A 140,346-nucleotide genomic window follows, 5' to 3' on the forward strand; every position below is an offset into this window, starting at 1 on the left:
CAATTTTAATTTTCTGGCCTTGACACATTTTTGAAATGCCATATATGGCACTTGGGTGGCTCAGTCGGTTGGGCATCTGCCTTCGGCTCAGGTCATGATGCCAGGGTCCTGGGATGGAGCCCCGTGTCAGGCTCCCTGCTCAGTGGGGAGTCTGCTTCTCCCTCTCCCTCTGCCCACTCCCCCTCCACCGCTCACACTAGCTCACGCTCTCTCTCAAATAAATAAAATCTTTTTTAAAAATGCCATGTATGTACATGTGGTGGTGCTGCAAGAAAAAAACTGATGCTATCTAGGGGTAATCATGCCTTGAAATATGCCTGCAAAAGACAAATATTGGGAGATCAAAACACCAATGTTGTCTTGTAAATACACACACACAGATGTGGCAGTGTGCTGTGGTGGTTTTAAAAATATGTCCACAACCCCTTTGACACACCACCCTTGAAGAGATGAAGCTTAATACTCCTCCATTTGGGTGTGGGCCTGACCCTGTGACTCACTTCTAACATAGAATATGGCACCCCAAGATTAGGGTTTTTTTTTAAGATTTTATTTATTTCAGGGGCGCTTGGGTGGCTCAGTCGTTAAGCGTCTGCCTTCGGCTCAGGTCACGATCCCGGGGTCCTGGGATTGAGCCCCGCATCGGGCTCCCTGCTTGGCGGGAAGCCTGCTTCTCCCTCTCCCACTCCCCTTGCTTGTGTTCCCTCTCTTGCTGTGTCTGTCAGATAAATAAATTTAAAAAAATCTTAAAAGAAAAAAAAAAGATTTTATTTATTTCAGAGACAGTACGGGCAGGGGGAGAGGAAAAGGACCAATCCCTGCTAAGCATGGAGCCCAAGGGCGGGGGGGGGGGGCAGTGCTCCATCCCAGCACCCTGAGATCATGACCTGAACCTAAGTCAGACACTTATCCGACTGAGCCACCCAGGCGCCCCCAAGGTTAGGTTTTTAAAAAGACTGTGGCTTCCATCTTGAATCACTAGCTCTAGGGAAAGCCAGCTGCCAAGCTGTGATCTGCCCTATGGAGACACCCACATGGCAAGAAGCTCAGGGTCTCCATTCCAAAACCTAGCAAGAAATCAAGGGCTTTCACCCAATGGTCTCTGAAAAACTGGCCAGTCAATGACCAATCGAGTGGGCTTAGAAGGGGATCTTTCAGCCACAGTCAAGCTTTGAGATGACTGTAGCCTGGGCTGACAACCTGACTCTAACCTCAGGAGAGACCTTGGACCAGACCACTGAACTTAGCCTCTTCCAGATTTCTGACCCACAGAAACTGTGAGATGATGTTTACTTTTTAGGCTGCTAGGCTTTGGAGCACTGTGTTATCCAGTAATGGATAAATCATACAAGGGCTTATAGCTTGAAAAAGCTCCCCATTGCCAAATAAAGCATAAATCAATTAAGGTATTTGTTTTCCCAAGCAGCCCCAAACTAGCATATCCAAATACCTGTTTCTAGAAATGATATACTTACTAAAACCATGATGCTATTGCTGAAACCACTTGTGAAATTAACCCTCAGAGTATGAATCTTATTCTCTGGAATTTTGCTTAATGGTGCCAATTCACCATTTGTATTTGTTATTTGCAGTAAATATGGTGGTGATTAAGTAAATTTTTTCATTATGAATCAAGCTTAAGGCATGTTTCTAAAGTAAAAAGCTGGTATAGGAAAAATGCCAAGGAAAATCCTAAGTATGTTTTCTTTCTTTTTTCAGATTTATTTACTTATTTGAGAGAGAGAGAAAGCATGAGCAGGAGGGGCAGAGGGAGAGGGAGAGAGAATCCCAAGCTCACTCCGTGCTGAGCACAGGGTCTGGCGCAGGGCTTGATCACAACCCTGAGATCACTACCTGAGCTGAAACCAAGAGTCAGACGCTCAACCTACTGTGCCACCCAGGAGCCCAAGTCCTAAGTACGTTTGATATTGTGATATTTACATTAAAGGTTTTCTTTGGAATCAGCGGAAATGACCACTAGATGCCACTGTTGTTGTTTTTTTAAGGTTAAAAAAAAAAAAATGAAAGAACATTTTGGAAACAAAAAAGTCAATTTTCATATCATAATGAGCACCAGAACAGAAATTGTTGGTTTATGTCAATGAAGAACCAAGACCTTTTTTTCACTACAGAGAAGTTTATTGTGAAAGTAAATGAAACATACAAACATACAGTATGGCTAATGGTGGCAAAAGCAATCTGGTAGCTTAAGGCAAGTTTTAATGGAGATGAATTTAGAAAAGATGATGCAATGATGTAATTTTGTTTAAATATAGATTATGGAAAAATATCAAATTGCATCAATAACTTAATAAAAGTTTTCAAAGCCTGCACTACTGGAGAAAAAGGGCTCATGATCTTAATGCCAGCATTAAGACAGACGGAAGCAGCACTGAGCTGAATGACAGGAAAAATCGAGTATTTACAGAAGGATGGCAATATGAACATTTAATAACATTTGATCTTAGTTACTGGTGGAATGAAAGCCCTTAGCTAGAAGCAATAGAGAAAAATGTACCATCATCATCATGTTATTAAAAAAATTAAGTGCAGAAGTCAAAAACCAAGGAGCTCTGTGATAAAGGAACCTTAAAACACCACTTTAAGGGCCACTTAAAAGGCGATTCCCTCAGGGGAAGTTAGGGCACTGAGTGTGTAAACATGTGAGCTGCACAATACTAAATACCAACCAAATTCATTCATAGTACTTAGTTACACAAGATCAGCATGGTCTTTTATGATGCATTATTGTTTATAACAATTTAAACACACTCCTTACCATGCATGACTTCAAATATATAACAAATATTTTTATTCTGACATACAGGATATGTTTGTGAATTATAAGACCTATATACAATGAAAGTCACACCTCCCTCATCAGTCAAGTATATATATATGTGTGTGTGTGTGTGTGTGTGTGTGTGTGTGTGTTTTAAATGCAATGACCTTATTCAGACTTCAGTTTCTTTTCTGAATTGACCATGTCAGTTTTTCAAACTCTTTAAAATAATGCCATTCTATTATGATAAAATACATTTTTGCAAAAATTCAGAAATGTAGTAACATTTAATGAATGTGACATGAAAAATATTTGTAAGGAGGTGCCAAATGACTTAGCACTTTTTTCCAGTCTTGTATTAAAAAAAAAAAAAGTTGCATCCAATTTGACAGTGAGCCTATTTAAAAAATATTCTCATACTAATTCATCTCAAAAGGTTCTATTAATAGTCCTTTTGGAAAATACCATATATATAACCTGTGAGTTTTTTTCCAGAGTAATTAATGAAGAAAATGTATCCTCTGCACAGATGAACATTTTCTCTCTAAGACTAATTTTTCATCACCCAGCATTGTTTTTACAAAAGCATGCATTATAAAATACACATAAAAGCAGCTATCTTAAACATGATATTAATACAATATTACCTTGGTAGCTGATTCATCACTGTCTCCAGTTTAATATGCTGTTACATACATGAAGAAAGCTCCAGTATCCCTTTTCTGATTGACTTAAAAAAATAAAATCCCTGAATAAAACAGAAGCCAGCCTGCGACTTCTTTAGGCATTTCAGTAGAGTATTATTACCATCTGTGGAGAATATCTCCACACAAACTCATGATTACAGAACAGAATGTAAAAGAGATCTGGGGCAGATTAGAGTTAATACCAATTAAAACATTTTATGTTTAAGGAAAAAAGGAAAAGGAGCTGATTATCAACATTTAAAAGGATACTGCAACTTTAACAACTGTAAACTTTGTGTTAAAAGGCTGTGGCAGACAGCTCTATGCTACTAGGTTTTTAGCTTGTTTAAAATAATGCAAACACATCAGCAGTTTTAAAATGCCATAAACTATAAAAACACAGAAACAAAACAAATAACCACGAGTGTCTATCTAAAATGAAGCTGTGTAACCAACACATGTAAAATTCCAAAAATAATTAGAACAACTGATTAGGGGGAAAACCCTCTGATAGAAATTTAAATTTCCTGACTTGTTCTTAAATGACATAATCTTTTAAATTAAAATGGAGGAAAAAAAGAGCTTTACAAATGGATAGTTTCAACTCACTAAAATAATGCCAACAAGGTAAGCTTGCATAGAAAAAAATTCAAATTACTGGCTACATGCATACAAAATTAGAAATGCAGGTATTATATAATCATAGTGCAAAACCATGGCAGTTTGTGATGTCTTGTTACTGCCTAAGGTTGAGAAATAGACCGCAGTACCTCCAGTTATCACAGTTTCTGGTCTTTTAATGATTATTTCTGCCAACTAGAAACAATGTATATGTAAAGATGGGTGGGCACATCTGCTGTGCTGCTAATTAACGAAGTTTGAGGTCATCGCCACCACCTAAATTGGAACCAGGACTAGGGTCTTGTTGTCTTCTTGCCTGCAACGACAAAATCATAATTGGGGGTCAAAACATGTTTTGAAAATCAAAGTGCTAGATAAATAAAGTATAAAGTAGCATTAAAAAAAAACAGTTTACAACTAAAAAATTTTCAGCCACTATCTCCATATGTAAGAGGAAAAAGAACAATTTAAATTAGGTATTACATATTTTGCTGAAGTTTCCATAAAAACCAAGAAAAAAATCTCATTATATTCAAAAGAGCATTATCAAAATATGTACTATGCATAAAAGAACAACAAATCTACATTTATAGTTCTTGGACTACAGGGTTAAACACATCATCCGTTCACCTTAGAATCAAAATTTCCCTTTTAATAGTACCTGACATTTATTGAGCACCAACTATATGCTGGGCACTGTTCTAAGCACTTTCCATGGATGAACTAATTAAAACCCTGTCAGCGGGACGCCTGGGTGGCTCAGTAGGTTAAGTATCTGCCTTCAACTCAGGTCATGATCCCAGGGTCCTGGGATCGAGTCCCGCATCGGGCTCCTTGCTCAGCGGGGAGCCTGCTTCTCTCCCTCTGCCTGCCTCTCCCTCTGCTTGTGTGCTCTCTCTCTAATAAATAAATAAATAAATAAAATCTTAAAACCCTGTCAGCAACCTATAACATAGGTGCTGTTTATTTTACAGTCACACAAAAGTACACAGTGTACTAATGGTATGATTGAAAAATGTAGTAGTGAATTTCATCTTACAGTATGCCATCTCTGCCACACAAGTTTTAAATAAAAACCTCTACCTCATGTAATAAAATCATTACTATGGATAAAGTATTGTCTCAAAAGCAAAAATGGATGCTCTTAGAGCTTCCACTAAGAAGAACCACTTCAGGGAGGCCACCATCTAAGAGCAAGAATAAACAGAACTTTATTTTATTTTATTTTTTATTTATTTATTTTTTTAAAAGATTTTATTTATTTGACAGAGAGAACACAAGCAGAGGGAGACAGAGGGAGAAGCAGGCTCCCTGCTGAGCAAGGAGCCCGATGTGGGACTCGATCCCAGGACTCTGGGATCATGACCCGGGCCGAAGGCAGCAGCTTAACGGACTGAGCCACCCAGGTGTCCCAAGAATAAACAGAATTTTAACTGCTTTTGGTTATATACATAAAAGTTAAAGGCCAGGTTCTATTTCTCCAAAGTAGAAATAATGGACATGACTATACTTTACAGATACCTTTATTGCATAATTGCATAAATATGGAGGGAAGAAAGACCTGGAGTACAACACAAAAATTTGTTACTTAACAAGTGCAATTCTTAGAAAACAAACAAAACCCTCCCAAAAAACCAAGAGCAATTCTTAATAAATAAATTTAGATAAAACCTTAAAAAAAAAAAAACAAAACTGGGGAAAAAAATTGCAGTCCTTGATCCACTTACATAACCAGAAGTATTTTTACGACAAAATTAACGACTAAGAGGTTTGACAATTATAGACACTGAGGTTTTCAAGTTCACTTTATTTATTTATTTTTTTTTTAAATTTTGAGGGTCATCAAGGATCTTTTTTTTATTTTTTTATTTTTTAAGATTTTATTTATTTATTTGAGAGAGAGAGAGAGAGAGAGAGAGAGCACATGAGAGGGGGAGGGTCAGAGGGAGAAGCAGACTCCCTGCTGAGCAGGGAGCCCGATGCGGGACTCGATCCCAGGACTCTAGGATCATGACCTGAGCCGAAGGCAGTCGCTTAACCAACTGAGCCACCCAGGCGCCCCAAGTTCACTTTAGAATAAACATTTCCAGTTAAACTATCGATGGCAAATTTCTTAATAGAGAACATCTAACAGCTAACAGGTTCTGTGTGACACTCTCTGCTACTATAAAGTTTTTCTTTAAACAAGTGCCCCTTTGGTCCACATACAACATTAATTCTCAGTCTCTTTTACAAATTCCAATGAGTGTTTCTTCCATAAGCTTTCTTTAGTGACTATAAATGGGAATCAAACACAAGCATCTGATCGTTTACAGATCCTGGTTCTTTTAGCAATGGTTTTCCTATGTTAGACAATGGCGAGTCCATTTTACCAGTAGTTCAGGCAAAAAAGCTTGAAGTCACCCTAACATCTCTTTCTCTCACACTCAATGGTGGGCTCTGACAGCTCTACATTAACAATGTCCTGAATCTGAGCGCTTCTGACTGCCTCCACCCCTAACCCTAAGTCCACGCCACCACCATTCTTCATCGGGATCTCGTCTGTAGTCACCTCTGATAATAGATATATATATCTGCCAGTAATTGAGACCACCATGAAATCACCTGTGCAATCTTAAGCTAAATGGAATCATGTATTATAATCACCAAGTGATTCTTCATTGTCTATGTCAGTTTTCGGAAACAAATCTAACCAAAGATCGAAATATTCTGGTTTCAGTTCTTAAGATCTGACACGGTTGTTACAGAAAAAGCATTCTTGGGGCGCCTGGGTGGCTCAGTCGTTAAACGTCTGCCTTCGGCTCAGGTCATGATCCCAGAGTCCTGGGATCGAGCCCTGTATTGGGCTCTCTGCTCAGCGGGAAGCCTGCTTCTCCCTCTCCCACTCCCCCTGCTTGTATTCCTTCTCTCGCTGTCTCTACGATCTTAAAACAAAACAAAACAAAACAAAAGAAAAAGCATTCTTGACCTTCAAAGAAACATCTCAACAAGTCATACTTGTACTGCATGATCAAATTTGGTCAGAAGCTCCAGCAATGTTGTCATTTCTCAAGAGCATTATTGTTGTTTAGATAAAAAGGACACTGCCTTGTTCACTTTGAAACAAATCAAGTAAAACCCAACACTAACTTCTGTACTCTTATAAATTTTGATACATTCCTCTAGCAGATTTTAATTATTTTTATTAGCATACTGCTCACTAACTAAATTTTAGCATATTTCTTTCAATTACTAGTCATGTTAAAGTTATGCTGCATGGTATGGACTGAAAAAGCTATGGAATGCATATTCATAAAAAAAAACCACCCCAAAAACAAAAACAAACAACCACCCAAAAACAAAAAAGCCACTTTAAGTTCCATACAAAATCAATGCTAAATGTAGTATAAGGACAGATCAATTCTGCAAAATCACAGATGGCGATATAAGCATCTGGGTTCAGTCAATGAAGGTTAGAAAGGGGCTGAGCAATGAAGAAACAGAGAAAAATCAATCCTAATTATATATTAACAAAACACTATTAACCTACCAATAATATTTTGTCAAAAGGGTATTTTAGCTTTTGTCTTGGGATAGGAGTAATTTTCAAATTACTTTAATAATAATGGGATAACTTCAAGTGAGTGATGGCCTTCATAAGCAGTAATCAGCAGCTGGAGTTCTCCCTTCTGTTCATGGCTGTGCCGAAGTTGCTATGGGTTTATTTGTTTAAAATGTATTTTGGTAAAGGCATAGAGAAGAGTAAAGTTGTCTTGTTATTTACTTGTGTTTGCAGTTTATTTACACTGTGAAGAAGGAATTAGGAAGATGTAATGGAAGACACTGTGAAGGAAAAACAAAAATAGGACAAATGAGAGAGCTGGGGAAGGACTTCAACAGAGGGTGAGAGCAGAAGAGGGAGGAATAAGAGCTGGGAGACTGGGAGGAAATTTATTGTTCGGAGGGAAGATGTACAGACTGTCACATGAAGGAAACAAACAGAAACAGACTTAGGTTCAGTGAAATAGCTTCCACAGGACTGGTATTCAACAACTGGATGAGCTTTCTAACGAAAGCAAGATGTTTTAGAAGGAATTCTATGAGTAATTGGCTAGACTAGATGGTGGCTAAGAAACTCTCTGAACCTGATTATTATAAAAGCATAAAGTCCATGATTTCTAGTTTCTTTTCCTCGGTCAATCCACATGGGCCCTTGATTCTAACTTATTAACAGCTATTTCAGAATAGGGGTTTAATATAAAGCAGACACCCACAAGCCTGTTCAGAATATAAATCTGTTTTTAATATTTATAAAGAATTTGGGACGCCTGGGTGGCTTCGTCGGTAAGCATCTGCCTTCGGCTCACGTCATGATCTCAGGGTCCTGGGATCGAGTCCCGCATCGGGCTCCTTGCTCAGTGGGGAGCCTGCTTCTCTCCCTCTGCCTGCTCTGCCTGCCACTCCCCCTGCTTGTGCTGACAAATAAATACAATCTTTAAAATATACATATTTTTAAAGAATTAATCTAGACATTTTAAAAAAGATTTTATTTATTTGAGAGAGCGAGACAGCACAAGCAGGGGGAGTGGCAGAGGGAGAGGGAGAAGCAGGCTCCCAGCTGAGCAGGGAGCCCAGATGTGGAGCTCGATCCTAGGACCCTGGGATCGTGACCTGAGCCGAGGGCAAATGCCCAACAGACCGAGCCACCCAGGTGCTCCTCATCTAGACATTTTACTACAGACCTCTTACTACCAGTTGCTCCTGTTTTCTTTCTTTCAATATACCACTGTCCAGAAACATGGCAAATCCAGTTTTGAGGAGGCAGTCATGAGATGAGCCCAAAATAGAGTGACAAAGAACAGTCACCTGGCACTGAGTTTTCCCTACTGGTCAGGGCTGTGCAGAAGTAGCCAAGAGCAGGGATGCCCAAATGAAAATGAATAAAACTTCTTTTGGTTGATTTCCATTCTTTTGGTATCAAGATTATCAAATTGCTGAAAACTCTTCACGAGAAAATGTTCTAATACTTAAAAATAGCTCCAACTTACTGAGTATAATATACTATTTTCACACACTATGCTTACACTTTATGTCTGACACTTGACTAAACGTCAGAGCACAGAATTACAGATTTTTAGAGTGGCAAAGTCCATCAGAGATTTAGCTCAACTCTAATCTTACAAACTGTGAGCCTGAAGCCAAGAAGGTTAAGTGATTCCCCAAGGTTTCATCATTAGCTGGTCCCAACCGCTAAAGCTGGAGGAGTCACAAAGTAGAAATTTTAAGTCCTAATATGACAGAAGGGAGTGTACTTTCTCCAAATGCAAAAAGGTAAAAACCAGGTCAGCAGACAATCATAAACACCTGTCAGGTAAGGAGACTGCAAGAGCTGGTCTAACAGGCATGTAAAAAAAAATAGTTCTTATAAAGTATACAACTTCAGGAAAACTTTACATATAAAGTGTTATTTCAAAATAAAAGAGATAGTGGAAATAATCTACATTTCCAGATGTAGACTGGGATGGCTCTACCACTTTAGCTATGTGATCTTAGACAAGTTTCTTACTCTCGTTCAGCCTCAGTGTTTTAAGAACCAAATGTGAAACGAATACTGTAGTGTATACTGCCTGGCATATAGAGTTAAGTACTCACACTGTCGTTATTACAACAAAGCTGCTCATCACGTCCCAATATATGTGTATGAACATTTGAAATGTTAAAAAAAAAAAAAAAAAACAACCCTGCATCCTGTCAATAAGATGTAATTTTTACAAACTAAAACAAGGTTAGGACAAAATAAATTTTAATGAAGCTTGCATCTCCTATGATAGAGAGCAAAGACTTTAAAAAAAAAAAAGATTTTACTTATTTGAGAGAGCGAGCGAGAGAGCACAGGAGCAGAGGGACAGGAAGAGGGAGAAGCAGACTTTCCTGCTGAGCAGGGAGCCTGACATGGGGCTTGATCCCAGAAGCCTGGGATCATGACCTGAGCTGAAGGCAGATGCTTAACCGACTGAGCCACCCAGGAGCCCCAAAAAGACACTCTTTCTTGGTATAGGAGCAGGCAGATCTAGTATCCTCTTCCTCCCTCACCAATCCTCTTCCGGTTCTCATTCTTAGTCTGAGTTCATAGTCCCGCTTCACTCTCATCTATTGCCTTTACCCAAAAGACATGTTAGGAAGGCCCAGTATAGACAGATTTTTATGTTAATTTGTCCTTACACAAAAATGAGTGTTGGTACAGTTAAAGTGATTTGAAAACTGAAGTCTGCGGGAATTTAAAATAGTGGCTGCGATTGTTTTTTTCTCGGACCACACAGAATCGAAGGCTCCAAAAACATACAAAACACAAATACAAAAACCACATAAAGCCTTTTGCCTGTTTTATTTCCAAAAAGTTTCCACCTAAAACTCTCCTATGATTTGCTGAATTGTATTAAAACTGCCTATAGTAAAATAAGCAGTAATTATTTACCCATTCTCTGACATTAAAGATAAGAAACTAACCAGATGAAAGCATTTTCTGCGTAATGACAGAGAAAATCTCTTTCAGCACCCTGTCACCATGCAGCTGAATTAAGAGCCAACAGTACGTTATAGTTTTAGAAAGTGAAGAGGCCAATCAAGCTGAAGACAGTCTCTAGACATAGGGAGTGTACATGAGCTGCTATCAATAACACAGGCATCATTCCAATGTATTTATGACCACAGCACTCATTCTGTCCTTTATTAACCTCAATTTTTCACAAAATCCCAAAGTAAGGCATTAGAATTATAGTTATACAGATGTGTGACCTGAAGAGAACTGCCATCAGTAATGCATCAAACATTTTCAAATCAGGGAAGGAATCCCAGGTAAAAAGACACTTGGCTACTACTATGTGGCAACAGATAGCAATGGGCAGGCACTTCACAGAAGAAATTTGATTATTTTTTCTTTTTTAATGTCTAATTTTTTATTAAAATACAGAATAGTGCACAGATCATAAATATGTAACTTGATGAATTTCCCATTAAATGAACACACCCATGTAACTAGCACCCAGATCAAGCAATATAATACTACCCAAACTTGGGAAGTTCCCCTTGTGCTCTCCCCTCTCCCTCGTCACTACTCACCCCCTGGGTAACCACTACCTCCACTTCTAACAGAACCCAGAAAAATTCAAAACCCTTTACTGTTGTTAAAAACCAAACCAAAAACAAACAAACAAAACAACCAATACCAGAATATAAAATATCTTGGCAAAATATCTCTGGACTTTCACATTCTGAAGTTAGGATATGCCTGCTTTTACTGCCACTCCAGATACATTGTGAGCCAAAGTGAATAGAAAGAGGAAGTGAGCCCATTTAAGAGTCAGACACTGTGCTGGCAGCAACCTGGGAGGTAGGACCTTAGCCCTGATTTTACAGATGAGGCTCACAAGGATAAGTAACTTTCCTAATGTCACAAGACAACAAATAGGAGAGCCAGGATTTAAAACCAGAGCAATCTATTACAAACCTCATGGTCATTTTACTACATAAAAGGTTCTTACGTTACATTCTGTCAGCTACTGGGTTCCATGAAAACACCCCAGGCACTACAGAAGGAAATCAGAGTAATTCCCACCCAGAGCAGTACCCCTTTTCTCTACCATATACATTGGGGTTCTCTATAAAATTTCAAATGAAGGAAGGATTTCACATTTATAGAAAAAACCCATATGCCAGAGATACAGATAGTAAGTTCTAGAATCTAGAATCTTCTAGTTCCATCATTTTGTGTTAACACTAAAAACAAATTTTATTTCTTTTCTAAAGAGGTAATAGATATACAGGATACAAAATTCAAAAGGTCTAAAAGATAAACAGTGAAAAGTAATCACCCTCCCATGTGGCCCCCAGATACCTGATTCCCCTCCAGAGTTTTCAGTTAGTTTCCTACATTTCCTACTAAAGAGAGACAAATATGTGCATGTATTCCTTTTTAAAAACTACCCAGAGGGTAAAGATATTATACACAGTGTTATGTAGCTTTTGCAGACCATTTTGTTGTATACCAAAGATTTAACAGTATTTCAACAAGGTTACTAAAATAAACAATGTATCTTCATTTCACGCTAGTTTTTCACTTGCCAAATTAACAATAAGCTGCTATCGCCTCTGAAAGGTAGCAGCTCGATAATCTCAAAAACCTTGGAAGTGGTCTCATGACATGGACTTAAGTATTTAATTGAAGCAATGTACTGAGGGTTGCTGGAGTTGGGGGTGGGTGGGAGGGATGGGGTGGCTGGGTGATAGACATTGGGGAGGGTATGTGCTATGGTGAGCGCTGTGAATTGTGCAAGACTGTTGAATCACAGATCTGTACCTCTGAAACAAATAATGCAGTATATGTTAAGAAAAAAAAAAAAGATAGCAGGAGGGGAAGAATGAAGGGGGGGAAATAGAAGGGGGACACGAACCATGAGAGACGATGGACCTGAAAAACAAACTGAGGGTTCTAGAGGGGAGGGGGGTGGGAGGATGGGTTAGCCTGGTGATGGGTATTGAGGAGGGCACGTTCTGCATGGAGCACTGGGTGTTATGCACAAACAATGAATCATGGAACACTACATCTAAAACTAATGATGTAATGTATGGTGATTAACATAACAATAAAAAATTAAAAAAAAAAGATAAAAAAAAAATTGAAGCAATGTGTGGCCATAAGCCTATTGCAGAGATTGAAAATGAAGCTCTCTATAAAAAAAATGGTATTTGTTTTTCTTTGTTAGAAAGAATTCAACACTACCTAGTCACTAAGGTAGACGTGGAAATGAAAGGTTGTACTTGCCAACATCCTGTTTGAGTCTCCATATTGTCTTTCTGCCTAAAATTAAAAGATTTAAAAAAAAAAAAAAAAAGAAAAATATCATACTACTAAAATACCTTTTTCCAGAAAATCAGAGAAAGAAAATGCTAAATCCCTACCATGAATGATGGATTGAAAACTTTCTAAATTTTACAGGTGGTAAAATAGACACATGCTCAGGGAGTTTTAGGACTGATTTCAGGTTCAAAGACACGGGCACAAATCAAAACCTTTAGTAACCTTAACCTTACACCTGTATTAAATGCTCAAGCACCACCACTACAAGGTTAGCACCGTGGGGCCAGAGGCCTCAGAGGTTATCCAAACAGGGGTGGGACATCCCTAAGCCGCTGAGTTGCCAGCATCTCAAGCTTCCAAGGACCATTTACTGGGTTACTGCCACCCACGAGTTACCACTGCTCCTCGGTCCTCACCTCCAGTCAGGCCTCAGGACCACCCACTGGAATCATTATTACTCTTTTTTGCCTCAGCTTTTTCTTTTCCAGGCAAAATGGTTTCTAACCTCTCCTGGCAGGTTTTATTTTTCAACTTAATCATCTTTATGGGTGATGTGGAAATTCATTTCCCAGTGCTAGGCTGTATTTGTAGAGGCCTTTTGGTTAGGAAACTGGTTTAAGTCTTCACTCTTCTTTCCATTAACCAACTACTTGAAAGAGAGCAAGTCAATTTTTCTCGGAGTCTCAGGTTCCTCAACTATAGTAAGAATGTTAGAGTATATGGCATAATGTCCCATATAGATGTCTGAATTATGGCGGGGGAGGGGACTATAATAATTTTTCCTAATGTTCTCCCCTTTTAGGAAAAAGAAGGTAAACTGTAAGAAAATAAGATTAGGAATTTCTTGTGGATTTATTTATTTATTTTTAAAGGTTTATTTATTTATTTTGAGAGAGAGAAAGCGCAGTGGTGGGGGGGCAGAGGGAGAGAGAGTCCCAAACAGACTGGGCGGGGAGGCTTAAGTGGGGCTCAACCTCACAAACCTGAGGTCACGACCTGAGTCAAAACCAAGAGTTGGTCACTTAACCAATTGCACCACCCAGGCTCCCCATTATGGATTTTTTTTAAAGAAAAGCAAAATATACATGCACAAAGTACCAAAAGACATGCATACCCAAAACTTCCCTAAGGGACTGCCAGTGCAAGCTCTGGAGTCAGATTCCAGCCCAATTTTATAGATGACAGTTCTCTGTAAGAGCTGATGTTTTAAATTACTGCCTCAGGGACTATGGAATCTTAAATCATTGATGACAATCTAACCATTTTTCTATGCTCCAGGTCATAATGCAGGGAAAGTGCCCTGATAACACTTCAGAGAACTAAAAGGACAATTCAATTAACTGGAACCAGCGCTGTGGTAGAGCTTTTAGTGCTAAAGAAGTACTTTAGAGCTATTATTTCCTGTAGGCATACACCAGCCAACCACCATACTAAGTGCTTTTACAAGCATTTTCCTCTTTAATTCTCACAACAATTTCTATGAGAAAATAAGCTTAAGAGAGACTGGCAGGTGATAAAGCAGGAATCTCAACTAGGCCTGACTACAAAGTCCATGCTCTCAAATCACTGACATAAAACCGACTGGAAAACAATCTACCTGAGCAACAAATTATTTAACACCTCTATCAACAGACTATGCTTTTGTTCATACACAAATATAAACACACACGTATATATATAAATTCACACACCAGAATGTTTTTCAAGTAGCATTATTTATAAGAACAACCAAGTTAGCATTTAAGACAACTCTTAGTGTCAACTAATCCATTTTATTTAAAGCAAAACATATACAAACACTTCTTAAGTAATCGTTCCATTAATTAACAAAGTTATTCTTCAAATGTAATGTAGCCAAAGAGCACTTTTTATAAAGCAATTCTTATATTCATTTAAAGCCATGTTGGCTTGTTCCCAGAAAGACTGACCAACCACATTCTCAGACATGACAAATGACAAGATCTCTTACTGCTTCATGCCTTTGCACACACTGTTCTTTCTGCCCAGAATGCCTTGCCTAGCTTGGGGAACACTCCCACTCTTCTTTCAAATCCCTGCAAGGGTATTTTCCTGTGAATTCCCCAGGCAGAGGCAGACATAAGCGCTCATTCCTCTACACTGTTCACTGCTCCCCTTCTGAACCTCCATTGTGTGTGGCTGCTGCTAAAGTAGTCTCCAATTACACGTTTATGTATCTCTCTTCCCTCAAGTCTGACAGTTGCTCAAGGACAGAAACCATACGTTTTCTTTTTTCTTTCTATCTTTCTTCCTTCCTTTCTTTTTTTAGAGAGAGAGAGAGAGACAGAGAGTGTGAGAGCAAGCGGCCGGGGGGGGGGGGTGGCAGAGGGAGAAGGAAAGAGAGAATCTTAAGCAGGCTCCATACCCAGCAGGGAGCCTTACTCAGGGCTCTATCCCACAACCCTGAGATTATGACCTGAGCTGAAATCAAGAGTCGGACGTTTAACTGACTGAGCCACCCAGGTGCCCCTGTGCATTTTCATCTATATATTTACCAGTCCCTAATGCAGAATCCAGCACAACATAGTTGGGGTTCATTACTTAATATAAACCAACAAATTACAAACATTTAAAACCTTTCCAGAGACCAGTAACATGTATTATTCTACTTTAACTAACCTCTAGTCTACCCTGTAACTTTAGTTTTCAGATAGCCAGGATAAGAACTGTTTTCTGAAAATCTCCATTAGACAACTAAACAATGTACAAAACACTGTGGTGGGTAATGTGAGGATTAAAAAATCAGGGGCCCCATCTCACTGGGAATCTACAATAAAGGACAGACATGTTTTTAATTGTTTCAACATACTGTTCTGTAAGAACAATAACAGAAATAAGTGCTCTGGAAACGACAAAGTGGAATGGCTAATAACAGTGAAGCAGGCTGGAGAAGGGACTGACCGAATGTTTAAGCTGGGTTTTAACAAATGGGTGGAAAGGTACATTATCAGTCAGGGAACAAACAGCATGAGCAAAAAGGTTCAGAAGTATAAGATAAATGCACACTATAAGTTTAAAAACTTCTTACTACTACAGATACAAGCATTCTGAAAGAAAATGTCATGGGAAGTCTGATCACAAGAATTGAAAAGCTTCAAAGAATTACAAATGCATTGCATAATATCCCTCCTGTCTCTTCTCCTAGCTAAAAAGTACTATATTCTTGGGGGCACCAGCAGTTGCTATCAGCCTAGTAGATTAATTCACTCACTGACAAAGGGAAATCTCAATCATTAAAAGATAATTCTATTTTATACACTAACCACTACGTAGCTTTTTTTCATTTATTCTAAAATATATATGTTGGCACATAGAGGAATACACACACACACACACACACACACACACAATAACACTAATAATAGCAGCTGACATCTACTCAGCCACAAACTCAAGAGGTGCTTTCATATGTATTTGCTTATTTAATCCTTAAAATGACCTTATGCGATGGGCACAATTATTAGCCTCATTTTTTTTAAAATGTTTTATTTATTTATTCATGAGAGTCAGAGAGAGAGAGAGAGAGAGAGAGAGAGGCAGAGGCAGAGGGAGAAGCAGGCTCCCCGCCTAGCAGGGAGCCCGATGCGGGACTCGATCCCAGGACCCTGGGATCATGACCCCAGCCGAAGGCAGACACCTAACCATCTGAGCCACCCAGGCGCCCCTATTAGCCTCATTTATCAATGAGGAAACTGAGCCACAGAAAGATGAAATAACTTGTTCAAAGTGACAAAGTAAGTGGCAAAGCCAGATTCAGATCTTGCAGGCTGGCTCTAGTGTCTGGGCTCTTCACCAATATCTCCATACACACACACACACACACACTTTTGTGTTAATTTAAATAATAGTGTACATATAATTTTGTGCATGGAAAACCCACAAATTTTCTGCAACACCGATTAAAAAAATTTTTTAATGTGTTAAAATACACTTAACATAAAAATTACCATCTTAACCATTTCTAAGTGCACAGTTCAGTAGTCTTAAGTATTAAGTACATTTACAATGTTATGCAACCAATCTGCAGAACTGTTTTTAATGCCTGAAAATTATTCTATTTAGTTCATGTACTATAATTATATTTTAATTCCATTTCTTTTGATTATCAAAGATGAATGTGTGCTTTTTCCTATTCTTGTGTGAAACGCTCATGTTGATAATTAAGCTTAGAAACTTGAAGCATTTATTAACATTTAACAATATTCTTTTCAAACACATTAGTTCTCATCTTGATTATTTTTGTTTTGTTAGAGTATACAATTTGTAGAAATTGGGGTTTTGAACAATGTATACATACTTTAAATATTAGTCTTATAATTAAAGTCTGCTTAAAGCAGGGTACAATTTTATATAGAAAAAAAATCCATGTCAATTAAAAGTCTTATCAAATTTAAACACTGGGTAAGACTAAACTTCAATGTTGAAGACTGAAGGAAGCATGAGTAATAAAACTAAAGACACAAGGAAGTGATTACTATAAAAACTGAGGTAATGAGTACTTTTAAGGGGAGGGAGAAGGTCATAATGAGATGCCCACATGGAGGGGGCTGCCAGGGTAGCTGTCAAAGTTTGACTTTTTTTTAATCTGGACAGTGTTATTAGGGTGTTAGCCTTACAGTAATTAAGCTACATATTTCTTCTGTGAGGATTTCTATCTCTGTACCATAAAAAGTCAAAAGAAAAATGGTTTAGGTTAATTTCATTGAGTAGTTTGAAAATATTAAATTTTCCTCTAGTAAAGAGAATACACAAATGGCCAAACATTACACTGTTACAAAATCAAGACAAACATTCATTAAAAAATATAAAGTAATATAATTTCCAAAGAGTTTTAATAATGTTCTAAAAATATGTATTCTACGATAACAAAGTAATTTTTACAAATAAACAAGACAAAAACGAGGGAAGATATTTGGATCAACGAATTAAGAGAATATATACATGACAGTAAATGATTTTTATGAGGACCAATAAACAGTGAATTCATGTACAACCTTAAAATTAAGACTAAGTCTCTTTAGAGCAATTACATTTAATAAACACAAAGACGCAGTATAACTTTTGACAAATGAAAGACAAAATGAAACTATTTATAAAAAACATTATGCACAAACATGACAAAGAGAGCCTGAGAGGTTGGGGGAAAGTACTAACCAGTTACTGCCAGCAGCTGTGAAACTCTCACCTCCATTTCCTCCCGATGAGACCTGTCTCTGTCTTCAAATTCACGCGTCCTTCTCCGGGCCTCTTCAAAGGCCTGTTGTGCTAATGCATCCTCCTGCTGTTGGAATACATGAAAAGGGTATTTTAATTGTGATTTAGAATAAAAACTTACAATTTGACGGTGTTTGTTTCTTGGAGGAAATGAAGAACGGAGTAATTCTAACAACTGAAAATGCTCTTCTCTTTCCTTACCTCATCCTATTCACCAAAATAAAATCCTGTACAAGTCAATATTTAAACCACAGAGGTATATACTTCTATAATTTGGGTGTAAGACAGGCCAGGTCCTCTAATTAGGACACGAAAGCCAGAAATATAAAAGAGAGTATTAAGAGAATTGATTATACAAATGTGAGAAACTGTTGAACAACAGGAAGTAAATAAAAGTCCAAGGGATATTATCAAGAAAAAATATTTGTAACATATAACAAATCTACCTAATCCTTTCCCAATTAATGAAGATCTGCACATGAAGAAAATCCAGATACCTCAAACTCACTGTGTCTGAGGGACAACTGATTTAAATGTTCTTCTTTATTCCCCTTTAGTTTCCATTCGTGGCACCACTCACTCATTTCTGCCAGAAGTCTGAGCCACCTTTGACTCTTCACTCTTCCGTCTCCACAGAGCCTATCAACCACCAAGTCCTAGCCCTTTGACCTCCTGAATATTTTTGGAATCTTCAAGTCTCCTTTTATTTCCTACAGTTTCTTAGTTCAGTCTTCTAAGATCTCTTATTAAAATCACTGCAAAGCTCTCCTACACAGCCTCTCCCTGCTTCCATTCTGTCATCCCCGATTTACCACACAGCCATCAGAGCGTGCCTGAGGCACAATCTGACCATAATACCCCCAACTTAAAAAAGCTCCCTCATTGTCTACAGCACAGGATGCTCAACCTTTGCAGTCACGCACTTTTCAATACTAGGATTTTTCGATGGTACACTTGAAGAAACTAAAAGATAAAAATATCCAAAAAGTCATCAATATTCCCCTTCCTAGATTCACCGCAGCAAGGGGTGACCAGTAACTCAGTTCTAACCAATCAGACAGAGGCATAAGTCACCTAATGGGGCTTCTAAGAAAGTCATTTAAGAGACATTTCAGCTTTTCTCCCTCCTATGAGCTGATGCAATGCCCAGAGATACAGCAGCCATTGTGCAAACATAATAATGCAGATGCAATCCCACACTGAGCACAGCACAGCAGGAAGACAGAAGACCCAGGACCCCTGTAATATAGGTTAAGTGCTATACCTACCTGGACTATACCTATACTGCTTGGTGTTGTGTTCTGTGGGATGCATGTTTTATTTGTCACTATTAGTACGGCTGTTTAATACTTAAAATTTTCACTGACAAGATGTCTATAACTTAAATAAAACTGAAAGGTGTAGGGGCGCCTGGGTGGCTCAATCAGTTAAGTGGCTGCCTTCGGCTCAGGTCATGATCCCAGGGTCCTTTGAACCCTGCATCGGGCTCCCTGCTCTGCGGGGGGCCTGCTTCTCCCTCTCCCTCTGCTGCTGCTCTCCCTACTTGTGCTCTGTCAAATAAATAAATAAAATATTTAAAAAGTTTTGAAAGGTGTAATCAGATTTCTATCCTTTGATGCATTTACCAGCTTTATGACCGAGGGAAAGGCATTTCATTTCTCTAAGCCTCGGTAAACTCAAATGTAAAATGGGCATAGTAGTAATACCTACTTTATAAGACTGCTGTAAAGATTAAGTAACATATAAAACATGCTTAAGCATATTAACGGACAGCATTCAGTAAGTGCTACCTATTATTATTATTATTTTTTAAAGATTTCATTTATTTGACAGAGAGAGACACAGCGAGAGAGGGAACACAAGCAGGGGGAGTGGGCGAGGGAGAAGCAGGCTCCCCGCGGAGCAGGGAGCCCGATGCAGGGCTTGATCCCAGGACCCCGGGACCGTGACCCGGGCCGAAGGCAGACGCTCAACGACTGAGCCACCCAGGCGCCCTGCTACCTATTATTTTATAAGCATTTACAGATGTATCAAATTTACACATCTAACTAAATATCATTACACATTCCTACTGTATTCTTAGAATATACCATATAACCTTGAGGTACCTGCAAAAGAACACTGTTCCCAACTCCCAAGGGCTTTCTATTGTTTAGTTAGCTATCAACTGGGACACATCTACTGATAACAGGGTACTCCTGTCCTGTGCATTCATTCACTTTTTCATTCATTCCACAATGTTTGAGTCTTTATTATGTCCAAGTCACTGTGCTAAGGTGCCATGGGTACAATGTGAGGGAACAATGGTCCTTCTCCTCACAGTCTGGTCTAGTGGGGCAGGAAGATGGTGAACAAATAATTACAAAAAATCAATATATAAATGTCAGCTGTGATTAAGTATAGTAGAGAAATATTACATGATGAAATGAGAGCATATAACATGAAATGTGATCTAATTCCCTAAGGAAGTTATTAGCCACTAATGTGTATTCTAGCAGTGGTCACCGATTTTTATTTCATTAAAAGAAAAAAGTATTATTACTAATAATTGTAGTAAAATAAGCCAAGAGATTTGGTAGCTCTCCGCTTTCTAACTCCAGCTTCTGTCTTGGTCCTTTCTAGCAAGATGTGAAATGTATGTGCAGTGAACAGTTTGCACTTTAATCTGAAAGACGATTGGCAATGACCAGCGTTATCCTTAACTAACACCTACCCCCTTCCAGGGCAGCATAAAGGGCAACTCCTGATAAAACGATATACTCACCCATAAAGTATGCTCAAGATGGCTAGGGACAACTAATTCCAACCAATCTCAGATGGCAGTGGGAGCAGCTGTAAACACTCTCGTCCCCGCCAGCTACTTGTTACACTGTGGTCTTAACCATGATCTGCACAAAGGAGTCAGGTGGGGTCATCATAAAAGGTGGGTGCAGTGAAACCCATGTGGCAAATAAAGGCTTTGCAGTCCTGTCATGGAGCATATATAGAATATCCTGACCATTCTTTTTTTTTTTTTTTTTTAAAGATTTTATTTATTTATTTGACAGAGAGAGAGACAGCGAGAGAGGGAACACAAGCAGGGGGATTGGGAGAGGGAGAAGCAGGCTTCCGGCCAAGCAGGGAGCCTGATGTGGGGCTTGATCCCAGGACCCTGGGATCATGACCTGAGCCGAAGGCAGACGCTTAACGACTGAGCCACCCAGGCGCCCCTATCCTGACCATTCTTGCTGCAGTGATTTTATTATATTGCCTAAATCTACAACTATATTTATTTTATGGTTTGGTAATACCTTTCTGCAGCAATGAATTTAAAAACTGGAAGTGCCTGTTTTATGAAAAATTAAGAATCAAATTCATTTCCAAGAAAGTTGATGACGGAACACGTAATTTGCACAAAATAACGACATTTACTATTCTCTGTGAGGACCAGAATGGTATCACTGATCACATGAAAACCAAAAGAAATAAAACTGCTGAAGAAGCATCAACATATACTTCAAAGGCGACAATTTAACACGAGCAGCTGCAACCGGTACATTCAATATCATTCTGCAAAACACAACTTCATTTAAATCAAGTGATTTAATTCACTGACAAATGACAAATGATTCAATTCACATTATCATACACATATAAAAAGCAAAGCTGTTTATATGCTGATTTCATTAACAAAAACCTTGCAAACAGCTAAGGGACATCAGTTTTACATCAGTGTCATCAGGGATGTCAAATAGAAAATCTGTTAATTCAAATAATGGTTCAATTTTTCTAACTTGATCATAGAACCAAAATTAAACTATTGAAAAGTCATTACATTAAAAGTGAAACTTTTTTTTTTTTAAGATTTTATTTTTAAGTAATCTCTACACCCAACATGGGGCCCTAACTCACAACCCCGAGATCAAGAGTCAGGTGTTCCAATGACTGAGCCAGCCAGGCCCCTGAAACATCTTTTTTTGTGACTGCCAAAGCAAATTAATTTAAAAAGTACAATAGTGAAGATAAAATTATTCCCTCTTATATTGATAATACAAATGCTGGTGGAGCACACACTGTATAAAAATTAACATTCCCAGGGCGCCTGACCGGCTCAGTCAGTTAAGTGTCTGACTCTTGATTTCAGCTCAGGTCATGATCTCAGGGTTGTGAGATCCAGCCCCAAGGGCATGGAGCCCGCTTCTGATTCTCTCTCCCTCTGCCCTTCCCTGCTCGCCTGTGCTCTCTTAAAAAAAAAAAAAAAGAAAAAGAAAAAAAAAGTAACATTCTCAGTGAATTTTTAAAAACAATGAAACAGAAGGGTGCCTGGGTAGCTCAGTCGGTTGAGCCTCTGGCTCTTGGTTTTGGCTTGGGTCATGATCTCCCAGTTGTGCGATCGGAATCGAGCTTGGGCTCCGTGCTCAGCAAGGAGTCAGCTTGGGATTCTCTTTCTCTCCCTCTGCCCCTTTCCCCACCCTCAAGCACAGGGGCAATCTCTCTCTCAAATAAATAAAATCTTTAAAAAACTATGAAATAGAAATTTCTTAGGAACAAGATGTGACACATGTAATTCATAACTGTATCCAAAGAAGATAGTCTGCCAATCATTTAGAAGTTATAGCTGCATAAATTAGAAATATATTTATGTATCTACAAAGTAACAGAACTATAAAATGTGACAAAGCTGATGCTGAATATAAAAAATTCATCAGGACAGTACACCCACACCTTGGATTTTAGAAAATTAAGCCTTTGAAGTACTACTCTGAAATCAATATAGGTCCTACAATGGCACTGACCTTTTTATGGTAAATGAGTCCTCAGTTACACCTTGTTCAAAATTAGTTGGAAATCTCTGATTAAAGTATCCAATGGTGAAGTGCCAAAAATCTTTTAAGCTTTTAGAGAGAGTTACAATTATTGAAAACCAAAAGCATAAAGACATTGAATTTTATCCCTACAAATTACAGAAAATAAACTGAATGATGAAAATATAATCAGCAAACATGATTTAATTATTCCTACAATTATGCTCAGAATTATATTCATTTGTGGTAAACTTGTAAAAACATTTTATTATTGTAGTATATTATATATACAAAAGTGTACACTTGTATTAAGGCTTTCCTGTCCAATATGGTAGCAACTAGCCACATGTGACTACTGCACACTTGAAATGTGGCTAGTCTGTGGGTGCCTGGGTGGCTCAGTAGGTTGAGCGTCTGACTCTTGGTTTTGGCTCAGGTCATGATCTAGGGTCATGAGATCGAGCCCCACATTGGCATCCTCACTCAGCAGGGGTTCTGCTTTAGGATTCTCTCCCTCTGCCCCTCCCTGTATGCTCTCTCTCTCTCAAACAAATAAATCTTAAAAAAAAAGAAAAAAGAAAAACGTGGCTAGTCGGAGTCTGTACATGGAAAATACACACTGGATTTCAAGTACTTATTACAAAGAAAAAAATGTGAAACACCTCAGTAAATGTTTATATTCATTTTATGTTCAAGTATATTTTGGATATACTGGGTTAAACAAAATATAATATAAAAATTAAATAATTGCTTTTTATTTTTTTAATGTGGCTTCTAGAAAAACTTGTATTATGTGGTTCACACCTGAATTCTACTGGGCAGCACTGTCCTAAACTGAACCTTCCATGTAACTAGAATCCATAGGAAGAAACAGAACAGTAACAGCATCTCACAAGTATCCTTCTGCCCCATTCCAGTACCTAGCCTCCTCTCTCAGGGATAAGCCATTATCCTTATTTCTAAAAACACTTAATTAGTTTTGCCCATTTCTTTACTTTCAGATGAATGGATTCATACAGCATGTACTTTTTGGATACAATCAAAATATCTGTGAAATCCATCCCTATTGCTGTGCAAGTTATAGTTTTTCATTGTCACTGTATTTCTTTGTGTGAGTGAGCAATTTATTCATCCTACTGTTAATTGACAATTGAGCAGTTTGCAGTTTCTGGCTATTACTAGTGCTGCTATAAATGCCTAGTACATTTCTCTTGATGAATATATGTATTCAATCCCTTTGTATACCATGACTTAGACTAGAATTGCTGGATCACAGGTATATGTCATTTGCAGTTTTAGTATGTATTGCCAATTTTCCAAATGTGTCAATTTTACATAACCACCACACCAACTATTGTTCCATATCCTTGCCAACATTTGTGAAAAGTACTGTGAACAAAGGCAGAAACACGATACAGGTGAAAATACTTTAGCTGAAATACTTACAAACTTCTATTAAAATGGAATTGTAACCAAACTGTTTATCTCTTACCTTACCAGGTACCAGATACCTCAGTGTCTGTTAGTGAATACCATCCTCATATAGCAGAGAAAAAGAATGAGCAAGCTCTCTTGTGTATCTCTTATCAGGACACTAATCCTATCGTATCAGGGCCCCACTCTTAGGACTTCATTTAACCCTAATTAACCCCCCCATAAAGGTCCTATCTCCAAATACAGTCACATTGGGGGTTGAGGCTTTAACATATGAATTTGGGGGAACAAAAATATTCAGTCCATAACAGATGTAAGCAGTGGGGCTAGGATTCACAATTATATGACAATGAAGCCCCTATTCCTAACTTCTACATATCTTACAGATGATTCTGGGATAGGGAAGGTTATACAGAAGTACTCATTGCTGATGGAATGTTTGGAGTCCCCTGCTTTAAAATTTTTACATTATGTAAGACCTATTATTATATGAGTTTATTATCATAACAGATGGTACTAACTTTGTAGTGATAAAGCTCAATTTATAGACTGGGGAAACAAGACTTGGAAAATTCTAAGTATGGAAGATACTGTGGGTTAAACTTAAAACTTTTATCTATCATTTTAATAAATTATTTCAGTTTTAGACATCAATTAAATCTGAAATTTTACCTTATATAAATGTAATCTGCTGTATCACTTCTCACAGAAACAGCCTTCTAAATTGAGGATTATTTACTATTTTTCTGAAAGAGTTGGTAACTCCTTATCTTTGCGGAAATCAAGGTAGCAGGGATTCTTTCTTAAGAATTTTAATTTTGTTGCTTATTTATTTACTTACTTAAAGTAATCTCTATACCCAAAATGGGGTTTGAGCTCACAACCCCGAAATCAACAGTCACATGCTCTACCAACTGAGACAGCCAGGCACCCCAAGAATTTTAATTTTTTACTAGGAAGGTTTTGGGTTTTGATTTTGATAAGAAAATTCTCATGTTTCCATATGTGGAGAGCATAGAAGAGACAACAGAAAGAAACAACAAAAAAAAGAGCGTTTTATTCTTGTCATTATTTTAACTTTATTAAGAGGATTAATATAAAACAATCGAAAGAAATCAACACCTACTAATAATCGGATATTTTTATATGTTCTTTTTAGCATTTTGAAGTCATTATCATCCCACTACCTTCTGGCTTCCATAATTTCAAAAGACAAGTCAGTTGTTAATCTTATTGTGGCTCTCTTGCATGTGTTGAGTCCTTTTTATTGCAGCTTTTGAGATTCTTTGTTTTTCTTTTTTTTTTTAAAGATTTTATTTATTTATTTGACAGAGAGACAGCGAGAGAGGGAACACAAGCAGGGGGAGTGGGAGAGGGAGAAGCAGGCTTCCCGCAAAGCAGGGAGCCCGATGTGGGGCTCGATCCCAGGACCTGGAATCATGACCTGAGCCGAAGGCAGACACTTAACGACTGAGCCACCCAGGCACCCCGAGATTCTTTGTTTTTCAAAATTTGACTGTGATGCATCTAGGTGTGGATTTGTTTTTATCCTACTTCAAGTTCACTGAACTTCTTGGATATGGAGATGAATATTTTCAATCAATTTGGAAGTTTTCATCAGTTATTATTTCTTAAAATAAACTTTCTGCTTCTCTCTTCTCCTTCTGGAACTTCCATTACATATACATGTTGGTATGCCTGCTGGTGTTCCATAGTCTCTACGACTGCTTTGTTTTTCTTTCTGTTCTTCAGACTGGATAATTTCTATTAATCTATGTTCAAATTCACTAACTTCTTTCTTCTACCAGCTCAAATCTGCTGTTGAGTGATCTCTATTGATATTCTCCATTTGATAAGTCACTGTCATTTTAATTTTCCTTTAATTATTTAAAGGAGGAATTTTCCTTCAATTCTTTGAACATACTGATAAATAACTGCTTTCAAGCCTTTGTCACTAAGAACAAACAATTGGGCTCCCTCAAAGGTAGTTTCTTTCTTTTTTTTTTTTTTTAAAGATTTTATTTATTTATTTGAGAGAGAGAATGAGATAGAGAGAGAGAGCATGAGACAGGGGAGGGTCAGAGGGAGAAGCAGACTCCCTGCCGAGCAGGGAGCCCGATGCGGGACTCGATCCTGGGACTCCAGGATCATGACCTGAGCTGAAGGCAGTTGCTTAACCAACTGAGCCACCCAGGCGCCCATTTTTCTTTTTTTTTTTTAAGATTTTATTTATTTGACAGAGAGAGAATGTGCACAAGCAGGGGGAGCGGCAGGCAGAGGGAGAGGGAGAAGCAGGCTTCCCGCTGAGCAGGGAGCCCAGTGTGGGGTTCAAAGGACCCTGGAATCATGACCTGAGCCAAAGGCAGCCGCTTAACCAACTAAGCCACCCAGGCCGCCGAAAGTGGAACATTTTTAAATAATATGCTGTAGCAACTCTGAATTCTGACTTCAGCCTCCACTGTGTTGTTGCTATTTTTATCTGTCTGTTTAGTGACTTACCTAGACTTTTTTTTTTTAACCTGGACTAATTCTGTAGAATTTGTTTCCCCAGTAATGTGCAGCCTCTGGTGTTGCTGCTTAGTTTTGTTTTCTTTTCTTTTTAGGCCTAGCTTTCTAGGCCTATGCCCTGGGTCGGCATAACTTAGTGGTCAGCCAATGACTGTTCAGGGGTTTTGCTTAAACACCTTGAGCCAGAAGGCTTGTCTTTTGTCGTTGGATCTGTGTGCAGCGGGAATACTTTCAAAGTGCAGGGAGTTTATCACTCCACCCTGTGTGCGTGAGTAGCTTGCAAGAGCCCGCTCTGTCTTCTCCTGGGCAGGTGCAGCCTCACACATGCACATAGTCTTCTGGACCACGAGAAGTATTTGTGATTTTAACAGGGCCCACTTTAGCGGCCCATTTCCCTAGATCTCTGAAAATTTCTGGCTAGTCTGCCATTTTGTTGCTTCCCACAACATTTGCCTTCTTGGAGGGTTTGCCAGAGCCCTCTGTTGTTTTTGATAACATCCCTGGGCATGGATTTTTTTTCAAATGTTGCTCTAAATAAAGTCAGCTCCCTCTGACAGGACGGTAGAGCTGCCAGTCTTCATGGCTTGTCCTGCCTGCCTAACCTGAGACGCCACAGAACTGAGGGAAGGGATGGAAGCGCTTCCTACTGACTAAAATGCCACAGACTGTCAGGTCCTTACTGAAATTCAACCTCTCAATGTATGGCCTTTGGTTAACTTCCAGAGACTTAAAAAAAATTTTTTTAAACAATTTTGTCCAGTTTAATCACTGCTTTTCGGGGAGAGGATTTGTCAAACTCCTCACCGAGCCACTCCAGAAATGCTACATTTTATTTTGAACTGTTTCTCCCTCCTGATAATGTTCTAAAGATCAAGAAAAAATATTAAAAAGAACCACTGAGTGGACTTTGAAGTGCCCCACTGAGCAGACAGGAATAATCCAATGAAATTTAGAACCACCGAAGGAAAAATTTTCCCCAAACCAGGACCAGAACGGGTCTCAACATCTATCTTCAGAATTCCTCAATACTACTTGAACATAAGACTTTTTATACTTACTCTTGAAGACGGGATAAAATAGATGCACAGATGAAGGCAAGATTAGGGGTACAGAAAGAGACCATGTCGGTAGAGCCTGATGTCACCCTACCTGGGCTCGCTCCTCATCAAACTCCAGGCAGCCCATACCATCCAGTCTCTGGAGGTCAATCCAGCCTTTCCAAATAACACAGACTCCATTCAGAATCATGGGAGCCTTCAAATACACCTAAGACACAGAAAAAAAGGATGAAAACCAATGATAAGCCATCACACACATGATAAATGAAGAATAAGCTTACTGAGGAAACCTGTGGTTTTCTTAGGGGAAAAAAAGATGAATACAATTATAGAATTAAGAATTGTAGGGGCAGGGGTGCCTGGGTGGTTCAGATGGTTAAGCGTCTGCCTTCGGCTCAGGTCATGATCCCAGAGTCCTGGGATCAAGTCCCGCATCAGGGAGCCCGTTTCTCCCTCTGCCTCTCTCTCTCTCTCTGGCTCTCATGAATAAATAAATAAAACATTAAAAAAAAAAAAAGAAAGAATTGTAGGGGCATGTGGGTGGCTCAGTCAGTTGAGCGTCCAACTCTTGGTTTCTGCGCAGGTCATGATCTCAGGGTTATGGGACTGAGCAGTGCGTCAGGCTCCAGGCTCAGCAGACAGCCAGCCTGGGATTCCCTCTCTCCCCCTCTGCCCCTCCTCCCTCACTCGTTCACACACTCTCTCTCTCTCAAATAAATAAATAAATCTTAAAAAAAAATTGTAGGAAAGTATATCAACCATAGCCTCTGACCAAATTCTGTAAGTTAATCTGGTTTACCAGGACTTTATTTCTAATCACAATTCTTTCAAATTGGTTTTATTTATTTATTTTTTAAGATCTTATTTATTTGTTTGAGAGACAGAGTGAGTGAGAAGAGAGACAGAAAGAGCACAAGCTGGGGGAGAGGCAGGGGGACAGGCAGACTCCCTTCTGGGCAGGGAGCTTGACACGGGGCTTGATCCCAGGACCCTGGGATCATGACCTGAGCTGAAAGTAGACACTTAACTGACTGAACCACCCAGGTGTCCCTCAAATTAGTTAAAAAAAAAAAAGTTATGCAGATTTTATACAAACTATAGTAAAATGATACTTGAAGTAGATTATCATTGCTCTTCCAGCTGAAGCTAGGACAATCAGGTACTTTGCCTTGATTTCTGAACCTGGGGCAAAAAGACAGAAAGATGGAAAACTGGAATTCACCGGCCCCTTAAGACAGTACACACAGTTTCCCTCTATTTGGATACCCAGAGCCACCCAGGGTCAGGCTCTTCATACTTCCGAGTTTTATAAGCTACCTCATAGCTTCCTGTAAAGTAATGCTGCCTTTTTTTTTTTTTTACTTCAGTTGGCCAGAGTTGATTTCTACTGCTTTTAACCAGAGAAACTTAACTGATGTAACATTTATTTATTCACCATTACTTGTCAAGTAAATATAAATAATTCTAGAGCAAAAGTCACTTTCGGTATGATTTCTAAATTCAGACCAGTTTCATTTTCAATCACTAAATTCCCGTAGTACCTGAAAATATTTATTATTTCAAATATTGAAATATTATTGAAACTACTATTGAAAATAATAGTTATTCTCAAGAGCCATTAAGGATCCATCAAGGAAGGAAAGGTGCACATACTAGCACCTTAAGGTAAAAATTTATTGTAAGAAATATAAGAAATTGATTATACTTCTCCCCCTGCATCCCAATACTGCACTATCCTAATAGTAACTTCAGAAAAAAAAAAAAAGGTCTTCTCTACCTCATTCAACATGCATTTCAGGATAAAAATCAGCATAGATTTTTTTCATTTAATGCCTTAATAAGATTTTTTAAATGCAGAGGAAGCAGGACTTCTATGACTTCAAAATATCAAATATATCTTTATAAATAAGGTTCTTCATTTGTCTGTACCAAATATATTTTATTTGGATAATCCAAGTGCTTCTGTGAGCTAAAATTAGCATTATTTATTACCTGTAATTATATAAAATTGGTTAAGATAGTCTTCATTTTGAGGAAAAAACTGGAAGCATCACCTTTTTCTTTATTCAATTCATCAGCTTCTTCAACAATCTTGGGGCATTCTTGTTTTTATTTTTTTTTTTTTTTTTATTTTTTTTTTTTAAGATTTTATTTATTTGCGAGAGAGAGAATGAGAGACAGAGAGCATGAGAGGGAGGAGGGTCAGAGGGAGAAGCAGACTCCCTGCCGAGCAGGGAGCCCGATGTGGGACTCGATCCCGGGACTCCAGGATCATGACCTGAGCCGAAGGCAGTCGCTTAACCAACTGAGCCACCCAGGCGCCCCCTGGGGCATTCTTGTTTTTAGAGAGGTTTAATAAGAATAACTGACTGTCAATAATTACCAGTATGCTCAAAAATAACAACCGAGACACTTGTAAAATAAAACCTACAGGATTCATGCCATCTTAGTACACATTTTTGTCATTCCCCTCTACTACTAAACATAACCTCTTTTCCTGGTAAAAGGCTCCGCACTGAACTAATTTCCATTTATAATGGGAAAAAAGCCCAAAACATAAGGTTCCATTTCTCCTCCCATTTGGACCAAGGGAAATAGTCTACAGTTATAGCTGAAACCGTTTAACCACACATTTCCTTCTGTTCTGATAAGTGCTCATTCTCTTCCACATTGTGAATTTAAAACTCCACTAATGTGTACCTCGTCAAACAAGTGACTATGACGATCTCATTTTCGACACCTCACAAAACCTAAAAACAATACCCCTCCTCGCTGCCTATCCATAACTCCACTTAACACATCTTCTAATCAAGATCTCCACCTACTCTTTCTAGCAGGGGTAGGGTGCCACACAGTGAGGAGTGTAACGTTGCACCTACCAAGTACTTCATTATTTTAAAATCTCACACTAATCAAGAAGAGAATTCTTTGATTCTACCTTCATGATCAGATTCCATGTTTTTCATCAGTGATTTATACCATTTAGAATCCAATGATTCCATAATCTAGTTTATTCACATTAATTCTATAATAAAAAATATTTTCCTAATAAAATTACTGAATTTTTTAAAAGCCCATTCATTACTTCTTTATAATAAAGTTCTCTCATGACAAAGAAAACCACTGATTTTTTAAAGATTTTACTTATTTGACAGAGAGAGAGAGAGGGACAGAGAAAACGCACAAGCAGGGGGAGCGGCAGGCAGAGGGAGAGAGAGAGAAGCAGGCTCCCCGCTAAGCAGGGAGCCCAATGTGGGGCTCAATCCCAGGACCCTGGAATCATGACTTGAGCTGAAGGCAGATGCTTAACTGACTGAGCCACCCAGGCGTTCCAACCACTTATCTGTTTTGGGAAACTCCTAAACGGATTCAGAAAATGACTACAGTTCTTAGTCAAGGCTAGTGCCTGGAATCATAATGTAAAATAATATTTAGATGAACCTGGTGATTTATTTAGATGTTCACATTCAAATAAATAGTTTTATGGTGTAGATCTTCAACAAATGTTTGGCATTTTCATACATTCATGAATAGCTAAACTCAAAGTATGAAGAAAATAAAATTCTGTCTCTTAACAGTTTGGCATTTTGTAATGTAATTTAATAATGTCATTTAAACACTAAGATAACTTTCACTGAAAAGAATTATTTCCAACAGTGAAAAGAAAATGTATTATTAGAATGTGACCTTGGGATTAAACCCATTGTCCTTGAACAATTAAATATTTTATACAAAATATATTCTATAAAGCCTTTAAAAGTATTAAACAGATTCAGCTGATCATACACAAAAACAGCAAAAAGCCTGCTTATGTTTCCAAAAGTAAAGTATCAGAGAATGTGAGACTTCACAGAAAGTTAAAAGTGAATACAGCCCCACATTCTGTGTTCTTGTGGAAATAAGATAAAAGTTAGTATTATTCACATCGAGCTCTATTTATCAGTAAGTGCGATGTTACATTCAATCCAAATTATACATAATATCGCCTTATTTTCACACTCTGTAGCTTTAAGTACATCATCACTGTAGCAGCAGAGCTTCAGCAAGAACATGCATGTACTGTCAACTGTGGCATTATCCACACACTGGGATACTACTCAGCTATAGAAAGGAATAAAGTACTGATACATGCTACATGGATGAATATTGAAAACATCATGCTAGGTGAAAAGAAACCAGAAAAAGGCCACATATTACAGGATTCCATTTATTTGTAAAGTCCAGAACAGGCAAATACAGAGAGAAAAAGAAAGGACAGTAGTGATTGCCAAGGGCTGAGGGCAGGGGGGAATGAGTGATTGCTAATGGTACAGGATTTCTTTCTGGGGTGATGAAAATGTTTTGGAATTCGAGAGTGGTAATGGTTGTACAACTCTGTGAATATACTTAAAATCCCTGAATTGTACACTCTAAAAGCATGAATTTTAGGGTATATGAATTTTATCTCAATAAAGCTATTACAAAAATATCTATAATAACTTTTTTGTTACAAAGGTGATATAGTAAGATATAGAAATGGATTTCTGAGTAGGCAGTTGCATATGGGATTCTAGCACTCTGAGAAGATATGGCCTGATGATACAAATCTGGCAGCCATCAATCATACAATGGTATTTAAGTCCAAGAGAGAGGAAGAGATTCCTCAAGCAATAAGTAGAAGGAGAAAGGAAGGGGGCCCAGGAAGAACTCTGAGGAAATCCAACTTTTATATGCTGGGTAGAAGAAAAGAACCCAGCAAAGCCGGCCGGCTATAAATAGTCAGTGAGGAGAGAGAAAAACATTTAAGGAACCTAGTGGCTAAAGATTAAGTTATAGGCCCCCAAGTAAAAACTTCCACTTTGTTGGATGCATCAGATATCTAAGTATTGTGTTACAGGATCTTAGGTCGCTCATAACTTTTAGCAATGTTTTTATTTAAGGTAGGAGTTCTTAGTCTGGAGTTCAAAGAACGTATGGGAGTTTGGGTTTATGGCTAAGTTTCAAAAAGACTAGAAACATCTTGAAATTCTTTGTAAAAATGTATGTATTTGTTTGAACCCATGTGCATTTTTCTTTTCTTTTTTTTTTTTTTGAACCCATGTGCATTTTTCTACAGAAGTTCACTACTTTCATCAGATTCTCAAAAGGGTGTACAAAGCAAAAAGGATTCAATCATGGCAGTAAAAACTTCATTCTTCCTCTTCCCTCATAGGCAACAAGATCTTTGTAGCACAAAGCCTGTGAGATGATAAATACCCTTCATTTAGTAAATGGACCCAACTTCCTAAATAGGTAAAAATTAGTTAACCTGTGTTTTGAAACGTAAATGTCAGAGAAAGGGTATGAGAGAACCCAGCCCTCTCATTTCTTTTTTTTTTTTAAAGATTTTATTATTTATTTGACAGAGAGAGACACAGCAAGAGAGGGAACACAAGCAGGGGGAGTGGGAGAGGGAGAAGCAGGCTTCCCGCTGAGCAGGGAGCCCGATGCGGGGCTCGATCCCAGGACCTGGAATCATGACCTGAGCCAAAGGCAGACGCTTAACGACTGAGCCACCCAGGCGCCCCCCCCCCAGCCCTCTCATTTATCAACTTGCACAAAACAGTTCTATCTCTGATATCTTGAGTCTGGAGTCTACTTATTCTGAGAATATATAAACTTGGAATAAGAAGTGGCATCCTCAATTGCCCTTTCTTCTACAATACTATATATTTATAGCCGTTTAGCGTTTCTAGTTCCTAGGTAGCTGTGCTGGGAATAGAAATTGAGGATACAACCGAACAGCAGAAAGAGCTATCTTTTCTGAGAGGTTCTAAAGAAAATAATTTCAAGGTAATTAAAACAGAAGAACAGTAGATTTGCAAACAACACTCCCATGCACAGGAGTGCTAAGCCATAAAATCAATATAGACAGCAACTGTCTAAAGCTATTAACAAAAACAGAAACAGATACTTGACCATCAAAAACCCATTTCTATTGGAAAGACTATTTCACTTCTCTGTAATAAATTTCTAGAGCTTAAACACTTGTGACTCTAATCTAGAAATTAAGTTATTAGAGAAAACAGTAATAGAGAATAACCAGCCTCTTAGGTCCTCAGTAAATATTTGAATAATGATTAACAGAAAAGCAGAAATAGAGCTGGAATTTAGAAATGGTTTCTTCTGGCTTCCCTCTAATTTCAATTTAAAAAGATCCACCTACCCAACAAACGTTTACTACCTATCATTTTGTGTAGGGTATTATCATCCAAGGCGGTGGGAATATACCAGGAATTTTAAAAAGGTGTACATCCTACCACCCAAAAAAGATTCCCACATCAGTTAACAGTCTTTAATGAGGAAGAGCTGAATACATAAAAAAAGAACTGTAAGAGTTAAAATTGAATTCACTCCTTACATTTAAGTAGGACTCACTTAACTCTGAAGGTTACTGGAAGGTACCAATGATAGTAAAATTGTAAGAAGTCTGAATCTATCAGCTTTCCAACCTCCTTTTAAAGACTACAGTTCTAACAAACTTGCATATAAATGTGACTGAAGATTATCTACCTGAAAAATCCGAAATACTCAACTGAAAAACTAACTGAATTAATGAATTCAAGAAAGTGGCCGGTTATAAAAACAATATACAAAAACCAACAACTTTCTTATCTTACAATAGTAACTCTTTAGAAAATAAGATGAAAAAAAGCTTATTTTAAAACAGCAATAGGGGCGCCTGGGTGGCTCAGTCATTAAGCGTCTGCCTTCCGCTCAGGTCATGATCCCGGGGTCCTGGGATTGAGCCCCGCATTGGGCTCCCTGCTCAGCAGGAAGCCTGCTTCTCCTTCTCCCACTCCCCCTGCTTGTGTTCCCTCTCTTGCTGTCTCTCTCTCTCTGTCAAATAAATAAAATCTTTTTTTTAAAAAAAAAGAGCAATAAAAGTATCAACTACTAAGAATGAATTTTATAAGAAACATGTACACTCTATAAGAAGATAATACCTAATTTTTGAAAAACAGAAAATGACTTGAATAACTAGTGAGATGCGATATTTTGTAATGGTATGACTAAAAATGCCAATTTACCTCAAAGTAATACTTATTTTAATAAAATTCAAATGAAATCTCAAATTAATGTTTTCTGGAACTTGAGAATTAAGTCTGCAGTTCATACAAAAGAACCAGACTAGCCAAGAAAATGTTAGAAAGTATTTTTCTGCTGTTTTGGATATTAAAACATGTAACAATGCAATCAGTACCCATGTACCAGTGCTATGGCATCAGGAAAAACGTACTAGAATAAACAAAAAATTAAAAATGAGTATGTAAGTCTTTAATAAATGGAAAAGGCAACATTTCAAATCAATGGTAAAAGAATGTTTTATTTAACCAGTGGAAATGAGAAAACTGGCTAACCATTTGAAAAAAAAATGAGTTTAGGGGTGCCTGGGTGGTTCAGTCGGTTAAGCGTCTGCCTTTGGCTCAGGTCATGATCCCAGGGTCCTGGGATCGAGCCCTGCATCGGGCTCCCTGCTCTGTGGGAAGCCTGCTTCTCCCTCTCCCACTCCCCCTGCTTGTGTTCCCTCTCTTGCTGTGTCTCTCTCTGTCAAATCAATCAATCTTAAAAAAAAAATTCTAGCTCTATCAGTGTGTCTGAGACAAATTATTTAAGTTTGCTAATAAGCCTCTAATTCCTTACATATAAAATCAGGGCTAAATAATACCTGTTTCGTATGTGATAGTAAAAATTAGTTAAGATAACATACATAAAACCAGGGCGCCTGGGTGGCTCAGTTGGTTAAGCGACTGCCTTCGGCTCAGGTCATGATCCTGGAGACCCTGGATCGAGTCCCGCATCAGGCTCCCTGCTCGGCAGGGAGTCTGCTTCTCCCTCTGACCCTCCCCCCTCTCATGTACTCACTCTCTCTCATTCTCTCTCTCTCAAATAAATAAATAAAATCTTTAAAAAAAAAAAAGATAACATACATAAAACTTATGAAACACATAGAGCACCACAGAAACACGGACTGCTTGCAAGCACATTTCCAATGTTTTACACAGTGATTTCTTTGCAAGCGAAAAAAGCCCCCCCCTTTTTTTGAGAGAACCGAACAATTGTTCTCACCAATGAATCAGCAGATATGCAGTAATACTGGGATGGCACACACACCAATGAAAACAAGATATTCTGCTAATGAAGCGTGTACCCTGCCTTTCAGTTGTAATCATTTCTGTAGTCTATTTAACAGATTCCTTTAGAAGATACTTGGTTCTGACTCATCTTCCTTTAGCCACATGATCCTCCCTGTTCATAAATGCACAGTCAACTGCTTGCCTGCTGGATAATCACTAAGACAGTCATTCAATCTCACTTGCCTCTGAATCATAATTCGGTTGCATGTAAGTGTGAAAAATAGCTTCTTCCAAAGTGATTTAAGGTAATTTACCAATCTACTCCTTACAGTTCAAAAGAGAATCATAACATGAATTCAGAATGTACCTGTAACTTAATAGATTGTATATATACACACACACACATATTCAATAAATGGATGTGTTAACCAAATAGAAAAATCCATTTTAAAATTCATATGGAATCTCAAGGGACCATGAGTAGTCAAAACAGTCTTGAAAAAGAACAAAACTCGAGGACTCCTAATTCCTGACTTCAAAACTTACTACAAAGCTTCAGTAATCAAAAGAGTGTAATACTGGAATAAAGACAAACATATGGACTGATGGAACAGAATAGACAAAGCCCAGAAATAAACCCTCTTGTATATGGGCAAATGATTTTTGACAAGGGCGTGAGAACAGTCTTTTCAACAAATGGTGCTGGGAAAATGGATACCCACATGCAAAAGAATGAAGTTGGACCCTTAACTAACACAATATATGAAAATTAACTCAAAAAAGGGGCATGTGGGTGGTTCAGTCATTAAGCGTCTGCCTTCGGCTCAGGTCATGATCCCAGGGTCCTGGGATCGAGCCCCGCCATCGGGGGGGGATCTGACAATGATTTCTTGGAGATGACCCCAAAGACACAGATAACAACAAAAAATACACAAATAGGACTTTATGAACATTTAAAATTTTTCTGCGTCTAAAGACACTTCTGGGGTGCCTGGTTGGTTCAATTGGTGGAGCATGCGACTCTTGATCTCAGCGTCTTGAGTTTGAGCCCCACATTGGGTGTAGAGATTACTTAAAAAAAAAAAAAAATCTTAAAAAAATACCAATACTATCAACAGAGTAAAAAAGCAACCCACAGAATGGAAGAAAATATTTGCAAACCATAGATCTGTTAAGGGATTCATATTCAAAATTAACATAGAGAACTCCTAAAACTCAACAACAACAAAAAATTTAATTAATTCAATAAAATTCAATTATATTTATTCCCTTGCTTTATCATTTTATTCCTAAGCATGTGTTTTTTTCCTATGCATGTATTTCTAAACAATGCACTGTTTAGTTTTTTTTTTTTAATTTTATTTATTTATTTGACAGAGAGATAGAGAGAGAGCCCAAGTAGGCAGAGAAGCAGGCAGATGGAGAGGGAGAAGCAGGCTCCCCGCAGAGCAGGGAGCCCGATGCGGGACTCGATCCCAGGACCCTGGGATCATGACCTGAGCCGAAGGCAGCCGCTTAACCGACTGAGCCACCCAGGCGCCCTGCACTGTTTAGTTTTGAAGACTGAACATAAGCAGCACAGACTTCATGGCAGTGTCAGTAAAGGACTGTAATGTCACTTTTAACATGAAAGCTCCTAGGAGATAAGCTGACCAGAGTCTGAGAGTCAAGTCTGGACTTTCAGCTTCCCTACAAATGTGAAGGGACCCTCTGGGGAAGTTTGTGAGGAGTCATGAGTAGGCTGCAGCAAACCTAAGGCTCACACTGGATTTGGGGCATGTGGCACAGTGTGAGCCACTTCTCAAAGTTTGCTGGAGATCTGGAGGAAATAATGGTCAGAGGGAGTAGGCTGCTCTGTATTTTTTATTCTATTGTATGATTCTACCACCTTTTCACAAGAGTTTCTCCATAACTCTTTCCATTTTATAAAACTAAAACTCTAAACCCATTTAACAACAACTTCCTATTCTCCTTTCCCCCCAGCCCTTGGTGTCCACCATTCTGCTATGATGTGACTACTCTAAGTACCTCATCATATAAGTGAAATCATACGTACTCGTCTTTCTATGACTGGCTTATTTCACTTTGTATAATGTCCTGAAGATTCATCCATCGTGTAGCATATTGTAGAATTTCCTTCCTTAGAAGGCTCAATGATATTCCTTTGTATGTTATATACCACACTTTGCTTATCCATTCATCTATGGATGGACACTTGGATTGTTTCTATTGTGAATAATGCTGCTATGAACATGGGTATACATATGTCTTTGAGATCCTTTCAGTTCTTTTGAGTGTATACCCAGAAGTAGAACCGCTGGATCATATGGTAGTTCTGTACTTTTTTGAGGAACTGCCATACTGTTTTCCACAGCGGCTATACTCTTCTGTACTCCCACCAACACTGCTCAAGGGTTTGTTTTTCACCCTTGCCAACACCTCTTCTGTTTTTTTGACAGTAGCCATGCTAATAAGTATAAGATAGTATTTTTCATTGTAGTTATATTTCCTTAAGGATTAGTGAAGCTGAACATCTTTCATGTGCTTATTGGCTATTTCTGTATCTTCTCTGGAGAAACATCTATTTGAGTCCTTTACCCATTTTTTAATTGAAGAAGTTAAAAGTGAGAGATATTGGGGTGACTGGCTGGCACACTCAGTAGAGCATGTGACTCCTGATCTTGGGGTCATAAGTTCAAGCCCCACATTGGGTGCAGAGATTATATAAATTAATTAATTAAAGTAGGAGATATTAAATAATTCACTTGCAGAAGGTCATAAAGTTAGGTGGCAGAAGTTAGCATCCAGAACTCCTGACTCTATATATTTACTTAAACCATAGTGGCATTAATGAACTGCATTATTAATGTTTTCTAAGTATTTCAGGGAGTGTGGAAATAGACTATTTCCCTAAAGAATAAACAGAGACTGGATAGTCAATAAATCCGTAACACCCAGAATATCATGAACACTTTATATGACTATAGAACATATATGAATACTTCCCCCTACCCCCAAAATAACTTACTAGTTCTGCCATTTTCGTTCTATGATTCAAAATAAACAATGCATGTTTAAGAGAGTTCTGGAATGTTCTGACCAAAGTGGCACAATTTCAAGTAAAAGTTTATAAAAATAAATGACAAAATTCTTCACTTAAGACCAAAAAAACCCCAAAAAGGTAATGAAATGAAAGAGGCGGATACTGTTTATTGTAATCCATTCTCGAATCAACTCTGTAAGAATTATTTTTTAAAATACTGGAACTACTTTTATTAAATTATGAACATACTATTAATACAGAAAAATTATGTGTAGTTGTCTATCAGCATAACTGTCCATAGTGACATCATTCGCACTGGAAATTAGAAAAACAAATCAAGGGGTGCCTGGGTGGCTCAGCCTTTAGGCGTCTGCCTTCGGCTCAGGTCATGATCCCTGGGTCCTGGGATCGAGCCCCCCGTCGGGCTCCCTGCTCGGTGGGAAGCCTGCTTCTCCCTCTCCCATTCCCCCTGCTTGTGTTCCTGCTCTCGCTAACTCTGTCTCTGTCAAATAAATAAATAAAATCTTTAAAAAAAAAAAAAAAGAAAAAAGAAAAACAAATCAAGGCAAAAGGTTAAAAAGAAAAAGATGAAGGTTAAAAGTTGTTGTGAAGTCATCAAAATGAGGTCTAAAGGGACCACTACAAAATATTAGTGGTTATTCAGAGTAATGGAAAGAGTAACTTAGTGGGCTAAAATAATATAAGCCATTAGAAGGTAGGATGTGGAGTTTCTGGCAACTTACCTAATGATTATTTATTAGCAGCAGTGTGGTATGTTGCAAACAACACAGATTTCTGGGGTAAAAAAGACCTAGGTCTGGATCCTGGCTCTACCTAGGAAACAGATTACATGACTTCTGAAGATTTATTTGACCTCTCTGGGCCTCAGGTTCCTGAGCTGTAAAATCAAGCTATCACCAAATGTGTTCCAAAATCAAATAAAAGATTTCACTATATAGTGCAGGGTTAACAGAATCAGTGCTAATGTAAATCACCTACCACAGTGCCTGGGGGTGATCACCTTAAAATTGGTCTGCAGATTTTCAAAACATATTTAAAATCAGGGCGCCTGGGTTGCTCAGTCGTTAAGCGTCTGCCTTCGGCTCAGGTCATGATCCCAGGGTCCTGGGATAGAGCCCCGCATCGGGCTCCCTGCTCGGCGGGAAGCCTGCTCCTCCCTCTCCCACTCCCCCTGCTTGTGTTCCCTCTCTCACTGTGTCTCTCTGTCAAATAAATAAAATCTTAAAAAAAAAAAAATTCTGAAAATGTTCTGGAATTAGATGGTGGTGAAGGATGCACATGGTGAATATATTAAAAACCACTGAATTGTACACTTTAAAATGGGTAAGATGGCAAATTTTGTTATGTGAATTTTATTTCAAATTTTAAAATGGCCCAGAAATGTTCTGGATAGCAAAGGAATGGCAAGCCAGGACTGAAAAGCTGCTATCACGAATAAGCAATACCCTAAGAAATTTGGAGGATTCTTCAAAAGGGCCATTATTTAAAGCAATATTCTCTAAGTGAGGTCAGATACTTATTAAAAATTGTCACTTAATATAGGCAGAATATTGTTTGCTTGAAAAACATCTAAATTCTCCTAATGGAAATGTTGAAGTCACATAGTTCTAAGCTATCCTTTCGTTTTAATCTGAAGATTAACCTGCCTTTACATTTGAAGTTTTAAAACACAAAAGGCTCAGTATTGGTTGTATACGTGGAAAAAAGGTTTTCATCCACAAAAATAGCCTGTCAAACATTCCCTGACTTGGTGCTTTCCTTCTTCAGACACACAGTATAGCACAGCTCCAGAGTACTAAAAGCACCAAAAGGCACATTTTAAGTATTATCTTAAATTCTTGGTTCCTAAATATACATCAGTTTGAGAGGGCCCATCCTAAACTGAAAACCTTATGATATAATAATTTTCAAATGTGTACATTGTATACTTTCATAAAAGAAGGTAACAATAATTAAACTCCCTACCATAGCACCATCTATAATGTCTGGTCTATAATGTCTATAACATCTAGTCTAGAATATCTATAACGTGAAGAACTTGTTAGCTAGGCCGGGGCTTCTAATCCTTTGTAGAAAACGAAGTATCCAAGAACTGTTATGAAAGAAATAAAGTCTCTGAGCCTGCTCAAGCTAAACAGTATTAAAATTTACAAATGTTTTCTTACCAGTAAAATGGAAATTATAAATAAGTATCAGTGTATGTTATCTGTGTATCAATTAAAACAGCACCTGGCATATAGCCAGTGCTACAGAACTGTTTGCTATTATTATTCTAATTCTTTTTTTTTTAAGTTTTAATTTAAATTCCAGTTAGCATACAGTATACTATTACCTTAAGGTGTACAATACAGTGATTCAACACTTCCATACAACACCCAGTTCTCATCACAACAAATGCACTCCTTAATCCTCATCACCAATTTAACCCATCCCCCCATCCACTTCCCCTTTGCTAAAATCACCAACACAAGAAACAACAGGTGTTGGCGAGAATGTGGAGAAAGGGGAACCCTCTTGCGCTGTTGGTGGGAATGCAAACTCGTGCAGCCACTCTAGAAAACAGTATGGAGGTTCCTCAAAAAGTTAAAAATAGAACTACCCAAAATTCTAGCAATTGCACTACTAGGTATTTACACAAAGAACACATACTAATTTGAAGGGGTAGATGCACCCTGAAGTTTATATAGCAGCATTATCTACAATACCCAAATTATGGAAACAGCCCAAAAGCCATTAATTGATGAATGGATAAAGAAGATGTGGCATAATATATGCAGTGGAATATTGCTCAGCTATTATTCTAATTCTTAAATGAGGAAATAAAAGTACACAGTAGCAAAGGGAGTCCCATCCATTCAGAGGTAGTTATAAACTTTCTGCCCTCCCAAAATGCCTTTACTAGAATACTCAAAGTGTTTTGTAGGAGTGAAAGAGTTTTCATGATCACCACCTGTACGATAGGACTACTGTTTTCTAGATTATTTTGCAAAGGTTTCCTAGATGGATGGAAACTGTGTGTGTACTCAGTACATCAACGTCGACATTTCTCATCTTTTTATTCTAAAAATTAACACTGATAATCATTTTGTTGCTTCTTTCTTATACAAAGGTATCTACTTATTTCTAATTTTTCTATTCTTTCATAGTTAATAACAGTAAGATGAGAAAGATAACAGGGGCACCCAGCTGGCTCAGTTGGAAGAGCATGTGACTCTTGATCTTGGGGTCGTGAGTTTGAGCCCCAATGGGGTGCAGAGATTATTTAAATAAATAAAACTTAAAAAAAGACAACACATTTTTTCGTAAAGTCAGGTAAAAAAAAAAGGATCCAACAATTACTAACAAGATGTGCAGAAAATTCAAAGATAAAATAAAAACTAAATGCTATATCAAATAGGTCTTAACACATAAAAATTCCTTTGGAAATTTTCTTTATCTCCCCCCTCCCACACAGATGTATGTTGGCAATCATCCTCCAAGCATATGGCCCACTGATATAAATCTGAAGGGTAATCATGACTAGGGTTTTATTAGACAGTAAATAAATGACCTTTTTTTTTTTTTTAAAGATTTACTTATTTTTAAATGTAAATTCAATTAATTAACATATAATGTATTATTTGTTTCAGGGGTACAGGTCTGTGATTCAGTCTTATATAATACCCAGTGCTCATTACAACACATACCCTCCCCAATGTCCATCACCCAGTTACCCCATCCCCCACTCCCCTCCCCTCAGGCAACCTCAATTTGTTTCCTAAGATTAAGAGTCTCTTATGGTTTGTCTCCCTCTCTGGTTTCGTTGTTTCATTTTTTCCTCTCTTCCCCTATGATCCTCTGCCTTGTTTCTTAAATTCCACTTATCAGTGAGAACATATAAATGACCTTTTCCTAACAATAGCTAGCCCCCTCAAGGTCCTGGAAACCTTGCTTCCAAAATTCCTTAGAGACTTACACTATCCCTAATCCCCTCCCAACTTGAAAGTATATAATTGGCCACTCATCATGACCCCGGTGCAGCTCTTTCTGCCCACGGATCCTGTCCCTGTGCTTTAATAAAACCATCTTTTTGCACTGAAGATGTCTCAAGAATTCTCTGTTGGTTGTTTGCTCCAAACCCCAACATTTCCTATACCAATTAACAATGACTTCATAAGTGGTACATTATGGATGATTTTGGTATCTTTTCTAAAAAGTTTATTTTCCAAATTTTCTCTATTTCCTTTGTCAGGAAAAAAGTTATTTTATTATATTTTTAAAGATTGTATTTTTAAATAATCTCTGTACCCAACATGGGGCTTAAACTTACAACCCTGAGATCAAGAGTCGCATGCATTTATATCAACTATAATTTTGGGGTAGGACTGCTATATCCTAATTTCACTGCTTCCCATTTTCCCTCATAACTGATTTTTTTCAATTGGTATTGAGATATATATAAAAAACAAAGGGTGCCTGGGTAGCGCAGTCGGTTAAGCACCCAACTCGGTTTCGGCTTGGGTCATGAGATTGAGTCTCAAGTCAGGCTTCGCACTCAGCACTCTGCTTAAGACTCTTTCTCGGGCGCCTGGGTGACTCAGTTGGTTAGGCGACTGCCTTCGGCTCAGGTCATGATCCTGGAGTCCCAGGATCGAGTCCCGCATCGGGCTCCCTGCTCAGCAGGGGGTCTGCTTCTCCCTCTGACCCTCCTCCCTCTCATGCTGTCTCTCATTCTCTCTCTCTCAAATAAATAAATAAAATCTTTAAAAAAAAAAAAAGACTCTCCCTCTGCACCCCACCCCCCGCACTCAAGTGCTCCCTCTATCTCTCTCTAAATCTTAAAATATATATATATTATATGACCATATATATATATATGGGCAGTGGCACGATTGGAACATTTCCATAACCTCAGAAAGTTTTCCCATGCCCCTTTGCATTCAGTCAGTCCTCTCACTCCCTGGTCCAGGCAACCACTGATCTGCTTTCTATTACTATAGTTTTGTCTTTTCTAGAATTTCATATAAACAGAGTCGTACAGTATACAGACTTTTGTGTCTAGCTGTCACTTAGCAACTTGCTTTTGAAATACATCTATGTTGTGTGTATAATAGTCCATTTCTTTTTATCACTGAGCGGTATGCCATTGTGTGGATATGCTACATTTTGTTTACCCATTTACCAGTTGTTAGCCATTGGGGTTATTTCCCCTTTTTTGGTTATTACAAATAATGTTGCTTTAAACATTTACATACAAGTCTCCTAGGTGGACATATGTTTTCATTTCTCTTGGGTAGATACATAGAACTCAGATTGCTGGGTCATCTCATTATGATAACTTTTTAAGAAGTTGCCAAACTATTCTCCAAAGTGGCTGTATAATTTTGCATTCCCATTAGCTGTATATGAGAGTTGCAGTCACTTTACATCTTTATCAACACTTTGTGCCATCAGTCTTTTTCATTTTGCTACTTTAATGAGTATATAGTGGTATTCTTTGCTTTTAATTTGCATCTCCCTAGTGACTTACAGTGTTTAGCATGTTTTATGTGCCATTTGTATATCTTTGGTGAAGTGTCCATTCAAATCCTTGGTCCATTTTTTTGTATTAGGTTATAATTGAGATGTAAGAGTTTTTTATGTATTCTAAATATAAGTTATCAGATATTTTTGCAACTGAAGTTTTATTATGAGTCAAATTTAAAGTTGAGGTAGCCTTGACATTGTGCGAAACACTGTATTAGGAAATACACAGGGGGTGCCTGGCTGGCTCAGTTGGTGGAGCATGTGACTCTTGATCTCAGGATTGTGAGTTTCAGCAGTCTTTATCCTTGAAGTGTTTGAATTAATCATTAAAAAATACTGGGGTAAGCAGCAGAAGGAAGGGGCGCCTGTGTGACTCAGTTGTTAAGCGTCTGCCTTCAGCTCAGGTCACGATCCCAGGGTCCTGGGATCGAGCCCTGCACTGGGCTCCCTGCTAGGCAGGAAGCCTGCTTCTCCCTCTCCCACTCCCCCTGCTCGTGTTCCCTCTTTCACTGTGTCTTTCTCTGTCAAATAAATAAATAAAATCTTAAAAAAAAAAGAAAAAAAGCAGAAGGAAGGAGGGGAAGAATTAGGATGTTCCTCTTAGACATATTATTTCTGTCTTCTTTAACTTGGAATATATAATTCAGATAAGGCCAAGACTAAAATTTTACCTTAATGCTAAAAGGTAAATTCAGACAAATAATACAATTCAAGAGAAGGGAAAAAGAGAACACACAATCTTCAAATACTTTGGAGATATATTTACATATTTGCAAATTAATGTAACTCTAACTGGAAGGTAATAATTCTTAAACCATCTTGTTTATGCATGAAGTCGGTCAACTCTCCCTCCTGGATTTAAAAATTATTGAAATAAAACCTTTTCTTTAGGGGGCGCCTGGGTGGCTCAGTCGTTAAGCGTCTGCCTTCGGCTCAGGTCATGATCCCAGGGTTCTGGGATTGAGTCCCGCATCAGGTTCCCTGCTCCGTGGGAAGCCTGTTTCTCCCACTCCCCCTGCTTGTGTTCCCTCTCTCGCTGTCTCTCTCTGTCAAATAAATAAATAAAATCTTTTAAAAAAAACAAGAACCAAACAAACAAAAAAACCCTTTTCTTTAAAAAATATAAGCGTAAGGCTGCCAGTTCTAAACTTTATAATTCAGTTATTTAAATATTATAGTAGGGGCACCTGGGTGGCTCAGTCAGTTAAGCATCTGCCTTCTGCTTAGGTCCTAATCCCGGGGTCCTGGGACAGAGTCCCACATCAGGATCCCTGCTCAGCAGGGAGTCTGCTTCTCCCTCTACCCCTCCCCCCTGCTCATGATCTCTCTCTCTCTCTCTCTCAAATAAATCTTTAAAAAAATATTATAGTACACTTAAAATATATTTTAGAAAACCAGACAAACCAAGAGTAGACTCTTAACTATAGAGAACAAACTGACAGTTATCAGAGAGAAAGGGGGAAGGGGGATGGATGAAACAGACCATGGAGATTGAAGAGTATACTTACCATTATGAAAAAAATAAATAAAATAATATAAATACATAAATGTCTGCTTTAAAACAAGCAAAGAAACAAAAACAGATTACTTATTCCAATGCACCAAATTGCCAATAACTAAACACTGGAAAATATACTTCATATTTTAGTTGAGTAGACATATTTAAAATCTAGATCTGACAAACTAGTTGTAAAGTTGTCTCAATTTCTCTTGAGGAAAATCACATTCCAAAGCTTTACCACAGCTATCTTTTATTTGGAGTGACTGGGCTGTCTGAGGAGGAGAAGGAACTGGTTGAGCTTGAATAGGGATTTCTCAAAGCTAACATCAAGGAGTCCTCTACACCCTGCCAAATTGTGGATGGTATATAAACAGACACAATATTTATTTTGGGACAAAGATCCTGCAGGCAAGTAAGCAAAATGCTCCAGAAGCAGCAGAATCACAGACCTCTGGAAAAACCATTTAAAATAAGAGTCTGTCCTCATTCATTAAATCAAATGCTGTTAAATTTTGCTTTACTTATGCTCATGAAAATTTTTTTTTTTTTTTTTTTTTTAAAGATTTTATTTATTTATTTGACAGAGAGAGACACAGCGAGAGAGGGAACACAAGCAGGGGGAGTGGGAGAAGGAGAAGCAGGCTTCCCGCGGAGCAGAGAGCCCGATGTGGGGCTCGATCCCAGGACGCTGGGATCATGACCTGAGCCGAAGGCAGACGCTTAACGACTGAGCCACCCAGGCGCCCCTTATGCTCATGAAAATGAATGATAAAAGATTTCAGTTTTAAGTACAGAAGTTCAGGGAAGAAAAAAATAAGACACCAAAATTTCTTACAAGCATCTGCTCTAGGGCACCTGGGTGGCTCAGTTGGTTAAGCGACTGCCTTTGGCTCAGGTCATGATCCCAGGGTCATGGGATCGAGTCCCACATGGGGCTCCCGGCTCAGCGGGGAGCCTGCTTCTCCCTCTGACCCTCTCCTCTCTCATGCTGTTTCTCTCTCGCTCGCTCTCTAATAAACAAATAAATAAAATCTTTAAAAAAAAAAAGCATCTGCTCTAATAACATATACTTCATAACTACTTCTCAATGTGTGCTAGTAATGTTATTTGACTATCAACTAAAATCAGAAGTTATAAATAGAAATGCAACTGTTAAAAAAAATTTTAACCTCTCTTTCTCTGGGGCCAATGTAGTAACACTAGATAGTATACTCAATTTCTACAGAAAAAATGATAACAGTAGCACTATAAAAGTTCATTTTTTTCAGTTTATAAAATACTTTTCACACCCTTTATCTTTATACTCAAAAACTAGGATCATGTAGTAATCATATACAGTAATTAATTTGAAACCCTAACCCAGGCTTTATAAAACAAAGAATGCATGCAAAAACCATTAATCTGACCATTCAAGACTAATAACTTATGGTGAAACATAATCATTTGCATTTGTTTGAAATAAAAAGCAATTGGAAATGGGTCCTAAGAGGAAAGATCAAAGGAATTAGAAGTTGCTTGGCCTACAAAAATTTAACTAAGAATGACTTAAATTCCAATTGGTTGCTTTCCTTGCCTTCTGAAAGCGAAATGAGAGAAAAGCAGTTTAGATTCAGGCAGAATTACGAACACTTTGGCTGTCAGGGTTTATAATACACCAGGATGGACACTTGGGAAAGATGTGGTGTTCCAACACTGTACAGTTACAAGTGAAGCTGACCTAAGGCACACCATAGCACTAAAACTCCATAATTAAGTTACCTATAATTTCACCCTACAAAACCATCAAACAGCCTAATTTTGGATGGGGTATTACAATTTAAAAGGCATTTTCACATATTCTAGTACTTTATTTAATCCTCACATGAGGTATAGGAAGAGGACAGACATTCTGATTCCCATTTCCAGGTTAAAAAAAATAGCTATGATTGTCTTTTGACAGACAGCTCTTTCTACTATATTGTTTTATTTTAAACCTCTTCTAAAAAAGATTGTTGTTAAGAGCCAATGCAGACAGCTCACTAGACACCTGGGTGCAGAAGTTTCAAATATATTTGAGAGACGGTATAAACTTGAATGCTCTGATTTGATCTTACATGAAATACCTATTTATGGTCAGTTATCCATTAACAGGCCTTCCTTATTGAAGACCTTTGGTTTGAAAATATTCCTATAAACACAAAGGCAGAAAGAATGAATAAAAGGACTGACTTTGGTGAGCCCATTTTCTTAGATCATAAAGCCATATTTCAAATCAAAGAGAATATGCAGCTTCTGTCTCCTATTAGCATTCTAATATTTCAGAGTTCACTAAATTTAAGTGAATATTGCAGTAGCCAGCCTCCAAGATAGCCCCAATGATCCCAGTGTCCTGGTATTCACACACCCATATATGTGAATAAATACTCCTCCTTCCCTGTCAAATGCGGGCTAGACTTAGTGACTCCTTTCTAATGAACGGAATAAGACACAAGTGATTGGAGAATAGGTCATAAAAAGCATGGTGACTTCATTCTTTTCTCTCTCTGTGGAGAGGCACACATGACTAGCAAGTGAAGCCACCTACCAATAGTCACGTGAGTGAGCCTGGAAGTGGATTCTTCAGCTCCAGTCAAGTCTTCAGAGACTGCACAGTCCCAGCCCTGAGCCAGAACCATCCAGCCAAACCACTCCCAGACTCCTGTAAAAGGGCACAAGGGAACTTTTGGCGGTGACTGAAACACTATCTTGATCGTGGGTAGTGTTTACATGGGTGCGTACATTTGTTAAAACTCAAATTTATATAATTAAAGTGGGTGCATTCTATTGTCTGTAAAGTATACTTCAATAAAGTTGATTCTTTTTAACAGGCCACTGAACCCTTGGGATAAGCAGATGAAGGATCACTTATGAGAAAGCAGTGCCCTAACTTAAAGAAGTCAAGGGTGGGCGGTAAGAAAACAGAAGTGCATTAACAAGCCACCACCACAAACACACATGTCCTAAATTGCTCCTCAAAATTGCTCCACCCACAGTCTTTCCTATCTCAGATGACAGCAATCCCATACTCCCAGTTGCTCTTGCCAAAAACGCTGGAGTCATTCTCGACTCTCACACCCAACATCCAATCCATAAGCATATCCTGTTGGCTCGATCTCAAAATATATTCAGACTATGATCACCTCTCACCACCTCCAATGCTACTACCCTAGCCTCTCGCCAAGATCACAGCAACAGCCAAACTGGTCTCCCTACTTCACTCTTGCCCCACTACAGCCTATTAGTAACCCAGCAGCTAGAGTGATCCTTTCAAAACCCAAGGTAGATCATATTGTTCATCTGCTCAAAAACCTAAAACTACTCCCCATTTCACTCAGAATAAAAATCCATGTGTTTGCAAGGTCACATAAACTGGCTCCTTGTTATTTCCCTGATCTCATCTCCTATTACCCTCCTCCTTGCTCAGTCTACTCCAGGCACACCGGGCTGCTTGCTGCTTATCAAACACACGAACATGCTCCCACTCTAGGACCTTCACAGTGACTGTCTCCTGTCTTTCCACCGATACCTACATGGCTCATCATTCCCTAACCTCCTTCAGGTCTCCGCTCAAACATGACCTTCTTTACCCAGACCAACCTATTTAAAATTGCAAACATTTCTGGTCCTCAATCATCCTCATTCTATTCAACTTTTTCTTTTCTTCCAGAGCACTTACCACTTCGTAAAATACTACATAACTTATTTATTATGAATACTGTCTATCCTTCACTCCTTCCATAAAACAATCTCTAGGGGAGGATCTTTGTTTTGTTCACTGATGCATCTCAAGTGCCTAGGACAATGCTCAGTATACACAACAGGTGTTCAACAAGAACCTTCAGAATGAAAGAATTTTTGAGCAACTGTGTCAGATACTGGGCTAAGCACTTTATACACTATTTAATCACTAGGGCAATCTTGGGAAGTATGCATTAACCTCATGTTCAAATTGAGGACCACAAAGGTTAAATAACTTGCACGAAGTTATATAGTAGTAAATGAAGCCAGGACTTAATTATGCCTAACTCTAAAGCCTTAACCCTAGGTTCCTCAAAGTTGGGCGTGAATGGGGAAGAGCACTAAGCTGCTTCAGAAAGTAACTAGGCTGAGAGTACGTGGAAGAAAAGATGCTGATCTGCGATCCAAAATAAGAAGCAGAGGCAAACAATTAACATTTGGGGAAATCCCTTCAATTTTTCCTTGCTTTTAGTCCTAGTCCTAGTCCTGTAGGGACAGAAATACAAGCTAATGACTATCAGAAAGAGACCATAAAAAAGGAGTAAGAAAATTAAAAGACCCCATAGCTTGAGCTCCATGGTTGAGAAAACGTGGGTCAGTACCTTTTGTCTAAATTCACTGGTATCCTTTATCCCACTGGAAAGGAGCAATATACTAGCAGTTTCCTGTTTGTTTTTGGTTTTTGTGCCTTAACATGTTTTTTTCTTCTGGATCCTACTGGCGTAGTACAGGTGTTGAAAAATTATATTTAAAGAGTACACAATCTACACATAAACATTTACAGATTTAAATCTGAGGGAAAGATACTGAGTTTGCCACTGTTACTATTCTTGGAACACAGCCACACTCATTTGTTTACATATTGTCTATGGCTCCTTTTCCACTATAACAGCAGACTTGAGCAGCTGCAACACAGACCACATGCCTGCAAAACTATTTGATACGTGGCCTTTTACAGAAAAAAACCTTCTAAAACAAATATTAATAAAATGTAAGTGTCCTGATAACTTGCATCAGTTCTATCAATTGTATTTGAAAATATACCTTCTAAACACTAAAATAAGTCATACAACATTTTTGTTATTGTTGGTCATGTAACTAAAAACATGTCAATGGCTTAAGTCCAAGAATAATGTGGTCTTCAATCTGGTAAACAGTTATCATTACATTAATTTAAGCAAACATACTTTCTAGTAGAGTTAACACCCATTTATTAGCTATTAAATACTGGAACATTGAGATGTCCATTTTGAAGTGTTAAAATAGTTTAGCATTAAAGTTGAGGAAATAACTTTTTTTGGTTTATGTCTGTAGTATTTGAGCCACCATGTTAAACGAACGTTAAGAAAGTGTTTTGAACAAGGAAAAAAATAATTTCTTCATTGACTTACACATACATGCACAAAACAGACAAAGCATAATCCTACAGTGACTTCCCAACTTCTTCCTTATATATAAGAATTACCAAACAGTAAAACTTGGAACATTTGCTTTTAATCTTCCAAGCAAGCAAGCTAATACAAAGAAAAGCAAATCACTTATTACTCTTTTTAAAAATTCTGTAATCTATTTTCCCCTCTCCCTCTCCAAAGATTAGTTAGTTTGTCGCCCACAAAAGATCAAATCCGGGGGTGCCTGGGTGGCTTAGTCGGCTAAGCATCCGACTCTTGGGTTTGGCTGAGGTCATGATCTCAGGGTTGTGAGATCGAGCCCTGGGTTGGGCTCTTGCTCAGCAGGGAGTCTGCTTGAGATTATCTCCTCTCTCTCTCTCTCAAATACATAAGTAAATCTTAAAAAAAAAAAGCAAACCCACCTATTTCTTTTTTTTTTTTTTTTAAAGATTTTATTTATTTATTTGAGAGAGAGAATGAGATAGAGAGAGAGAGCATGAGAGGCGGGAGGGTCAGAGGGAGAAGCAGGCTCCCCGCTGAGCAGGGAGCCCGATGTGGGACTCGATCCCAGGACTCCAGGATCATGACCTGAGCCGAAGGCAGTTGCTTAACCAACTGAGCCACCCAGGCGCTCTCAAACCCACCTATTTCATAAAATTTAAACAAAAAGTCTTCATTGTAATATACAAAACCAGGAATCTTTTTCCCAAAACAGGCTAATACAAAAATCTTTGTATTATATATGTATTATGTTTTGTAAATAAAGTGAGAGGTTATGTTATTCATGACGATACTTAGAAGAGTAAGTGAGCAAGTTGATCAAAATGGGTACAGAAACACAAAGGGAACAGGAGAAATACTGAGCATAAGATGAAGCCAAAAAATATTTTCCTTTAATATTTTATTTCAATAAGAGTCAACTTCTACATTAAAAGATGAACCAATCCAAGATATTTTTTACTAAATGTCACAAAGTTATGTAATACATCTAAGTTAGCATTTAATAGAGCTCTCAGCTTAAACATTTCGTATCTTCAACCTAAACTTCCAATATAAAAATTTTAAGGCATCAATTTCTTTTCCCAGCTTTTCCTCAAAACAAAAAAATTATTTCCAAGTTAAAGTTTTCACACTGTTTTTTAATCAAAATTAAATTTGCAGTATTAACAGAAGTAGAAAGTTACCCATGAGCTACTTCTTATTATTAAATTTTACGCCTACAGAGCCCTCTCCCATTTTTCTCTTATTTTTTTTACAGCACCGGAATCACTTGGGTTAGTAAAACAAAAAATAGCCTGTCAACACTTTTAAAGGAATTAAGTTTTAAATATTACATGTAAGAAAGCACACTACTCTCTTTAAGGGCTACAAGTTTCTATGATGAATATTATATACATGAAATTAGTAATGGAATGATACCAAAAAAATCTGACACTGATTTAAAAAATTGTATTACATCCTTATAATATGAAAACAAATCTGACCATATATGTATATAATCACACCTGAGATCTCTTCATTAAACTGTAAATCTTCCGATAGTCTCTAATAGAACAATCCACAGTATTTCAAACGCAAAGAAATGTTTCCTACCTTGCCTGCTTCTCTTTCTAAGTCGACATACTCCCGGCTAGGTGTCTGTCGTTGTTCTCCCTGCCAGCTGGCCGGAAAAAACTGGAGAGACAGATTGGTTCCTGTGGCCACAAAAGCCTTTTAGAAAAATCAATACAAACAGGATCAGGAGCAGGACATTACATAAATTATGCAGGCAGTCATTTATTTTTACATCAGTTTCTGTCTTAAGCCAGGCAGCACCAAGAATACTTAAAAGTAAAAAACATGCACTCATCATTTTTCTTAAGTATTAAGTTACAAACATCTGATTCCATTTTGAGGACATTTGCCATTGGCTGCTTAAATATAAAATCAGACATGGAATCAATACTTTCTTTCAGGTCATTTTTTGCTGACGTTAGGATCTCGCATTGCTAATGTCTAACCAGAAGCCATCATCCCTGAATTTAAAAACTTCTATTTTTAAATGTGAAAATCACTGAAGATCTAAACATTTTGAATTTTAAAGCATACTACAATTTCAAGATGTGTAAATGAGGCATTTTAATTTCTCTTGATTTCCCTCGCCTAATGGAACACTATGTTCTAAACCTATGTTAAAAATGCACAGGACTGTCTCTTCTGATAAATGATACATTAGCATGTGACAGAACTTCTCATCTCTCTAAAACCCTAGGTGACTTAAAAAATACGCATTTTCTGAAATTTAACTTTAGGAGAACTGGATCTGACTATACAAAAGAGTATTCATCTAATATTTATAATAAGATTTGGATGCATGGTTCAACAGACAGAACAATCTAAAACCATTTCAATAAAGTATTCTGTGTAGCCCCTAAGCCATTTAACTATATTTTCTCCAAGTAAAAAAATGGAAATAGCATTGTCCCTCTTCCCAAGGGAAATTCAGAAAGAAACAAAGAAATAAGTAAAAAGCATTCTGAAACACACACACACACACACACACACACACACACACTCACACACACACCATTTTTCATCACCTAAATGTAAACTCTTCTTTTTTTGTTGAAATGAGAAAAGGTTTTGGTTTGTTTTATTTTACTAATTAAAGTTCCACAACATACTTTGTTTCCAATCAAAGAGTCTTCAACTGAAAGGAAGGGGTTCACATTTAGGGCAATTTGTTTAAAGCCATCAGCTGATTCAACTATCCACCAGCACCCCTGGTGATTAACAGCTTAGATTCTTTAGAGATAAAAATGTATTCTTCCTAGTTCTATTATTGGTACTGGAGGTACAACTGTCAACCTAACTGCTAAATCCCTATAGAAATCTTTAATGGCATTTACCTAATCAACTGGGATACTCTTTCTTGTGGTATTTTATATAAATAGGGACTGAACAAACGTCAATATTACAACATTAACTTTTAAAAAAAATCTTTCCCCATTAACACAAAGTTTAAAAGACAAGTGGAGTGAAATGAACCAACAATAGTTCAAATGAAAAGCAGACTCTAGAAGGCACACTGCCTAGGCTGTATGACGAAGCAAGTTACTTAGCTGTACCTCAGTTTCCCCACTAATTATTTGTAAAGTGCTTATAATAGTACCAGGTAAATGCCATTTAAGTATTTGCTAAATAAGAGAAATAGTTTTGAGCTGGATAAAAGAGCTAACTTTTTCAGCCTCAGATAATAAAATAAATTCTCAGCGTAGAGTGGTGGCAGGTAAGAGATTCAGTCCATGAATGAATGCCTTGTATCAAAATCCCCAAGGCATGTTTCTTTAGTATTCACCTAGTAACAAATCCTTCCACCCCCAGAGTACCCCAAATCAGCTCCCTGCTAAGTAAAAACAGTCTATAGATCTTATTACCTCACCTCCTGTCTGAAGACCAACCTCAGAAGAGATTTCCTGCTTCATCACTTCATGCCCATTATCTCATCAAGATCCCTCTCTCTGAGAGAGAAGTGGTAAAAACAGATCATTCTAGTATAGCATTTTGCAAATTTATTTGACCACAGAACTCTTTTTTTAATGGAATATCTACACACGCATAACAATTGGGAAAATTCTGTTCAAAAACATAAAAATGATACAGTGGTATCGTTGTCTATATGTAAGATTTCCAGATTGTCCCAATGATTATTCTACAGGTTTCACTAATGGTAAAATAACACACCTTATGCCAATCCAACATACCTTTACCCTTCTATCTTCAGGATTAAAAATATACAGTTTTTACGGCTGTCACAGTCATCACCACACCTGAATCCTTTTCTTTAATTTACCATTAGTGTTGAAGACTTCTCCAACACTCTTACCACAATAAGAACTTACGTGAGGAATAAAACAGACCAAATAGATTCTACCCCTTACCCATAATCATTTTTATTCATGCTATGATAAGGAGTCTGGGTAAGTTTTATAGTTATGATCTCATCTATCTAAATACAAAATAAATTCATTAATCTCAATCTCAATGATACACTAAGGAGATGTTCAAAATTAAAAGAATAAAAAGAGGGGGGAAGGTTGATAATAGTTTTGGTAACTATGCATATTTTTACTGTATATAGCTGCTGTCAAAACAGAGGCAAAATAATGCCTTCTACACACCTATTTTCCACAACCAAATAAGTAAAAGCCACAGCCTGTTCCTAACTAAAAAGATAAATTTTAGGCATTGTATTAAGTAACCTCTAAATTCAATTAATCAAGAACCTATAATACAATAAGCGTTATGCAGAGTACCTGTTTAGAGGAGAGTATATTAATGTATACACCACAAAGTTAATGTGGTCTCCACCCTCTAGGAGCTAGGGATCCTGTAATTTAAATGTGAACAATACTGAATCAAAGGGGGAGGGAACTAGAAAAAGTGAAATTCCTTCCCAAATACAAAGTTACGTTATTCAACAAATTAAGACACATATGCTATATTAACTGCAAATCTTTTTTTTTTTTTTTAAGATTTTATTTATTTGACAGAGAGAGAGAGAGCGAGAGCAGGAACACAAGCAGTGGGAGAGGGAGAAGCAGGCTTCTTGCCGAGCAGGGAGCCCGATGTGGGACTCGATCCCAGGACTCTGGGATCATGACCTGAGCGGAAGGCAGACGCTTAACGACTGAGCCACCCAGGCGCCCTATATTAACTGCAAATCTTACACAGAATTCAACCTACCCTCCTTTAACTTTTAATACTTGTCAGATATTAAGAACTTATTAAAATTTGTAGGATCAGGTATCTGGAAGAGGAAGGCCTAGAATATCTGATTTATCCCTGGAAAGAAACTTACGATAAATACAAGCAACCTATAACACTGCTATAATATTACAGTAATATTATAATAGAGCAAAAAAATTCAGATCTACTGTGGGTTAAATTATACTTCCAATTCATAATTATATGCAGTAAAGCCCCTGATGTGACAGAAAACCACCTAATAGCTATACTTCATTAGGTTTCCAAAAAAAAACCCTCAGCTCTAAAAAATCATGAAGTACTTTGTACCTCATCTTTCACACTTACATCAATTAACTTCAGGAAATCCATTGGTTAGGTGTACCATCTACCTTTCGCAAAAGGAAGCCCAGACAAAGAATGATATAATCACTGGATCAACTAATGAATGATTCTTCTACCACTCAAGGCCAAAACCGAAAGTATGTGTCTTAGACATTTTAATCATGCAACTATTATAACTACTCAAGAAACTTGGAAGTGGGCTAAAAACTGGAGATTTTCTTTCATAACATGCACTAGTGACCTAATATTCTAGAGCTCCTAATAAATTTAGCTAGTTATCTTCACATCATCTGTAATACAATTCTAAAAAGTCTTCATTTTAAATAGCAAAATATTCTTAGGGCACCTGGGTGGCTCAGATGGTTAAGCGTCTGCCTTCAGCTCAGGTCATGATCCCAGTGTCCTGGGATCGAGTCCCACATCGGGCTCCTGGCTCAGCGAGGAGACTGCTTCTCCCTCTCCCTCTCTCCCTCCTCATGCTTTCTGTCTCTCTCTCTGTATCTCTGTGTCTCAAATGAATAAATAAAATCTTTAAAATAAATAAATAAATAAATAGCAAAATATTCTTAACAATAAATTTGATTTAGGGGCGCCTGGGTGGCTCAGTCGTTAAGCATCTGCCTTCGGCTCAGGTCATGGTCCCAGGGTCCTGGGATCGAGCCCTGCATCGGGCTCCCTGCTCTTCAGGAAGCCTGCTTCTCCCTCTCCCACTCCCCGTGCTTGTGTTCCCTCTCTTGCTGTGTCTCTCTCTGTCAAATAAATAAAATATTAAAAAAATAAAAATAAAATAAAAATAAATTTGATTTAGGTGATGAAAAGGGAGAATTTTATGGTATTTGCATTGTTTTTCAATAAAATATATTCTCCATGAAGGAGGTGGGAAAAGTAAATGTTCCAATATGTCCTCCTATTGTTAACCCAAATTCAAACTCCACCATAGCTTCAAGTCTCTGCAAATGAAATGGGCCCAGTTCAGAGTAGATAACTAGATTCCACTATACAGTACTTCAACTTCTTTTTTCTTTTTTTAATTAATAAGATCTCTTTTCTTTAGCTTCTTCCTACTTACCCTTTGGCTTTTTCATTCCCTCCTCGTTAGCACCTCCAATAGGACAAACCAAAAAGGAGATGAGACACTTGAATTTTTTCCCCCCACGGTAAGGTTTGGTGAAGGCGAAGCACCAAATCTACCACCTGAAACAAGGCCTCATGATCAACTGTGGGTTTCGCAAATCCATGCAATTCTTTAGGAACTGTGGCACTAAACGGGAGACGTTTTTGAGGTTTGAAAAAAGATGATAATGGTTTCTTTCTGTGTCTCCTGAGCCTTAACATTCTAAGAAAATAAGATGGCTCATTCTTTAGGGCTTGTCTTTCTCTATTAGGACAATAGGTAACTGGTATAAAGATTCTCGGCTATACTGGCGGTGAAACAGCTTCACACACAAATTTACCAACAAACCTAGCGTCCTGAGAAACCAACTCTCGCCCAGGAATCAGATCCTTGAATGAAGCCCAATTCTTTTTCCGAATGGGTGTTTTCTCCCTTACAAATACCCCAACCCCTTAATCCGTGACACAGCCTGTACAGGGACCTCTCCTTGTTTAGTTGGGCTCCGGTGTGAGTTCCACTCGCGGCAAACTGTTTGCCGATTCGCGTCTGGGAAACACAACCGGCCCGCAGAGGGCCACAGAGAAGCGTGTCCCCGCGAGGACGCGGCCCGCCAGTGTCTGGTTTCGCATTTTGAATCCCGAGTAGGAAGTGAGACGGCGCCCGCTCAGTTCCGGGAGCCGCGGCGTCCGCGGCGCCGTCCGGAACCGGCCTGGGCCGCGGCGGCCGCCGCGCAACAAGTGACCCGCGCGCGCCTCGGTCCCCGCGCCCCTGCCCCGCCGACTTACGATTTCCGAGCGGCCGTCGCGGCAGGCGTTCTGGAAGCGCGCCTGGCGCTCCTCGTGGGGCCGGTCCCTGAAGCCCGTGTACTTAATCTGCAAGGCAGAGACGGCCCGAAATCAGGAGCCAAATCCGCGACGCCGCCTGCGCGCCCGCCCGCCCCGCGCGGCGCAGATAAGGGCAAGCAGAGTCTGCGGGCAGGCGGCTGCCCGGGCGAGATTGCCCCTCCGCCGGGCTGCCCGGGGCCGCGCCGCCCAAACTTTTCTCCGCCCGGGCCCACTCGGGGCGCGCCGCGGCCTCCGCGCCGCCCGCCTGCCTCACCTCGCATTCGCGGCTCAGCTTCCTGAAGAACTCCTCGTTCTCGAACTTGCTTCTCTGGTCGGGCACGACGCGCGGCATCTTCCCGCTCTGAGGCCGCGCCGGCCGGCCGGGCTCCGGGTTTGCGCGGCACCCGCTGGCCGGCTTCGCGCTGACCGACTGACCGCCCACCCGCGGCGCCCTGACTCCGGCTTCCCTTTGTTTCAGGCGCCCGCCCGCGTGGGCTCCCAATCCCGGGAGTCTGAGGTGCAGCCGCCCGCTCGAGCCCAGCCCACGCCGCCGCCGGCGCCGCCTCAGCCGTTGCCTACCGCCCGCGCGAACCCAGCACTCGCCGCCCCCGGCCGCCGCCGCCGCCACTTCCTCTCACCGCCCACCTCGCAAGCCCGCCCGTCCGCCCCGCCCCGGTCGGCCCCACCCCTCCTCCTCGCGCGCCCGCCCGCCCCAAACTCCGGCAAACAAAACGCACCATTCACAACTCTGCGACCCGCGCCGCGCATGCGCCGCCCGCCCGCTTGCGGGGCGGCTGGGCTGCAGCGAACCAGAGCTCCTCCCGCGGCGCGGCCCTCTTTCCCTCGCCCGCCCGCGGGCTGCTCGGTGCAGAACAGCTCTGCGGGCATCTGCCCGGACCTTGGAGACGGAAAGCGGCCCGCGCGGATCCTTTCTGTCGGCTGTATGGAACTTTGGGGCTCTTCAGCTGCTCGGAATGACCCCAAATTGTCACCTGAACGTGAGGAAACTTAAGTTCTTGGGGACTTTGTGTCCCACAACCGATGGGGAGGGATGTAGGCTGTTCCTATCAAAGACTAAAGACCACAGAATCCAACTGAATCCGCATCATGGTGGAAAGGTCGGAGTTGCTGGGAGTCAGACGGGCCTTGGCTGGGATCTCGCTCCGCTGCTTACACAAGCCTTACACAAGCCCTGGATGCTAAGCCTCAGTTTGCCTGTTTGCAAAACGCAGACACAAGCTCTCACGGTAATGAGCACTCAATAAGTTTAAGTCTCTAAAGAAGAAAAGCTGAATTATATGTAAACCTAATGCCAGTCCATATATTTACCCAAATGTGCAATCAAACCGTAAAAAAGATCCACAAGTTTTAGGGAAGTCATTTGGCCCAAGCTGGAGAGAGTTTGACATGGGATTTATGGCAGAGGTTGACTCAAAGTTGATCCTCAATAAATTCTGATCCTTAAAATTCCAGCGTGTCAAAAAATCAGTGCAAGGTTGGCAAATAGGTGCCAACTCTGACTGACAGTAGCTGGCCATATTGCAAAGGATTGTGAGGATACAATGTCGGCCTGAATGCAGGGTTTGGCAGAATTTCCTACCCCTGCCTAGTTCAATCTCAGTTTTGCAGATATGGAACGGAGCTAGGGTGACCAAGTGTCCAGTCTTCCAGAGACTATCCTGGTTTTACAGTGAAGGTCCCATGTCCTAGGAAACCATTGGCTGGCAAACTGGGATGGTTGGTCATCCTGAGGCCCAGAGATGAATCAATTGCCCAAGGTCAGGGAGGGAGTTTTCAGCAAAGTCAAACCTGTAGGCTGGTGGTTTTAACAAACACACTTTCTGAATAGCAGACATACAATCAACTGTCTCCAAGGGCATTCTTTCCCAGTCCATATGAAACCTGTGTGAATATATGAGTGTGCACAAATAGAAAGGGTATAGATACGGATGTCAGCAAACACTACCATTGGGCCTCCATCTATCTCAGAATCTTCCCTCAGGTCTCTCTCTTTTTTAGGATTTTATTTATTTATTTGAGAGAGAGAGAGTGAGAGAGAGCATGAGAGGGGAGAGGGTCAGAGGGAGAAGCAGACTCCCCGCTGAGTTGGGAGCCTGATGCCGGCTGGATCCCAGGACCCTGGCATCATGACCTGAGCCGAAGGCAGCTGCTTAACCAACTGAGCCACCCAAGCGCCCCCCCCCCTCAGCTCTCTTTCAATTGCAAGTGACAGAAACCCAATTCAAGCAAACTTAAAGGTAGAAAGGGGCCTGTTTTATTGTAAGTAAATACATCACACAGAGGGAGGGATAGTCTCCTTTTCTTTTCCATTTCTCCATTTCTTCTCACTGCTTAACTTTCTCAAGCTTTCTTCATTGGCAGCCATTTCCTGGCAAAGGATGGGAGCAGCCACTTCTCCATCTCTAAGTCATAAAATTTCTGGGAAGGACTTTGATTGGCCCAGTCTGGATCACATACTCTTCCCTCTATCAAATCACCATGTCCAGGCTGATATGATGACATGGGCCAGCTTATGTCACATGCTCTCCCACCAGGGGTTGGGGGGCCTGGGATAGGCAGCCTCAGATAGAACCTGATGGATTGAAAGAGGGGAAGAGCAGTTTCTCCAAAAGGGGGGAAGGAGAGTGCGTTGTGGGCCCATTGAGCAGTTTCTATCAGCTACATCTGGCAAAGGATACCATCTTTATTTTGCTGCCTAAAGGTTCTGATGAAACTGGAGAGGGAAACTCCAAATCAGCACAGGCAAAGCGCAGGCAAAACCAGCCTTAAAACATGTGCAACTTATGTTGAGAGGTGGGTGAGGCAGCATTCACCCCAAGGCACCAAGGCAGAACTAAGTCCCTCACAAGGAACAGAAACTTTCATCCATCTGCTGTGTCTACTTTAGGTCTTCCCCAGTCCAGCCAAGACCTTTGGACATTAGGACAATGCAGCCATTGTCTAAATGAGAGGAAAACGATGTGGCCTTCAGACAGTCAACAGGACCATCTGAAGGCCACTGGTCAGGGGAGGAGAGTTCCTGACGTTCGCCTCCGTGGTAGGAAGAGAGTATATCCCATGTCACAGCATTTGGCACCACCATATTCTGTTTAGATAGGCATTAGTATAAAATTTTCCATTTCTGTCTTTAAAGAATGATCCACAAGGCAGCACTCTTACTCCAGCGGGTCCAGGTAGGGTTCATGGACCTGCAGCCAATCTTGGCGGAGGGGTGGGAGTACAGAGCAGGGCAGAGTACATGAATTGTCAGCCTCATGGCGGTGGGGAATGATGTCCTGAGGGAAAGGGATGAGAAAGCCTGCCAGGCAAATCCAGAACAGCAGCACCACAGACAGCCTTTGGCAACTCCAGGCCACAGGATAACCCACTGGGCATTGTCTGGCGTCCAACCAGCCAGGACGACTGGGAAACCAGCCGCAGGCTGGAGGAGGCCATCTCCTCGGCTGACCTCTGTATGCCTTTTTTGTTGTTGTTGTGAAAGTTTTTTTCACTTACTTTAAAAATGAGATGAAAAGAAATTAATAAAGGAAAAGTTCACCCTTGTCAGGTGTATTTAACCCTGTGTTTCTGTCTGGCTGGGTATGGATAGGTCCAGGCACCACCCTATGGAGGGGTTTGCAAAGAGCCAGCTCTAGCAGGGTCGGTCCATAGATGGAAGCCTGTGGGTATCTGTTCTTTGCCTAGAAACACCCTTCCCACTCCAAAAACCTGGCTGAATTCTCTCTGAAGCCCTGCCATTTGGAGCCCTCCTTTCCCAAGTATTCAGCCAGCCCAGGGCCTCTTCTTTCTTATCTTCCTGGGTGGGCAGCTGCTCCTACAGGACTCCCTGACTGATCTTGAATGGGTGGGCAGAGAATGCACAGTAACACTGAGCAGGGGATGAGAACTCTCAATTGTTCGGCTCAACTGTGAAGCTGTGAGTTGGGTGCTTTTATGTCCCTTATCTCAGTTAATTCAGAGAACCACTTTCTAAGACAAGTTTTCTTGTCCTAATCGGACAGATGAGGAAATAGAGACTCTGAAACAACAAATAAGTGAACATAGGACGGTGACAAGACCTTGACTCATTAGAGATAACAAAATGGCACTGGGATAGATCATCTTCATTCGCTCTTCACCACAACCCTGCATTTTGGTATGATTGACCCTATTCTACAGATGAAGGAACTGAGGCTCGGAAGGGCTGGCAATCCCAGGGCTGTGCTCTTAACTGTTCCACCCTAAGACATCCGCTGGTAGAGCTGCCAAAAGTGCCGCTCGTCTCTCTAGCTGAACTGCAAACCGTTGGACAGTTGCAACTGGGGTCATTCCTCCTGGAGCACCGGACCATGCTCCCAAAGGGTCCCCAACAGGCTGAATGAAGGGATCCTATTGTGGGCCGTGTGGCAGGATGTGTTTCTTGACCTTGACGGTTGTGCATTCCTGTCCCCTGAGCCCAACTGTTTGTCCTTCCCTGGCTTGGAAGGTCAAGGCCTAGACATCCTGCCTCCTTAAGTCCAGCAGAAAGGATGGCTTTATCCAGGTCTGGTGTCGGCAGCTCCCCACATCTGCCTCTCCTCATAGAGAGGGTGAGGTCTTCCCAGGCCCCTGAGCCTCTAGTGCGTTTTTTTTTTTTCTAAGGAAACAGTTTCCCTCCAGTTACTGAGGAAATATTGTGCCATCTTGAAGCTGAAATAGGATCTGGAGCCACAAATGAGACTTGATGGTGGTGGGAGAGAAGGGAAATTAATGGCTGGCACAGCTCCTAAAGCCCCAGCTCTACCTAGCTTCTAGTTTGGGGATGGAGATGGGCCTAAGTCCAGAATGAGGGTGTCATCTGCCAAATTAAGCTGTTTCCTGGGCCCTGAAGAATTCTTTTTTGAGATATAATTTATCTACACCATAAAATTCACCCCTAGGCCCTTAAGAATTTCCCCTCCCAGGAGGTTCTCCCCCTTCTTAGCTCCCCTGCCACCCTCCCCCACCAGCTCAGCCATCCCAGAGGGAGAGGAAAACCGAGAGGAGCAAGTTTCCCTAGAATAGCATTTCTTCAGTGTTGGGATCAATAAACCCGTTTGCTTAAAAGGAACCAGATGATTTCATCCTTGTAATTACAAGTTTGACGTTTGCAAATCTTGCCCAGGCTCCAAATGAGCCTCTTTGTCATGGTAGGCGGAGGGGTTTTGTCTGGATGCCTGGGGATGGCGACCGAGCCTTGAATCTGGGAAGAGGGCCAGACTGGGGTCAGGAGGCCTGACTGACCAGTCTTCGAGGGTTATTTGGGACTGCTCCTCTTCTCCTCCCCTGCTCTCCAAGTTTCTGGCTGGTGATGGGAAACAGACGAGTCTAGGGGACTAGAGAATGGCAGTGGTGAGCTCTAACCGCACTGCCCCTCCCCCCAAACCCCTCCCCCAAGCCTCTGATTTGCCTATGGCAGGAAGGCTAGGGCCCTCAGCCCAGCATTCATGACTTCCTTTCCTTTCCAATCCCATCTCCCATCATTTATCCCCATTGGCATGCTGCAATCCAGCCATTCCGACCTGATTACCTTCCCACATGCCTCAGAGCCTTTGCTCTTACTGTACCTTCAGTCTAGCACGACTTCCTCCCCTTTCTCTGCTGTGAAAACTCACACTTTTTCTTTAAATACAAGTTCAGGAGCCTTTGATTGTCCTCCATAGACTGACTACCCCACTGGGTCCCTCACTCTATCATTTGGCTCCATACGATGCGTCGATGCATTGGGGTCAGCCCATGTAGGACACAGCAGCACCCTGTGAGGATTTGGCTCCCACTAATTTATGTTCATTTTACTACTGTGCAGCCTTCATATGAGTGTCTCTCACCCCACACTTCCATTTTTTTAATTTATTTAAAACTTGCACATATTTTTGTAGAAAATTTAGGAAATACAGGAAGAGAGTCTCACCACCTCAGAACAATCCTTGCTACATTTAAGTATATGTTCTTTGGCCTCTCTCCATCTACATTTCTTCACATAGTTATGATGTTCTATAGGAACAGTTTTGAATGCTCTGTTTTCACCTAACATTATGGCATAAATATTTTCCCGTGTAATCCTATAAAACTCCTAATGACATCCTGGCTGATCTCCTATTGTTGGGCATTTATTCAGGTTGTTTCCTATTATTTGCTGTTTTAAAATAGGCTTCTGTGAACATCATGGTGCTTACTGGTTTTTCTTAAAAGTTTTGGATAGTGTTTTTAGGGTCAATTTCCAGAAGGAGGACCACTGTGTCAAAAGGTATGGGAATTTTAAGGTTCCTGGTATCTGTTGCCAAATTTCTCTTTGGCACTGACTCTTCTTTCTTCTTGAGTCTTAAAAACCCTTCCTCCCCCCATTTCTCTTCTCAATGTCTCAGACACAGGAAATGCCAACCAAGAATAAACCAAGACCTGCAGATAGAGATCAATGGATCAATAAAGGAGGTTGAATAATTCAACATTCACTTCTGGCTCATTATCGACTCTTGAATCCAAATGCATCCTCTCTTACCTTCTCTCCTTTTGTCTCCGTGCTGATGATGCCTCGACACCATGTCCTGTTCTTGGATTCTTCCCCAAATTTTCCAAGCTCTAAACCATCCTAGCAGGCAGGGTTTCCCATCATGCTGTAATATCGTCTTGCAAATAGGCAGACAGAATTACTAGCCCATAGCCTCCTCACCAGTCCTCCTTCCCTCTAGGAACACAAGAGGGACAAATAAAGCAGACAATAATTTTCTTCTTCTAGATGATACTTCTGAGTGAATGGGCAATGAATTTGGCTTCAGACTGTTCTAGTCCTGGTTAACTTCCTCAGTGTAGCTTGTTTTTTTCCCCCTTTCTCAGCCAGGCAAATTCATACTCTTTCATTAAATGTGGGGTCTGGGACGCCTGGGTGGCTCAGTGGGTTAAGTGTCTGCCTTTGGCTCAGGTCATGATCCCAGGGTCCTGGGACTGAGCCCCGCATTGGGCTCTTTGCTCAGCAGGGAGCCTGCTTCCTTCTCCCTCTGCCCCTCCCCCAACCCCTCTCACGCTCTCTCTCTAATAAATAAATAATCTTCAAGAAAACCCCAACAAAACATGGGGTCAGAGGCCTCTGAGAACTGTGCTGGGAGAATGACTGCCCCACACCAATGCCTGACCTGGAGACTGGACCTAACCTCCTCAAAGGCACCGTTGATAGCTTCCCCAGCCCACCTGATGCTAGGGAAGCTTGCTCCTCCTGCCCCAGGGGAGCTCCCAGGAAGCCTTGCAGCTTAGGTACTGTTGGTGATTGAGATGGACACAGAGATGAGCCACCTAGATCCCTCTTCAGTGAAGGACTGAGCAGCTGGGATTGCTCTCAGCCGTTTCTGGGATTCCCTGAGCTACAGAGAGCTACCTGCAAGTCATTCTTTCTTTCTGGGCAGCTTATATCCAGTGACTGGTGAGGGGTGTGTAAAGTCCCAGCAGAGCAATGCTGATGGGTCATATGAGCTCTAGGGCTCCCTAGAGTCACCTGAAACTGCTGCTGGGCTGCAGTATAGCTTGACTTCTTCCTCTATCCAATTCTGCTTTTTTCCTCTCCCAGCAACATGTTTTGATCCCAAGGGCACTCCTTTTTTTTTTAATTTTTTAAAAATATTTTATTTATTTATTTGACAGAGAGAGTGAGAGCACATGCCAGGAGACAGAGGGAGAGGGAGAAGCAGGTTCCTCGCTGAGCAGGGAGCCCAACATGAGACTCGATCCCAGGACCCTGGGATCATGACCTGAGCCTAAGGCAGCCGCTTAACCGACTGAGCCACTCAGGCACCCCCCAAGGGCACTCTTTAATAAACATCTTGCAGGGCGCCTGGGTGGCTCAGATGGTTAAGCGTCTGCCTTCGGCTCAGGTCATGATCCTGGGGTCCTGGGATCGAGTCCCGCATCGGGCTCCCTGCTAGGCGGGGAGCCTGCTTCTCCCTCTGCCTCTGCCTCTCTCTCTCTCTCTGACTCTCATGAATAAATAAATAAAACATTTTAAAAAAATAAAAAAAATAAACATCTTGCAAGCAAAACTTTCTAGAGCACTTGACCTGTAACAGTGCCAAATAGTTATTCCCAAGAGAGTTTCACCCAGTGCCATCTCCCTTAGTATACCTGGGTCTGACCTGACTTAGATTCTGGCCAATGAGGCACTGTGGGGAGGTCACTTTATAAATGTGTTTTACGGTCTTTTAAGTTTTATTTATTTATTTAAAGATTTTATCTTTTAAAAAGATTTTATTTATTTATTGAGAGAGAGAGAGAGCGAGAGCACAAGCCGGGGGGAGGGGTAGAGGGAGAAGCAGACTCCCCATTGAACAGGGAGCCCGATGCAGGGCTTGATCCCAGGACCCTGGGATCATGACCTAAGCCGAAGGCAGATGCTTAACCGACTGAGACACCCAGGCTCCCTAAAGATTTTATCTTTAAGTAATCTCTACACCCAATGTGGGGCTCAAACTTATAACTCTGAGATCAAGAGTCACATATTCCACTGACTAAGCCACCCAAGCGCCCCTGTTAAATTTTATTTTTAAAAGCCTTTAAAAATTTGTTTTGGAAGAGACATGAGCCATTTGGGGACAACAGTGGTTATCTGGTATGAGTTGAGATGCCTCACTTGTAAAATATGGACACTATATAACATTTGCTTTAGTAAAAGTAAATTTCCAAACACTCTCATTGGACTTTCCCAAACTCCTTCAAAGTAATGAGAGAAGGAATTACTGTCCTATTTTGCAGCTCAGAAAATCGGGACTCAGAGCAAGTGACTATCTCATTTAAGAGCGTACAGCACAGAGAGAGATCCCAGAAGAGCAGAGGTGTCCTGAAGTTGAAAAAATTCAGTCTCTTTATTCTTTGTTAGAGTAACCTGATGTCAGAGAGCTTTCATGACTTGTCTAAGATCCCAGAGCTGGTTACTCAGTTTTTTAATCTGTAAATTGAGGACAAAGTCATCTACTTGTATCTGTCAGGACTGTTTTGGGGACAGAAACCCAATTAAAATTGCCTTACACGGGGGTGCCTGGGTGGCGCAGTCGGTTAAGCATCCGACTCTTGGTTTTGGCTCAGGTTGTGATCTCCGGGTTGTGGGACTGAGCCCCACGTCAGGTTCCTCACTGAGCATGAAGTCTGCTTGGGTTTTTCTCTCCCTTTCCCTCTGTCCCTCCCCCCTAAAATAAATAAATAAATCTTTTTAATAATTGGCTCACACAAAAAAGGGAATGTATTAGCTCATTTAGCTGAAAACTCTGGGTGTATAAGTGACTTCAGGCATGGCTGGATCCACGTGTTCAAGCACTGGCACCAGAAATCTGTCTATGTCTCTGTCTCTCTCGGTCTCTTGGTTCTGTTTTTCTGTTTTAGTTTTATTCACATGCTGACTTACCCTCCAATGGTGAGAACTGCTCTTTCCTGATATTCCCACAAAAATCCTGGGTTGACTTTAATAGGCTTTAATAGTTTGGGTTACCTGCTCATCCCTGAACTGTGGACATTGAATTGCTGTCGAGAGGGTAATATTGCAAGAATGGATGAACTGGGCAGGCAAAAACACCAGATGGTACCTGGGTTAGTGCCTGGCACAAGGTTACAAGCTCTGAAAGAATGGTGGCTATGACAATCTTAAAGGTCCCTTCTGGCTCTGAAATTCTAGGATGTTTACAACTCTATGCTTTGATACAAATCCAACTATAAATGTTGGCAGTCAAGGGAAGCCTGGGATAACAGTTTGAGTTCATACAAGGTCTAGTTAAAATACCATAAAATGAGCTGAGAAGGGGCCTGAAAAGGAACACATGCTCTCCTACAGCAGCGGGTAGCTGCCTGTGGCTTGCCTCCTGTCGTAGCTGAGCCAGGGGAGAGGCAACGACAGAATCAGGGTGTGACCCCGGAAGGGATTCCCTGAGCCTCTGGGGGCTGCTATGTCCACAGCTCTCTCAAAGGATCTTGCTTCTTTTAGCATTGAATGACTTGGCTGGACCAGCTCTGGGAGCTGAAGGCCGCCCAGGATGGGCTGGCGGGAGTGCATTGGGCTGCAAAGACTGCCCAATGTGGCTGCTTTGGTTAGGTGGTGACCGAGCAATCCCCCAGTCAGAGGCATGTGTGGTGTAAGGGTTGTGTGTAGGTGGCAAGCCCAGAGGAGGCAGGGCTGGAGCTCCGGGTCCAGCCAGGCTCTCATTCACATGGTAAACCAGGTAAGTGGTGCCCCCTGGAGGTTAGTGCTGCAATAGCTCGTCTTTCTGCCCTACCTGGACACTGTGGGAGGGAGGCCTGTGCCACCTGGGACAATGGGTTCCTGGCTGTTTCCCGGCTTCTCACATTAGATTCCCACTACCAAGAGCTGTTTGGGTATCCTCCTTCTTTGAGAAAATTATTCTTTTCTCAGATGTGCTGAGTATTGTAGGTGGATTGGTCGCCTGGAAGCTAGGCAGTTAGGATTTCTCCTGGCAGGGAGGATCAGAGAGGCCAACTGAATGTCTGAGGTCACACAGCAGAGGAACAGTTGTATTAAAACTCAAGATCCCTGCCCATCAGTGGCCTTTCCTAGCACAGCAGAGTTCCATGTTTCAGGAGTAGCAAACGGACGGTGGTGTTCCTGGCAGATGCCGAGAGGCCCAGCAACAGAGCCAGAGTTTTAGAGTCTTGGGCCCGGGGTCTCTGAAAGGACCTGGAAGCCACAGTCCTTCCTCCAGGCCAGAAGAGCTGCTCCTTAGTTAAGAGACATAAATTAGCCACAGGCGTCTCCACCAGCTTTTGATGAATTTCTCTGCCACTGATGCTAATTTCCGGAAAGGCTTTTCTTCCACCTTCAGGTTCCCCCTCAAAAGGGTTCTTGCTCCTTAACAGTAGATCCATAATGCAGTGGCTCCTTGGTGAGGTCACTGGCATGCTATTCCACCAGCACCTGTGGCTAAAAGCTGGGAATGGATAAGTCCTGGACCACAGCTGGAGGAGACTGGGGCTGGAGTAGGGTCCCACTGGGATTGTTCCCAGATGCACAGATGAGGAGAAGCAGGCCCAGAGAGGCAGGGGCTTGCCTGAGGACACACACAGAACAGGCCCAGATAAGAATATTCATCCGAAAATAGGTATGCTGAACTCTGCTCTGTGAGACCATCTGATCTTGAGTTCTTTCAGGCTTCAAATGGGTCCTCCTCTCCTTCCCATTTGCCCCACAGACCAATGGGCCCAAACCCAGCTCCTTGTGGCCATGAAGTTATCATTGTGATTTTAGAGAGTAGGAGGCCAGAGTCCTGTCCTGACCAGCTTTCCATGGTGGAGAGGAGAGAAGGGTCTTCCCCAGCAACACTGGGCCCTACCTATGTCCCCACCCTGGACAGGACATCCCTTTGGGGTTTTTCCTGGATCTGGTGGGTAGGGGCTGGGGTCCCCCAGGCCCTAGGAGGGGGTGATGAGTTCCCAGGCTGGGCTGGGTGGGAGAGCTCTCAGCAAGAGTGCCCCAGGAGCCCTCCAGTGGGGGAGATGGGGAGTGGTCAGAGCTGGCCTCCTGCTTTTGTCTAAAGCTCCTTGGAACAACAGGACATCTAGGAGTCTCTCTCAACTTCTACCTCCCCTTCCCTCATCTGTCACCAAGTCCTGTCCATCTGCTTTATGAACTTGCTCGCTGTCTTCTATGAAGGACTCATTGTCTAGTCTGCATTGCCCTCCCCTGGTTCCTCCAATTCTACTCTCCTCCTTCGGTTCCTCTGGATTCTGTAATCTCAAAGATCCTTTTGGAAGGTGAATCTGACCAGAACATTTCCCTCCCATGGCTCCCCAGTGCCTCAAGGTAGAGTCCATGCCCTCTCCCAAGCTTACAAACCTGGTGCCCCAGCTCTGGGCCCGTTTCCCCTCTTAGCCTTCCCGTATGGGCCACACTGACACAGAGCTGCTGGGATGGAACAGGCTAATTCCTAAATATCTCCAAGCCTTTGCTCCTGCTGTGCCCTCTAGCTGACATAGCTCCCCCCCCCCCCCGCTGCCTCCATACCCTCCACTCTTTCCTACTGGTCCTTTCAGATGCTCCTCCAGAAGACTTCTCTGACTCACCACGTCACCCAAGTTACATCAGCATCTCCACTGTGCTCCCACAGCCTTTCCCGCTGACCCTTTCTGTCATCCACCCAAGGTCTCAGTGGCCAGGCAACTGGGATGAGAAACAGATCCCTGCCTACTGCCGTCTGAGTACCCAGGTACTTCTCTTTCGCAGCCTGAACAGCCTCAGCACTGCCCTGGCTCTCTGTCCATTTGCCTGTCTGCATGTGTGTCCACCTGCTTCTGTTTCTTCCCTCCACGCCCTTGACTTTCTGGGTGGATTGTTCCCCCGTCTCTTTTATCTGGCTCTGTTCTTCCTCATGCTTTAATATACTTGCACCTCATTTCATGAAGGACTCAAGGTGGCGTCTTTGTCACTTGCGTCCCTTCCTTACTCAGTCCCCATACGCCAGTTTCTCACAGGTGCTTTCTCTCTCCACACAGTTAATGAATTTGGTATATGGAATGGGGAGTTCTGACTCCTTTAGAAAAGTGATGTCCTCTCCCTCACAGGAAGTGGGGCCCTTCAGGGCCCACAGCATGTCGCCAGCCCCTCCCTACCAAGGCCAGATGTGAGAGGGCTGGGGGCAGAGGGCACAGAGAAAAGGCCACTCTGAACCCGATGCCACTGCATCCAGCACTGGTCAGGAGCCTCAGCACCTTTAACCCAGGCCCCTGTGGCACTGATGGGGCAGTCCCACAGAAGAATTGTGAACCTTTCTCCTGAACCCTCCCCCACCGCATCTTCCCTTCTAGAAACTTGAGCCTCATCTAGTGTGTCTTGGGCATAGGCTTCCCTTGTCCCTCACTACAGGGCTCCAGTATGTCCAGCTTGGGCTGGGAAGGGGTCAGTTGGGGAAGGTGAAGCCTTGAAGTGGTGGCACCTGACCCTACTGCTCCTCTTCCAGCCCCTGTCCTTCACCTGATGCCTCCCTGGACCTCAGAGCTTCTATAAGCTTGGGATCCCGGCCAAGCCCCTGGAGCATCCCCCCCCCCCCCCCCCCGGCAGCCTGTGGGCTCTTGGAAGGCAGGATTGATCCCTTTTGGGTCTCCTAGAGTCCACAGGTGGCGAGTCACGGCACGGGACCCTGGGGAGGAAGTCCATGACTCATCCATCGGTGATGAGCGCCTGTGGCCCTGTGCTGCCCACCCAAACTCCTGCCCACCTCCCGGCCACGGGGGCACTAGCCAGCATGGGCTTCCACGGCCACCAGCAGGGAACTGCTCTGGGCGCGGCCAGCCCAAGCGGGGCCCTGGAGAGCCTGAAGCCAGGAGAACCGCGAGACCGCAAGGGCCTTGGGCAGAGCCCGCCCCTGCCCGGAACGCCTGCGTCGCCTGCCTGAGACCGGGGCCGCTCCGTCCCACCGCGCCGCCTGCCGCCCGCCGACTGCTGGCTGGCGCAATGGGCACGGGCCGTCAGGGGCGCAGGAGTCCTCCCCGGGAGGGAGGCCCCGTTCCGCTGCCCGCCCCTGCCTCCCATCCCCCCCACCTCCCCGTCCCCCATTCCCTCCTCCCGCCTTCTATCCCCCCCCCCGTACTCACGCCCCCACGGCGGCGAGTTTCAGCTCCTGGCGCCCTCGCGTCCGCCCGGGCTCTGGCCCCGCGCCAGGCGACTGGATCCATCACTGCCGCTAGCGGGAGGCAGGACGGCGGGTCCCCCGGGGCTCCCAGGCCGCCGGCGCTGTCTGCCCGGGCCCGGAGGGCGGCGGCGGCGGCGCTGCGGGGGCTGCGGTCAGCGCGGGCACCCCGGACGCGCCGCGTCTCCCGCACTAATTGGCCCTCCCTCCGCCGCCCTCGCCGGTAATTGCTGCTTCGCGGGGTGGGGGCGGGCGGGGTGTCGGAGGGGAGGAACGGGCGCCGCTCCGGAGCCGGGCGTGAGGCTCAGCCCGAGCTGAGCCGCGGGGCTGGCGGGAGCCGCGTGTGCGCGTTCTACGGCCGCTTTGCGTCCGTGCGCCTTCGTCCTCGCGGCGGCCCTGGCACGCCGCGGTCAACCCAGGGAAAAGCCTCTCAAGTGCCCTGGGGCCTTCTCCAAGATCTGAGAACTGCTCCCCGCGGGATGGGGCCTGGCAGGGACTTTAGGAACAACTCTGGGTGGCTGTCGGAGACTCGGGTGCAGCTGGGAAGCCGAGGTGGGCGCAGGCCAGTAGGTAGCCTTCCCCGCCCGGTGGTGGGGGCGGGGGGCAGCAGCGCACAAGAAGAGGGGAGTCTTCCTGAGAGGACAGGGTGGATGTGGGGCACGGGCTGTGGGGGGCAGGGGGCCAGCCCACCATCCTGGCTGACCACTGGAATTCCTCCAGGCTCCAATTCCGAGAGAAGGTCCTAGGTATCCCTGGGAGTCCTTTATGAGCCTGGCATCTGCTGCAGCCTGGCTGAGCCCTGACTGAACCCTAGTCCCTCCTCAGCCGCACACCCTCCGATCTGGGAGATAACAGCCTCTGGGCAGGTGGCTCTTTGGAGAAGGTTCCTTCCCCAGACATGTGAGAGAGCCTGAGGAGGGAACTGAGGGACCCTCAGAAGCAGGCCTGGACCAACCTGCAGTCAGACCTCTGGACCTTCAGGTCAGGGTATCCTGTCCGCACTCAAGCCCAGCTAGTCCCTGTGGAGCTCTGCACAGGTTGCCCAGGACCACCCTCCAGGCGGCTGAGACCAGGCCAGAGACCCACTCTGCCACTACTAGGTCATGACCTGGAGCAAGGCCTTTTATGTCTTGTGTCTGTTTCCTTATCTGTAAAATACGGATAATAAAATCCATGACACGGTTGTTGTGAAGATAAATATTTGCTTGAAAGGGGTTTTATCCTCCTCTTCCCACCGTCCCTTTGCTTTTGGGGCTTAGATACTGGGGCATGGAAGATTGGGGGCCTCTGCCCCCCCACACTCTCTGCAGCTTCTAGTTGTCTCAGGGACTCAGGAAGCCCTAGGAATAGAGACTAAGCAACATGGTAGTTTGGGGCATAAAACCGTGGGACGCTACACTATTGTTTATAATAGCATTATTCACAATAGCCAAAAGGTGGAGACAAACCAAAGGTCCATCAACAGATAAATGGATAAACAAAATATGGTGTGTATTATTTATTTATTTTTTATTCAGTCTTAAAAAGGTATGAAATTCTGATCCATGCTACAACATGGATGCATTCTGAAGACAGTATGCTAAGCAAAATAAGCCAGACACAGAAGGACAAATATTGTATGATTGCACTTCTATGACGTACCTGGGATAGTCAAATTCACAGGATAGAAAGTAGAATAGTGGGTATCAGGGTTTGGGGATGAGAGGAAATAGGGAGTTAGTGTTTAATAGATACAGGGTTTTCAGTTTGGGATGATGAAAAAATTCTGGAGATGGATAGTGGCAGTGGTTACATAACAACATGAATGTACTTAATACCATTGAACTGGGCATTTAAATATGACTAAAATGGTAAACTATATGTTATATATATTTTACCAACAAAAAACTAAACTAAACCAAAAAAACTTGTGGTACAGGTTGGGGTATGCCCAGGTCGAGTTGTAGGAGAGGCCAGAGTGAGGAGTCTGGATGCAGCACCAACACCTAAACCCATGGACAAGTGAGCATGGGGTATGGGTGTCCTTGAGGGGCACACTTGAGACAGTGAAGAAAAAAGCCAGGTGTTTTGCAACCCAGGCAAATTGCCACAGCCCCTGAGTGTAGCAAAGCAGGCTCAGCCCAAGGAGGAACAGGCAGCAATGCACCCTTCCTCTGAGGGCTCAAATCAAGATGCCATTTGCTTTGCTCAACCATTTTACAGATGGAGAAATTCAGGTCAAGTCAACATGTTTTTATTGAGGACCATTCCTTGGTCCAGGCTTTGGAGGGACCTTGGGGGGAGGTGAGTAGGGGAGGGAGAGAAGATCCTAAGGTATCAAAACTTCACTACATGTAATAAGTAACCTGCCCAAGGCCTCAGGCCAATGTGATGTGAACAGGCATAAGGTTGAGCAGGATGAATGGTAAATGACAAGCTGGGTGCAATGCTAGGGGCAGTGGCAGTCTGGGTGGATTTCCCAAAAGAAGTGGCTTCAAGTTGACTTTGAAGGGTGGGAGGATTTGGAGAAGGAAGAGTAGGGTTTGCCCTAGGGCTGGGCACAGCATAGCAGGAAAAGGACCTGGCCTAACCTGATGGCATCATTGAGACAGGGGGGCATCAAGGGATGTCAGGCTGAACAGGGTAGTGCAGGGCCCCAAACAACAGGCTAAGGCTCTAGCTCTGGCCTGGAGATAGGAGGGAGCCTCTGCAGGTCTTACATTGTGGAAGGCAGGACGCTTGTCTCAGATGTGTCCATGGTCAGTCTCCCTAAGGCTTAGGTGGTGGGACAATCCCTTAGGCTCCCTACCTGCATAACCACCCTCAAAAATGCCTCTGCTTCTCAGGTCCTCCATGGTGGTGCAGTCTCATCCGAAAGGCCATCTTCTCCTCCTTGAGCTTCACACCCACCCTCATGGTGAAATCCATCCACAGGTACTTCTCTTCCTTGTTGTATTGTGGCCAGTAGGTCAGCTTCCCAACATTGGGGTTTCTGCCCAGAAGGAAGAAGGAAAGAGAATTGTTCACGCTTGTCTTCACCCTGCCTTCTTCTCTTACCCTTCCCTGATTCACCTTCCCTTGGGGAATTGGGGTCTAAGAAGTCTTTACAGAGATGATATATAGACGTAGACCTTTAAGAAAAATTAGAAGACTATGTGGTGGCAAGGGCCTTCCAGGCAGAGGGAACAGTATGTGCAAAGGGTTGGAAGTATGAAAGACCAGGGCTTTCGGAGGAAGCAAGTGTAAGGTTACAGAAAAACATGGGGTGTGTGAAGAGGCTGGATGTGGAAAGAGGATGACACAGTAAAGATTTTGAAGATTTTCATGCCAAGAGGCTAAGGCCTTGGGACTTTAGTCTAGGAGTAGAGGGAAGCCATGAAGAGTTTTAAACAGGTGAGTGGCTTGGTCTGATGATATTTCACAAAGATCCCTTGAGTGTCATAAGGGAGATGTATGGTAAGGAGAGAGAATGTGGAGATGAGAGACTAGTCACAAGGCTAGCCAAAGCTCAGCCCACGTGTCACCTCTGCCAGGAAGCCACTCCTGCCCATCCAGGCTCAGTCAGACACCTTCTCTGTGCTCTCAAAGTACCTTCTGCTCCCCCCTCCCCAGTACAGCAACTTAATGTTTTTGCTATAACATTAACAAGCTTCTAGAGGATGCGGGTCATGTCTGCAAGATTCTTGAATTCCAGCTCCCAGTATAGGGCTGGGTAAAAAACAGAGCATTATGAATGCATGAGTGAATGAAGAGTGTGGTCATGGGACAGAGAGAAATACATCCTAGGGATATTTAGGACCTGGTGACTGGGGAAAGGTGAGGAAGAAGGAGCAGTCTGCTTGGGCTGATTGTGCATTTCCTTTGGGACACGCAGGGACAAATACCAGAAGCAGCTGGCCAGTGGGTCAGATGCCCAGGTGTGTTGGGGGACTAGACTCACCCTGTATGGGCAAAGTTGGCCCTGTATTTCATCATCTGGAGCTCAGCGCCTTCTCCTCAACTGTGGAATGGCTGGGGGTCGGAATATGATGTGACATTTGGAACAGAACGTGGGGGGCTAACATCCCACCCTGCTCCTTCCACTATTGCTTCCATACCAAAAGGCTTTCATTTTCGGGAACATTCTAGATTAGGAACTGCCTAGCTCCTTAGGGTCGGTCAATGGAGAGGTGGCATCCCTCACCCTCCACTATCCACCCAGCCCTAGGGGCCTTTCCTATCACCTCTGCCCACCCATCTGCCCAGCTGCCCCGAGGCCTTTCGGATGAGACTGCACCTGTCCATCTGGCCTCATGCATCCTTCTGCAGCAACCTTCCACTTTCCATTCTTCCTGCCTCTGTTTCAGAGCCGGCCCTCATCATCTCCTCTGGGATATACCCCACCTTCCCTCCCAGTTGGCCTCCAGGCCTCTGCTCCTATTTCTTTCTAACCCAGTTCAGCACACTGAGCCATCTCTCTAAATGCACATCTGGCTGTGTCACTTCCCTGCTTCAAATCTTTCCCAGGGTATGTTGAATAAAGCTGTTTAGCTTTTCTGAGCCTCAATTTCTTCATCTGCAGAATGGAGAAAACTTCTCTTTTTGTAGAACTGTAGAAAGAGGAGACTTCCCTTTCTGGATTGTTGAGGGAATTGAATGAATACACAGAAACGGCTTAGAAGAATGTCTGGCACACAGAAAGTGTTCAAGCGTTTCAGTATTATTACTGTGGTGGGTAAAGCCCTGTGTGATGTGGTCCCAGCTCACCTCCCAAACGTGGCCCTCAGAGGGTACCTGACCTTACACCCCCACTCCAGGCACACTCCAGGTCAGTGGTTGCTCCCCAGTCTCCAACCCAGGCCCCTGACTCCCAGGCCTGGTCTGGGCCCCAGCCTTGCCCACAGGACAGATGGTGCACTCTGTTCAGGGGATAGAGCTTTGGGGGAGGTAGGAAGGCAGGAGGTGCTGGGTGACAATGCTGAGTATCCCTACTCTCAGCATTGTCCTCTCTCTTGGACTGGCTTGGTTTTCTCATCAGCGCTACCCCTGGCCAGAGTGGTACCCTTGGCCGGGGTGAGGGCAGGTCTGTGGACCTGCATGGTCCTGTACACGCACATCTGCACATGCATCTGTGCAGTGGAGGATGCACTCATGCATTGCGGACCTGAGTCTGTGCTGGGTCTGCCCGGGCACTGCACTCACCAGTCCCGAGATAGACATGGCCCACGAAGACTGGCCAAACAGGGTTACGCAGCCTGGGTCTCCACCGAAGGCTGCGATGGTTTTTTTGTACCCAGCGCTGAGCCGCCACCTTGTCGAGCAGCGCCCAGTTCCCGCGGGCCTGCGTGTCGCCCGCGCTCGGAGAGCGGGGCTTATAATCAGGGTCCCGAGCCCCGACCGTCTGGTTGCTCGGGCGATCCTGCCTGGTTCTGCCTGGCCCTGCCTCTCCTCGCCGCGTCCCTGAGACACCTGGTCTTGGGACCACACCTCTTCCCCTAGAGTTAGGTCCCTCTCCATCGCAGTACGGAGCGTCCGCGGAAGTTAGGCGCAGCCCCGGCACGCACCTCTTGCAGCCACGCCCCCACAGCCCCCTCCCCTCCCCTTCCACGCGGACCGCACCTCCTCCGCCCTGAGCCCAAGTCCGGAGGAGGCCGGGTCCCTCGTCCCCCGCGCCGGTCCCCGGCCCCGCCTACCTCAGGAAGGCCAGGATGCCGAGCCTATGCTGCCGCAGCACAAGCACCACTTTCTCGCGGGCGGCCAGTTCAGAGGCATCGTACGTGGAAGCGGAGCCCACGAGGAAGGCGCCTCCTGGGAACCAGACCATCACCCGGGCGTGGAAAGCCGAGGCCTGAGCGGGGCGGTGGAGTGGCTGAGCCGGGCGGCGCGCAGGAAGATGAATACTCAGCCGCAGCAGAGCGTCCCCAGGCGCGCGGGGGCGGTACACGGTCAGGTACAGACCGTCCTCGCGGAAGCTCAGCCACTTGGATTGTTTTCGCGTGTTGGGATACATGGAGGCGATCTGCCCCAGGCCTCCTGAAGCCCCCTGCGGCCACGATATGAGTTTGGGCCCAATGTGGTGGCCATAGAGCTGAGAATGGTTGAAAACCCAGGTTCCGCATTTGAGGGAATAGAACCAAAAGCAATTATTTAGGCAGAGTGTGTGCGTGTGTGTGTGTGTGTGTGTGTGTGTGTCTATCTGCCTGTGTCCGAGTGGCTTCCACTAGCGTTAGGATCCAGGGGTGGGAGGCAGCTTGGCTTCCCCAAGATCCACCCCTCTGCCTTGAGCCTGGCCCCATGAGTCTTTGTGGGGAGAGGTTCCCTGCTCCTGTTGGAGAGGCTGTTGGTGCTATCAAGCCAGAAACCTGGGTACCCTGGGCACCTCCTTGTCTTTCATATCCCCTCCCCTCCCTCAGTCTCTGTTCTGCCTCCCAAACAGCTCTTAAATAGGCCTCCTCCTCTATTCCAGAGCTGCTGCCCTGCAAAGGCTATTACCACATCTGGCCAGGACACTGCCCCAGCCTCTTTATATCCCTTCCAACTCATCCTCCACAGAGGACTGATAGAAAACAAAAACCTGACCTTTTCACTCCCCACCTTAAAACCTTCCTGGGCCCCCTGTGTTCAGGATTAGGTCCAGATTCACCTGCACTGCCCCAGGCCCTCTCCCTCTAGCCTTCTTCTGGCCACCCTTTCCTGCAGATACACATGGACCCTAGCCTCCCACCTCTAATTCCCTTTGCTTCTGTCCCCTCTGCCAAATGCTTTCTCCTCTGCCTGGCAAACTCCTGCTCATGTTTAAGGCTCAGCTCAAGTGGTGCCCCCTCTGCTGGGCAGTTCCCCTCTGTGCTTCCCCAAAGCTCTATCCATGTTGACTATAGTACTGGGTTGCAGTTGAACCATGTACTCCCAAGGGGCAGGGATGGATGAGGATTTATCTGAGTCCTGGCACCCATGTGGACATTTGTGGAGCTTGGCTCTTGGGCCACCTCACCTTTTCTCCCTGCTGGCCGAGCCCTGAGAGTGGCTCTTCTCAATAGTTGGGGCTGGGTCCATCTGACTGGCTACAGGAGACCCTCTCTGCCTATTCTGCTCCATTCTCTGCTTGTTCCCTTGCTGCTCTGGCCCCAAACTAGTCATTATCCAAACTAGTCACTGGTCTTCTTCCCCTCTTAATTACCACCCCGTAGTCTGTTCTAAGCCATCCACAAATTCCTATACCTAACACTCTGTGTTCCAAACAGCTGTTGTCTGACAGGTCATGGCCAGTGTTCCAACAACTGACACCCAGACTTCAGTGCAGTGGATACCCCAATCTCTAAACCCCTGATCCTTGGGGCTCTAGTAATGGCTATCCCATGTTCTGTCACCTGATCCATGGGATTCCAAATAACAATCACAGAGTGTTCAGAATGTCTGGGCTTCTCTCAGTGGTGGTCATTGTTCTAATGACTAACACCCCAGCACTCTAGTAACAGTCATTCATGTTCTAACAGTGGATGCCCTGTTCTCAACAAATAGACACCCAGGGTGGTGGTTATAGTTTTTTTAACATTCTTTTTTTTTTTAAGATTTATTTATTTGAGAGAGAGAGAGAATGTGCATGAGCAGCGGAAGGAGCAGAGGGAGAGGGAGAGAGAATCTCAAGCAGAATCCACATTGAGTGCAGAGCCCTTGGCGTGCCTGATCTCATGATCCTGAGATCATGACCTGAGCTGAAACCAAGAGTTGGTCACTCAACCGACAAAGCCACCCAGGCACCCCTCCCCCCTTTTTTTCTAGAGAGAGAGCGAGAGGGCACCTGTGCTTGTGTGGGATGGGGGAGGGGCAGAGGGAGACAGAGAAAATCTCAAGCAGGTTTCACACCTAGCACAGAGCCCAGCATGGAGTCCAGTGCAGGGCTTGATCTCACAACTCTGAGCTCTTGACCTGAGCCAAAATCAAGAGTCAGAGTCTCAACCCACTGAGCCACCCAGGCACTCTGGTGGTTGTAGTTTCTTAATATCAACTGACAACCAGGTTCTTACAGTAGACATTTTTCTAAACCCAGTGCTTTATCCAACTAATTGTTAATGATTGCCACAGAATATTCTGGACAGTGAGTTACTCAATGGTCTGAATAAATAATTAATACATTTGTTCTGGGTAAATTCCCAAGCCCAAGGCTTCAAAAGGCAGTCATAATCTCAACATGCTCATGTGACTCAGGGTTTGAGCCTTGCTAGAGATTGCATTAAGATTCTTGGACATTAGGGCGCCTGGGTGGCTCAGTCGTTAAGCGTCTGCCTTCAGCTCAGGTCATGATCCCAGGGTCCTGGGATCGAGTCCCACATCGGGCTCCCTGCTCGGCAGGAAGCTTGCTTCTCCCTCTCCCACTCCCCCTGCTTGTGTTCCTGCTCTCACTATCTGTCTCTCTAATAAATAAATAAAATCTTAAAAAAAATAAGATTCTGGGACATTAAAACTGAACCTGAGCCTGTGACCTCCCCATCTTGGAGCTTCTTCTGCAGCGAAGGGTTGGATGTGCCATGTGGGCTTGTCCTTGGGCTCAAGTCCCAAGTGAGAGGGAAGAGCTCAGGGTTCACTGAGTATGGTGTGTGTGTGTGTGTGTGTGTGTGTGTGTGAGTGAGAAAGAGAGAGGGAGAGAGAGAGAGAAAGAACAAATGAACTGCTCCTCACATACTTTTAGGACAACTCAGCTCCCCAGAAGGTGCCAGGGGCACATCAGTGAGCACCTCCTCCTTACCTGGAGCTCTCCCATGAGAGAGCCAAGAACAGAATTATCAATGCCTTAAACACCATCTGGGCCAATTACTTCATTATATAGGTTTGGAAACTGAGGCCCAGAATGGGCCCCTGGCCCACTTATGGCCACACAGTGGACTCTTTTTAGTGAGTTGTTCAAACCCTGACCCAGAGGCAGGCATTGGTCCACCGCCCTCCTTAGGGTTTGCCCACCTCCCAGACAGTAGTCCTTTGGCTCTTATGCAGGGACATAGGTGGTGGCATTTCTGATTCCTTCCCAGGATTCTGGGGGCCCTGGGGCAGTGAACCTGCAGGCACCCACAGGAGGTCTGGAGAAGGAGACTCCTAGGAAGACACTGATGGGTGTTTTCCCATGTGCATCTATTTTCCTTGGAGGGTCCCATATTTGGTAACCCCTAGAGGTTCTTTGGTGTGCAGGGTACCTAGGAAGAGAGGAGAAAGGTCACTCTGGCCCCTGAAAGAACTCTGGCCCATCTGCCATGGAACCAGTTGCAGCTTGAAACTTTTCACAATTGCGTACTTGCCCACTTTTTCTGTGTTTCTCTCAGTATGTTTCTCTATCATTATTTAAGATTTAAGATTTCAACACTATGTTGGTAGGTGCGTAAAGGTTCATGTCTGTTATATAAAATATTTTCTGTCATTTAATGCATCATTTAATGTCAATATCATTGTGTCATTTTGATTCTGCTTGTCTGATATTGATATTACCATATCTCTTTCTTATTGCTAACATTTACCTGGCATACTTCTGGGAAGAAATCACACACATATATGCATTCTCATTCATATATCTACTCAAATTAATACTCACATGTACATACAAATCTACACATACATAGGTACATACAAGCTCAGCTCATTTACAATGAAGCATGCAGAAATGCAAGAGCTAAATGCACACCCATATGCATACATACATATGCATGTAAGAACAGTTATATAAAAGTTACAGTGTATCCATATGTAGCATACATTCATTCACATGTTACACATAGGCACACAGACACACTACAAGAAGATCTACACCTTAGCCAGCTCTTGGACTGAATATGAACTAGACCAAGTTGAATTTACCCTCTGCCTATGGCACTTCCTCCTCTTCTGGGCTCTCATCCTGCCCCACTCATGTTGCCAAGTGTCACTTAGGCCCCACATCTGTTGCCCTTTCCTGAAGCACCCTTGTCATTTCTTCCCCTCCTTTATCAAAACTGAATTGTTCTGTGCCCTGGTCCCCTGGGGTTCACTCTGCAAATGACAGAAAGCAAATATGATCCAAGTATTACTGAACTTGGCTGTGTATCAGAATCATGTGGGGGAAATCCTTGTTAAAACCCAGGTTCCTAGGCCCACCCTCTGAATGAGAATCTCAGGGTTGCATCAGGAAAGTGATTTACAAACACCTCCTGGTTTTGGGAATAGCATTTGGAGTTGGTGTGATAGAGGACACACTCCAGCTGCAGGTGGCCAAAAGTACCTCTCTGCGCATGTCCCCAGGTCTCTGCAGGGCTGACGAAAGCAATATCTGAGCACAGAGGGGTGGTTGTAATGGTGAGCCCGCAAGCACGTAGGCAGGACAGTGCGGGCAAAGGGTCATCTCAAATCTCCTATGTGTGCTGTTCTTTGCAGTTTACAAAGCCTTTTCACATGGTCCTGCCATGTGAGCTTCTCATTGGCCCTGGGGAGAGCTGGGGGAGGCCTATGGGCCCAGAGAGGGGCAATGACTAGCCTGAGGTCTCATAGGACAGAGCACGGAGGCAGAGGTCTGCCACATTATCTGGATTTGCCCTGAAGCCTGGGTCCACTCATGATCAACTAGCCAACGACCATGAGTTACTGATCCTCTGGCGCTGTGCCAAACACTTTACATGGACTATCTCATCTTGTCCTCCTAAAACATGTAGATGGTAATTGTTATTATTATTGCACCATACATATGTGGCAATGGAAGCTCAAAGGGGTTATATAACTTGCTTAAGGTCACACAGTGAGGCTCTCCTCAGAGTTTTGCTCTAAGCAGTGTTGTTTTGCTCTCCTCACTCCAGTCTCTGGGGGCACCTAAGCATGCAGCAGAGTGCTCTATACCCCTGAACAAGAGCTGCCTTGGAGTGGTCTTTTTTTTTTTTTAAAGATACCTCACTTTTTTTTTTTTTTTAAGATTTTGTTTATTTATTTGACAGAGAGAGACACAGCGAGAGAGGAAACACAAGCAGGGGGAGTGGGAGAGGGAGAAGAAGGCTTCCCGCTGAGCAGGGAGCCCGATGTGGGGCTCGATCCCAGGATCCTGGGATCAAGACATGAGCCGAAGGCAGATGCTTAATGACTGAGCCACCCAGGCGCCCCTTGGAGTGGTCTTCATCGCAGCCTTGTTATCCAGAGACAATAGGTAAGCACTTATGACAATATTCCACCTTTTGAGTAGGCATAAAATGTTAATTAAAACCAGGAGTTAAGGGGTGCCTTGGGGGGTTCAGTTGGTTAAGCATCTGCCTTCAGCTCAGGTTATGATCCCAGGGTCCTGGGATCGAGCCCTGCCTCGGGCTCCTTGCTCAGTGGGGAGTCTTCTTCTCCCTCTCCCTCTGCCTGCCACTCCCCCTGTTCGTGTTCTCTCTCTCTCAAATAAATAACAACAAAATCTTTTAAAAAATTGTTTATGTGATAAGTATCCTGTAGCCTTGTTGGCAACAACCTCCCCCGCCCAACATGACCAGAAGGGATGGGTGAGGAAGGGATGTTATATCTACATTATATAATATATATTACACGGTCAGTAATGGCATGTTCTGTAAGACTCTGTAGCAGCAGATGGCTTAATGTGGTGGTTCTGAGCAAGGCTGCTGGGTTTGAATTCCAGGACTGCCATTCATAAGCTGTGTGACCGTGGGAAAATCACTTACCTTCTCTGAACCTCAGTTACTCCATCTGTGAAATCAACATAATAATAGTACTTAACTCCTACAGTTGTAGTGAGGGTTAGATGGGCTCATGTAGGGAAGGCACTTAAAACAGGGAAAACCCATTATGTCAGCTGTTGTCATCAGTCCTTGGGAAAAGGCTGATGTCGTTCAAGAACTTGAAAAGGGCAGAATTTGGAATTATATATTAGTCATGGAGAGTGAACACCAAAACACTCCAAAGATGTCTGAAGTAACAGGAAGGATTAATGTCAAAATGGTGTCAGTGGTTGCCTCTGAGTTGCAGGCATTAGTGACCTTGATTTTTTTTTCTTTAACTTTTCCGTATTTTCTTTATCAACATTAATGGAGGGGGCGCTCAGTCAGTTGGGCGACTAACTCTTAATCTCATCTCAGGTGTTGATCCGGAGTCGTGAGTTCAAGTCCCATGTTGGGCTCCATGCTGGGTGTGGAGCCTACTTAAAAAAAAACAACCAAACAAAAAACAGTGGAGAGTTCACCATCAGTGTGGGGTTCAAGAGACTAGGGATGGGAGGACAGGGAAGGCAGGACCAAGGAAGTGGGGGTTATCAATAGTTCTGTCTGGTCTGGACCACAATCTTCTTTCTGGACCACATTCCCCTCCTCATCACCTCTACCAGCCTCCCCTGCGGGTTGTGTGTGGCCACATCAATAGGAGTGTGGAGCCCCATTTAGAGGAGGTGACAGAGCTGCTTGTTTCTTCTGCCTAGGATCTGACAAGTTTGGTTTACCTTAATGTAGTAAGCATGTGTCACTCAAAGCAAGGGCCAAGCTGGGGGATAGAGGACAAGGGAAGGGAGTGGTAGAGAAGGCAGACAAGACTGTGAGTCTACCTGCCAGGCCTGGGGGCCAGTCACATAGAGACTACTCCACTCAGCTGTGCAGCAACTTGGCAGTTCTTTTCTCTTTTTAAAAAATTTTATTTATTTATTTATTTGAGAGAGAGAGAGCACAAGCAGGGTTGGGGGAGGGACAAAAGGAGAGGGAGATGCAGACTCCCTGTTCAGCAGGGAGCCTGATGTGGGGCATCCCAGGACCCCAAGATCATGACCTGAGTAAAAGAGGCTTAGCTGACTGAGACGCCCACGTGCCCCACATCTTGGCCAGTTCTGGGTGGGCCTTAAGGTCTGGTCCTGCCAACACCTGGCTCTACTCCTGTCACTTCTCCCTGAGTAAGAAACAGCCTTTCACCTGGTCCATCCATATGGGGAGGAGTGTGGGCTAGGACTCACGTGGGCTCCATCCAGTGTTCACATGGGGCACAGGGAATGTCGAATGGGGAGCTGGGTCAGCCAGGTGGCCTTGGTGCAACGCTGTCTTAGGGTTAAGAATCTGTGATTCTGATATGTAGCACGAGGTGGCTCCTGTTCTGAGTCAGCCAGCATTCTGTTTTTTGTCAGGGGGAAGACCGAAGCCCCATCTGGTCCACTATTGGGCTTTACACATAAAGAGACATGTCTAACAAGTGAGGTGGAGTGTTCTTAGAGGCCAGATGACAGGGTGAAGTCACAGTCCTGGAGAGAGGAGACTTGCTTGGAGCTGGCCTAGCCGTTGGGCCTGGGGTGAAGGTAGAGGGCCTGGTTCTGGACCCACCGGGGTTCTAATGTGACCTCCCACCCGCAGGGGGCAGTAAAGGGTACCTGCGAGGGTGGAAGAATCCTCTCACTGAGCTGAGATCCTGTGCCCAGGCTGGTCAGGGATGACTCTCATCAGGGTATATCAAACATGGGGGGAGGTACACTTCTCTATTCCAAACAGCATCAAAGGTAGCAGCTGCAGACCCAAGGAGAGTGTGTGTCTGTTAGGATCGCACCCTTAAGGAATCTCTGGGACCTTCTGGCAAGCAAGGATTCATAGATGACTAGCCCTGAGGAAGCCTAGAGGCCAGTGCCAGGGGTGAGGGTAGGAGAGTGTAGGCAACACCGAGCCATGGATGGTGGATACAGCTAGGACCCCCCCCCCCCCCCCCGGCTGCCAACAGGGGCGTGGCCAGTGTGCCTGGTTACCTCTGCATCTACACGCGCTGCCCAAGAAAACACAGACTCAGTTCAGCTCTGGATTTGATAACTTCTGGGGCGCCTTCATGACCTGGAGGCTCCCAAACAAACGAAGTCCAAAACTTATACTCTGAAAACTACAAAACATTGTTGTAAGAAATTAAAACAGATCGGGGTGCCTGGCTGCCTCGGTCAGTACAGCATGCAACTCTTGCCCTTGGGGTTGTGAGTTCAAGCCCCATGTTGGGCCTAGAGCCCACTGTAAAAAAAAATAAATTTATTTAAAAAAAGAAATTAAAGTAGATCCAAACGAATGGGAAAACATCCTGTGTTTGTGCATGAAAGGACTTCATATTATTAAGCTGGTAAAGTAACACTCCCCAGATTGATCTGTAGATTCAGTGCCATCCCTGTAAGAATCACGGCTAACTTCTTGGTAGAAATTGACAAGTGGATTCTAAATTTCATACGGAATTGCAAGGAAGCTGGAATAGGTGAATCATGAATAAGAATAAAACAGGAAGACTCATAATTTCCTATTTCAAAACTTATTACAAAGAAATGGTAAGCAAGAGAGGGTGGTATGTACTGACATAAATCAACCATAGAAATTAATGGAACAGAATTGAGAGTCCCGTGCATATATGTATAAATAGCCCATGTATCTATGCGTGGCTGAGTTTCGACAAGGCTGCCAGGGGTGCCAAGATCATTCAGTGGTGGGGAGAATGGTCTTGTCCACAACATGGTGTTGGGACAATTGGATCGCCACATACAAAAGAACGAAGAAAATGAAGACAAGCCACGGAATAGGAGAAAATATTTGCAAATCATATAGCCGTTAAGGGACTTGCATTCAGAATATATAAAGGACTCTTACAACTTAACAAAAAAAAAGACAAACAACTCAATTAAAAATGGGCAAAGGATATGAAAAGATATTTTTCCAAGGAATATGTTTAAAAGGCCAATAAACATATGGAAAGATGTTCAACATCATTAGCCATCAGGGAAATGCAAATCAAAACCAAAGTAGATCCCACTTCACACCCACTGGGGTGACTGGAATACAAAAGTCAGATAGTAGATGTTGTCAAGGACATGGAAAAATCTAAATCCTCATAGACTTCTGGTAGGAATGTAAAATGTGCAGCCACTTTGGAATATAGTCTGGCAGTTCCTCCAATGATTAAACATAAGAGTTACCGTATAACTTAGCAATTTTACTCCTAGGGGTGTGTGTGTGTGTGTGTGTGTGTGTGTGTGTGTGTGTGTGTGTGTGTGTGTGTGTATCTTCAAGAGAAATAAAAACATGTCCACACAAAAACTTGTACACAAACATTTAGAGCAACATTATTCCTAATAGCTACCAGGTAGACACAACCCAAATGATGAATCAGCTAATGAATGGGAAACAAAATGTGATATATCCATAAAATGGAATACTATTTGGCCAAACAGAATGAAGTACTCATACATGTGACACCATGCTTATGCTAAGTGAAAGAAGCCAATCACAGAAGACTATGTCTAATAAGATTCCATGAATATGAAATGTCCAGAACAGAGAAGCTAATTAAGACAGAAAATAGATTAGATATGAAAAATCATTTCACTGTACACTTCAAGTAGGTGAATTGTATGGTATGTGAATACAATCTCAAGAAAGCAATCTAAGAAAAAGGGAAAGCTGATGTGAAACAGACTGACAATCCCGACATTTTGGCAAGGATTTGGATCGACCAGAACTCTTAGGCGTTGCTGGTGGGAGTGTAAATTGGTACAACCTCTTTGAAAACTGCTTGGCATAATCCACTCAAGTTGAAAGCTACAACACCACGACTCAGCAATTCCAAATCCCTCCACTAATTCCACGTGGTAGATATATACTGAATGAACGTGTCTGTATGCTCACCAGAAGACGTGTTAGAAAGTTCCTATCAACACCATTCGTAAAAGCCCCGACTGGAGACTACCCAAAGGCCTGTTAAGAGAACGGGAAACATGCCGTGGTGTATTCACACGATGAAATCCTGTTACAATGAGATTGAATGATCCTTGGATGCATCTCACGGACCTAATGTGGAGTGAAAGTAGCCTGACACAAAAGAGCATCTACTGTATAATTCCATTTTTATTCCATTTCCTGGAATCATAGGCTGTGTGATTCCATTTAGCAGGCAAAACTACCCTCTGCCATTGAGAATCGTATAGCCATCACCTTTGGAGGGGAGTCCCGGAAAGAGCACAGGGGAACTCGTTCCGGGGGCTAATAATATTCTGTTTCTTAATCCAGGTGCTGGTTACATACTGGTGTGTATGTGAATACTCATTTTATGAAAATTAATCAAACTTTATACTTAGGATTTGTGTTCACCTTAACGACTAAGCCACCCAGGCGCCCCAAAATGCTGTCTTTAAAATGAAATGTTGTTGGAGCGCCTCGGTGGCTCAGTCGGTTAAGTGTCTGCCTTCAGCTCAGGTCATGATTCCAGGTCCTGGGATCGAGCCCCACATTGGGCTCCCCGCTCAGCGGGAAGCCTACTTCTCCCTCTCCCACTCCCCCTGCTTGTGTTCCCTCTCTCGCTGTGTCTCTCTCTGTCAAATAAATAAATAAATAAAATCTTTTTTAAAAAATAAATAAGATAAAATGAAATGTTGTCTTTATATGTTACAGTTTTAAGGGCATAGTCTCTGGGTTCAAATCCCAGCTCTGCCACTTTCTAGGTGCATGACCTGGGCCTATTACTTAAATTCTCTGTGTCTCAGTTTCTTAATCTGTGAAACAGAAATGACAATAACCTGCCTCATAGGATTATGAAGACCGAAGTAGCAAATACAAGGACCCTGACATTCAGTAAACACTGTGGAAACATTAGCTATTGAAGTTAGTTTCATGGCTACAAGGCTCTTTGTTAATCTTTGTGAAAACAGGAAGAGAAAACCCACAGATGAGTGAACTCAACGAGTGTATACCTAAAGGGGGATGTTAATTGCACTAAAAAATAAAGGACTAAACTAAAGGCCACAGTAGCTAAAGGTGCAAATGTCTTAAAAATGATGGTCTATAAGAACAATAGACCAAAATCAGTTGTGTTTCTACACACCAGCAACGAACATCTGAAGATCATGTGCAGAAAACAATTTCATTTACAATAGCATCAAAAACAAAATAACTAAGAATCCACTTCATTAACAAAGTGCAAGATTTATACATTGAAAACTCAAAAACATAATTGAGGGAAATTAAAGAGGACCTATGTAAATGGAGAGACATACTATGTTCGTGGGTTGAAAGACTTCATCTTGTTAAGATGGCGATACTTCCTAAACTTATCTATAGATTCAGCGTGATCCCTATCCAAATCTCAGCCACTTTTTTTTTTTTTGGCAGAAATTGACAAGCTGATCAGAATTCATATGGAAATGCAAGGGACCCAGAATAACCAGAACAATTGTTAAGGACTGATTTGTATCTCCACAAAAGGGTATGTACAGTCATGACCCCCAGGACTGCAGAATGTGACTTTATTTAGACGTAGGGCCTTTAGAGAGGTAGTCAAGTTAAGATGATTACAAAGGTAATCATTAGGGTGGGCCCTAGTCCAATATGACTAGTGTCCTTGTAAAAAGGGACAATTCGGACACAGATATGGATGGTACAGAAGGAAGACAATGTAAAGACAGAGGGAGAATGCCATCCATAAGCCAAGGAATGCCTGAAGCTACCAGAAACTAGAGAAGAGGCATGGATTCTCTCTTACAGTACTCAGAAGGAACCAGTCCAGCTAACACCTTGATTTCAGATTTCTAGCCTCTAAAACTGTGAGGCAATTGATTTCTATTGTTTAAGCGCCCCCACCTTGTAGTCCTTTGTTATGACAACCCTAGCAAAGTAATGCAGCAATCTTGAAAAAGAAGAACAAAGTTGAAGGACTTATACTTCCCCATTTCAAAACTTACTACAAAACTGTAGTAATCAGGATAGTGTGGTATTGGCATAAGGATAGACATATAAATTAATGGAATAGAAGTGAGAGTCCAGAAATAAACCCTTACATTTATGGTCAATGATTTTCAGTAAGGGCACCAAAACAATTCAATAGGGAAAGAAATGTTTTTTAAACAAATGATTCAGGAACAGCTGGATAACCACATGCAAAAGAATCCCTAACTTAAACCATATACAGAATTAATTCAAATGAATCAGACCTAAATATAAGAGCTAAAAGTATAAAATTCTTTGGGAAAAACATAGAGGTAAATCTGAATGACTTTGGATTAAGCAATCACTTCTTAGATATTACTCCAAAAGCACAAGCAACAAAAGAGAAAATAAATCAGACGTCATCAAAATGAAAGTGTTTTTTTAAAGATTTTATTTATTTATTTATTTGAGAGAGAGAGAGAGAGAGCACGAGAGAGGGAAGGGTCAGAGGGAGAAGCAGACTCCCTGCTGAATAAGGAGCCTGATGCGGGACTAGATCCTGGGACTCCAGGATCATGTCCTGAGAGCCACCTAGGCACCCCAAAATGAAAGTTTTTTGTGTTGTAAAGGATACCATAACAGGGGGCGCCTGGGTGGCTCAGTTGGTTAAGCGACTGCCTTCGGCTCAGGTCATGATCCTGGAGTCCCGGGATCGAGTCCCACATCGGGCTCCTGGCTCGGCAGGAAGCCTGCTTCTCCCTTTCCCACTCCCCCTGCTTGTGTTCCCTCTCTCGCTGTCTCTCTCTCTCTGTCAAATAAATAAATAAAAAATCTTTAAAAAAAAAAAAAAAGGATACCATAACAAAGTGAAAAGACAACCCACGGAATGGCAAAAAAGATTTGCAAATCATATATCTGATAAGGGATTTGTATCTACAGTAAATGAAAAACTCTTACAATTCAACCATAAAAAGACAATGCAATTTTAAAACGGGCAAAAGATTTTGAAAGACATTTCTCCAAAGAAGATATAAAAATGGCCAATAATCACATAAAAAGATGCTCAACATCTTAAGTCATTAGGGAAATGCAAATCAAAACCACAATGAGATACCACTTCACACCCACTAGGATGACTATAATCAAAATGAGAGCTAATGAATGTTGGCGAGGATGTGGAGTAATTGAAATCCTCATACATTGCTGGTGGGAATGTGAAATGGTGCAGCCACTTTGGAAAGCAGGCAGTTCCTCAAATAAGTAAACAGAGTTACTATAGGACCCAGCAATTCCGCTCCTAGGTATATAACCAAGAGAAGTTAAAACATATACTTGTACATGAATGTTCAGAGTAGGATTACCCATAATATCCAAAGAGGTAGAAACAACCCAGATATCTCTGAACTGATGAATGGATAAACAAATTGTACTGTATCTATACAAGGCACTATTCAGTCATAAAAAAGAAGGAAGTACTGATACATGCTCCAACATGGATGAGCCTTGGAAACATCCTATTGGATGAAAGAGGTCAGACAAAAGAACCCCACATATTGTAGGATTCTATTTATTTGAAATGTCTAGGAGGTACCTGGCTGGCTCAGTTGGTGGAGCATGTGACTCTTGATCTCGGGGTTGTGAGTCTGAGCCCCACTTCGGGTGTAGAGATCGCTTGAAATGTCTAGAACAGGCAAATCCACAGATTTGACAGAAAGTACATTAGTGGTTGCCAGGGGCTGGGGGGAGGCGGGATGGGAAGTGACTGCTAACAGGTACGGGCTGCATTTTAGGGTGATGCAAATGTTCTGGAATAAGATAGTGGTGATGGTTGCACAACTTTGTGGATATACTGAAACCCACTGAATTACATGCTTTTTAAAAGGGTAAATTTTATGGTATGTAAATTACATCTCAATAAAGTTGATATTTTAAAAATTATGGTCTGCAAATGCCGGTAAAGTTGTAATAAAACCTGTAGACTCAAGTTGCTGGCCGCAGTTTAAATCGGCGCAGCAATTTCACAAAGTGCTATGTGAGCGGCAATGCGTAAGAGATGGAGAGGTCTCCATGAGATGTATGGATTACTTTCCATAGCTAAAGCTTCCACCATGGACATTTAGTAAATATCTAGTCGGCTGAGCAATGTACGGTTGTGCCCATATGGATGACAGGGGGAGTAAAGAGAATGCCTGCACCAGCGAGGAGGTGAGCAGCCCCCTGAGCCACCCAATTCCTGAGAAACATCCTTGGCTACAAAGTCCCAGGCACAGCATTCTGCACCAGGCAGGCTTGCCCGGGTCTTGGGAGCCAGCCAGGTTGGCTCTTCCTCACCGTTCAGTTCATGGCTCTCAGTTGACAGTGTGGGGCCAAGGCTGCCTGCCAGAGTCCAGAGCACTGTTTCCCCTTAACGCTCTTTGGCCATTACACACACACCCCCCGCCCCCCCCCCCCCACATACTGCATACACACACCTGGCCTGGAAACTTCTACAAGCTTTTTCCTTGAATGTCAAGATTGCATGAGCCTGTCATCCAGCAAAAACCCAAATGTCCTTCCTGGAGAGCTATTCCAAAGGAAGAAATCAAAGGACAAAAGCTATGGACGTGCAGAGGTTCACTGCCCTATTAGCTTCGGTCGTAAAAACTAGAAAGTACCCAAGTGTGGAAACTGAGGAATATTATGATGGGACCCTCCCTTTGTGGAAGGTTTTGCAGCCATTAAAGTCAATCACCGTGGGGCGCCTGGGTGGCTCAGTCGTTAAGTGTCTGCCTTCAGCTCAGGTCATAATCCCGGAGTCCTGGGATCGAGCCCCCCATCGGGCTCCCTGCTCTGCGGGAGGCCTGCTTCTCCCTCTCCCACTCCCCCTGCTTGTGTTCCCTCTCTCACTGTGTCTCTCTCTGTCAAATAAATAAATAAAATCTTTAAAAAAAAATTTAAAAAAAGTCAATCACCGTGAAGATGGGTAGAAGAAGGAGAATGATAGGAAAGATGCTCAGAAGGAAAGCATGATGTTAACGCTTTGTGTGGGGAGTTCTGTGCACCTGCAAGGGACTGGAAGGCACTTGGGCCATGATGTTTAGGCACAGAGTCATACTAACCTGTCTCATAGAGTTTGATGTATAAACCAGACATCAAGGCGAGAATATGCTGTGAATCAGTAACTGCCCAGAAGGCTACTTTGTGAAAATTAAGCTGGGTAACCTTAAGCAAGTCCCATAAACCTCTCTGAGCTTTACTTTCTCACCTATCAAATGGGAGTGTCAGCTCATAGGTTGCAGTGATGATGTTGGGGTGGCAGAGGATTGGCTAGGGCAGGGCCTTAAAAGCACAAGAGCCAGAGGACACTCACCCTGGGGATGAGCCAGCCAAACTCGTGATTGTTGACACCCACGAGGAAGGGCACAGAGTGGAAGTGCCTGTCCCTCAAGAGTTCCATGGGGCTCTTGGGAAAGAAGGTGCCATCAACAGTGTAGGAAGCCGTAGTGTTCTGCAGGAGAAAGCAAGGCACGGGTCTTCCCAGTCAGGCCCATGCCTTAAAAGATGACATGCGGGGGTCCCCCGGCTGCGTGCCTGGGTGGCTGAGCCTTAGAGGGGATAGAGGCCACCACGGTTGGAGGACCAGGAGAAATAGGGAGACCAGGCAATGGATACTTCCAAGCAGACCTCTTTCCTAGAAGAGCTGGCCCTGCATTCATGCTCCCAGGCCTGCTTGGGCCCTCCATCCCTTCCCCTCAGGGGTGGCTGCCCCAACGCTCACCCCAGACTGCTGATTGCTTCTCTGCTCCCACAGGAGCTGGACGGACCCCTCTGCGCCATTGCCTGTCACCGCCCCCCGAGAGGTAGGCATACCACCTTCATGTTACGGATCTGCTCTTTGCCGTCTGCCGAAGGCACTGAAACATCTCAGCCGGAGAGGCAGAGCTGCAGCCCAGGGAGTCCGCGAAGCTCTGAGGACAGACAAGAGCCTGGCCTCTCCCTCACCCATCCACCCCCACCTTGCAGCCCTCCGCCTCCCACACACAACGGGTGTATCTGTGGGAAAGACGGGCCAGTGATGTCAGAGATGGGGCCTCGGGACTGGCCAGAGACCTGCCGCCAACCCTGAGAAGGCTTCTTTGCCCACCAGCTTGGGTGGTCCCCAGGCACCCCGTGTGTCCCCCATTACATCATACCGTCATTATTTGTGCGGGTAGCGGAGTCCCCTTCACCCCTCTGAGAACAGTGTCATCACCTAGTTAACCATATTCCCAGAGCCAGCGGGCTCAGTCAGTTTCGCAGAGTGAGTTAAGGAAATGAGACAGGGTTCAGAGAGGAGGGATTCCAGCACGGCCAGTGTGGCGGGGAGGGGACGACAGGGGGGCTGCTGAGGCCTGAGCCGGGCTGGGGAGTCAGCTCCCTACTGGTGACACCCCTCTGGGACTTCAGGGCAAGCAAAGGGTGGGCTGTGGCCGGCGCACGTGGGGTGAGAGAGGCAAAGAAATGCAGCCCAGAGCCAGGACCCTTGGGTTAGGATCCATTAACGTCGGCATGGTGACGATCCCACTCTGAGCTATGGCCCTGTAGAAGAGCCCTGCAGCCAGCGGGGACAGGACCTGGGTGCCGTGTTGAGGACAGGGGGCTGTCAGGGGAGGGCAGAAACGCTGGGCGGTCTGGGGCCACGGGAGATACTCTTGCCAGCCTGTGGAGACTCACCAGGGCAGAGACGATGCAGGCGCCAGCCGAAGCGCCTAAGATGGTGACAGAGTTGAGGTCACCTCCAAAGGGGGAGATGTTCCCCTGCACGCAGTTCAAAGCAGCCACCGCATCTAGGAAGCCCCAGTTGCCAGGCGCATGCTCATCCCCAGTGCTAGGGGGCAGGGGGGAGGCGGTGGTTAGCGGAGGCGGCCGGGCTTCTCCTCAGCCTTTGCCCATTTGCTCCGAACCAGCCGCCGGGACGGCAGACCCTTCCCCTTTCCCCAGGTCCGGCCTGGCTATGAGGCATGCTTCGTAGCCCCCTGCCCAGCACGTGGTGTGGGGTGCCTAGCTGGGGGGCCAGCCACAGCTTAGTGCTCCTTGCCCCCGCCCCTTGCTGGGATCCAGGCCCCAGACCAGCCGTCAACACTTCCTGTCCAAAGGACCAAGTTCTCTGTATGCTTCTGGCTTCGGGAGAGCCCCTTCCCCAGAGGGGGGCGATGGGGAGCCTCCTTCTCTGCCCCGGACGGCATTCGGGAAGGGTCCTTTGGTCTCCAGCCACCCTGCTTGCCTGAGAAATCTGCATTCAAGCTCTGGGCCCCTACCCTAGTTCCCCAGTTGCCCTCACAAGCTGGCCTCTCCCAGTGCCAGCAGAGCCCTGCCCCAGGCTGGCCACCTCACCTGAGGAAGCCAAGGAACCCCAGGCGGTACTGGCCGGTGACCACTACCACATCTCCGTAGGCGGCGAGGGCTGACCCATCTTGGCAGGTGGCAGCACCCGCCACCAGAGCGCCTCCATGGGTCCACAGCATGACCTGCAGAGAGGCCATGGGGCAGTGACCCCCAGCTCCTGGGACACCAGCTGCCCTCCCATCAACCCAGGGTATTCTTGGGACCCCTGAGGCAGTATGAGAACGGGGCTGGGGAGGGGACAGGCCAGGCGGAGCCGGATGTGCAGACAGGGCCCTCGGAGCTGCACACCGGCCGCCTGGCCCCTGCAGGGGCCTCAGCGGGGCTGTAGCTGTTGAGGATCAGGCAGTCCTCTGAAACAGGTGCTTTCCATTCAACACAGATCTGCTGTTGTCCATTCTCTCCAGATCCTGCAGACACCTGGGCCAGGGGGTCAGCCCACCAGCCCCGCCATCTGGATCCCTGCAACCTACCAGCTTGTCCACCTCCAAGGGGCTACTCACATCGCAGGGGCATTGCTGGTATCCCCCACACCCTCCCAGGACTGCGCTGGGCGCGCGGCTGAGAATCGGCCAGGCCCCAGAGGTGCCTGGGCGAACGGGAGGCCCAGGAAGACATTCACCAGGCGGTCTGTGCCCCTCATGGCCACCTGCCAGCCTCGCACACGGCCCAGGGGGGTGTCCACTTCAGGCTGTGTGACCTCAGGCCCTGCGGGCAGGACAGAGCGCCAGCGAATGAGTTTGCAGCCTCCACAGGTGATGGTGGGGGGCCGGGCAAATGGACTCACTACACAGTGGTTCTTGGAGCACCTACTTTGTGAGCCCTGTTCTGAGCACTTTGCACACAGCACCGTGACTAACCTTCCCAGCAAGCCTGGGAGATGGGCCCTATGATGACCCCCCACTTTCTCCTCCACCCTCGCAGGTCTGCCACTCTCCTCTAGGCCAAACCAATCCCCTGAGGGTGAACTAGGTTCTCCTGGGACCCACAGACCTGTCGTGGGGCTTTGGGCCTTGGGCTAGCCATTCACCCTCAGATTTCTCATCTGCTAAATTAAGTGTAATAACCATGTCTTTTCGTTTTCTTTATTTTGACACCTTGCAGACTCTGGAGGGACTGCGGGTTCCAGGGCTGGCCAGTTCTTAGAGATAGTAACTCACTGAAAGGTGTCTTTCAGATGCGAACCAACCAATCCAGAGCCCGTGCCCCCAGCCACCTCCTCTGGGCTTCTCAGATTCCCCACCACTAACCACCTGCCCTAATCACCCCAGGGCCAGATACCAGAGAGTGAGGGACCGCCCCATGCCCCAGAGCCCACTGAGAACATTGGAATTAGCCGATCCAGAACCTGCTTAGCCCCCTGGCCGCTTCTTTCTGCAAACAATAAAGGTTCTTGCCCACGTTTTCCCCTCCCCTGCTCTGCCTCCTGACTGACCCATGCTTCCCTGCATGCCGCTTGTTTCTAGGACCTGGGAGGAAACCTTTCGTGACCCTCCCTTCTGTGTCTGTGTCTTGCTGATTAATCAAATCCTGGGTGCCCTTTAAAACATAAGGACAATCATGTCCTCTGGCAGGCCTGCTCTGGAGACCACACACGACCACAGTGGCAGAGACCCAGCCCAGAGAGGATGCACACAACCCCTGGCATTTCTTGGAACTGAGGGCTTCTTCCCTGAGCAGGCTGTCCACCCCTCCCCGTCCCTGCCTCCCTCTTGCCCCTTCCACCCAAGTCCTCCCAGCAACCCTGAAGCTCCCCCCTCTGCAGGCTAAGCTGGCATGTCTTACCAGTGGCTGAAGCAGGGAATGCCAGGAGCAGACAGGGCACCCACAGCTGGACCCTGGACCCACTTCTTACCACTGTCCCCATGCTCCTCACAACTAACTGGGGGCAGAAGTGGTGGAAGGTATAAGAAGGCCCTGCCCTTTGGCACAACCAATCTCTAAAGGGTTATGTTATAAAAACCTCAGTGGCCCTGCGCATCTGGCTGGTGGCCAGCCCTAAGACCCAGTACCCAGGTGGGGGAAGGAGGGCTCAGAGAGTGCACTGCAGGGGCATGGGTGATGCGATATTTCATGAGGGGGGCGGGAAGGGGCGGGCAGGCAGGGGGGAAGGGTAGGAGTCTGGGCTTTGGAGCTCTGCAGCCCTGGGCTCAAATTCCAGCTCTCCTGGTTCAGTGAGCTCCACCAGACCCTGTGTGCTCATTTCAAGAGACACACGCCACTGATCTGAGGGAGTGGTGGCCAGTGACTGGGCTGAAGTTCCGAGGGAGCCCATGGCTCGGGGCAGAGCTGGTGTCCAGTCCTGCTGGCCAAGGGGGTGCCTGAGCACTGATGTTGGATGGAGGGAACTGAAGGTGATGCTCTTTGTTGTTGTTGTTGTTTTTAAATTGAGATTAAATTTATATAACATGCAATTAACTATTTTAAAGTATATAAATCGGTGGCACTTAAGTGTATTTGCAATTTTGTGCAATTACCACATCTCTCTAGTTATAAAACTTTCATTGCCTCAGCAAAATATCCCATACCTGTTCAATAATCGCTCCCATTGCTACGCGCCCCCATCCCCTGATGACCTGATAACCATTCGTCTGCTTTCTGCCTCCCCGGATTTTACCTACTCAGGATATAGCACATAATAATAACCAGGCAATATGCGACCCTTTGTGGCTGGCTTCCTTCACTTCGCGTAATGTTTCTGAGTTCATTCAAGTTGTAGCACATATCAGTCCTTTGGTCCCATTTTATGGTCGAATAATAATATTTCACTGTATGGCTATATCACAATTTGTTTTTCCATTCATTCAATGATGGGCATTTGGGTGGTTTCTACCTTTTGATTATTCTGAGTAATACTGCTACAGATACCCATGTACAAGTTTCTGTGAGTTCCTATGTTTTCATTTCTCTTGGCTACATACACTTAGGAATGGCCTTGTGGTCACCTGGTAATTCTGTGTTTAATGTCTTGAAGGACCGGCAAGCTCTTTTCCATTGTGGCTGGCTGATAGCCTTGTAAAGCCTCAGGGCCTTGGGCCTAGGCGGCCCTGCCACGGGGCCCCAGGACTGAGGATGCCCAGGGTGTATTTTGGGCGTGATTTTCTCATGTCGGCCCCCTCTCTTGAGGCTCCTCAAGTGACAGGGCAGAAGCAGGGCAATGCCCTCAAGAGGCCCTCGGGCTCCTGGCGGGAGGATCTGAGGTCTGCAGGTAGAGAGAGTGGAGGAAGAGGAGCAGGAAGCTTCTTATTCACAACTCAAATCCTACTCCGCATCCCAGAATGACGTGATTTAAGGGCCAGACCTCCTGCGTTCAAATCCGGGCCCTGCCGAGCACTGGCTGTGTGACTTTGTACCCAGAGCCCTGGGTCTGGTTTTGTCGTCTGGGAAACAGTGATGATTCTAGGAAGCACCCCACGGGGTCTGAGGTTACATGTGTGAAAACACAAGACACGGAACCAGAGCCACTGGAAGTCTGTTCTTGCCTCAGGCCAGGCGTCTGTCAGGGTGTCTGTTTCTCTGGGACAGCCTCTACCCCAAATAAAGGCAGGACTCACCTCTGGGCCTTAGTGTCAGGACCACGGCTGGCCAGGAGTTGGGATGGTGGGGGGGATGTGTGGGGAGTGCAGGGCACTGGCAAATATTTACTGATTCGAACAGAAGTGCTGGCTCAGTGAGGAGCTGGGTGAGGGTCATGCCTAGACAAGATGCCAGATTCTCTCCTGGGGTTCCAGCTGGCACTCAGAGCTGGAGGGGCCCAGGATCAAACTTCCCTCCCGGATTGTCTCTGGCAGGCTTCCAGGTGGGGCCCATCTCTCTCCCTGCAGCTTGATCCATAGGTACATGCAGGAGAGCACGAGCAAGGACGGGAGAGAGACAGAGACAGGGACAGAGAGAAAGACACTGAAACGGGGAACCAAGCACAGTAAGATACCACTACACACCCACTACAATTCATCAACGGTAGAAGACTGATAAGACCAAGTGTTGACAAGGCTATGGAGCAATTAGAACCCTCATAGGTGGCTGGTGGGGGCACAAACATGGTACAGTCACTTTGGAAGACAGGTTGGCATTTTCTTTAAAAGTTAAACATGCACTTGCCATATAACCCAGCAATTCCACTCTCAGCTATTTTCCCCAAAGAAGTGAAAACACTGGGCGCGTGGGTGGCTCAGTCGCTTAAGCATCTGCCTTCCGCTCAGGTCATGATCCTGGGGTCCTGGGGTCGAGCCCCCGCATCGCATTGCATCTCGGGCTCCTTGCTCAGTGGGGAGCCTGCTTCTCCGTCTCCCCCTGCCCCTCCCCCCTGCTCGTGTGCTCTCTCTCTCAAAGAAATAAAATCTTTTTTAAAAAAGAAATGAAAACATATGTCCACACAAAGACCTGTCTGAAAATGTTCACAGCAACTTTAATAAAGCCAAAAAATAGAAATCACTCAAACGTGCATTAATTGGTGAATGGAAAAAAATGTAGCATACCATATATGACATACTACTTTGCAACAAAAGGAAACCACTGGTTGAATCTCAGAAACATTATGTTAAATGACAGAAACCAGTAATAATGATTCCATTTCTATGACATTCTAGAAAAGGCAAACTATAGCAATAGAAAGCAGTTTGGTGGCTGTGTGGGACCAGGGTCGGGACAAAGGAACTCTTTGGAGTTTAGAAACATTCTAAAACTTGAGGGATGCCTGGATGACTCAGTCAGTTGAGCGTCTGCCTTCGGCTCAGGTCATGATCCCAGGGTCCTGGGATGGAGTCCTGCATCGGGCTCCTTGTTTGGCGGGAAGCCTGCTTCTCCCTCTGCCTGACGCTCCCCCTGCTTGTGCTCACTCTGACAAATAAATAAAATCTTAAAAAAAGAGAAACATTCTAAAATTTGATGTGATGGTGGTTGTATGTCTCATATATTTAGCCAACTTTGTGAAACTGTACACCTAAAGGAATTTAATTGTATGTAAATTATTCCACAATAAAACTGTTTAAAAAATAAGATGACTAAAAAACTAATACTGGGAACCCACTTTTGGAAAGTATATTGTGCATCTGCAGGACTGAAAAACATACAGAGGCATGCATGCAGTGGGTGCTCAATAAATGCTTTCAGGATGCAGGAGAAGCATTATGCACCAGTCAGTGTCCCCTAAAAGGAAAGCCTCTCCCCTCTCCCTAGTTCAAGACGGCCCAGGCTTAAGGTTACCCTTGTCTGCCATCTGGTGGCCAGTCCCCATCCTTCAGACCCCACTTCCGGAGGCTCTGTGGTTAGGCCGTGGAGGGAAGGAAGGGGGCTTTCCTCCTGGAAAATCTAGTGCCTGGAGAGGGCAAGTTGGTCAGAGGCAGGGGCATAGCAGGACTCCTAGGTCTGTGAGAAGGATACAGCCTCTTAGAGAGAAAGTGCTTTGATAGGGCAAACAGGCTGTGAACACAGTTTGGTATCTCTGCACGCTGAGATCAAATACGGTGTAAGAGAGGGTTTCCTTTGCGGGGGGGGGGGGTCGGATAAGGTGAGGGAAGGAAAAGTTTAGGGGAGGCAATGGGGTAAGCAGGAGAACTGATCATGTGGATGCCCACGGTGAGTTGGGGGAAGGTCAGCAGAGGGTGGGGGGATGGTTGACAAGGAGAATTCCAAAAGGAAAGAGGAGATCTCCTTGGATGGAGAGACCTTTGGAACCAAGGAGAAAAGAGTCTCTTCTCCTGGACTTTCTGGTCTCCCAATCCTACTTCCAGGGAACATCTCACAGACAAACATCTGTATTGATGTGCAGCAATTGTGTAAAGTTTGCCCTCCCCCACCCCCAGCCGTGTCACAGAACCACTGAAAATAAAGGGAGACTTCAGGGGGTGGGTGGCTGAGGGACCCATCTGGCTCTCCTGGCCACTGAACAGCTCGCCCAGGCTCCAGGGGCCCATGGACAAGCTCAGTCTTCTTACAAAAAATGGAGTCGGTCACCTTGTGTGATACAGGTAAGTGGGTGGGTGTTTAAATGTCAGTGGTAGATGACATTTTGTCTAGGGGACAATGGGTGGGGACGGGGACTTCTACATCCTCAGTAGTTGGTGGCCTCGGTGGCCAAGATCTCGGAGCTCCTGGGTTCCTGGCATCCAGATTTTCTACTGGCTCTGTACAAATATGGGAGCACGTGGGGCTTGCTGAGAGCCGGGTGTGGGTAAGACTTCCCAAAGCACCCTCCTTCGAAGGGAGAGTAGAGGGAGGGTGGGGGTGGGGGAGAGGGGAGGAAGAGGGGACGGGGCCTGAGGCTCAGTGCAGTGTGAATTTCCACTGGGGTTTGCCAATGGGGGGATTCACTGAGTGCGTCTAACATGAGAGGACCTATGGGGGCTTGGCAACTAACAAGATGCGGTAGGTTCTTAGTAAATGCTGGCTGGCTGGCTGGCTGGCTGGCTGGCAGAACGAATGAATGGCTAAGGGAAGGAAGGAAAAGCTCCCGGCTCCTCAGTGCATGTGTGTGGGTATACCTGGCAGACCCCCACCTGCACTCGAGCCCCCCCTCCCCGGCCCTTCAGCCCCAGACACAGGAGGCTACAGCTCTGTGTGCTTCCCCTCCGCCTCCATTAGCTCCCGTGTCTTCTGGGGTAGGGTCTTCGTCCAGAACTGAAGCCTGTGGGCCTTCAGGGCCCGGCCCACTGCAGGCTGCGTGTTCAGCTGCAGGTACTGCTCTTCCTGGTCGAACACGGGCCAGTGGGGCAGCCCCTCGCCGTTGGGGTCCCTGTAGACATGCCCACCCAGCAGGGCAGGGGGAGAGTCACTCGGAGCCCTGCTGAGCCCAGACCTGGCACCCCAACTGGGGTCAGGCGAGGTGCCAAACAGGCCAGGTGGCCTTGGGGAATGACAGGGGGATGCTTCTAGATTTAGGAAAGAAACTACCTCCCACTAGAGTGTCACCAGGAGGCAGGGCAACCTGGACTGTTTCTTCCCTTCCCGTCAGAGGGAGGCTCTGTGGGTAACATAGCACTGTCCCCCTCTTCCAGGTCACCTGGAGATGGACGGAGCGCCCAGCACCCACAAGGCCCCTCCCTGTCTGTGTGGGACCTGGAGCTGGGGAAGGAGCCACCATGCAATTAAGGATACATGTACGCTAATGAGGTCCCAACAGAAAAGGGGGGCCCGTGAATGGGTTCAAGCCCCCCAGCCCTGGAGGTTGGGGTGGGGTGTGACATCTCACCCATTTCGAGCAAAGTTAGCCCAGTATTTCATCATCTTCCTGCTCAACAGCTTTTCTTCCTCCGTGACTTCAACTACAGAGGGCAAGAGGAAAAGGGTCCAGGTGAAGGCCAACCCCAGTTCAGCACACGGGTCAGCCCCCACCACACTCGCCAGCCCACGTGCAACTTTTCCTTGGGCCCTCTTCTGCCCTCCCTGGCCTGGCTCTCTGCCCACTCCCCGCCCCAGCCCTGGGGCGCCAGGCCCTCTCCTCGCCCCAACAAGGCTCATTCCTGACCGAGAAGGCTCTCTCCTTCCTCCTGACACCGGAAAGTGACTTAAGAAACAAATATGCCTGTGAAACACTCTCCTCTGCACCCATGCCAGGCATCCGTGGTTGGGGTGGGGGGGCTGGGGGGAGCACAGGTCCCATTCTGAAGAGTCTTGGACTCCAATTCTAGCTCAGCCTCTCTAGCTGTAAGATCTTGGGCACCTGGTCCCATCCTCTCTCTGAGCCTTGGTTTGCTCATCTGTCACCCTCACGGAGGGACCCAGGCAAGGCCCCGTCCCCCATTCTGGGAACGAGGAGTCTCTGAGGGACCCCTCCCAGGAACACTCACTGTAGCCTCTCCAAGAGAGGGTTCCGAAGACAAAGAGTAACTCATCACCATGGTCTGCCCTCACATGGGGCGGCCTGACGTCCTTGAGGAAGCTGGGCCGATGCTGGAACTCGTAGAAGTAGACCGGGGCATGTAAGCCTAGGGGGTGGGGTGGACAGGCCATGACATGGCGGTCCCTTACCTGGGGCTCTCCTGCATCACCCGTGGTGACAAGATAGCTAGGTCCAAAGCTGGTTGGAATCTGAACAACTGGGTGAGGGAGCCCCTGGCTGGAGCAAGAGCAGGGGGAAGGACCTGAGTTCAAATCATGACCTCAGAACTTCCTAGCTGTGTGGTTTTGGGCAAGTCACTGAAGGTCCTCATCTGTAAAATGGGGAAAATGTCCGTCTCTTAGACTAGCTTTGAGGATTTACTGAGATGAGGGACATCAAGTGCTTGGCACCTAAGGACCCAATACATAGACACGGGTTGGGACCTGGACACCAATAGACCTCACCAGGGACCTATAGCTCTGAGCTGCCCCCTCACTGCTCTGGCCTTATAGATTTACTCACGCTGAAAATTGGCTACTTGGAGTGTAGGGATCACGAAGATGCAGTCCCCCATCATCTCAGAGAACTGGGCTCGGAGGGTCTGTGGGTCCCCACTGTCCCCCATGTACTCCTCCATCCACAGGTCAACAGACTCAGGAGGCAACATCTACCCCAGGGGGATCAGAAGTAGGCAGGTTAGGCAGGCTGGCAGCAGCAGGGAGGCAGCAGGGTCAGGTCTGTGGAGATGGATTCTGGGGAGGTATAGGGAACGGGAGGAAGGGGCTGAGCTCTGCGGTGACCCCATCCTTTGCTCGTGGGAGATACTGCATGGACGAGATATCTTGGGGCTGGGTGTTCCCTTGCCTCTGGACAGGAGAGGAGCCCCCCTCCATCGGGGCAGGACCCCAGAAGCCTCACCAATGTTGGCGACACTTGCTGCAGGATAGACTTCACCGTCTCTCTGTCCATTTCCTTCCGGGTGTCAGGGATTTTCATGGTCTGGGCAGTGGGGGAATCTCCAGTTGAGGGTAGGCTGGGCCTAGAGCTCTGATGCCCTGAGCCCTGGCCCCACCACCCCTGTGGGCCCCCGGCACCTGGGAGCTTGGGGCTGGGCCTCACCGAGGGGATGAGCCAGCCGTACTCGTCGTTGTTGACACCAATGATGCTGGGGACAGGTTGAAAGTCAGCGGAGGCCAGAAGCTCCCGGGGGTGCCTGGGCAGGAAGGTCCCATCCACTACGCCAGGGGTGATCATGAAGGGCTGAGAGGCCCACAAAGTGAGGTCCCAGACATTTCCTGATGCGCTCTGAGTCCCATTCCCCCGCTCCCAGCTCATCCAGGATGCTCACACCCCCTCCCCCAAGAGGTCCTGCCATTGGCTTAGCCTGGCCTGGCCTCAACTTTCCACCCAGGGCTGTGAGGACACCAAGGTGTGGAGATGCAGCAAGTTGCCCAGAGAATGTAAAGCACAGGCTCCCCACCCCTGCTGGTCCCCTTCTTGCATACACACGTCCGTTCAGCCCAACCTGGCTGATGGCCAGAAACTCCTCTTCAGTTTTGCCCCGCAGGCAGCCCACGAGGGCCTCTGAGTCGACCTGGCCACAGGCAGACAGGTTGGCCACCATCTGTAAAGAGACCAGGCAGGGGCCGCCTCATCCTTCCGAACACGGGAGAGGATTTGCCCAACGTCCCAGCCGGGGGCAGGTACGCCCCAAATCTCAAGGTATTAGGTGTGGACTCGGAGGTCTCGGCCAGAGGGGCAGGCCCACCTGCCTAGACAGTCGTGCCCATGCCGGGGCCCCTTGTTATCCCCATTTAACAGAGTACTGGAGGCTGAGAGCTAAGAGACGAGGCAGCAGTCTGGCTTCCCACAGTTCGGGGTACTCACCGTGGAGACCGCACTGGCTGAGCTGACAATGAGGCCAGGCAACAGGGCCACACCGCTCTCCATGATGGCACGATGGAAGAGTCCTTGGGACATGGGGGACACGACATGGGAGGACACGCTTGTGCCACCCGCGGACTGGCCAAAAATGGTGACAAGGCCAGGGTCTCCTCCAAAATAGGCAATATTTTGCTGGACCCAGCGTAGCGCGGCCACTTGATCCAGGTAGCCCCAATTTCCAGGTGCATGCTTGTCTCCGGTGCTGAGAGGTGGCAAGGACAGGGATGATGGGGCTGTCCTGGCTTCACTCAGCCGGCATTGCCCTGCCTAGCCCCGGTCTCACCTGAAGAAGCCCAGCACACCCAGGCGGTACTGGATAGTGACTACCACCACATCCTCAAAGGCCGCCAGCACTGAGCCATCATACATGGAAGCCATGCCGGTCACAAGCCCACCACCGTGGATCCACACCAACACCTGGGGAAATTGAGGCACAGACACCATGTGGCTCCCACCCAGCCCAAACCCCACTGGGGCTGCTACCTGGACTCTCCACCACTTTTTTTTTTTATTAAAGATTTTAGTCATTTATTTGACAGAGAGAGACACAGCGAGAGAGGGCACACAAGCAGGGGGAGTGCGGGAGGGAGAAGCAGGCTTCCCGCGGAGCAGGGAGCCCGATGCGGGGCTCGATTCCAGGACTCTGGGATCGTGACCTGAGCCGAAGGCAGACGCCCAACGACTGAGCCCCCCAGGCGCCCGCCTCTCCACCACTTTGGCTCTGTGTGCCTAACCACATAGACAGAGCTCAGGCAGGAGAGGGTGGTGTCTTCATGACCTGGGCTGAAGGTGACCCAATTTCTATCAGGAAAACTGGGCTTCTCATACTTTGGGTCCCACCCTATGTACCAAGGCCTGGCTCCATTTCTCCTGGAACTCTCTCTCAGGTGAAAAGAAAAGGGGTGTCATCGCACATGCACGTTAATTAAAAGTTTCTCCATTCTCGTTGGTCCAACAGATACAGCACCTGAGTGGGTCTCCTGGGCATGAGTTGGTTGGGTGAGTCTTGGGTCCATCCCAGGGCCACAGCTTCTGACCTCCGGGAGCAGCCAGGGTTCTATGACCCCATGCCCGAGGGTCAGCCACTCATGCTGGGTAAGAACACTCTCTTGGACCCAACAGTGAGAGGCTTCTTAATAGGGTCCACACTGCAGAGGGGCCCCGGCTGATCCCGTCCCTTCTAATCTTCTTGCAGAAGAAATGTGCTCCCACACCGCAGCCGGTGGGGCCTGGCACTCACCGGCAGACTGGAACCTTCCCGGGCGTAGGCAGGTGTATAGACGCTAAGGTACAGGCAGTCCTCGGACATGGAGGTGACAGGCAGGGTCTTATTCAGCAGTTTCAAAGCCACTGCATTCATGATAGTGATGTTCTGCAGACACCTAGTGGGGCCGTACCATGGTCAAAACCAGATCCTGCGCCCAGATTTGTTCCCTGCCACCTTCAGTCCCACTTCCCCTGAGACCTTGCTGACACATGGTCCTTCCCTAAAGCCCCTCTGCACCAAGTCACAGGCCGCAGGCCCTGGGGAAGCTGGGAGGGAGCCCCATCTTCCAGGGAGGCCTCAAGGTTATGAAGGCCTTGGATACCAACCCTCCTGAGGCTAGGAAATCTTGACTCTTGGGGGTTTCTGTGAGAGCCGTGAGTTGCAAGTGTTGACATTCAGCACTGTATTCCTGTACCCGGACAGGCGTGGAACAGGGGAGTAGCTCACATCTGTGGGCTGCCCGAATGGATATTAACTTCTCATGAGAAGGGCAGTGGGACAGCCCTCAGCTCCAGTCAGGCTCTCAGGCTCTCAGGGAACCTCATCTCTCCCACAGAGTTTCCAGTTGCAAGAACATACACATGCCCTTTGGCCCATGGCAGCTGGCCCTGTCACTGGCCCAGTAACTGCGCACAGAGGGGGTCCTCCACTCCTCAGGGATCTATAGTACCTGCTGCTGGAGTCAAGGGCTATTACAGGGTTCATGGAGCCAACCCAAGCCTTCCCTGGGGGCAGAGAACACCTGACATGGCTAGAAGTGAGGCAGATGTGTATCTCTGCTTTAAGTGTCAAGCCCGGAGCCTGGGCAAGTTACTTTACCCTTCCAAGTGTCTGCATGCTCATGGGAAAAATGCATGTGGGGATCCACTAAACTGAGGGGAGACTGGCCGTGGGGGTTTAGATGAAATGACAACTGCAGCCTGGCCTAGAACTTGGAGTACCCTCCACCCTCCACTGGAGTTCCTTGGACTCCCTGCTTACACGGCTGGGTGGGAGGTCCCATCCTTTACTCCACTCCAAGGTTCAGGAGGCTCGGGGGGTGCAAATCGCAGGGGCCCTAGAGGCGGCTTGGCAAAGGGAATTCCCAGGAAGGTGTGGACTCCCACATCAGTATCTTTCACATGGACGAGGCTCCCCCGCACCTGCCCGGTGTGTGTGGTCCGGATGGGGCTGGCAGAGTCCTGGCCTGTGAGCAGAGAAATGGACATCAGGGTTGAGTCTACCCATCAGCTGCCCTCCCAGGCTATTGATGCTGCCGGCTGCTTCCGGTCCCCAGCTGAAGGGACTCTGATCTACAAACACTTGCTTTACAAATTTCCTGCCTTTAACCCTGTGTGTCCACAGCACCCCACCCCACTCCCGCCCACTCCCCCAACTCTCTTTGCTGGGTCTGGCCCCAGCCTTTTCCACCACACTCAGTGAGGCTTCCTGGGACCCAGCACCATCGTTGAGCCCTGGGAGCTTCAAATAAATGGTCACATAAGCTTGAAGGGGTGAGAGTATCCTTTCTGCTGACTGTGTGGATCACATGAGGCGGTAGGAGAACTGTGGGAATAGGACACGCAAGGCTCCTGTCCCTAGGGATCTCATGCTCTAAGTGGCAATAAATGACATAAAGAAAGCATCTTTCAAACCAAGAGTGATGACATGGTAAGGAGAGCTACGAAAATGAGGTACCACTGTAACTAGACGGTAAGAAGTACCGCCCGCCCTACTATGGGGATCGAGGGGGAGGAAGCGACTGAGGGTCGCCTAACACAAGGAGCCCAGGTGAGATTCTTAACACACAAAGAATTTCTACAAATGAAAAAGAAGTGTGCCAGTTGTGCATATTTGGTGAATGAATATGAAATGGTGAGGGAATACGTTCAGAGTAAGGAATACAAAAAAATGACTCATACGCCAAGGAAGAAATGTTCACTTCACTCATGCTAAGAGAAAGGCTTGCTGAAATCTGACTGTGATGTTAACAACTTACTTTGTCACAAAAAGTCAGATGATGTATGTTTTCTGATGGAAGTCCATAGCCCCACATGAAATAGTCTTGTCCCAAAACATAACAAAGCAGAACCTGAAATTGAAATCTGATCAAGCCTCTAGAATACAAATAAATGAACACAAGTGTACAGACGTACTGGGGGCAGGGAAACAGTTAAAAGACACCATATGGATGTAATCAGCAAAGCCCAAACTCTGGGATCCTCTCCAGAACAACTAAACTGGTTTCTTCGATATAAAAACAAAATTACAAGGAAAATAAAAGAGAGGCAGAGGAAGACTGAAGATTCAAAGAGATTCACATAAAAAATGCTGATAATAACACACATTGGTAAGGATGTAGAAAAACTGGAACCTTCACACCTTGCTGGTGAGAAGGTAAAGTGGTGCAGGTGTTTTGGAAAGCAATCTGGCAGTTTTTCAAAAAGTTAAACATAGAGTTATCATACAACCCAGCAATTCTACTTCTAGGTATAAGCCCAAGAGAACTGAAAACATATATCCACGCAAAAACCTGCACGTGAATGCTCATAGCAGGATTATTTATAATAGCCAAAAAGTGGAAACAATCCAAATGTCCATCAACTGATAAAATGTATCCCATCTGTACAATGGAACATCATTCAGCATACAGAGAAAAAAGTACTGAACATGTCGACATGGATGAACCTTAAAAACCTTATGCTCAATGAAAGAAGTCCGTCACAAAGGATCACATATGGGATGATTTCATTTATATGAAATGCCCAGAACTGGCATATCCATAGAGACAAAGCAGATTGGTGGTTGCCTAGGGCTCAAGGTGGGGAGAAGGAGGAATCGATGTGCTGAACTTTTGAATATACTAAAAACCATTGAATTGTATACTTTAAACAGGTGAACGGTATGTTATGTGGATTATATCGCAAAGCTGTTATAACCAACACATCTACCAATTTTCAAAGTATGGACCTTATTTGAATCCTGATTTAAAAAAAAAAAACCCTGTTAGTATCATCTATGAGATAATATGAAATAAGAACATTTGGCTACATACTTGATTGCATTAAGAAATCATGATATTGTTATATCCTATATATTCCTTTTCTCTTAATAGGACATAGAAATATCTACAGATGATATAATGTCTGGGATTTGCTTCAAATAATGGTGCAAGGGAGAGGTGGTAGTCTAGACAATACCAGGTTGCTCAGGTCTTGATAATCATTGAAGGTACGTCATGGATTCAGTGGGTGTGTTACAGTGTTCTACCACAGACCGGAAACCCTTTGGTGCTGTGTGGCTGCGGGCAGCGCCGACCCTCTCTACCCCTCGGGGTGCAGGGAGGTAAGCAGTCAGGCTCCCAGTTCCCCTGGTGTCATCTCCACCGGCTCCTGCCTGCCTGGAGCTTTCCTTCCACAGGTTCAGGTTCTGCTTCTGCAGAATTTGGCCAAACTGAGCCTGGTTCATAATAAAAAGTAAAAAACAAAGCCAAAAAACAGCCTCAGGGATCTATACTACCTACAGATCAGAGAAAACAGGGCACGAGAGACCTTGAGGTGGACCCAGAAACTGAGTCCTGAAAGCAAGGAAGGGCTCTCAGGATGGGCAGTCCCACCTCCCTGCCCTTGCTCATAGGGTTCCCTTCACCCTGAACAAAGGTCGTTCCCATTTCTACATCTGGGGGAATCCTGATCGTGCACCTCCTCACGAAAGCTCTCCCAGGTTCCCCAATCACAGCTTATTGCTCCCGCTCTCCAGCCCCGAACACCCTTATCAGGCCTGTGACCATGAGGACAGTGAACACAGTGACTCCAGTTTTGAGGAGAGGTTGTTGGTATTGTGGAGGGGCTGCAGAAGCCTCGCCGCCCCTTCTGAGGAAGCCCAAGGGGGTCTGGGCAGAGGGGAAGTGGCCATGCAGTGCCTGCCTGTCACTGGTTTTTGCCTGTCCAGTCCCACTCCCCTGCCAGACCCACCTTTCCCTTCCCAGCTCGCCTGCCTATTCCCTGCTCAGATCACCTACTGGATCAACACTGATGCACATGCTTGATGCCAGAGCGTGTGGATAAGGCCGGGGTCAGCAGCCACTCACAGGTTCCACCGAGGGCAACTAAGCAATGTCTTCTCAAGTCAAAGCCCCCCGCCCTCCCCCCAGTAACATGCTGCCTACACAGGTGGGACATCTGTCCATGTAATTCACTGTGACCACTGGCCTCCAATGCCTGAAGGTTGTTATGGCAAAGGACACAACCTGTTGAAATGTCCCTGATCAGAGGCCAGTTACATGAAGGATGCTTCCTCTTTGAAGAGAAACCCTTGCAGGAAACGGTATGAGGAAGCTCTAGCATGTACAGCTGTGGGGAGGTCACCCCGTGTCAGGAAGTGAAAAAGCTGTGTGCCAGAAAAGGAGGGAGTTTGTGATCATTTAGGTGAAAACCAAGGATGTGCATCCTGTGTGCATCCTCAGGACTAAAATCCTGAGCAGTGTGTAGAAGGCCCTGGGGATCCTAATAGTCCCTGTGAAGGAGCCAGGATGGGATGGGACAGGAGAGGGTCAGACATTATCACCTGTGCCCTCTTACGGCTTGTCCATTTTTTCTTTTTGAATGTAGGTCCAATCTGAAACATTAACATTTTTTAAAGGGAGGTATCAGCAAGGCCTAGCAAATTGTCCTGCTGGAGGCTCTCGGTGACCTCTGAGAGCCTAGTGAGCAGCTGGGAAGGGCGGAAGCCTCTTGGGGTGGGCCATGCGAAACGGATTAATGTTGATGCCTCCAGGGCAGATCGGACTGGGAAGGGGGAGGATAGCTGGGTCTCACAGGTAGGGCCATTTGGGGTGAGAGGATCACACAGTTAAGAGGGGGCAAAGGAGCTGCGGAGGCCCCATGCATGGTGCCAGAATAGCCTACGCTACGGTAACAGCCAGGAGAAATGGAAGTTGGCCCAAAGTGCAATCACCTTTGCTCTAGAGAACAAAAGGTGACCTCACCCCAGATGGATGCATGAAGTGAATAGAAGGATATGACGATCTCTCCAACAGACAGGCTTTAGGATGCAGGGGTGTGGGCTTGCGCAGTCAGATTCGTCAAGAGCCAGTAATCTTGACTTGGCCCCTTTGGAGGGGCACTTGGCAGGTGCTGGGACGCCCCTCTGGCCAAGGGCGCAACACTCAGAGCCAAACCGTGGCAGGAAGATAATTATTATTTTTCGCAGGCAGCGCTACCTCTACCACAAACACTAAGAAGGAAACGTCCTGAATCATGACCCCCACTCCCGCCTGCCTCGCCAGGTGCCCCTCAGAGCTCCTGGCCTCGCTTGCCCCTCCGTACTGTGTGACCTCGGTCAGCCACGACTCTCTCTGCACCTCAGGGGGCCCAGACAGGGGTTTCGAAGCATTGGGTCTGGTGTAAGTTTCCCCATACTGTGGTTCTCCACCCTCATCCACCTCCCTGGGGCCTTCCCTCCTGCAGCTTCAGGTCCTGCCTCTGCAGAATCTGGCAAATCCCATCCCAGTCCTTGCCGCCCCTCGAAAGAGCCTCACCCTGGCCCAGGACGAGGAAAAGCAGGAGCCCACAGACCACGGCGTTCAGCCGCACGCGAAGTCGGTCCAGCAGCATGGTCTATTCGCAGCACACTGCTGTTTTCACCCAAAGACTGCCCTGGTGCCCATCCAGCGGCGCTTCAGAGAGTGTCTCAACCAGGTCTGGAGTTTGGACTGGTCTAGGAGTAGGCGGGGCTAGCTGGGCAGGGAAAGCGCGGGGGCGGGGGGCGAACTGAACAGGCAAAAACCAGTGACGGGCGGGCACTGCATGGCCACTTCCCCTCTGCCCAGATCCCCTTGGGCTTCCTCAGAAGGGGCGGCGAGGCTTCTGCAGCCCCTCCACAATACCAACAACCCTCTCCTCAAAACTGGAGTCACTGTGTTCACTGTCCTCATGGTCACAGGCCTGATAAGGGTGTTCGGGGCTGGAGAGCGGGAGCAATAAGCTGTGATTGCGAAACCCGGGAGAGCTTTCGTGAGGAGGTGCACGATCAGGATTCCCCCAGATGTAGAAATAGGAACGACCTTTGTTCAGGGTGAAGGGAACCGTATGAGCAAGGGCAGGGAGGTGGGACTGCCCATCCTGAGAGCTCTTCCTTGCTTTCAGGACTCAGTTTCTGGGTCCATCTCAAGGTCCCTCATGCCCTATTTTCCTTAATCTGAGGGTCTCCGCGGGCCTCCTCCCTATTCAGCCACAGCCTGCCTTTTGAAATGCACCCATGACTGTGGCATTATCTTAAGGACAACCGCAACCCAATCCTATGGCTTCCCCTCTCCCCACCTCCCGCAAAGGTCGGTCATTTATCTATTTGACAAACATTTAAGGAGCGCTTGCGGGTCCGTGTGCTAGGGACTCGGCAGGTGCGTCACCGGGTGGCTCCGAAAAGCAGTAAACGGTGCCAGGACAGAGGACGCTTGGTACGCGGGGACCTGCCCAGCCTGAGGGCCGACTTCCTGGAGGAAGTGGTGCCCGAAGATACGCCTGGCCGGTCTTTAGTGTCCCCGAGAGCCAGCCGTGGCCTCCGCCGTCCAGCACCTAACTTACGGGCTCCAACGGCCCCGTGCCGCTCGAGTGCCTTCTCTGTGTATTCGCCGGGGTGGTCTGCATTTTTCCGGGTTAACGTACAGACGGCACCGAGGCCACCGCTCCCCCTCAAAACCCAGGTCGAGTAGGGCGGTGCAGCATGTCCCACAAGCGACCCCGTCGCCACGCCACGCCACGCCCCCTGCCCGTTCCCCGGAAGTGCTCCTGCGGGAGCGGAAGTGCGCGCCTACAGCGGCCGGCGCGGTTTCGGGATGGTGGGCGGCGGCGGCGGCGGGGTGGGGAGCGGCCTCCTGGAGAACGCTAACCCCCTCATCTACGAGCGCTCTGGGGAGCGACCGGTGACTGCGGGCGAGGAGGACGAGCAGGTTCCAGACAGCATCGACGCGCGCGAGATCTTCGATATCCACCGCTGCCGCGCGCGGGCGGGTTCGCGGGGGCCTGGGAGGGGGCTGAAGTGATGATGTCCAGCAGTGAGTGGCGCTGTATCAGGGCCGGGCGTTCCCGGCGGAGGGTTCTGAGTGGGCTAAGGCACAGAGTCCCTTTTCCTTCACTTGCCACATCTGATTCGCTCCATTAATGACCCGGAGCATCCACTGACACTGGAAGAATTGAACGTAGTAGAGCAAGTCCGGGTTCAGGTGAGTCACTGCCAGCGTCCGTGGGGGGCAGATGGTTCGGAAGAGTCGGAAAAGCTCATCTGCACCAGGAGACTGGCGTTCTGTCAGCTCACGGACTCGTCAGGGGATCCTCGGAAGGGGGGGGGATTGCTGTGCCCATTTCGTGGATAAGGAAACAGGCCCCTAGAGGTTAGACGATTTGCCTGAAGCAACATACTAAGAGGAAGGGAGTGCCTTCTTCTGAGATCTCATTCTTCAACCAGGTGAGCGATCCTGAGAGCACGGTGGCCGTGGCCTTCACACCCACCATTCCACACTGCAGCATGGCCACCCTTATTGGCCTATCCATCAAAGTCAAGCTTCTTCGATCCCTTCCCCAGCGTTTTAAGGTAAATTGGAACTGAGCCCCAGGGGTAGGACAGGGGTGAGCTTCTGCTTCTGAGGAAGACATGGAGAGCGTGAATGTGGACATCAGAGTGAGGCCTGCAAGGATCCCACGTAGTGGTGATGAAACTGGGAGGAGCCTTTCCAATTGAATGGGACAACAAATATAAAGGCCTGCACTGGAAAGTGCAGAAAAGTAGTGAGTGTGGCAGGAAGGGGAGTAGGAAGCTTTAGATAGATTTGGAGCATGGATGGGGCAGAGGCAGGCCTTTAAGTCAACAGTAGCAGCCAGTTCTTTGGGTAGAGATGGAGTGGCTGTGGGTGGGTTTGGGGCATAATGGAAGGTCCAGAGTCCACAGTCACGATTAGGAGGATCAGTGGAAGGTGATGAGTGGGGGGAAGGGGACGAGGGGGTAGATAGGTGATAAGTCCTCACACCCCACCTATCTCCCTCCCAGATGGATGTGCACATTACACCGGGGACCCATGCCTCGGAGCATGCAGGTAAGTGTGGGCTGATGTTGAGGCATTGGCCCTGAGGCTTCCCCCTTGCCATGGTGGTTTGTAGGGCAAGATGGAAGGAGGAGGGCTGGGTGGGTGAGTCCTCAGTGGAGGTGGCAGCCTAGAGTGAAGCTGGCTTAAGTGTCCTATGCTTACCATGTTCTTCCAATCCTGCCCTCTCCCTCTTAAGTACACAGGACCAGGGTGTGTCAGACTTAATAGTACAGGGGGCAGCAGGTGGTTTGGGTAGCTTGGTCGAGGCTTGGGGTCCTGGGAAGGAGGTGACAGGAGGTTGGTGCAAGTGTGTATGTATATATACAAGGGTTAGAAGTGGGGCTGGTTGGCAGGCTGGCCAGAGCCTGGCTTTGATCCTTCTCCATTACTTTCCCATCCAGTGAACAAGCAGCTTGCAGATAAGGAACGGGTAGCAGCCGCCCTAGAGAACACCCACCTGCTGGAGGTTGTGAACCAGTGCCTGTCAGCCCGCTCCTGAGCCTGGCTTCTTGCCCCCAGTCACACGCAGGGCTCATGGCCTTGTTTTCTTGAATCACTGACAATGAGAAACTAACATTTTGCATTTTGTAATAAACCCTTAATTTATATTCATTTCCCAGTGTGTCTCAGAATCTTTCATCTTGGGTCATCCCGGGTTTGGGAGGAGATGGTAATCGTGAGTGCAAGTTCCTGTACAGGCTGGGATGATGAGATACAGTGCATTTTTAAAATTTCTTCCAATGGTTTCATCAGGAAAAGTTGCAAGTATACAAAAAAATTGAGAGTAGTGAACACACTTGTATATCCATCATTTATATTCAACAGTTGTTAACATGTTGCAACATTGGCCTGATTTATGTGTGTATGTATAATATAAATGTATTTGAGAGTAAACTGTAGACACATGAGCCTTCACTTCCTAAGTACTTCATCCTGGTCTCCTAAGAGTAAACCTGTATAACCATAGTACCCTTACCTGGCCAAAAAATGAAAAATTCTCTAACATCATCTAATATCCAATCGTTTATAAATTTCCCCAAAATATCATTCATAGTTGTTGTTTTTTTTCTTTAAATCAGGCTTTGGGGCACCTGGGTGTCTTAGTCAGTTAAGCATTTGACTCTTGGGGCACCTGGGTGGCTCAGTCGTTAAGCGTCTGCCTTTGGCTCAGGTCATGATCCCAGGGTCCTGGGATCGAGCCCCGCTCCCTGCTCGGCAGGAAGCCTGCTTCTCCCTCTCCCACTCCCCCTGCTTGGGTTCCCTCTCTCACTGTGTCTCTGTCAAATAAATAAAACCTAAAAAAAAAAAAAAAAGCATTTGACTCTTGATCTCAGCTCAGGGTCTCAAGCTCGAGCCCTGCATTGGGCTCCATGGCCGGTGTGGAGCCTACTTAAAAAAAAAATCAGGCTCCAGTGATACTTTATGTATTGTATTGGTATCTCTCTTTAGCCTCTTCTGGAACTGTCACCCCACTCCTCATCTTTTGATCTTTTTTGACATTGACTTTTTTGAAATTCAACTCAGATGAGTTGTCCTGAAGTCCTGCAATCCGTGCTTCTTTGTCTGCTACGCTTCTATAAACTAGAAGTTGATTGAGTTCAGGTTTGAGTTTATTAATGAGAACCTGGCCCAAGAATTCCGTATGTATCCTTTAGCATCCACCAGTAGCTGTGCGATGCCTGCTTGTCTCACTGTTGGTGATGCCCGGTCTGGTCCCCTGGTCAGGGCAGTGACAGCCAATTTCTCTGTTCAAAGGACCCTGAAGTGCCCTCTTCACCAGCATCCCCAAAGATGTGTGTCACTTCAGGTGCTGAGGTCTGGGCCCTCTGCCTCCCCCAACCCTGTGCCCAGAGCACAGTCGGTCACCAGCATGGACCATGGGGTTTGGATCTGGGATCAGCCAGTTAGAAACTATAATGCCATGATTCCCGGCCTCAGTTTCTTTCTCTGAGGATAAATAGGAATATTAAGAAGCCTTGCCCTGGCCACTTCTTCCCTGCGAAGGCTCAGGTGTGATTGTGGGCAGAGACTTCCAGAGGCTCTTTGCAGATCTGTTGAGGGTTGCTGACAACATTGAGCCTGTCCTGAGAGTGGGCACTAGCTGAAGGTCAATCCTCCACCCAGCCCTGCGTTGCAGTTGCTACCCTTTATTATCCCTATTTCACAGATGAGGAAATGGGCTTCTGAAATAAATAACTCCCTCCCCAAGACCTCCAGCCAGGGAGTAAAGAGGAACCTGAGCAGTTTGGCACGTACTCCTCAGCTGGCAGGGGGCGCTGTTGCCTGGATGGGAGGGCCTACGCCCCCACTGTCCCCCCACAGCCGCCAGCCTCCAATTCCAGGAAGGAGGGGCTTTGCCACCTAGTGACCAAGATCTGGCTGCCCACGCTTAGAGAGATGAAGTCATCAGCCCACATTCCCCAGTTTCTTCATGTGTAACGTGGGCATAGCTGTGACGATCACTTGGGACTTCTCTGTGGAGATTTAAAATGGATCTGCACCCATTTCAGGTGATCTTCCAGGCGCTGTACCCCCTCTCCAACCTTTCCAGAAAGGCAAGGTGACCAACCAGAGCCCCTTGGGCCCAAGGAGCATTCCCAACCACCTGTATCCAGCTGTGGGCCTCACCATGTGTGTACCTCCGCCCTGCCAACCCCAGTCTGTGTAAGGTGTCTGTGGTGTCTGTGTTCAGCTGGGGGTGGGAGGTCATGGGGGACGTAGGTGTCACTGAGTCATTCAGCTAGCCCTCCCGGCAGCCAGGCCATGGTGGGCAAGGGACATCAAGCTGCTCCTGTCACAGCTGGCATATCAGATAGTCCCCTTGTCAGTCTTGACTCATCTGTGCGTGGCCTCTGGCTGCCTGCAGGGACACCATCTGTGAATCCTGGGCTAGTGCCCAGGGAACTTTCTGGAACTCCAGCTGTTTGTACATGGGTATGAGATCGGGGTGAGGTTTGAGGTCTCTGAAGCCCTCTGTCAGGTGTGTCTGGCTCTGCTATTTCTGGCCTGTGACTTCTCAGGCTTTGGTTACCATGTCTACAAAACTGGAACAACAAATCATAGCTGGAGAGATTGGCCCAGGGATTAGATTACATGTATGAACATGCCCAGCTATGTCAGTTTGTGCTTATTATCATGCCCACAGCACAAGGGCCTGACACACAGTAGGTACTAAGTACAGGTCAGTGAGATGAATGAATGAATTGAGCCGTATTTATTTATTTTTATTTTTTACTTTGTTTGTTAAGTAGGCTCCACGCCCAGTGTGGGGCTCAAACTCAAGACTCCAAGATCAAGAGTCGCATGCTTTACTGACTGAGCCAGCCAGGTGCCCTTGAATGAAATGAGCCTTAGAACAAAGGAACTGGGGCATAGGGGCTGTTGTGTGAGGAGAGCTGGGGATACTGAAACCCAGCCAAGTTCCCTTTGCAACCTTTTGCTACTGGAGCGAGAGGGAAAGGTGTGGGGTCCCACAGAGGGAAGGTGGGTATGGAGGGGAGGGGAAGGGTATCTGCAATGCCCCTCTCCTGGGCAGACCACTGTTTTGGAGAGAATGGAACAGAAGCAGGAAAGAAGAAGCAGGAAGGGGCCACAGATTCACTCAACCTGTCCCGTCCAAACAGGGATGGTAAAAGTGTTCTTACTGAGATATGACTATATGCCAGGGCTGTGGCAACCATTTTACCTCTGCATTTCATGTTTTTTATATCTCACAACAACTCCCATACAGACATTATCCCTGTTCTACACATGAGGAAACTGAGGCTTACCCAAGATAAATGGGCAGAGGTGAAACAGCTAGCAAGTGGCAGAGCTGGGATTTGAAGGCTGGGCTGTCCTAGGTGTGTTCCAGACTCAGTTTGCTCCTTCTGGGTAACCAAGCTCACCCCAAGAGCTGGGAGGACCAGTAGTGGGAGTGAGGATGTCTCAAGGTCATGTCCTGGTCTTGGCTCCTGGGGCCCCTGGCCATACCCCACTTGTGGTGAGTGCGTCTGGCCTGTTGGGGAATGCCTGGGGCCTGACTGGCCCAATGTGGATGCAGTTCGCTTGGCAATGAAGAAACACTGCTGAAGTCAAGAGTTCAGATTACTGGAGGGGAAACCCAGCCCTAATTTCTTGCATGGCTCCTGCTGGGAAGGGTCACAGCTACACCACATACCTACCTTCTGCTGGACATTCGGGGGTTATTTTCACGGGTAAGATCATATCTGAGGTGGGTAGGAGGGCTCACAAACAGCCCGGGGCCAGGATTCCTGATGGGAAGTGGTTTGCTGGCTCTTGAGACGCGTGTCCTGGCAGGAGGCTCCACCCACAACTCCCTCTTGGCCACTGGATCTCATCCAGTAAGCTGGAGCCAGTCTCGGGTTGCCCAGGCCCCCAAGACCCCGGGGCCATGGGAAGGACACAAGCGGCCAGGACACCCCTCAGTCTAGCTGCTGCCTACTTTGAGGACCTCAAGACCAGAGGGTCCTGCATGAACCCCCTCATACTTACCTAGCCAGGCCCTCCTCACTCCAAGGCCCTCTCAGCTGTTGCCAAGGAAACTGATAGAGCGCCAGACAACCCCACCCAGGTCTCCATGGCAACCTACAACAGCCCACCAGGATCTCCATTGGTGATGTCACCTGCGCCCTGAATGGGCGCCCCCACCCTCGCCACACTCATCACAATCAAACGTCAGAGTCTGATAGCAGATCCCTGTCACAAAGTACCTCATAGCCTGCCTGCCCCCAATCCTCACACATCTTAGACATGAACGAAGGAGGGAACAGGTCATTTTATAGCTAGGCACCCTGAGGCTGGGAGAGGAGGCAAGACCCAGGAGCCTGGAGGCAGAGACAGGTCTAGAAACCAAGCTCCCCCATTATATCTCCTCCCCTCTTGCCTTGGCATCCACCCTAGTTCTAAGGAGTGGGTGAGCTCTGGGCAGTGGGGGCACCAAATGGTGGCTCATCCCATCCACCAGCCCCAGCCCTGACCCAAACTGTACTCTACACCTATGCCCCTCCTAGATGGGAGTCTGAACTTCCAGGCACTGCATATGCCCTGAACTACAGGCCCATCGGGGGCTAGAGGGAAGGAGAGAGACGTTGAAGACTCTTACAGCAGCTGGATCCGGCCCTGACTCTGTTCCAGTCCCACCCCTAGCCACTCTTGCTGCCATCTGACACCTGTCTGCCAGGATTTCCCCAGCTTTGAGCAACCTCCAGCCCAGGAGCAGAATGATCGGGAGCGGAAAGGCCAGGAGCAGAAGGGCCAGGGAGGGCCAGGAAGGGCCATGACCAGGTATTTTTAGCAGAGTTTGCTGGCAGCTGTCTGGAGGGTGCTGGGAGGTGAGGCGGTGCTGAGTTCATCCTTTCCCTTCTCGGGGCCTATATTCCCTCCCCCAAAACCAAGCATGCACCCCTACCTGCAATACACTGCCAGAACACCTCCCTTCCTTCACCCCCTCCCCCAGAAAGCTCTCCATATGTCCCCAGAGGCTCCCATGGTGACACTAACCCTCACCCTGAAGGACAGCCTCATCGGGTAGAACCTTCAACTCCCCAGGGCAGGGAGGGGAATAGGGAGGACTTGGCACCAAGGCCAGAAGCCCAGATTTAGGACCCTTCAGTTCTAGCTCATATATGGGCCTGTGGGGAGTGGGTGTCCTGAACAGAGAAGGGTGAAGTCTGTCCAGCCTGTATCCCTCGGCTTGCTTGGGCAACAGGCCAGGGCTGGGGGAGAGCAAAGGGAGAATTCACTGTTAAAGGGCCAGAACTAATTCTTCCCCAGAGAGGAGCTGGCACAGTTGGCTAGTCCGGCTTTCCGCCTTGACCCCACCCAGGATGGTACCCCCAACTCCAAACCCCTCCCCCACACCATTCAACCTAGTCCCCCCTCTCCTGGTCCCTCCTTCCCTGCCTCCCACCGCACGCGCTCAGACCCGGGCTTTGTCTGCCCAGTCGGGTGGGGCGGGGTCTCGGTGGGTGGGCGCGAGGTCCTGGGAGGGGGGCGGGGGATTCCCCCGAGGGGGAGGCGGACCGACACGTCAGCCCCCGCAGCAGCGGGGACGCGGGCGAGCGCGGGGGTGGGGGCGGGGGCGGGCAGGCGCTTAAATAGGCAGCTCTGGAGCCGGGACCCAGAGCGGACTGAGGAGGCGGCGGCTGCGGCAGCGTCGGGTGTCCGAGCCAGGGTCTGCGAGTGGACTGTATCCGGGCCTGGAACCTACTTCGGACCGTGTCCGTGTGCGGTTGGGTGAGTGTCCTGGCGGCGCGGGGTGCGGGTGGTCGCACCGTCCGTCCGGGGTGCGGATGGACGAGTCGGGAGGGTGGCTCACGAGTCTGGGCGCCAGGACCTCCACGGCCGGGAGGGGACTGCGGCAGGTCCTCGGCCCGAGCGTCGGGCCTGACCCCGGCGTCGGGCAGGCGCGCCCGGGGGTCCAGCCTCCCACACGGTCTGCACGGCGGTGACCCTGCCGTCCCCACTCCCGTTCCCCAGACGGCGTCGGGCGCCATGACTCTGAATGGCGGCGGCAGCGGAGCGGGCGGGAGCCGCGGCGGGGCCCGGGAGCGCGAGCGCCGTCGGGGCAGCACACCGTGGGGCCCGGCGCCCCCGCTGCACCGCCGAAGCATGCCGGTGGACGAGCGCGACCTGCAGGCGGCGCTGACTCCGGGAGCTCTGGCAGCGGCCGGGGCCGGGACCGGGGCCCAGGGTGCGACGCTCGACTGGCCCGAGGGCTCCTCCGAGTCGCTCAGCTCAGGGGGCAGCGACTCAGACGACAGCGTTTACAAGGTGCTGCTGCTGGGGGCGCCTGGTGTGGGCAAGAGCGCTCTGGCGCGCATCTTCGGTGGTGTCGAGGATGGGCCTGAAGCAGAGGCCGCAGGTGAGGGGGCTGTGACTGTTCAAGGGAGGGGAGATGCCAGGGCAGGACTGAGGGCTACAGGGCTGGGGACCTGGATTAAAAGCGGCACATACCATGGGATTCTGAAGGCACTTTCAGAATCATGCCTCTACCTACCCATTTCACAGATGGGGAAACTAAGGGAGAAGGGATCTCCAGCCCTTGGTAGGGGAAGAAATGCCCAGAGTAGAAGGCCCAGGCCATACCTGTAGGATGGGGATAGGACATCCCTCTCCCTGCCAGGGCTGGCAGGAACACAGCCAGAGGGAGTTTCTAGGAGAAGAGCCCTAGGTGACCAAGGCTCCCAAAGAATGTGACAGTCACTATTCTAACTCAGGCTACTGTGGTCAGAGCTACCCTGGGGCCCACGCAACAGGAGGGCGGGGAACGCAGGAGTGGCAACCCAGGACATTGTCAGCTTGGGGAAGCGGTGTCTAGGTGAGGGTCAGACACACCACGCCCTGTCCGGCCCGCTTCTCGGCCCTGTCATTTCTTTTGTCACATAGCGGCCATCAGTGGAGGGAAAGGTTAGGGGGGCTCTAGGGTGGAGATGGAGGGTGTGGCCAAAACAGGAAACCTGGCACATGGTGTGGGAGGGTGGCTTTTGGCAGCCAGCAGATCACCTGACTACTAGTCTCCTGCCTAGGGCACACATATGATCGGTCCATCGTGGTGGATGGAGAAGAGGCATCACTCATGGTCTATGACATTTGGGAGCAGGTAGGCTGCAGGCTGAGACCCAGGCCAGGGTGGGAGGGGTGACCTGGGGATAGGGGCCTGCTTAGAGGGGCAGCCTTGTAGCCCGGGCATGAGAACTGTTGGTAGATATGCATGTGTATGTGTTCCCCAGGATAGCAGCCGCTGGCTACCTGGTCACTGCATGGCTATGGGGGATGCGTACGTCATCGTGTACTCAGTGACAGATAAGGGAAGCTTCGAGAAAGCCTCAGAGCTGCGGGTCCAGCTGCGGCGGGCACGGCAGATGGACGACGTGCCCATTATCCTAGTGGGCAACAAGAGCGACCTGGTGCGCTCTCGAGAGGTCTCCTTGGATGGTGAGCAGGGAGTGGGTCGGAAAGGGAGGGACATCCTGGCTGGGCTGTGGTCCATTCAGTCTTGGCTCAGCTCAAGTCCCTGGGGATCATAAGTGGCTAAAAATGTTCAGGAAGAAAACTTGAGGGGGAGAGGGGGGAAAGCTGCTGCCCTCCCACGGGACTCGCAGCGGGCTGAGAGGCCTGGGGGAAGGACCAGATGCTCTGGGGAGGAAGAAGCTGCTGGGCACTGAGCTGGGCCACCTCAGGACCCTCCTCTCCTGTACCCTTTGGCCCTGGCCTGACAGATGAGGAGTGAGGAGAGTGCAGGGAACTGGGCTAGGAGGTCAGAGTGTGGATTCAGGGCCAGGGCCGGTCTCGGCGTGGGCTTGACCCTGGGGAGGATCTGCTCCTCTTCGGCTCAGCATTCTCCTCTGTGGCCCCCAGAACGGAGTCCCTCAGAGGAACCTAGCAGTGACTCGGTGACATCCTCCTCCCAATTTCACTGGTTATTCATTATAACATCAAACCATGAAATACTAAGGTGCCCAACAAAGCTCTCCTTCTCTTGTGTTGACTGCTTCAGCATTTCCATTTAAATATCAGGCTTCCAATTATTTCAATAAATGAGTTTCCTCTTGTAAGCCTTTGTGAGCTCCTTAAAGGTGGGCACATTCTGCCAGTTGGGTGACCCAGCAATGCCTTGGATCCTCTGTACAGGAGCTGGGGTCGGTGTTTCTGGGGACCCCCAGGGCTCCTCCCCTGGTCCCCAGATTCCTGAGTGGTAGCTGCTATGGGGTGGCTAGAGTCTGAGTGGGCTCCTCCCCCCCCCTTTATTTCACTGCCATGTGCCTGTCCCCACCAGAGGGCCGGGCCTGTGCCGTGGTCTTCGACTGCAAGTTTATTGAGACCTCCGCGGCGTTGCACCACAATGTCCAGGCCTTGTTCGAGGGTGTTGTGCGCCAGATACGCCTGCGCAGGGACAGCAAAGAGGCCAACGCACGTCGACAAGCGGGTACCCGGCGGCGAGAGAGTCTTGGCAAGAAGGCAAAGCGTTTCTTGGGCCGCATCGTAGCACGCAACAGCCGCAAGATGGCCTTTCGTGCCAAGTCCAAGTCCTGCCACGATCTCTCTGTGCTCTAGACTCCACAGGCACATACTGCGTTGTGCATACAAATGGGCAGATTGGTGGGCTGGCCCAGCCACCTGCCCTGGGTGCCTCACGGCACACCCCACCTCATGGTCATGGACAGATAGACAGTGCTGCCCGGGCAGCTCCCAGTGGCCATCAAGGGCTGGGCCCTCGGCGATGCATCTACAGGCCAGGGCGTGTCCCCAGCAGCGGCCCGAGCCCAGCCCGTGGGGCAGGCCTGTGTGTGGGGACAGGACTCTAGCTTTCTCCACACTTGGGGTGTGCATGCTCTGGAGGGAGGCTGTTCAGTGCAGTGGTTATTTGTTTACATGCAAATTTTTGTAATAAAGACTATTTCCTGATAGATCAGGGCTGTTGACTTTGTGTTTCCTCCCGATAGGGGGCTGTAAGAGCAGAAAGGGTTCCTGAGGTGGAGGGATGGGGCCTCACTGCCCTACCCTAGTGTGCGGCCTTGACTGTCCTAATATTTGGGCTCCGATCTAGCCAGATGGACCAGAGGGGCAGATGTGGGTCATGGCCTGATTGGAGAGCCAAGCAGCAGGAGGAGACAAAAGCCCCTCCCAGATCTTTCTCTTGCACTGGGGCCTGGCATTGCCCAGCTGATTAAGGGTTCAGCCACCCCACTGTATGTAAGGAAAACTGAGTCTGTCTGAGGGACCACGGCCTGCCCCAAATCTCATGGCCAAACAAAAACACTGGGTCTGACTTCTGGGCTGGTGTCTCCATCCTGCCTCCTCCCGAGGGGCTGGAAAGTTGCTGAGGTGGGGTAGCTGTGGAAGATTTCTGAGACTCCCTGGCTGGGAAAGGAGGAGGCCAGTGTCTGGGGCTGGCTACGGAGCGAGGGCCTCACTGTTGTCTCCTCTGGGAGGGGCCGGGCCAGAGTCTTCCGTGCTCAGCACTGGCTGACATGGTCTTGGCGGGAACCCCTCCCGGAGCCCTCCCTGCCTAGAAGGAGAGGCTTTGTATTTGTGTGGGCATGTGTGTATGTTTGCTGATGGCTGGGGCTGTGCCTGTCTCCCCGCCGCCGACACCAGACACAGGTGACTGCTGGCACTTGCCCTACGGCGTTTGGGGAAGGAGTATCTATCTCCGTTTGGCAATGGCAGACGGGGAACCGAAGAAGTTGAGGTCACACAGGTAGAAGTGGCTGAGTAGGGACTGGTATGTAAGTCTGCCGGTCTCCAGAGCCTGAAAGCAGCCTGTGGCGAGGCCTGGGACAGTTTCTGAGAAGGTTCTGGGCAAGGGTCCATACATCTCCTTCATTGGTTCAATTCGTTTATTCCACAGGCCCCTAGGAGCTCTTGCAACCTGGTTAGAACACTGATTGCAGTTGTTCAATGGCAGAAGGTGTCAGGGCCACTTCTGAATGTGCAGGACCTGTCTTGACTCACCCACATGCCCCCCAGGGCAGTGTTAACTGCTCAAAGCTGCTGCCGCTCCCCACTCCCACCCTGCAACATACTTAGAGGCATGTGGAAGGCATGGTTTTCTCAGAGCAGGTGAACATCCTGAGGCCTGAAGAAGAATCCAGGCCTTCCTGGCCCCGCTACTTATTGGCTGTGTGACCCTGGGCAAGCCACTCAGCATCTCTGTGCCCTAGTATGTGACATGGGGACAGTGCCCCTTCCAAGTGGAGTTGGGGGAATACTGAAGGCATGTGCTTAGAGCAGTGCTGGGTGCATAGTAGGAGCTCAACACATGGGAGATCCCTTCAACAACCCCACAGTGCCCTGCTCCAGGCTGGGGTGCCTGGGGTCCCTGAGTGACCCTGAGGCAGGCGCTGGGCTTGTGGCAGACAAGGCTGGAGGCGCGTGAGGCGTCCCCGCCCATCCTCCAGATATGCGGTGAGAAGGACTCGGGGAAGACCATGGGAAACTCCGAGGACAAGGATGGACTGGCAACAGGATCCCTGACCCTTCCCCCACTCACCCCTGGTCGTGGACTCCCAGGCCCCAGAAGCTTCTCCTGGCTCCACTTGGCTGCCTTCGGTGGGGGAGGGGTCTCTGGCAAGCCCTGTGATTCCCTCAAGGTCACCTGAGCTGGCTCAATCTGCTCTTCCCTCTCAGAGGCACGGGACAGTCCGTTGTCCCAGCCCTGTCCGTGTCAGCAGCCAGTGTGAGCCCTCTGGGAGCCTCAGGGGATCTCACGGGCTTCTGTGCCCCCACCTACTGGTCCCACTGGTGGGTGGTCTGGAGCCACATACCCAGTTCAGGTCATGCTCATTTATCCTTCATGTGCAACCTCTAGCTCCTTGTTTTTGATCCAGTGAGAAGCTGCCAGGGCCAAGTGAGGGCAAGGTCATGACTGGGTCCCTGAGACCTGCCCTGGAGGGGTCCCAGTCTGATGGGAGAGATAGACAATGACAATCTGGTGTCTTTTCTGCCTTGATAGAGGTATAGCACATGGCATGGCATAGAGGGTATTCCCAGAAAAGAATCCTGAACAAGCCTGGGAGCCCAGGGAAGGTTTCCTGGAGAAAGGAATATTTGAGCTGAGTACTGAAGTCTGAGTAGGTGCTCACCAGACAGATGAAGGGAGGGAAGGGCATTCCAGACAAAAGGAACAGAGTGGACCAAGGTAGAGCTGCAGATGCTGGTGCATGGGGGAGAAGTGGGATCGAGTCTGGAACCACAGAAAAAGAAGTAATGTCCAAGCCCAGAGGCCCAAGAAGTCCCCACTGGGCTGTATAGGAACGGGAGAAGTGCCAGGCCAATGATCTCCCCACCTCCCTGGGCTGGCAGTCACGGATGCTGAGCAGCCCCCAGCTTTCCAAAGTCAATGAGTAACTTGGGGGGCTGGGCAGGGCCAGGCCTGCTGCTGTAGGCCCAGTGGTGTTTTCCACTCCTGAGCAAGCATGGCTGGACCGCCTACCTGCTCAAGTGTCCGCCCTGCCCTACCCCACCCCACCCATCCCGGCCTGGCCAGCGCTCCCTGGAGAAAGAGCCCTCTCTCCAGGCAGCTGGACCAAGGGAGCCCGCCTTAGGCACCGGAGGGTGAGGGCCCTGGAGTGGAGGGGTGAGCAGGGCTGAGGCTGGGGTTGGTGGTAGGGGAAGGAAAAACATTGGCCTGTCCAGCCCTTGTTCAGGGAAGAATTCCCAGGAGTGGCTGGAGTGGTTGTCCATGCTCTGCATGCCCAGCTCCATGCTGAGGGCTGGCAAATCCCAAGAGGAGGGCAGGGTTCCTGCCCGAGGGGACTCTGTGTCTGAAGGATGGCAGTGGGTGGAAAAACAGGGCCCAAGACCCTGAACCATGGGTCCTCTGTTCCAGGAGGAATTGTCCTATGGTCAAGTCCTGTGTGACCTTGGTCAGGCCTTGCCCTTCAGGCTTTGCCTACAACATGAGGCGGCTGCAGGAAGGGACCCTCAGGGTCATCAGGGTCTTTCCAGCTTCAGACTTTTGTGATATTTGGGGCTGCTGGGCAATTACCACTTTGGGATCTCTGTACAAGCTGGGGAGGCTATGTCAGCAACGAGCCAGAGGTGTGGAGGTGAAACTCCCATGGAGATCCTTGTGGCGGCAAGAACCGGAGGCAGGATGGCTGGGCCTGGGGGCCGGGGTGGGCCTGGTTGAGGAGCTGGATGCCCTTCAACCCTGCAGGAGGTGGGGAGTCACAGGCTCCTCTAAGGGGAGGAAGAGGAGGCCAGTCTGTCGTGAGGTCCCTCTGGCTACTGGTATGGAATAGACCGAGGCAGGGGACAAGGATGGGAGTGGGTGGAGGGCAATGTCCAAGTGGGTGAGATGGGGAGGGGCAGCTCTGAGAGTATAGAAGGACAGGGGACAGGAGGAGGCTTGACTGCCTTTCCCATAGTGACAGGTAGCAGAGGTCCCACTGAAGAAGGCACAGTTGCACCCTGTGGGGCCTGGGGAAGCCATGGCTTGGGCTGAGTGGGGATGAAGGGAGGGATACTCTCTAGGAGGAGAGCAGTGGGAGGGAACCCTTGCCCGCTGATCTGGCTGGATCCTTCCTGCCACGTCCCTCAGGCCCGTCCTGACCATGGTCCCTGTCTGGCTGTTGCTGTTTTGCCTCTCTGTAGCCCAGGTGAGCTGGGCCCCACTCGTCCCCTTCGGATCCCGGCCTTGGGGGTTGGCGCCCTTCTCTCCCATTCCACCTGGACCAGCCGCACTGACCATGGAAGGGACTAGCTGTGGGAGGGTGTGCAGAGCTGGCTATAGACCTCCTGTGGGATCAGGAGGTCAAAGGCCAGAAGGTGGATGGGCTAAGGTATGGCCAGGCCCATGGAAGGGGCAGAAATTCCCCATCCTGGTCAGGCACCCATGACAGGAAGGCAAAGCCTGGAGACAAGGTGAGAGTCCTCCCCCCAGGTTTTCCCCGAGGTCCAGCCTGCAGAACTGTATGTGGAAGTCCCAGAAAACTATGGTGGAAATTTCCCCTTGTACCTGATCAAGGTGAGCCTAAGAGCTGCGTGGGCTGCCCTCCCCCCAGGTCCCACTTCCCCCACCTCCAGCATTTCTCTCTCTTTCTTGCTCTGCCTTTCTTTCAATCCTGCTTCCTGGACAGTATGTGATATAGTGTGAGTGACTAACAAAATTTCAATTCCAGAAGAAAGTAGAGTTTTAATAAACTATTGGTGGTGGGGTTTTGGGCTTTAGAAAGGAGGGCGGGGAGTACTGGGGAGCATCAAGTACAGGGGAAAGAGCTCTGGCTTTGAATGTTGGTCCTGTGATTTACTGGCTGTGTGACTTCAGGCAAGTGCTAGCCCTCTCTGAGCCTCAGTTTCCCCACATATAAAATGGGGCCATTGGGTGGAGGGGCATCCCCCAGGGGTAGCTCCCACTGCCTTTACCTCTGCTCTCCCTCACAGCTGCCACTGCCCCCTGAGGAGACTGAGGGCGAGATTGTGCTGTCGGGGACCCCAAGCGTGGCAGCTGAGGGCCCCTTTGCTGTGGATCCAGAGTCTGGCTTCTTGCTGGTGACCAGGGCCCTGGACCGAGAAGAACAAGCGGAGTACCGGCTACAGGTATGACTGGGCCCGATGTCGGGGAGAATGGTGAAGGTGGGCCAGGGTGCTGACGAGCCTTCCCTGCCAGGTCACCCTGGAGACTGAGGATGGACGTGTCTTGTGGGGCCCGCAGCCTGTGCTTGTGCATGTGAAGGATGAGAATGACCAGGTGCCCCACTTCTCTCAGTCCATCTACAGAGTTCAGCTGAGCCAGGGCACCAGGCCCGGTGAGTGCCCAGGGCCACCAGCGAGCGACAGGTCAGGTGGGCCCTGAGGAGAGAACAGAGAGTAAAGGGATGGCTGACCATCAGCATAAGGACAGGGCAGCCAGGGTCCAAGCTGCCCCCTCCCACTTCTGTCCCATCTCGTTCTCCCCACCCCACTGAGAGTCCTCCAGTCCCATCCACTCTTGGCCTCAGTTTGCTCTCCTGCAAACTGAGTACTGAGTCCCCTCAGTACTCCCTGTCCTCCTTTCTAATCTGTGGCTCACCTCCAGCGTCCCGATATGATGACGGATATGGAAGGAAGTACCAGGGAGAGATGGAGGAGGCATGGGAAATTCTCCCCACCCCCTGCACCCCTTAAGGTTTGCCCTCTCCACACGCCAGGCATCCCCTTCCTATTCCTTGAGGCTTTGGACGAGGATGAGCCAGGCACAGCCAACTCAGATCTCCGATTCTACGTCCTGAACCAGGCCCCAGCCCAGCCTTCCCCAGACATGTTCCAGCTGGAGCCTCGGCTGGGGGCTCTGGCCCTCAGCCCTGAGGGTGAGCCTAAGCTGGGTGTGATGAGGGGAGAGGGTCAGGGAAAGCTGGGGAAGGCGGCATGTGAGCTGTAATCGTAGGATGGGTTGAAGTTTGAGAGATGAAGAAGAAAGAGTATTCTAGGTGGAGAGTGGCAAGGCAAAAGGCTTGAACCATTCATGGAGAGAAAAAATGGTATGAACGGAATAGCCTCAGCCCTACACTCTGGACACCCAAGCCTAAGGGTCAAGGCTAGGAGAGACCTGAGGGGTTGTAGCCTAGGATGTTGCTGGGACACCTTTGGACTGATTGTTAGGGAGAGCTGGACCTGGGAGTTCAGACCAGAGGCACAGGATGGAGATGGAAAGCAAAGCTAACCATACACCTACCAGCCAGTCACCCATTCACCCATCTACCACCCAACCCCATACGCAGCCCATCTATTCAAATACCTACCCAAACTAACCCATCCACACACCCAACTCCCCATCCATTTACCCAGTCAACCATCCATTCATCCAGCTGGTCATCTACTCATCTCCCCATCCACCCATGGACCACTCCCCTCATCCTAGTCATCCAGTCCATCAGCCATTCATTGTGTGGATAGCTATAGAAATGACTTTGCAAACTTTCAAGTCCTGCTTGGGTCTCACTCTGGTGCTAAAAGCACTTCTTGCCCTTGGGCCCAGAGGGCATCCTAAACACCTGCCATATGCTTGGCTTTGTGTTTGTTACCTCGCTGAGAAGGATGCCCTGGACTCCTGCCAGCTGACCACCCTGCCCCTTCTAGGAAGCACCAGCCTAGACCAGGCTGAAGAAGGATCCTACCAGCTGTTGGTACAGGTCAAGGACATGGGTGACCAGGCTTCAGGCCACCAGGCCACAGCCACTGTAGATGTCTCCATAGTAGAGAACACCTGGGTGCCCCTAGATCCTGTCCACCTGGCAGAGAATCTCAAAGTTCCATACCCACACCACATGGCCCAGGTAAGTGAGTGGCTGTCAGTGGTTGAAGTAGTCCCGTGGCTGGTACAGCTGGGACTGAGTCTCAAGATTTGGGGGTGGGTGGGTCTGAGGCCCAACTTGACCCCTGCTCCTCCCCTACCTACGTTCCTCCCTCTACTGTCCCCATCAGTTCCCATCATGGAGTACAGTGTCCAAGGCCCTGGGACCAGGCCATAGCCCCTCACCTGCTCTCCTCTGCCCAGCGTGGCTCTGGGCCCTGACCTGCCCCTGCCCCAGGCTTCCCTAGGAAGAACAGCTGCCACCTCCCTGCTGCCATGGGGATTGTCACCCGGGCTTGGAATGTCTCAGACCTCCTCGAGGAATGCCCTGGGGGCAGGCCCAGCCCAAGAGGGCAGAGAATAACACAACCTGGTCATTCAGGCACTTTGGCCAGGGACCAGACTTGGACCAGGGCCACCAGGGACTTGCTACAACAACAAGTGTCCCAAACCAAAGGACCCTACCTGGGCTGCAGGGAGGAGAGCAACTTGCCTGAGGTCCCACAGCAGCAGGGACCCAGGCTCCCCACCCAGGAAGAGTTGAGGCAGAAGAGCTGACATGGGCTACTCCTGGCCCTCATCCCAGGGTGCCCTCATTCTGTGTCCCACTGCCAGGTACGCTGGAGTGGGGGAGATATACATTATCACCTGGAGAGCCAGCCCCCTGGACCCTTTGATGTGGATGCAGAGGGGAAACTCTACGTGACCCAGGAGCTGGACCGAGAAGCCCAGGCTGAGGTGAGGTGAGGGGGAAGCCAGGAGGGCAGACTGAGGGGTGCCTGGTCACGGTCTGGTTGGCTTCTGGGGGTGTCGCATCCCCCACAGGCACTGAGGCAGTGGAAGAGCACCCAGAAGAGCTGGAACTGGCCACCAGAAGGGAACGCAGACCTGGGCCAGGCTGGAACTGCCCTTGGCCTTCATCTGAAGCCCCCCACTGCCCACTTCAGTACGTGCTCCAGGTGCAGGCTCGGAATACCCACGGTGAGGACTACACAGAACCTCTGGAGCTGCGTGTGGTAGTGATGGACGAGAACGACAACGCGCCTGTCTGCCCCCTACGTGACTCCCCAATCAGCATTCCTGAGCTCAGCCCCCCAGGTGGGCTATGGGCCTTGTTAGGGGATGCGGGAGGGTTGAAGTCCTTATGACCCATCCCATTTTGCTCTTCTCTGAGATGGGCCCCTCCTCCACACGAGCTCAGGTTCGGTCCGGCACAGAAGAGGAATGGGTGCAGGGAGGCCTCCAGACTGGCCTGTGGTCCCACCCAGGTGGGTGCTGTCTTCACAGGCACCAAGGTGACTAGGCTGTTGGCAGAGGACATGGATGCCCCTGGTTCTCCCAATTCCCACATTGTGTATCAGCTGTTGAGCCCTGAGCCTGAGGAGGGAGCAGACGGAAGAGCCTTCGAGCTGGACTTCACCTCAGGCAGTGTGACGCTGGGGGATGCCCCCCTCCGAGCTGGCCAGAACATCCTGCTTCAGGTGATGGCTGCTGACCGAGGAGGAGCTGAGGGCGGTAAGTGCCCGGCGGTGACCCGGGCTCTCTCCCTCTCTGGTCCTTTCCTGGTCTCTCCAACACGCCCTGTCCTGCCTCAGGCCTCAGCAGCACATGTGAGGTTGCTGTCACAATCACAGACGTCAATGACCATGCCCCCGAGTTCACCGTCTCCCAGGTAAGCAGGAACAGGGGAGGAGATCTTGGGAAGCACTGATGAGGGGCTCATGGCCTGTCCCCATCTCTCCAGATTGAGCCTGTAAGCCTCCCTGAGAACGCAGAGCCAGGGACTCTGGTGGCCACACTCATGGCCACCGATGCTGACCTTGAGCCTGCCTTCCGCCTCATGGACTTTGCCATTGAGGCGGGGGATGTGGAGGGGACCTTCGGCCTCGATTGGGAACCAGACTCCAGTCATGTCCAACTCCGACTCCTCAAGGTAAGGGGCTGGGGAAGGGGCACACATATACCCACGTGCATGCACCAGGGTGCCATCCCCTGGTCCAAACAGTGACCCAGACCCCATTGGTTCTAGAACCTCAGCTATGAGGCAGCTTCAAGCCACAAGTTGGTGGTAGTGGTTCGGAGCGTGACAGAATTGGTGGGGCCAGGCCCAGGCCCTGGAGCCACAGCCACAGTGACTGTGCTGGTGGAAAAGCTGGTGCCACCCCCCAAGTTGGACCAGGAGAGCTACGAGGCCAGCATTCCAGTCAGCACCCCAGCTGGCTCCCTCCTGCTGACTGTCCAACCCTCAGACCCCGGAAGCAGTCCCCTCAGGTGAGCCAGACGCCCAGCCCTTAGCTGCACTGGACCTCCTCTGCTCCCCAGGGATGACCCCCAGGGCCTCAGAGGGGACTCACATTATCTATGTTCTGGAATGTTCCTCAAACCATGGCTAATGCCAAGGTTGTGACTTGTGGGTGGGTCAGAGCTAGACGAGTTGGATAGGGCATGGAGAGGAGAGTTAGGACTCCATGCAAGTTCAGATGCTGCCTCCCATGCGGTCCTAATGGGCCCTCCCCCATCCCTCACCCAGACTGCAGCACAAGGGCTCTTCCCTGGCCCCATCCTGTCCCTTTATGGGGTGACCTGAGACTAGTGGAGTTGAGTCAGCCCCCCCGGGCTCTGATATACCCCCCCACAGTATCCGTGATTCAAGCCCTGTCCCTCAACAAGTCCCTAAAGCTGGGGAGAGAAACTGGCCACCCCGAGTCACAGAGAGGATGTGGAACTTGAGCAGGTCACACGGCCCTGGGGGGGTCTCTGAGTAAGACCCCATATATGGTCCCAGTGCCTCCCTGCCCCCTCCCCCCGTCTTCTTTGGGCCTCAGGTTCTCCCTGGTCAATGACTCAGAGGGCTGGCTGTGCATCAAGGAGGCCTCTGGGGAGGTGCACACAGCCCGGCCCCTGCAAGGCGCCCAGCCTGGGGACATGTACACAGTGCTCGTGGAGGCCCAGTATGAAGGTATGGCCGGGCGGTGGTGGGGCCTCTGGGAGGGAGAGTAAGCCTCGGGCAGACAGAGAGATGGGCAGGGCTGAGCTTCCTTCCCAGGGTCCTTCCTGGCATCCACCCTGCCCCAGGCAGGAAAGGGGGATGAGGGCCGGGGCCAATGTCGGTCTCTGGGACGCCTGGCGTCTGCTTCCCCTCTCAGACCACGCTCCTCACTGGACACTTAAAATCCTCCAGCCCTGCCCCTTGGCCCTGGAGGGCCTCTCAGGTGTTGGCTTCAGACATAGGCTAGGAGCAGAGGCTGCGGGGCCAGGCAGGTGGAAGGAGTACCTGGGGCTGTGTCTATGGCAGGCGAGGCAGGACGGGAGCCTGAGTGGGACACTGAAGCCAGGTATGGAGGACTCTGAATGCCACATTGACCGGATGAAAAGCTGGCCCCGGGGTGGGTATGTCGGGGAGGCGGGTCTCAGCTCTGGGCTGGACTGTCCTGTGGTGCACGACAGACCCAGCAGAAGTGAGCGCCCCCAAATCAGGGCATCTCCACATTGTCGGGCCCTGATACCAGTGGGTGGGGAGGGGGCGGGGCAGTGAGGGCAAGCCTGGCATCCGGAAAGGCACAGAAAGGTCTGGCAGCCGCTTGGATAGTGAAGGGGGCAAGTGCACTGTGAGCAAGAGACAGGTGTGAGGATGCTGCTGGGGATGGGGAGGAGGGGTGGAGTAGAGCAGGTGTGGCAGAGACTCAGCAGGGTGAGATCTCGACCTGGGGCTAGCTCAGCACTTCCTCTGCAGATGAGCCGGCACTGAGCACCTCTGCAACCCTCGTGATCCACTTTCTGAAGGCCCCGGCTGCCTGGGCCCCCACCCTGCACCCCGTACCCGCCCGACACCTCTGCACACCCCGCCAGGACCATGGCGTGGTTATCAGTGGACCCGGCGAGGACCCTGGCCTGGCCGGGGGCCATGGCCCCTACAGCTTTGCCCTGGGCCCCAACCCTACGGTACAGCGGGATTGGCACCTCCAGGCTCTCAACGGTGTGTGGTGGGGAAATGCGGGACACTGTGGCCAAGGCGGGAGGCGGTGGGGCTCTCGGAAGTGAGATGGGGCTGGGCCTCGGGTCTGTCCAGGCTAGGGGCTCTGGTCACTGCTCACGGTCCCACAGGTTCCCATGCCTACCTCACCCTGGCCCTGCACTGGGTGGAGCCACGTGAGCACGCAGTGCCCGTAGTCGTCAGCCACAATGCCCGGACGTGGCAGCTCCAGATCCGAGGTAAGGCCAGGGCGCTGTGTGCCTGCAGTTCCCCGGGGAGCCGCTGCCATGCAGGGGGAGGGGCTGGGGACACGCGCCTGCGGGTCACGGGGGCTACAGATGCGCGTGCGTGCCTGCGCATGCGTGGCCAGGCACACAGATGCCTGCGCTCAGAGGCACGCACAGAGAGGAGTGCCGCACACACATAAATACACGTGTGCCCCAATGTGTGTATTAGCCGGCTGCGCTGGAGCCTCCCAGCGGCTCGAGAGCCCTCCCCCACCGCCTGCACCTTCCTCCCCTGCCCCCTGTTCCCCCAGTGATTGTGTGTCGCTGCAACGTGGAGGGGCAGTGCATGCGCAAGGTGGGCCGCATGAAGGGCATGCCCACGAAGCTGTCGGCAGTGGGCATCCTCGTGGGCACCTTGATGGCGATAGGTAATGGATGTTGGGCTCTTGAGTGGGGGAGGGTGAAGGATGGTTGGAGTGATAGTCTCCAGGTGCACAGTGCCCTATCCCACGGTGTTCCCCAGGGCTGGAGAAGGAACCCCACAACTCTCCTAGTCATCATGCTCCTGCTTGGTACTATCCTACTCGTCATCATCATCACTGATGACAGTATTTACTGTTACATTATTATACGTTGACTGTGTAATATAGGACTGTCACATTGAATCCCCCCCACAACCTTGTGAGGTAGACTGTGGCATCTCCCCATTTTCCAGATGAGATCCCTGAGGCTCAGAGAGGTTAAGTGACTTGTCTAAGGTCACACAGCCAGAATGTGGCAGAGCCCAGGTCTTTCCAGCCTAATCCCTTTAGTCCAAGCCTCCCTCTTTATCCCCTTGATTTCTTTGGCCCTCTAGATTTTTCCCTGGCTGTTTTTTGTTGTTGTTGTTAGTTCTAGCACAATGCTACCATGTGCCTTTTTGTCAGAGTCCATGGGAATAGCTCACTGTTTCCCAGATGACTAGCATTGAACCGTTCCCCAGAGAAGGGGGCTTTGGAGGCTGGGGTGTTCTGGACAGCTGCAGGCCCAACAGTCAGGCTTCTTCTGGCCCCAGGACCACAGTCATACTCACCCGGCGTTGCGGATGCTGTCTAGGAAACCTTGTTTCCTTATTAAATCAATACCAGTAGCAGGGTGGTGGACAAGTCCCATGGCTCCTTCTGAGAGCTGATCCATCCCTCTTGGGCCCCTCAGGCATCTTCCTCATCCTCATCTTCACTCACTTGACCCTGGCGAGGAAGAAGGACCTAAATCAGCCAGTGGACAGCATGCCCCTGAAGGCGGCGGTTTGAATGGTCCAGGCAGCCCCAGCTGGGAGCTTGGCCTCTACCTCCATCTGAGTCCCCTGGGAGAGGGCCTAGCACTGCCGATCGCCGGGAGCTAGGACAGAGTAGGAGCCCCCTCACCTGCCCTCGGGTGGAGTCAACATCACCAGACAAGTCCGTAGAGCCTGAACACTGACTTTATGGGCTGCCATGGGAGTGCTCCAAATGGGGCCACGTTTGTCCACCAATAAAGCCTCAGAGAGCAGGGCGTGGGCTGTGCCCGCACCTCAGAGTCCTGTGCGTGTGTGCGTTACCCATGTCCTCCTTCATTCCTTTCCCATCTCCTGTGTGCAGAAAGGGCCTAGGGGCTTGAGGGACAAGCCTGGGTCCCCTACGAGGAGGGACATGGGGGCATCACGTCGGTTCTTGCTGAGAACTTGAGGTTGGAGCAGGATGGGTCATTTCTATGGGCATTTGGAGACCACGGCTGCAGACCCTGGATGGGTCCACTCTGACTAGGTGACGGTTGAGGAGGGTGTCCTTTCGAGTGCATTCTGATTTCCAGGACATTTTTGCTAGGGGAGGGCACCTGTGAGTCTATGTCCTGTGCTTACATGCGCACCACTGCTCTATCTGGAGTCACCTGCACATGGCTGAGCAGAGGTCCCTTAGTCTTAAGAGGGGTCTGCACAGGAATCGTGAGGGTCTAATAGGGCTGGAACAGGACAGGTGAGGTTGGGGATGGGTCCCTTTGCCCTAGCATAGGCCCTAGCACACCTCCAGGTTTCATATACAGGATGGTGAGCGCGTGGGGGGTGGGGTCTACAGAAAGTCAGAGAAGGGGAATCACTCAGACAGACAGGAACCCCCGTGGCTCACCCTGGAGCTGCCCCTGCCCCGAGTGAACCCCTTCCCCTGACCCAAGATTAAGCCATGGCCCTGGTGCCCTGCTGAGCCCTGACCACACCTCCAGGCCGACCTCCAATCCCTGACCCTTGACTGACCCCAGACGCATGCTGATCCTCCATGCACCCATCCCAACCGTCTCTAGGGAGCCAGGGTGGGACTTGCTGTCCCAGGCACCTTGAGCTGATGATGGTAAATCACGGGGAAGGGAGAAAAACAACCTCTGTGGGGCCCAGGCCCTATTTTTAGGAGATAATCTCTCCGCTCCTGGCAGATTCTGTGGGATGGGGGCCAAGCTCAACCAAGAGAGATGGGGTGGGCATCCTGGCTGGCCTGAAGAGTCTGAGAGACTCACAGAGGATCCCCAGCCCCGGGCTGAACTCTGAGGCCAGTCCCGCCATCCTGGGCCCAGCACACACACACACACACACACACACACACACACAAACGTGAGGTTCTGTGGACTACTGCAGTCCAAGCAGAGCTTCCTGTCCCTCTCCCAAGATCCTCTACTCAGCCTGCATCCACTTAGAAATCTCCAGGGTGCAAAGCTCTTCAAAGGTGGCATCTCATCTAATCTTCCCACCAACCTGTGAGGGCAGGATTACTGGCCCCGTTTGCCAGTGAGTTTCTTGAAGTTCAGAGAGGTTAAGGGCTGCAGCTGAGAGTCTTGGAAGCAGACAAGGTGGGACTGTCTGGCCAAGGTTAGAATTACTTCTCCCCAAGTGTCCACAGCCTTCAGCGGCCTCGGCTCCCATGAGATCCCTGAGAAGGGCCTTAGATCGTCAGGCCAGCTCCTTCTTGTAAAATTGGGAAAGTGAATCACGAAGAGGTGAAGGGACCTTCCCAAGTCCAGCCATCCGGTGGGATGTAGCACCTGAGCTGGGACCCTGGCATCACCCCACTCTCTGGGTCTTTATTCTGGATGGATGGATAGGTAGATGGGTAGGTGGGTGGATGAGTGAATGAGTGGATGGGAGGGCAGGTTGGTGGATTGTAAATGGGTAAATGGGTGGATAGGTGGATGGGTTGGTAAGCAGATTGGTGGGGTACCAACAAAGGAAAGAGTGGATGATGACAGGGCAAATTAAGGCACCTGCCCCAGTTTGAGGGCTTTTTTTCTTTGGCCTCCAGGCCCCAGGCCCCAGGCCACCCTCTGATGGTGTCAGTTCTGGCGCTGACCCTAAGGTACATAATCCCCAGGGACACAGGCTTACTTTCCCTGAGTCTGTGGACATAAGCCTCTCCATGATCCGCAGCCTATTCTATAGAGGAAAGTGAGGGTCAGAGAGGGGGCATGGCTCCTCCTGGGTCCCAGAGGGAGAGAAACGCAGAGACAGCACTGGTTTGTGGACCTGGCCATGGCTCAGTGAGTGCTAGTAGAGATTACACCGAGGAGGCAGGCCTCATTCTGCAGGCTGGGCCTAGCTGCTAAGGCAAGGTGAGGAATAACTGGTGGCTCAGTGTGGATCCATGCTCTGCCTCATCTTTGCGGTGTGTTCCCAGATGAATCACTTCACCTCTCTGAGCCTTGGTTTACTTGTTAATAAAATGGGCCTCACTAAAGTGGAGTTGTTGAGAGGACTACATGAGATGATCCCCACAAAATGTGTTTAGCACAGCTCTGGGCACACAGCGGGAGTTGAGTACACGTGGCTTTCCCGGGTGCACAGACTGGGGGGGTACCCACTGCAGACGCCTATAGCCACCTACTCCCACATTCCCCAGGGGCCCCATGAGGCCCAGGTGTTCGGGAGGGAGTATGAAGGGGAGCCCCAACTCTAGCCCCCACATGGCCCTGTTGGGTGACCCTGGGCAAGACACCCCCTCTGGCCTTGGCTCCTTGCCAGCTCTAAAGCTCTCTCTGGGGGGTTGTTGAGGGGTCTCACAGGGTTCAGACTGGTCTGGAGCTTCAGGGAGTCACAGGGTCTGCCCCAGTGGGGAGCTCATGCTCCCCCCTCCCAGGCCCCTTTCAGAGGCACTGGGCCAGATCAAAGGGACCCAGCACTGAGGATTGGGAGGCGGGCTTGGAAAGAATGTAAACATGAGGATATTTTTAAACTTTTTCCAGCCCCAGAGATTAGGGCTCTCAAAGGGAGAGGCCCAGAGGTCGGTCTGGCCCTCACTCACAAAGAAACAGTCTGGGGACCTCCATCTCAACCATACCTACCTGTACCCACCCCAGGACTCTAGCTTGGGCCTCAGGGAAGTTCTTCCTCTGATCACACCTCCAGAGGTCCTGCTGCTGTGGGATCACGTGTTTCTAATGAGAGGACCTAAGAGATGTGGGAGGACCCAAAGGATTTCAAGGGTTATGGGGCCTACCTGGCAGGGCTAGTGTTGAGAGACTGAGCTTGTAGACCCCTTGGCCACCCTGTCACTCCATCAGGCGCACACACATGCATGTGTGTGTGTGTTGTGTGTATGTGTGTGTTTGTGGGTATGTAAGTTCATATTAAAGTCTGGTCTGCATGGTGTCACAGTGTGTGAGTGTGCCAGGAACTCACCCCAGCCCCTCCCTTCCTCCCCTGCCCTAGCATCCCTAGCATCCCTCTCCCCAAGACCACTTGGATCAGTGGCGTTTGGTGGGGAGTGAAGCTGACAGGAGGTAGCTCGACGGGAAGATGAGGAGGGCAAGGGGGCTGGGAGCAGAGGGCTGAGGAAGCTGGGGGAGGGGCCGGGGCCGGGTCTGAGCCATGCAGTGAGTCAGGCTGTGGGAGCTTCAGGGGCCACTGACGTGGTGGTGGGGGTGGGAGAGGGTTGCTTCCCCCCCCAGGTATCGCAGTGACTCAGGAACTTGGACACAAAGCTCCCTCCATCTCCCCACTCTGGGTGTCACGGTGACGCTCACCCTGGGTCCTATGGCAACAGCCTCTTCCTCTGAGTGATGCCGCCACCCTCACACGCTCGTGCGACAGAGTGGAGCACCCACAGGAGTGTCACAGGGAGCCTCACAGAGGGGACTCAGTCACAACATGCCGCCCTACCTTGTGATCATATCCCAGGGACTCCCACAGCCTTACCCCGTCCACATCCCCGCTATTTGGGAAGTCACAGGGTCAGAGTTCGCGGGAGTATTTGATAGCCAGGCCCGGCTCTGGTTACCAGGACAACGAGGGGCTCCAGCCCCAGGAGAGGCCTTGCTGGATGTTTGCCAGGCTTCAGGGGGCCGCTGTGCCACCTCGTCCTGCTTCTGGACCCAGAGAGGGACAAGTGAGCAGCTCCAGGTCACACGGCTCCTCAGTGGAGGGCAGGCTTCAGGACAGGCCTCAACAAGGCGGCGTGCTGCCTTCCAGAGCCCATCCACTGAGGCAGCAGAGGCAGAGGACCAGGCCTGGTGCTGTCTCCTAAGATGCTGCGGGACTTCAGGCCCAGGATGGTGCGGGAGCCGGATGGGGCGGAACTGCTGGCGCAGGGGGCCTGGTACTTGCCTGAAGATGTCGCTGTGTTGTCCCCGTGTGCATGCCCAGTCGCAGGGACTGTTGCTATTCTTACCTACTTAGCGGTGGCCGCAGGGTCAAAGATAGTGGCTGGGTGGGAGGGAGTCATAAGCACCAGTCCCTTATCTGACACATTCTCTGGAAACTTGGCAGGGGCTGCCAGGCTTTGGGGGCCTGGGTAGGGGGCAATGAGATGGTCACATGGACAGGATGGGGGGATGGGCTCACTTGGGACAAGGCTTGCGGCATCTGTCTCTCCCACAGCCAGGCAAGGTCCCATCAGAAGTGGGACTTCCAGTGGGACTTCCTATGCGGTCATTAAGACCCGCAGGTCATTCTCAGCTTCCTACCCAGTCCCAACCATAATACACGACCCCGGAGTTTCTGATGCCCCGGAAGACAATGTGTTGGGTTCCCCGGTGAGGCCGTAGGCGGGGGCTGCCTCTAGGGGGAGAGCACTGTATCGTGAGCTGCAGAAGCCCAGTTGGCCACGGTCCTGCCCACGTCTAGGCTGTGTGACTTTGTGCAAGTTGCTTCGCCTCTCTGAGATTCAGTTTCCTCATCCCTTTCCTAAGCTGTTGTAAGAACGACAAAGTCCAGTAGGTAGGAATTCGGGCCGAGGGCTGCGGATGTGTGTGTGCACGTGAGCGCGCATGGACGCTAGGGTGGGCCGCCAGGATGGGGAGAGGGAGGCACACAGGCTCCCCACCCTGGAGACTCCCGCCTCATGGATTTTCCATTGGCACGTCGGCACCCTCTCCCCCAAAATAGGCCCTAAGAGCCGTGTGCGACAGAGCCCAGACTGAGGGGACTTTTTTTAGCAGCCCTTTGATTGTCA

The 140,346-nt window shown here is 47.2% G+C and overlaps 7 protein-coding genes across 12 annotated transcripts; 3 read left to right on the top strand and 4 right to left on the bottom strand.

The window, feature by feature from the left end:
• Positions 1-2,117: 2,117 nt before the first annotated feature.
• Positions 2,118-58,903, bottom strand: CBFB (core-binding factor subunit beta). Of its 2 annotated transcripts, XM_036115146.2 has the most exons (6): positions 58,537-58,901; positions 58,224-58,310; positions 52,848-52,964; positions 28,033-28,149; positions 18,129-18,224; positions 2,118-4,405 (listed from the first exon to the last, which is right to left on the bottom strand). In XM_036115146.2, exons 1-6 carry the CDS (start codon positions 58,612-58,614, stop codon positions 4,337-4,339), a joined length of 564 nt encoding a protein of 187 aa, XP_035971039.1. In that variant the 5' UTR covers positions 58,615-58,901; the 3' UTR covers positions 2,118-4,336. The 2 variants fall into 2 exon arrangements, with proteins under 2 accessions (XP_035971039.1, XP_077918615.1); XM_078062489.1 differs by lacking the exon at positions 52,848-52,964 and having other exon boundaries at positions 58,537-58,903.
• A 14,505-nt stretch (positions 58,904-73,408) lies between these two features.
• Positions 73,409-79,445, bottom strand: LOC118550179 (carboxylesterase 4A). Its single transcript, XM_078062490.1, has 2 exons — positions 77,539-79,445; positions 73,409-74,858 (listed from the first exon to the last, which is right to left on the bottom strand). Exons 1-2 carry the CDS (start codon positions 77,853-77,855, stop codon positions 74,690-74,692), a joined length of 486 nt encoding a protein of 161 aa, XP_077918616.1. The 5' UTR covers positions 77,856-79,445; the 3' UTR covers positions 73,409-74,689.
• A 12,004-nt stretch (positions 79,446-91,449) lies between these two features.
• Positions 91,450-97,379, bottom strand: LOC118550180 (carboxylesterase 3). Its single transcript, XM_078063537.1, is given in 10 exon segments — positions 91,450-91,497; positions 92,819-92,981; positions 93,451-93,501; positions 93,913-94,061; positions 94,162-94,315; positions 94,822-94,955; positions 95,122-95,192; positions 95,195-95,250; positions 95,334-95,848; positions 97,359-97,379. Coding segments are annotated over 10 exon segments (1,362 nt in total).
• Positions 97,380-99,218: 1,839 nt separating this feature from the next.
• On the bottom strand, positions 99,219-112,440 carry CES2 (carboxylesterase 2). Of its 4 annotated transcripts, XM_036115137.2 has the most exons (13): positions 112,424-112,440; positions 107,839-107,931; positions 106,842-107,046; positions 105,834-105,975; positions 104,877-105,010; positions 104,537-104,795; positions 104,175-104,273; positions 103,769-103,909; positions 103,568-103,648; positions 103,172-103,316; positions 102,618-102,755; positions 102,020-102,092; positions 99,219-101,563 (listed from the first exon to the last, which is right to left on the bottom strand). In XM_036115137.2, the coding sequence occupies exons 4-13, from the start codon at positions 105,951-105,953 to the stop codon at positions 101,377-101,379; spliced, it is 1,377 nt and encodes a 458-aa protein (XP_035971030.1). In that variant the 5' UTR covers positions 105,954-105,975; positions 106,842-107,046; positions 107,839-107,931; positions 112,424-112,440; the 3' UTR covers positions 99,219-101,376. The 4 variants fall into 4 exon arrangements, with proteins under 4 accessions (XP_035971030.1, XP_077918614.1, XP_035971029.1 ...); XM_078062488.1 differs by lacking the exons at positions 107,839-107,931; positions 112,424-112,440 and adding an exon at positions 112,197-112,404; XM_036115136.2 differs by lacking the exons at positions 107,839-107,931; positions 112,424-112,440 and adding an exon at positions 111,379-112,186 and having other exon boundaries at positions 103,172-103,301.
• A 193-nt stretch (positions 112,441-112,633) lies between these two features.
• Positions 112,634-114,531, top strand: CIAO2B (cytosolic iron-sulfur assembly component 2B). The gene is made up of 5 exons (XM_036115148.2): positions 112,634-112,822; positions 112,982-113,061; positions 113,304-113,429; positions 113,883-113,928; positions 114,321-114,531. Exons 1-5 carry the CDS (start codon positions 112,675-112,677, stop codon positions 114,416-114,418), a joined length of 498 nt encoding a protein of 165 aa, XP_035971041.1. The 5' UTR covers positions 112,634-112,674; the 3' UTR covers positions 114,419-114,531.
• Positions 114,532-120,012: 5,481 nt separating this feature from the next.
• RRAD (RRAD, Ras related glycolysis inhibitor and calcium channel regulator) lies at positions 120,013-123,329 on the top strand. Of its 2 annotated transcripts, none has more exons than XM_036115155.2 (5): positions 120,013-120,156; positions 120,400-120,784; positions 121,449-121,522; positions 121,653-121,857; positions 122,699-123,329. In XM_036115155.2, exons 2-5 carry the CDS (start codon positions 120,415-120,417, stop codon positions 122,974-122,976), a joined length of 927 nt encoding a protein of 308 aa, XP_035971048.1. In that variant the 5' UTR covers positions 120,013-120,156; positions 120,400-120,414; the 3' UTR covers positions 122,977-123,329. The 2 variants fall into 2 exon arrangements, with proteins under 2 accessions (XP_035971048.1, XP_077919482.1); XM_078063356.1 differs by lacking the exon at positions 122,699-123,329 and adding an exon at positions 122,281-122,489.
• Positions 123,330-127,115: 3,786 nt separating this feature from the next.
• CDH16 (cadherin 16) lies at positions 127,116-135,446 on the top strand. The gene is made up of 17 exons (XM_078063538.1): positions 127,116-127,139; positions 127,310-127,393; positions 127,810-127,965; positions 128,036-128,174; positions 128,556-128,714; positions 129,484-129,680; positions 130,313-130,435; positions 130,645-130,795; positions 130,985-131,212; positions 131,293-131,369; positions 131,442-131,630; positions 131,727-131,968; positions 132,523-132,656; positions 133,431-133,673; positions 133,802-133,909; positions 134,209-134,325; positions 135,092-135,446. Exons 1-17 carry the CDS (start codon positions 127,116-127,118, stop codon positions 135,187-135,189), a joined length of 2,469 nt encoding a protein of 822 aa, XP_077919664.1. The 3' UTR covers positions 135,190-135,446.
• Positions 135,447-140,346: the final 4,900 nt, after the last annotated feature.

This window comes from Halichoerus grypus, chromosome 15, assembly GCF_964656455.1.
Source record: "Halichoerus grypus chromosome 15, mHalGry1.hap1.1, whole genome shotgun sequence".
Classification (NCBI taxonomy): Eukaryota; Metazoa; Chordata; class Mammalia; order Carnivora; family Phocidae; genus Halichoerus; species Halichoerus grypus.

What these genes read in the sequence shown, in the direction of transcription:
- CBFB (XM_036115146.2), bottom strand. Translation starts at nt 58,614, where the DNA reads ATGCCGCGCGTCGTGCCCGACCAGAGAAGCAAGTTCGAGAACGAGGAG. An exon ending in TTGATGAGGAGCGAGCCCAG is followed by an intron (nt 18,225 to 28,032) that starts GTAGGGTGACAT and finishes GTATTCCAACAG; the next exon opens with CAGGAGGATGCATTAGCACA. An exon ending in CTCATCGGGAGGAAATGGAG is followed by an intron (nt 4,406 to 18,128) that starts GTGAGAGTTTCA and finishes TTGTCGTTGCAG; the next exon opens with GCAAGAAGACAACAAGACCC.
- LOC118550179 (XM_078062490.1), bottom strand. Translation starts at nt 77,855, where the DNA reads ATGTATCCCAACACGCGAAAACAATCCAAGTGGCTGAGCTTCCGCGAG. An exon ending in GGCATCCTGGCCTTCCTGAG is followed by an intron (nt 74,859 to 77,538) that starts GTAGGCGGGGCC and finishes CCTTCTGGGCAG; the next exon opens with AAACCCCAATGTTGGGAAGC.
- CES2 (XM_036115135.2), bottom strand. Translation starts at nt 111,454, where the DNA reads ATGCTGCTGGACCGACTTCGCGTGCGGCTGAACGCCGTGGTCTGTGGG. An exon ending in GGGAAGGTTCCAGTCTGCCG is followed by an intron (nt 105,011 to 105,833) that starts GTGAGTGCCAGG and finishes CAATTTCCCCAG; the next exon opens with GTGTTGGTGTGGATCCACGG. An exon ending in CAGCCAGTGCGGTCTCCACG is followed by an intron (nt 104,274 to 104,536) that starts GTGAGTACCCCG and finishes GTCTCTTTACAG; the next exon opens with ATGGTGGCCAACCTGTCTGC.
- CIAO2B (XM_036115148.2), top strand. Translation starts at nt 112,675, where the DNA reads ATGGTGGGCGGCGGCGGCGGCGGGGTGGGGAGCGGCCTCCTGGAGAAC. An exon ending in TAGAGCAAGTCCGGGTTCAG is followed by an intron (nt 113,062 to 113,303) that starts GTGAGTCACTGC and finishes TTCTTCAACCAG; the next exon opens with GTGAGCGATCCTGAGAGCAC. An exon ending in CCCTTCCCCAGCGTTTTAAG is followed by an intron (nt 113,430 to 113,882) that starts GTAAATTGGAAC and finishes TCTCCCTCCCAG; the next exon opens with ATGGATGTGCACATTACACC.
- RRAD (XM_036115155.2), top strand. Translation starts at nt 120,415, where the DNA reads ATGACTCTGAATGGCGGCGGCAGCGGAGCGGGCGGGAGCCGCGGCGGG. An exon ending in GCCTGAAGCAGAGGCCGCAG is followed by an intron (nt 120,785 to 121,448) that starts GTGAGGGGGCTG and finishes TCTCCTGCCTAG; the next exon opens with GGCACACATATGATCGGTCC. An exon ending in TCGAGAGGTCTCCTTGGATG is followed by an intron (nt 121,858 to 122,698) that starts GTGAGCAGGGAG and finishes TGTCCCCACCAG; the next exon opens with AGGGCCGGGCCTGTGCCGTG.
- CDH16 (XM_078063538.1), top strand. Translation starts at nt 127,116, where the DNA reads ATGGAAGGGACTAGCTGTGGGAGG. An exon ending in CGTGGAGGCCCAGTATGAAG is followed by an intron (nt 132,657 to 133,430) that starts GTATGGCCGGGC and finishes CTTCCTCTGCAG; the next exon opens with ATGAGCCGGCACTGAGCACC. An exon ending in GCACCTCCAGGCTCTCAACG is followed by an intron (nt 133,674 to 133,801) that starts GTGTGTGGTGGG and finishes ACGGTCCCACAG; the next exon opens with GTTCCCATGCCTACCTCACC.